This window comes from Anopheles maculipalpis, chromosome 3RL, assembly GCF_943734695.1.
Source record: "Anopheles maculipalpis chromosome 3RL, idAnoMacuDA_375_x, whole genome shotgun sequence".
Lineage (NCBI taxonomy): Eukaryota > Metazoa > Arthropoda > Insecta > Diptera > Culicidae > Anopheles > Anopheles maculipalpis.
In genome coordinates, this window is record NC_064872.1 from 90,273,016 (window position 1) to 90,408,005 (window position 134,990).

Here is a 134,990-nt window from a genome sequence, read left to right on the forward strand (position 1 = left end):
AGTTACGGAATGTGCTTTTCTTTTTATGCCCAAGTTTATACCTTTTTTGACGAGCTCTGGGAGTTGCAAAGAGGGTAGTGACGACCAACAGAAACGAACCAATCAATCTAGCTCACATCAACTGCATCAGCAATGGATGTCGGTTACTTGGATGTATTTTGATCGTTTTTCTTTTCTCTATTTGAAATTACAGTGAGATCCTTGTGTGTGTGGCGAAGGGAAAATATAAGCAAATTTTAATCATAAAAAAGAGCTGAAAGCAGCAACGCCGTCAGTTCAACGCACGTGTGTGTATGTGTTAATTTGTGAAAAAAGCAGTATGCAATTTTGTGAATGAGTGAGTTGTGAAAACGTAACCTAAAAAGTAAAATCAATAACCGCTGCTTCCATCGAGAAAGGATCGTGTAATTGATAAAACCTCCATTGAAGAAAAAAACCTCATAATCATAGCATAAACCAACAACTTACACCTCCAACGTGCGCGCGATAGTGTGTGTGTGTATAGCGTGTGTGTGTGTTTCTGTGCAACAGTGAAAACAGTGCAAGCCCATAAATCCCCTATCCTTTGGTCGGACGAAAAGGATCAAGTGAAACAACAACAACAACAACGATGGCGGAAGATCTGCGAGACCGCAACGATCCGGAGCTGAAATATCTGTCCGTCGAGCGGAATTCGTTCAACGATCCCGCTACGCAAGCGGAGTGGACACAAAAGCGGTTAGTTTGGGTACCGCATGAATCACAGGTAAGTTCCCAGTGCAACCCAAAATGGGGGATGTATATGTGTAGATCTTTCGAGAAAGATTGTCCCTTGGCGACAATGTCTTGAAATGACTAGTTCCAGTCAGAGGATCATCTGGTTGGGTATGAATATGTCTATGTCTTGGGAAGTAGGTCTTCTAATTCTTCTTGATGTAACGACTCATTAGGTTACGCAGGCGCAGGGTCATCTAATGCCTTACTAGAATTGTTGATAACGAGTAGTTGGATAGTCAGTCTTAACTAGGTTGGGATTCATAAAATACGATCTATAATTGTTTAGAGTTTCCGATGGAACACGAAATATTGCTTCGTACAAGCGAGACAAATTAGTCACTCCAACTGTGTCTTACTTAACTTCAATCGTCCACCATACCGAACCGGATCGGGCGTCAGTGTTGTGTCCAAACAAAAATCAGGAGAAGTGCTTGAGAAAGCGATCGATACATCACACACAGACACACACACTTCGAGATCTCCGGCAAACGAACGGGTCAAGTATTTTACGTTACGGCGTGACTCATAACCACACACCAGGCAGCCAACTTTTGAGACGAGCCCGTGCTGTGCTTTTGTTGGCTTGTTGGCAGTCCGCAACTCTCAGACAATGTTTGTTAAAATTGATATCATTTCCTGTGCTCTGTCCCCTTTTTCGGATAGGGAAGCATTTAATGCTCTCGTAATTCCAATCGCGCGATCGCGTTAAAAAAATGTGCGCGACTTGTAACTGTAACTTATCACAACCAAACCTCCGCACACAATTTTGTATTTTTGTGTTTACTTTTAGCATTTTTTTGTTGTTATCTTTTCCGATTTGCTAGGTCGGTCGGTCGGTGAACACAATATTGCCGCGTTGCCCGCGTTGCTGCCATATAAAGATAAGATAAGAATGATAAAACCTCTACTCAGGCGTGTCCCGTGTGTCCGGTGTTTGTTAGTTATTTGTGCAACAACGGCAAAAAAAATAAACAAAACATAACGCACCGGAAGGGTGCTCAGGTCTTTTTGATTGATTTTTGATCGACAAATATGGCTAAAGTCCGTTCTGGAAGAGGTAGTGCAGTACGATACGAGGAGCAAATTATCGTTCAAATGATGAGCACGACGGTGCACACACCTCTTTAGTTTAGTAAGGGGTTTGGTTTGGTGTGTATCTTGAAAAGCGGTAAATTAGATATAAATGTTTGATGGATTTACGCTCCTCTTTCTCCTACATTGCAGCGAAGCCTCTCCCTTAAGCCTTCGTGAGCACGTCGTGAGGGTGGTTTTCGAAGGTAACATCGCGCATTTGCTCACGCGACGGCCGGTAGACGACCGTATCCGTAACGAGACGACCGTACGTTTTGCCGGCTGGCAGCCGGCATTTTATTATACTCACCCACCCTCCCCCTCCCCCTCCCCACGGTTTGTTGGCGCGTTCGTATGGGTGGGTGAATATTTTATAACATTTTTTGTTGCTGCTGCTGCTGCTTGCTCCGACCACAGTTTGTCTGGCATGCAGTTTTTATGCTGTCTCACAGTGTATTTGTGTGTGTGGTCGAAGAGCAATTTTGCAAACTTCACTGCAATCTTACCTTTTGGATGGTCGTGGAGGAGCAGTCCATGGCTTCATTCATCGTGCTCTCTTTCTCTGGCCGTATCTCACTATCGAACTTCACTGAATGCAATCTCACGTCATTGCATGCTGCGATATTTCATCCGCGTGAGACGGTGGTGTCGTTCACTCGCACTCGGCATTATTGGGTGGTCGTCGTTGGTTGCGCACATGTGCAGACTCGAATTTTGGTTTTGCACAACACTATTCCGGTCGTAAAATAGGGGGAGGAGGGGGGGGGGAACACGACCGAAGAGAGCTCCGAGAAAATACGTCCAACAAACCAAGCGCCCGGTTCAATGCCGCAAACGAAAACATACACACCATGCTCCATGCTGCACTCCTAATGCATCGCGGAGTCACCGGGAGAAGAGCGTCAAAGACATTGACCTCCACGGTTCGGAGACGCGACGAGAACACTGCTGCTGCTCTCGAATGTTTGCGTTTGGATGTGCCGGCGTTTTGCAATTCGATTCCTTCCGCTCGGGAGGATCCCAACCGAGAACGCGAGACTACGAGACTTTTCTAAGGAAAATGCTTACCACAGCTCCCACAGACACACATCTTGTGTTTATCATTTCAATACTTGGATCCACTTGTTTAAATTACTATTTGTGGATTTATTTTTTCCCCCTTTTGCTTGGCCAATCTCAACCAGAACGGGGTTTTCCTTTCGACGGCTCGGAAAATTCGAATCAAGTACTAAAAGAATAGCGGACGATGACGTCATCGGTTGTTGTATTGGTCATACTTTTTCCCCCTCGGCGGTTAATCGTGGGCGGGTAGGTGTGCGTGTATCTCAGTAGTAACCCACCTCCCCCGAAGAAAGTGATGAAGCATTAATTCCATGCTTGATCATCTAAGCTTGATCTAAGCAACAGGCATTCAAGGGAACGATCCGTTTTTTTCTTTCTTTGGAGCCGTGGAGATATTCGCCCCCCGCGCTTTATACACGACAAGAACCAGAATTCAACAACGCTCTGGATGGTGCTACTCCGGACACTTTACAGTGGGAAGGGTATAGCCTGTCCTATTTTCGCTACAGAACGCTTTATGCGTGTGTGCCTTTTTCGGGATGATCGCTCTGAGTCTTGCTCTGTTTCAATTCGAAGTATATTGGCTTTGCACGAGAGAAACCGGCACCGGCGGTGGAAGGAAATCTGTAAATGTAAATAGCCAAAGTAAAGTAAACATATGGCAAAAAAAAGTACACAACGATGAGTAAAGATAACGCCCTCGTACGCACGCACAGCCCATTTGTACATTTGAACGCCGCTTGGAGTGGTTCTACTTGTGCGCTTGTCCGCGGAGGCCAGATTTTGGCCCAGGGATCTGACAAGATTTGGCGGGAAGAGTACATGGTGACTAAATCAGCATCTTCATCATCCGCCATCGAAAGTTGAGGTTAGCTCGTTTAGATGATCCTGCCTTAACCTTTCCCTTTCTTGAGTAGCTCGGTTCCACCATTCGCTGTGGATGTTTGATTTTCGATGAGCATAGAGCACAGAGAAGCAGGGCGTGTTTGCCAAGAGGGTTTGTACACGTACACGAGCTAATGAGATGATGATCCACGGCGTATGAGTCATGGAGGGCAGAAATAGCTTGCCTGAAGATCATCACCGCAGAGGATGTTTGCAATGTACACCATGAAAACGGTGCGATGAATGTTTCGCTTTATTCCGGAGCGCACACTATATGATTAGCAGCGATTTGGTAGGTTCAATAGTTGGGTAGCGTCTACACAGCTTCTCAACATAACAGATAACACCCGTAAAATACCGTTTTGGAGAAAGGAATTTATTACGCAAGAGGAATTTTTTTTGGCTTTTACGCATTCAAAACAGTACTCTTTTCATATAATGGTTGACTCCGCCTGAAGGTCGTTACCTACTACGGGCCTATACACGTCCTTGCCAATCATGGACGCTATCTGGCGTAAGCTCTCCGCGGGAGAAGCTCAAGCGGCGCCAATAAACTCGATAATGTTACGCAGCTGTAAAATGTGGAGAAAAAACAACTCAGAAAACGTCAGCAAGGCAGCGTAAAATTACAGCGCGCACAGCTCAAGCGGTCGTCACAGGGCACCAAGTTGCCGCGCACCAATGATGGCATATCTCCTTGCCATAAGAATCGTCGCGGATGCTGTGAGATGAAACAAAGATGTGGAGGAAGGAAGGGACAGAGGAAGGGGGCAAGGTCCGTGTGCGGTGAACAGCAAGCCGTCGACTAAACACTACCATATACGGTCAACTCCAGTGGTCACCCCCCAGAAAAGACCTTGTCCCATACACGCTGTGACGGCTGTGAAGGTGTTTCGCATCGGGGAAGGTTCTTGGAGGGCGTCTGTACACAGAACGGGGGAATGCTGGAACCTGTTACAAATGATCGGTGGCAAAGGACATATATTAACGATCCTTTTTGCTCCTTCGCTTCGCCTTGCCTGTAGTGCGTTAATATACTTATGTGTTGTCCTTTCGCTCTCTGATGGCGGTGTCCCGTTCGTTGGGGATGGAATATTGAAGATGTAGGTCAGTAGTTCGTTGTAACCTGTTTCCCTGACTCGACGAGTTCTTCTCCCCAGTGTTCCTGACAAACTTCTTACGTTTCTTTTCTTTTTTTTTTGTTATTGCTTCCATTCCAGGGCTTCGTCGCTGCCAGCATCAAAGGCGAGCGGGGCGATGAGGTGGAGGTCGAGCTGGCCGAAACCGGCAAGCGCGTGCTGGTACTTAAGGATGACATCCAGAAAATGAACCCGCCCAAATTCGACAAAGTCGAAGATATGGCCGAGCTGACGTGTCTCAACGAAGCCTCGGTGCTGCATAACATCAAGGACCGATACTACTCTGGTTTGATATATGTAAGTAGACATCCCCCCTACCCCACGGGGTAGTCAATCCAAAGAATGATGGCAGCGGCGCAGACCACTGTTATGTATGAATGTTCCTTATTTGGTGCGTGCTGCTCACCAACTTGCCTTTTTCGTCACTGAATCGGTTGGGTGATCGGTTTGCTGTTGTAGCCTTTCATAATGTGGTATAACCTTTAAGGGGGAGGTTTTTTCCTCAAAGGTGTACAATGATCATTGGGCCGAGTGGTGTGTGATTGCAGGGGGAAAAGGTCACGAACACGAACTGGCGATTGAGGTTGAGCTTTTTGAGCTTAAATTTCTCACAAATTGCCCAAATTCCGGCGATCCTGCTGAAACTCTTTATCAGTTTACCAAACAAACCTATCTGGAAGGTAAAAAAAAAAACGTCAAGAAAATGATAACTGTGATTGAGGTGAGTTTTCTCTTTTAAATCCTCTTCCACTTGTGGCAAGGACTCGACCTAGTAAGAAAAGAAAATTACAGACACACGCTACTTCAGCCCCGGTGGGGCAATGGAGAGAGATTGTTGGGTTGATTTTATGTAATCAAGAGACGGTAACGGCAATCGACGAACAATTGTGTTGTACGGTGGCAATGTGTATCAATCAATTAAGACGCGTGTCGTATAAATCAGAAAGACCCCCGAAGACCCGAAGGAATAACGATCGCAAACCGATACTCTTACACTGTAGGGTGTTGCGAGTAGCCGGTGGGACGTTTATACGCTTTGGTTCAGGAGTTTCACGGCGTACACAACACGCAATGCTAATTGCAACTGCGAGGACTCTCTTCGATGAAACGATCGATCGAGTTGGTGAAGGTTGACTGCCTTTCGAACCGATCAACCCTTCTGGGCTGTGGGTTACGGATGCATATTATTACAGCATAGTAAAAAAAAGGACGTAATGCCTTACGTTTAAGGCACCTTTGGAGGACCATTTGTTGTGTGGGGGGAGCAGAAGAGGATTAGGGATAGGTCACTTATTGTGTTGCATGGAAGTATTAGCGAAGAAGTCCCATCTGAGAAGAGGTCGTGCGTAATTCACAAATACGAGAAAATACACTAACGGGCAAGTGGATTGATGGTAGTACACCAGCAAGGAAAGGCGATCGTTTACAGCGAGAATGGGATGGAAGATCGTTAAAAAGGCGACGTTTCGTAACGCACGGACGAGATATGCGCGTACTGAGATTTATGAATTTATGGGAATCGGAAAACAAGCGAAGAAGAAATACACTGTCAGCCCCCGTGACTGTGGACCGCGAACCACAAGCTGCCGTTGTCCGCTCATCCCTTCGCCGCTCGCCTTGCCGCATGTGCCGAGAAACCGGTCTTCCTCCATCCGAGGGTTTGCACTGAAGTTATTGTTACACACAGCCGCACCATATGCCGCGCGCCGCCATCATAGATCGTTTGATGATACGGTTTGCCGCGAGCGCTGGCAGGGCTGGGGGAAGGTGGTGGTTGTGGATCAATTTCCTTCTTCTCTCGTGCTCTCGTGTGTTGTGTGTTGCTTGAATCTGATGGCAGTGCGGAGGCGGCACAACAGGAAGCTGGTGAGCCAACGTTTAGACGCACGCCCAACGGAGGGATTCAAGAGCATTATTGGTGGACCACAGAAGGCAGATGGGGTCGAGGTTTTCAACTGCAACACACATAAACAGTTTAATCTAAAACCCATTTTTCCGTTTCGGTTCAATGGCGGTTTGTCAATGCAGCTGAGCGATGACGACCGTGTTGGTGCGCCCCCGAGAGAGGAGGCGTTGGTAGTAGGGGCCCCACATCATCATCATCATCATCATCGGCATCATGATCAGTTTTCTAGTTCGTGAAGATGTGCGTGTATGTTTTTGGCCCCGATCGAGCCACGATCAGTGGATCCTCGTAAGCCCCCTTCGCATTTAGTCGTTTAACTCCTCACTTAAGGTGAAATGCGGAATGGCGAACGGGTCGGATGTTCAAAGACTCCGATCCACGCGTGTGTATTATCTGCCACTGCTGATCTACCAAGCGACGCAACAACAATGTCTTTTCCTGTGCAGTACAACGCACACACTTCCCCCACGCTTGTTAAAGGAAAGTAAATCAATTTGCGCGCGATGCAATTCAATGTGGATCCAACCGGCGCAATGTGGGAGATCTACATCTTCCCCAAAGCTCCTACACCGTTTTGTCTTACCTTACCTTCTCGAGAAAACTCGGGCAACTCGGGCGGCAATTTCCGCATTCACCACCTTTGTTATTCCACAATTTGACAAGAAAGGAACCGCCACAGTCTGTCCTACGCGCGGGCGCTCGCGCGTTCCCTCCAACGCAACCGTGAGTTTGTGTGAGATTTTGCATAGAAGAAACCGACTTGTGGCGTTCGAAAGCAACACCCTGGCACCTTCTGCTTTGCTTGTGTCTCCAGTGTCTCGATCTCGATGTCGATCCCTAGAAAAACGCCAGCACAGTAGTCACAGTCGGTGAAAAGTGGTGCTGCACTGTCTCCTTACCAACCGCGCGACTCGTCAACCTGTCGTGACAAACCGTCGAGGGCAATTTGAATAATGGTTCCGTAATTTATTCGCTTGTTGTCACATTAATTATTTAATCGCTGGGTTCTTCGTTTGTGCGTGCACACCTCCAGCAGATAAAGGCGTAGTGTCTTGAAGGAAAGAATTTCCCCTTAAGATCTCGCTGGCAACCCCCGGTTGGGCTAGAAGCGGCCAGTGACGCCGTTGGTAGCTACTGTATTTTGAATACTTTGGTCCGTTCGAATGGGCCATTTGATCGGCTTCTCCATTCCCCCAAAAGGCCGGCCGCACACGCTGTCAAGATGATGCTCGACATTAAATATGATTGGCTCTTGACAGAGCAAAAGCGTGAGCCACTCCCTAGAATCGTGTAGCCTTCCACGGTGGGGCACGGTGGCAGTTCCGTTTCGGTTGCAGTAAGTTGCAGGCAACAAAGAGAACGTGAGGTCATAAACGATTGGCAACAGCGAGTAGCTCGGCGACTAACCAGAGCGATAAGTCCGCTTCACTGCACACCCCCCATGCTCTCCAGTTGGGTCTCTCCAATATGGCCCCCCCTGAGTAGTCTACTGATTGCACCTATTCGTCGTTTTCCCTTTATGTTTTGTGCATTTAAGAACGCTGCCACACATTCCAAGGGTCTCTCTCATGCCGACGTCGTTACTCATATCGCCTTTCGTCGGAGTGAATGACATTGCCAGAAGCGTCACGGGCGGACAGAAAGCGATTAAAGTCCCAATGTAAAGCGGTTCAGTTTCAGTTCGTTTTTTTGTTGTTGTTGTTGTCTGTATAGTTCAAACATCCAGCACGCCCAAGACTCCCGGTCTGTGCTTGCCTGTGTTATCTACAGCAGCAAATTGAAAAAGAGGGTCAGCATGCTTCGTTATGCACAATCAGTCTGGGTGGTGCTGCACGTTATGTTTCTGAGTTGACAAACGGTAGTCATTTGGTTCCTGCTTGGTGCTTGGGTATGTCATCAACTACCAGGAGCGAATGCGTGGATGAAGTACTGAAAAGTGCGGGTACCACGAGAATTGCTAGAACTTTGATGCTTGGTGCTCTATGTTTGGATGAGTTTAAGTATCTCATATCATAGAGCCAAGTGAGACACTTCATACACACATCATAATGTCACACGATCACGCTTTTAATTACTTACAAAGTTGCAGAGGTGATATTATGTATACAAAACTGTATGTTCTTGCTCTAATGCTAAGACAAAGTTCGTGATTTGAAGGGGTTCGCATTATCCGTCATCCGTCATTCGTAACGTCAACTTAAAATAAAAACACACGAAACAAAGCAGTCAACTTCCCCGTTGATCAGTATTCTGGTCTCTAAGCTTTACGATCGTTACGGTGCCGCCGCCTCCTATCATCGTCCATTAGCGTCCAACTCTTCAACTATTGTCCAATTCCGTCCGAAATTCCTCGACGTGTCCGTGTGATCGTACCCCGAGATACAGATCATACCGTTTTTGATGTGTTCTTCTCCGTGGCTGTTGGCTGTCGTGGAGCTTTCCTCCGCATTGCGATCGAGTTTTTACCCACATTTTCGCATCGTTTGCCCACGACGGTTGGTGTACGTGTGCAGAAAGCTTAAACGATGTTTCGGTTTGCTGTTGTGTCCTCTCTTTTAACGCAAACCTTCCCGGCTATTGCTGCTTGCCGTTGGTACACATGCCGATGTTTTTATTTATTTATTTTTTTGAACCTGCAAGGGCTACAAATCAACGTCAGCAGAAACAAGAGGGACAAGCTTTTCAAGGCTTCAGTGCGGGACGGAAATGTGATATATATACACACACACATACACAGAAACTGCGGTGACTAGTTTGTTGACAAACTTTGAGCCTCATTCTTGGCGAGGTTCGAAACAATAACGCCGCCAGCGGTTCCATCGTTTTGGGACGGTGCCATTCTCAGCACATTTCCAGCCAAACAGCGCTAAGTAGTGAAAGTTTTTTTGTTGTAGGAAACACACACTAGGTGTATGTAAATTGCCCTGGTTGAAGAAGTTGCATTTCACTGGGGAACCCTTTTTTGCTGCTCCGAGTGATAAGGTTTTGGGTGAGGAGCTTTTTTTTTAGCTGAGGACACAAACTGGAGTTAAATAAGTTCTGGAATGATAATAGTGCCCATTAGCGTACGCTTTATGCTGTTTCTTGTGTTGGCTTTTCTATTTTTGCACCGAAGGTGGAAGTAGTCATTTGCGGCATTTACATATCACACACAACACTAAAGTCAATGGAAAGCGGCTGTGTGCCTTCAATGGTGCGTGTGTAGGTCGAGGTAAAATGTTGTCGACCGTAATAATTAACCAAATGAGCGACGTGTGTTTTTGATGGAATGGTGTAGTACACGCCAACAACGTCAAAATTCCTTAGGACAACAAGCTGCAAAAGGGTAGTCGGTCCTAATCCGTTACAGATGTTGCGCTTTTATTCACACGATTAGCCACTACTTCTGCAGTTAGTGCTGACGTTGGTGACGTCTTTTTGGATAGCAAAAAAGACAGCAATTGAGAAGAAATGCAAGTTGAACGAAGGTAGCTACTAGAATTGAGGCCTGTTTGCTTCGTGCAGTCGATAGAGGGAGAAATTCCTTGTGTGCAGCGCAAAATGCCACCGCAATGGCACAGTGCGATGCATGATGAAGCCTTTCCTACGATGCCTCGAATCTTCATGCCTCCGAGGTCGAAACGGATAAGGAGTGGCTCGTTGCAACAGGTTAATTACATGCTTACCGAGTGTGACCTGTGTGTTGGGTGCGTGCGTGCCGGTGCGCTCATCTGTCTCGATTGATTAGGTTTCTTTCCACGCTTGACTCTGCCAACTATCTGGCCACTCTATTGTAACGGTCGACAAGCGTTGAAAAGTGGTGTATAACGAGGTTCGCATTCGTACTGCTGCTGCTCCCCCTTTATGGAGCTTCGCAATCGATCATCTGGTGCGAGATGTGTGGAGTAAAACATGCTCACCTTAAGCTTTAACCTGAAACTCAATCTTTGCGGTAGGGCCAGTGGATAGTGATCGGTGCGAAATGCCGAACGTTTGTGGGGATCGCCTGTTACTCTTAGAAAAAAGAAGAAGAAAAGAAGAAAAAAGACACACACAAAAACAATACCAGGGGGTTGGGGGTGGGGGGAGGGGTAGGAGAGTCCTGGGGTGAGTAGGAGAGTCCCGGGGTGGAAAAGCGTAACAAAAACATTTGCATGCTATGTTTGGAGCTGCGGCAAAGCTGATTCGTTTGCCAAATTCGGAACCCGTTCACCGATGGACATTCTATAATCGGCGGTGCTCTGAATTAAACCATCGTAAATGACTCATCCAAAAAGCCCAACATTCGCTCACAGCGGTGCGGTGCGATACTAAAAAAGGGAGGACCTTCGTGTCCCGTGTAAGCCGCTTTTGCAAGCGAAACGGTACGACATTTTATGCTTTTATCTCACGACCGGGCTACTTGATGCTTCTGTTCTGTGCAAACCTTTGCTTATCGCTCCGTCCGTGATTGAATGAATGTGAGTGGTTCGGTTTTGGTTACAGGTTGAAGTATTAACGTATGAAATATGAGAATCAAAACCTGTGAAGGACACGCGGGTCGATTCGTAGTGGCGAACTCCTCCCATATCCCTTCATTTCACTCGGTTAATGTATGCATGACGAGCGAACGTATGAAACGTGATCACTCCTTCCGTAGTCAGTGAGCTGGAATGCAGACGTCGATGCGCTTTTCTATGAACTTCAGAAGTTCTGTTACAGTTTCTAGGACTTTGGGATGACAGCGCTTAGCGTTTTTGTAATGGTGCGCGATATTTCCCTCTTAATTAGAGACCTAGAATTTCAAAACGAAAGAAGGTCGAATTCTTCAAGTCTGCGAGACACCTCATTAAACAGAGTCCTTCAAAGGTGCCTCCAGAAGCGTATCGTTAGCCTGCAACTATGTGCCAACTATTCTCTTATTGCGCGCCACCACTTGACAGCTATATCGCAGGGGCCGTTCGGTATCGCCTTATGAGGCATCGGTTGCAATAATGATGTACCTACTGCAAGAAACCCGCGTTGATCGCGTTGCGCCCAACCAACAGAGTCTGCCAACCAACGTCAACTGCCCGTTTTCGTTTTAAACCATAATTTGCCTTTGTCCAAACATGGTAATAATATTTCGTCGAGACGTTCAAACCCCCTCAAAGAGAGAGAGAGAGAGAGAGAGAGAGAGAGAGAGCCCGTGTTGCCATCATCATCTGTACGGTTACGCTTTGTGTGACAGTTGGCAAAAAGCGTCTCGCTTTTTGTATTCGCATCAGAGAGCGATGATCCGATTTGCTTGTTTGTTGTGGATGCTTGGCGTTATGGCTGAATGTCCAATTATCACCTTGTGCATCGTTCTGGCGCCCCGGGCATCATTTAACCGCCATCGATAGCTTCTCCCTTGCCGCGCTTGAACCATCTGGCTGGTTGGCTGCTGGCGCCTTGTCCGTCCGTATCGTTTTGCTCATGGAGAAGTGTGCGCCATTCAATCTATGCGAGGGATTGCTGCATTGAGCAGAAGAGGGTGCGCGCGATCGAGAAGGTCAGGCACACAGTAGTAACGCATTGGGACACCTCGATGCCTTCCCCTCGAGTGACATCGTCAGTAGGTCAGGCCGGCGAGAGATCCAGTCGAGACGTCAAGTTTATCAATATCTGGTACGGTGCACCGCGGTTTGCGTCGTGTTACTTCCAAAAATGGCAAGTCCTCACCACAAGGTCGGCTCGCTTCAAATGGACTTTATTCGAGTGGATAACCGATTGCCATCGTTTCTCCCTGTCTCGGTGGAAAGAGAGCGGATCATTCGGCGAATTATGAGTTTGTATGGCTGTAAAACTCGGCGCCAGTAACGTTTGTGGAACGCTGTGTTACCAACAAGGTTGAAATGTGTTTTACCTTTAAACGCACCAAAGGATTGTTTTTTTTACGGGGCTGTGTTTGGAAAGTCGATCGGACAAACAAACACAGTTTCGGTATTTAATGATAAAGCGTAACATCTGTTTCAGCTAGATTGCTTCTTTAGCGCTTAGGTTGCGCACACCTTTCGAGACAACTTGGCGAGTGATTTTTCCCTCATCGTCAAAGGTATTTCCTTATCTGTTTTGCTGTGTCCAAATTCTGCGAATGATGGTGTTGCAGAGTCATGATTCATTAACCCACTTCCGACGCAAACGCGTTGTGAAAGCATTCCCCACACAAAGGAAACTTTGTGGTTTCTCGCATACTGCCGGGGTCCATTCAGCTACCGATAACGGGCGACGTCATACTTCGGTTAGTCATCTTCTCGGCTTTAAATGCTGCTATCTGCCTCTGACACACCTGTATTACTGTTTCGCGCTTTGCTCGAGCTTTGGGCCTCGATTGCCTTCGACTGTTGGGACTTGGCAATTCGAATAAAAAATAAACTGCTTGTAGCTTTAAGTCCCTTAAGAGACTTGAAGCGATTAAAGACTAAGGATTTGAATGTGAATGAGAATGAAGCAGGATCTCCCTCGAATGTCATAAGCCGATCATTGTAAACTGCAATTGAGAGAAGCTAGTCAAAACTGCATAGTGTAATAGCGTAAGCGGATTTGCAAGCAACCATCACAACCATCGTCTCCTGATGAAGCCCATGCAAAGAATGTATAAATGGCGAATTGTTTGCAAACGCCCGGTGCTAACCACCAATTGTCATGACTTGCGTTAGAGAAAGAGCATGAGTGTTTTTTTTAGAGGAGGTTGCGAGTTGACCTTAGCTGTGTCGAACATATCACCCTAAGTGCAGCGTAAAAGGACTATGGCGGGAACCTCTTCGCCAAGGAAGGAAGCGAGGCAGGACTGCTGCAACACAACAGTGCAAAAGGGAGAGAAACCATTAAGTTCGCTTGCGTCATTCTGTTTGGCGCCGTATGCTTGATTTCACGCGCGTGGAACTAATGGACGGAGGTCCGTCTCCTTCGTACGTCCAGTCCTGGGCGAAGCGTTGCACCTTGTCGCCTTCGGCGGAGAAAAAGGAGGTCAAATGCATATGTTTCTTTAGTTCCGTTCGGCAAATTGCACTCTGTAGGGGAGGAGGGTTTATATGTATTGCGTTTTTGTCTGTTTGTTCAAGAGACGGATCGACGCATAAAAGGAGTGAAGTACTGTGCGAAATCGTGATCGATGTAGATTGATAAGATCAAACACTAAGGTGAGATCGAGACATCGCGATATGTTGTCCTCTATGGCGTTACTTCACTCTTGCGTGCTTCTTCATGTGCGTACAGTGACGCATGACGTGGTTGTCGAGGTGTAATATCTTTATTTGTAACACTGTCGCTCCACGTTGTTAGCAGCGGTTGTCTAATTTGATGCGTGGAATTGTGTGTCTATGATTCATTGAATTTCAATCACCCATTTCCGATGGGGGAGAGCGTACACAAGTCGATGACCTGTTCCAGTAGGATCACAGTATTGAGTGCTAGGTAATAGTCGGATATTCATTTCACTATTATGGTGGACGTTCGTCCCAGATTGGATCTGATCCCACGATATTTGGTGCCCAACGCTTTGTGTATCCTCATCATTAACTTCTGTCGCGATCATGGTGGAACAAACAAAGCTCAACTCAAGCGCCTCTCACTGGCAAATGAAGCAATATCTTCAAGAGGTTAAACATTTCGTTCGCTGTTTTGGTGACAAACGCGCGTCACCACCGAGTAGTAATACGATTGTTAAAACAATATCTACTGCAATGGTCCGCTTGTCTGCCGCTTGCCTTCGGCCATGACGTCGGATTACATCAGGCCCATCCGGTTTGCTCGGGAGGAGTCCATCACGGCGACGGCGTACAAAAACACCGATCGGGCACGATACACCATACCATTCCACCCATCTTGGAAAAAAGAGTCTCTGTGTTGCGTTGTTCCTTTGTTTGAGGCACCGACATCCCGTTTGACCGGGACTGGTTCTCGCGGCGGGTACAGAGGGCACAAATGATGTACTGCGTGTTGTGTGTGCGCGGTTTGCAATTGACCATGACGTGGATGGGGCGCGAGTTTTATAATTATTCGCATTGTGCACATTACCACACGTGCCACGCACACAGACCGATGCTCCGATCTGTCTCCGACAGTTTTGCAGCACTTTGTTTTTAATCGGATTCATTTGTGGCGAAGATGAAACTGTGTTAAAATCAGGCGCGATGATACACTGTGGTTCGTTGGTAAGCGTTTGTCCACCCATGTTCTTCTCCCTCTCTCTCTCTCTCCCTCAGTCGGATCTTTTTTACCGGAGTGATGACATGTGCTCGTGACTGCCACGCTACGGATGAATCATCCACGCTTTCGAATGTTTCGTTGCGATGCCCTCCTATTCCACGGTATTCTGAATTCTGACTTTTTCCAATGTAGTAATGTGTCCATATTCCTGCCACTTTGGCGTCTCATTCCTATCGTTCTCCTTCCCGAGTTAGTTAGCGCCCGTGATGATGAGTAGTTACGATCAACAATTAGCATTCCATGCAAGGAAAGCAACATTCCTTGAGGGCCATATTTGCAAACTCGATCATCAATCAAGCTCAGAGTTTTCTCTCTCTCTCTCTCTCTCTCTCTCTCTCTCTCTCTCTCTTCCTCTATCATTTAACTTTATTACTGTAGTATATGACACTTTGGTGGATGTTTATCACGAACTTGAACTTACATCCTGTTCGTCTTCAACCGATCCGACTATTAAGGCATAGGAAACCATATTGGGTCTCTCTGCACAGCGCACTCCCAACCCCCCATATCAGACTTGCTATTGCCTAGACAGGAACTGCCATGACGTATCGTCTAACGATCGAGGGAATCATCACTCACTAACGGGGCCCATATTCCAAGCGATCGTCAAACGCAACGCTTCGCTCCCGTAGTTGCGGACCGGACAAACAGTGACCTTGAATACGTGCCTTGTACCCTTGGCAGTGGGGCAGTAACGAATTCCAGTGCCAAGACGGAACTCCCGAACCCCGCGAATGAAAGAGAATCCAAGGCCCGTGTTTTTGAAGCCACACTCTTCTAATATATGCTGCGTAATAATTTCCCATCGACGAGGCACAGTGGCTCTCTCATTGGCGATCTCTCAGTTTCGGCGTGTTTTTATGTTTTTCTTTTTTGGGGGGATATAATGGCGGTTTGTCTTGGGACTCACACGCACATTATCTTGAAACTAGCGAGAGAAAAAAACCATGAAATGGTGTTTGTGTGAGAGAGAGAGAGAGCAGAAGTTTAAGAAGTTTTTCTTGAGTGAGGTTCCAGCCCCACACCATCCAAAGCAGAGGCAAAACGGTGGTCATGGTCCGATCTTCATCAATGGTGTCAACTTGCTTGGCCGGTTTATTTCTTCCCTGAAGTGCCCTGAAGTCTCTCGCTCTCTAGGGTTTATGTGTGTGGTGGTGGTGGCTCCACGCTTGGCAAGAAAGTTGAACAACCGACACCCACACACCGGCAGGCGGAAGCTTTGCTGGTCGCGGCGCCGCTGTGTTTGCGGAAGCCTTCTTGAGTTGGGGTCTGCCAATAAGAGATGCGAAAACTTCGCTTTGCCCGTGGGCTTCATATTTTTGGAATCGTGCTTATAATTCAGGTCCGTCCGTAGTTGGAAGACTGGCCGAATCCCCATGCCCAGGAAGGCGATCGTTAGGAATGCGTTGAACTTTTTCGGCTGTGTGAAACAGGTTCGAACTCTACTTTCGAGGAGCTGTCAATTGAGGTTGCGTTGGGGTGTGGAGCGTTGAAAAATATCCAACAAATACAGTAACGGGAGGGCCACAGATTCAATGTGGACATTACACATTTCTATCCAAGGTCATAAATACAGAAGAAGTCCAGAGAGAGAGAGAGAGAGGGAAAGAGATAATATTTTTATGTTTTATGCTGGATTTATAGGTGGACTTTTGGCCATCTTTCAATTGAGGTAAGGAAAGACTATCATCCAAAGCAAACATTCAAGATTTGGATGTGTGTGTTTTGGGAGTGCTTTCTTAAAGTAGATCCCTAAGAAAGTATGGACCAGTATCAAGGGAGAGGCATACTAGCAAGCGCTCACTGTCTTCTGGATCGCGCGTGGTACGACGACTTTCTTCTGTTTTATGACTCTCACGCATTGAGACCACACCGCGACGCTAACTAGAATGCGACCACGCGATTGATACCTTCCTAGCTAGGGGTAGGGGTAGCTTTTTATTGATCAATTCAACTGCACTAATAAGACGTAATGGGTGAACCGAGAGATCTCGAGACACCCGTTGCTGTGCTGCAAACGGAAGCGAAATGAACCCAGCATTGGGACCGTTCTCGATTCTCGTTGGGGTGAAGATGTCTTCCGTACAATGTGATTGTGTATCATTAAAATATTTTGTAGACTCTTTTCTCTATTTGTTAAGGCTACACGGGGTTTCGCACGCAATACTAACATGCTTTAAATGGAGCGTACTATTCAGCGACATCCAACACCTGCATCGCACGTGTGATGCTCTCCAACGTTTCTTCGCGTTCGGAGGGTTAAACAGCACCCAACATCATCTGTACTGTATCAACATCGAGCAAACACTGAGTAGGCTGCAAATGGGCGGTAGCAATCGCTTTTTGATGATGATGATGCTGGTAGTGGTGTTTATATACTGACTTTGTTTGCAAAACAAACCCGCCCGCCAAAGGGACAGGCACACTGAACAGCGAGCCCCGGGTCATGTTGTACCTTTTGTACCGAGTTTTCACTTATGAGCTGGTTGAATTTGCATAATTGTAAACCCAACGCCGTTAGGTTGGTGTGTTGTTTTATTTTGGCTTTTATTTGTCGAAACCTTCGTGTCTCTCGTTGGTGTTTTGTGTGTGAGTGCACGCGCTAGAAAGCTAGATTGACGTGAAGTTGACGAGAAGAGCGTCAAATATGGCTTTGATCAAGTGCGCGACCCAACTCTTCACCGATGGCAAATATGGAGCCAATCATTCGGTCGACTGTTTCCAATCAACGAATAATCGGTTAGCTATTGCCACTAATTAGACAAACAGGCGCTGATAAGATTGGCCGTGACGATAAGAAACAGTTCCTTAAGGGCGGGATGGCTTTTCGTGTGTAGTGTGATGAAGGCAATGGGAATGGAGCAATCAATCGATCGAGTTTATGATTCACTGAAAGATTTATAGCCGAATACGGATGTGCCAATGTGATTCTTATTTTGTTACAGTTCAAAAATAAACCTGACGTATATCCAACTTAATGGTTAAATTACTCAAATTCGATGGTGTTAGGTAGTTGGGGGAATCTCTCGGCCTTTGAACGGGATGCACCAATGGGGGAAGGTTAATTAAAGTTATTTGCACACTTCGCCTATTTGTTGTTTCCCATTACTCCTAGCTAAGTTTTGCGTCGCTTCGTGTCTGTGGTATTCGCATAGAGCATCACACCACGCTGTGTTAAATTGGAACTGCATGAAGTGCATGGCGTCGGCGCTATAATTATCCATCATAAACAAAACCAACCTAATGATGGTGGTGGGTATGGCACACCGTAGTGGCAAGATGAACGGCAAGACACCACTTCCAGTGGTGTTCGAAGTATATTAATATTTAAGTGTAGATTTGCTAAATTTGGAACAAGTGCGATCCTGGCGGCCGGTGTGCTGTAACCACCGATCTCTATATTTCCTGTCCAAGGTGAATCTTTCGACCTGGTAGAAGAGATACTCGAAACATATCTCTGAATAATGTCCTCAATTAATGATGGTTTCTTGGGCGATAAATCTAAAGACACTTTGTGGCTGCTAGGGTGGGTGGTACGAGTAGATCACCCGCGAAAAGAATCTCACAACACATTGTTTTGGCATGTGGAATGTTCACACTGCTGAATGGCGTTAATTCATGGGCGACGAAAAATGATGTTGGACTTTATGGATGTATGGAATGTTTTACGACAATCTGTGGCTAATGTTTGTGTTTTTTAAATCTATTTGTTTTGGTAAGGAAAAACTATTAAGAAAGCTTAGATATTTATAGCAACAAAGGTAACATTTCGATAAATGAATGGGAAAGGGACACCTTCTTGTAGCAGTGGCGCCATCGTTTTCTTTTCCATCATCATTCTGAATGTATATTAATAAATTCCTATTTTCTTTCTCGTTTGTTTCCCCCTAGACCTACTCGGGCCTGTTCTGCGTAGTGGTGAACCCGTACAAGAAGCTGCCTATCTACACCGAGAAGATCATGGAGAAATACAAAGGCATCAAACGGCACGAAGTGCCACCACACGTATTTGCGATCACAGACACCGCCTATAGATCGATGTTACAAGGTACGTGGCCTTATGATGTGTATGACGAATTGGTGGGGAAGTTGTGAAGCATGATCGTGGCACCGATTAGCGGTAATTGTTGATCACTAGGGTCAGGATATTGTTAGCATAGGGGCTGTACGAAGTAATTATCGCGCTCATTAACTCGTGTTAGTTGTGAGGACTAATTGGAATAGGAGAAAATATTGTGTGATTATCGAAATAGGAGAAATTTCTGTTACTAGGGCATATGGAAACTAGTACCTAGTCCCCGGCTAGTCCTTATCTTATCTGGCATTGAATATCAGTTTTCTAAAGCCAGTGAGTAGTTGGAGAATGTTGAGCAAATTAATTGCCTAAAGCTTGTAAGACCATCCCACACAGGCGTAGTGATTGGTGTTGCCTCATCATGGATTATCGTCCATCACACGGTTCAGCGACGGACGGGGAGCTGTCGGTTATTAAAAGAGGACACTGTAATTAAATTGTGTCCATTCGCGCATCGTTCACCATCAGTGCGCACATCGAAGAAGACCGTACGATCGTGTTGATACCACATTGCACCCAAGCATTCGACGGATAATTGCAATCGCCGCGACAGTAGTAGTATGTAGCTGTACGAATCTCATTTTTGGCGGAATGTATGTGCCTAAATGAGAAGACGGGCCGAATTCCAAGGGAAAGCTTTGAGCTGAGACAGGTTTTTTGTTGTATTTGGTTGGCTAATTTTATCTCCGTCCGTTATCCTTGACATGGAGGAACCCATCGAATGTGTGTCATGGTGCTAATTTTGTGAAGTTTGATGTTAAAATTTTACTATCTTCCCTTATGGATATTGCAAAGGGATTTTTTAAACATCCGGCAGTTTTGCGAAACTTTTACCGCCGAAAAATGGTCGCCGATGCTGTTGCCATATTGAGTAAAAAGTGAGTTGATTTTTCGGACACGGTCTGTCCAACACGGACGGTTAATAAAAATTCGTCTTTTGTCGCATTACCATATAAAGATCGCACGCAAGAAGCAGGGTCGGAAGTTAGTGGCCTTTCGCTCGATTCGTGTGCATTAATGGTAAGATGCGGAGAGTTATTTACGAGACAAACGACTTGTTTTTTTTTCGGTACATTATACATGTGATTATTTTTACTATTGATAGTCGGATGTGTGGTTATTCCAAATGGCTTGTTAATTGCTTGCATCAGATAATAAGACATAGAGACAAAAGACGTCTGACAAGCATGTATTAAGTGCATGAAAGGCTACACATGGTGCACCCGTACGTTCAACAGTCTGTGTGATTCATCATAGAACTATTTTCCATCCCAAACGTCTAACAAACGGGTGACTGTATCGCGGCAGATTCACTTCGTCTGTGCATCGAACGTTTTTTCCCGCCATGTTGCGTGTGCTTCCGCTACATCTTTAATACTTTATACTGCTACAATCATTCGATGTAACAGTTATTGACGTGTTGGATTCGTGTGAGTATGTACTTACACTTCCATTAATACGCTCTTCATGTACTTGAAGGTCCACGAAGTTGCAAGGTGATCATTGCTATCGATGGGAAATATTAAGCGTGCTATAATACTGTATACATTCGCTTGCTAACTTGTGAAAAGGGAGCTCTTACTTCCTTGATTGTTACTGGAATAGAACTAAAACAAACGATAGAAATTTTTAGCATATATTCAGGGGACAGTAAGACGTCTTCGTATCGTGAAAAGTTAATTAACAACAAAGTGTTATTTTATTCAGATCAACATTAGCATTAGCAGAACAGCCACAGACCAGTTGATTGGATGGATATGAAAATCCCCAAGTTCCCCATGAAAATGAATGTGGTTGCAATTGCACCGTGCAGCTTTAAATGACCAATCACGATCAGCTTGTGTGCTTCGATACAGTTGACCGAAAATTACCAAATAAGTCACAGATTTTAGCCTGCTCCGACATTCATTCGCAAACATTCTTATAGAATGATAGCTTACGATCGATCGTGTAGTGAACTGTTGAAACATTTAAATTAACTTCAAGTCAATCGCAAGAGATCGGAGATAAACCCCAACCGTAAATTGACACAGGACACCGAATTAGGCGGGACTGTTCACACAGTGCGCTTTGATCGCGGTGCCCTGCTTGGTTTGTGACCTTTTTGTCGTGCAATTAATCAATCTTCAGCACACATAGCAATTAGTAGACATATGATGACGAAGGGCAACACCAACGGTAATCGGGTGGAAGCAGTAGTGGCGAGTGTGTGGACGTACCATTTTAGGAAGCTGTCGATTTACATAGCTATATTGGCGAGGTGTAGTCCGGTAAAGCTCTTTCAGAAAATCGTTTTTTTCCCCCTAATAAATGTGGCGAATGTGAGTTCTGCACGAGGTTAGGAGGAGCAGGTAATAGGCAAGGCAATGGTTCGATGACAGTATTTTTTTTTGTGATCTACTAACCAAATGACTTAATGAGGTCGCGTGAAGTTGTAACAAAAAAAAAAGAGCGAACCACAGATGACCATTTATGGTAGCGTCAAACATCGGTGAGAAATCCTGCCAACGACGAGCCACACGCGGATCTATCGTGTGCCTCAATCGAGCATTGAGATGTCGTTTTACGAAACATATGTTTCGTTGTGGACATTTGCGTTTGTTTTTTGCTCTTGTAGCCGTAATAGACTCGAATGGCAACGTCAACAAGTCTATTAGATGCTGTTTGAAATTGAAAAGTGGTCGTCGCGCGGGAAATTCTAAGGAGTTGAACTGTTGGATCCGAATATGGCACTCATTACCACAAGAAGCGAGATGGTTTGCGATCCAACATTTGCACCGTACCGGTCGGCAATGAAGAGCACGGGCCGTAAGCGCTTGAAAAGGGTTTGCATAATCTAGCAAAGAAAAACACAAACGGTGCTCTGCGATCGTTCCTGCTCGGATGGAGAATAAATATAAAGCGCATCAAGTGGCCTTGCGCGCATCATCAACTAACACCAGACGATAAGCCGATCGCGCTCCAGTAAGGAATGTCATTTACAAACATGTCAAGCTGATAAACGACGTGCAAGTCTAGCGAACACTGCACTGCGAAACTCAAACACTGAACTACGTTTCTCGGCGTACGTTGCGTTTGTGGCAGTTGCGAGCAACTTCTCCCGAGATCATCGTCATTTCATCGGCGCAGCGAGACAAGCAGTGCTTTCCAACATCGGCGAAACAAAATGCACCATTTTCCTTCCATTTATTCTGTCTCTTTCTTCTTCTTTTTCCTTGCAGATCGAGAAGATCAGTCGATTCTTTGCACTGGCGAGTCGGGCGCGGGTAAAACCGAAAACACAAAGAAAGTTATCCAGTATTTAGCGTACGTCGCCGCATCGAAACCGAAGGGATCTGTCGCGGTAGGTATCATCCCCTCCCGTCCATGAGAAATTGCGACGTTAACCCTCCGAGAGGAAACGCTTCCAATAATTGACCATATGGTGGTTCGGTTGTTGCTGTGTGTGTGCTATTTGGTGGCAGAACGTTGAAAATATGTAGGTCAAAGCGTGCACTCCGAAGTCTGGCTGCGGTCTGCTGCTGATTGGGATGCATAAAATGGAATGCCCATAAACCACCGGAGTACAGCGAGGGTGGGAAAGATCGTTGAAGGCATCGTCACTCATTAGTGCACCATTTTGGCTGACTGCACCTTCCCAAACTCTGTCGCGGTGCTGCAATGCCATCAAATCGATGCCCATTTAGGGGAAACAAACTTCATACAGGTCACACATGGTGCTTGTGACGTCCGGTTGTTGGTGGACATAAAGTACGCTCTTGGCAGAAAACTTTTACGGCCCAAAAAAGGGTCGCAACTCTTCTTGGTTACATCGTCGAAGTAGAGAAATTAACCAAACTTGTAGCGAAAGTTTTGTGTGCAATGACAAGCTCTAGTACCGATAGTCTTATCGCATCACGGGAAAGAGGATTATACACCTTCATTTGTCAGATTCCACATGTTTTGTACATGCAAATGCATAAATCATCGTCAAGTGGCGCAAAAACTGTGGAGGAAGAAATTAATTAATTACTAATTATCACATTCTAATGGAAATGAACGAGCTCGGTCGACTCGCATGTGCGTGTGTAACGTTGCGATTAGTGGAAAAATTAGCATTAAACACTCCAGAAGTCGCGCGCATTCCCGATACCCGGCAAATAAACACAAGAACCGAGAACACAGATCCATCACGCGATACCGCGATTCTACCTTTTGCATGCACACCCTGCAAGAGCGAGAGACCGTTGACACACGGGTGGCAAACGATCGATCAATTTCATGGGCTCGTTTTTATTTGCTTCGCCGTTTCGCGTCGCGGAGGACACCCGACTTGAAGCGCTGTTCCCCCCTACAAGATCTACCGCAACGATATGTGGTTAAGATCGCAGACTAAGGCGCCTTGCGTTCAGCCTAACGCTGCAAGGAATGCAACTGCACGAAGGGAACGGGACTCACCACCGTGTAACTCCGGTGGTCTCTAGTGTTAATTGAGCGCAAATGATCGTCGCCGAGCTTTTTGAATGTGGTGTGGCGTTGGTACTATCGAATTTGCACAGCTGGCAGATGCAGTTGGTTAGTGGCCCAGTTTTCGCAAATGGAAATAAGATGTAGGAATATTCATGAAACTGCACTCACATCATTCTCCCTCTTCTTCTGTGCACCTCTTAACCTGCCCGCCGCAAATCGTCTTTCGTCGCACACTCTTGGAGGTTAATAAAATGTTCAATCTCTTAACCATACCAACCAGCACCAAAAAAGGGATAGCCAATGTACGAGTGTGTATTGGGCTTTTATTTGCCATTTTCGGTAACCCATCAGCGGTGTGTGCCCCTAAGAAATCGAACCACAAACTCTCTAGAGCCTTACAATGAGCAATTTACTTTAGGACGCATATATGTAGAAAGGGGAGATTGAGCGTAAACAAAAAAAAAGGAAAATAACCTTGTTTGGACGAAATACACAGATTGAAACATAAATTTTGCCCTGTCGCAAACTCGAGTAGAAGAAGGAAGGAGGTCCACTTTTTGATGGTGGATCCTTGTTTTTTCCTTCTTCGGTACCTACGCTTATCGTTCGGATCTTTCATATGAATTCGTAAGTGAAAAAGTAAACTGTGTGCCCTGCTGCGCGGCGCTTGAGTGCTGCTGGGAGTGTGTGTATGTGTTGACTGCGGGCTCAAAAAGCCCATATTTGGAGCCCAAATAGCAGCACAACACTAAGTCAGCGGACGCGTCGATTCCATAAGGCTCCGACCGGACCGAGATTGAGGACACGCGGCCGCAATATGAAAATATAATTGACCGTCGTCAGCGAATGTGCGACAGATTGGGAAATTGCGAAATAAACGTGTTCATTGTAGCGGCCGGAGCAGCGTTGTTGCAAGCAATTCATTAATGGGGAGGGCTTTTTCTGTCTTTTGAGAGTGGTGAAGGCTCAAGCCTTAAACAGAAACGCAGTATAATGAAGAAGTTTGGGTATTGATGTTTTGTTTTATGATTTAATCCATTACTATTGGAGCTCCGCGAGTTTTCTTGATGTTACAAGATCGCGAAATCCTCTGTTATCTTAAAGCTTGATGAGGCCAAGGTTCCGCTACTACGAAAGAATTTGTCGCTCTTTCTGGCAACGTGATACAATCTAACGGTTGGCTAGTGAACCACAGAAGGATTTGTTTATTGAATGAATGCTCAAAATCCGCTATCAAACAGCCCGAGAACAGGTCCCTATTGGTCTTTCGCTGATTGACACTGTTCATAGATGTTGTCAGCGGCAGCGATCGCTAATCGCTAATCGAATGTGATGAATGACGACAGCAACAGCAATAAAATGGCAAATGCACAAAAAACCAAGCTTCCCCCCAGAGAAACTATGTTAAACTTGTGTAGTATTGCAAGGAAGAAAAAGCGAAACACATTGCTTATTATCGTAAGAAGAAAAAAAGCCAACTCCAAACCCCCCCCCCCCCAACCCCTCGGACAAACCTCAATGCTCAGCACGAGGAGCAGACGGAAAAGCTGTAATGGGCGGAGATAAAAACCGCAAAAAAGTCTCTCTCCTCCATGCCTGGACAGGATTCTATAAAAGGCGTGTGCTCTCCGCTCCATGCCCTTTGGTGTGTCGTAAAAGCAGCAAGAAATCGGACGTGGAGGAGGAGAACACAGGGCTCTCTTCAAATCGGGTGTGCGGGTGCTGTTGTAATCCATTCTATCACGCCCAATATGGTGCGAATTATATAAACAAAAACCGGTCACACGAACCACCCTACCCTATGCTTCATTGCCGCAAGGGTCAGCGACGAAAGGAGGCGAGCCGGGTAAGAAAAGGAGTCCCTGATATACGGTAGGTGATAAAATATCGAAAGTCGCAATCCGTGCGGTCGATTTTCGGTGCACATGTCTTCCCCAACCCACCGACCGTACATGACCGATCCGCGAACATCAGCTCCGAGTTCCTCCGAGCGAGCGAGCCAAACACCTCCCTTGACCGATGGTGATATGTTGCCGTTGTGCATTGCATCGATGGACGATCGGTTGGTTATGCCAAAAATGGGTAGCTGTTGAATTTTATTAAATATTATTAATTACACTGACAAGAGTGAACCACCTTTTTGCGGTTTTGGCACACTGTGTTGTTTGTTGCTGAGGAGGGTTAAGAAATGGCGAACTCTTGGCTACTACTACTCCGCGGTTGTGGTCTGTGAGTTGGTGTGTTGGTGACCCCCGTTCCTTTGGAAACCTAGTGATTATTGTTTTTTCTCGTTCGCTGAGTAGTTCCCCTATTTGGTCTGTTGGAGGAAAACCAGAGACAGACCTACACCTCTTGTCAGTGAAATTCGGGTCATGTGTGTTGTACGTATTGTGCAAAAGTAAGAGTATCCTCGAGATAGAGTTCCCGCCGAGAGGTCACATATTCCTGTGTAGTGTACCCGTAAACCTAGCGGTATGCTAAACTCTTTGCAGAGACTTGGGGCGGCAGCTCGTTCTGGCATAGTAGATCGTCCGACCAGCTGTTACAGCACCGTCATTGTAGTGGATTCTCCACTGTCCTTCCATATATATGGGTTCTATACAGCATCAGTATTGAGTCTTCTGTCTCTATAGATGACTTGCTTGGTTGGTGATTTAATTGAGATTAATTTCCAATTCCATTTTTTCAGTTTTTTCCATCTATCTCATACCTCATTATGTTCTTTTCATATTTTTATCTAATTTTTGTCTCTTTTTTGATTCATATTTTTCTCATTCCATGTAACTGAAACGAACCTGCAAACCTAAACATTTCACCCTCGTTTATCGCACATTCCGACTCCGATGTCCTGCTCTCTTTTTTTGCCAACGAATATTGCATCAATATGCATCAATGTTTATGCGTGCTGCCAACCATGCAAATGCGCTTGGTATACATATACTATGCTCGATTACGGCATAACTCATCGCTGCCGCAAAAATCGTCTTCTTGTGCACTTGTTTGTGGATTTAAAACAGACACCAACGCCAGCACTTATCATCGTAAGTATTTATGTTTTGATTAAAGATTGTTTATTTTATTATTCATATTTTTTTCTTATTTATGATTTTTATTGTTGTTTTTTTTTTGTTCGTTTGTTTTCCTTCTTCACTTCCCCTCACTCACTCACTTTTATCCACAATATTGGTTACTTTATTTTTTGTTTCCGTTTTGTTTTACATTTACTATCTGCCTCTTTTTTTATTCAAAATTTCTCCAAAATACATTGTGATCGTTTTTCTCTTCTTTCTCTTTTTCAAACAAAATGCACACGCCCACATCTATTTGAATATCAACGTCCAACTAAATTTGTGCAAACTGCTTTTTTGCTAAACTGTTTCGATCCTCAATAATGCATTAATGATAATGAATCAATATATTGATGGCTTTTGTCACCTTCGTCACATTGCGACTACAATTCATCACACACGTGTTCGTCCGTCCGTCATGCCAATCATCATGCAAAATGCTTACCTTGTTTCGCCGTTAATGTTGAAAAACGCGCTTATGCATTAACCCCCAATGTCGCTAATCGGTGCGCGTTTGTTTTGCGCTTTGTTTGTTTTGTTTGCTGGCGTACACCTTTACCAATTAATCACGCGATGTGCTCTAATATGTGGTGCTTTAAAAAAATATAAATCGTCCCCAAAAATCGACACCAAATATCGCAACCATCATCTGCTTCATTCGCGTGTGTTTGTGGTTACACATCGGTGGGCTAAAATCAAAACACACTACTAAACACAGGGTGGCCACCATACGAGTTTATCGGTAAAGTATACATATATATAGTAAATGTTTCCGTTGCGCACCATTTGCACCAAACAACTGTGTTTGCACTGTGTTACGGCACCGGTTTCACCTGTGTACTGTTTCTAGTTTTCGTTTGTTAGTTAGCTTTAGTGGTTGTGTTTTCGATACTTCCTTTTTTACTGTACACATTTACTCATTTTGATTTTATTAATTCATTGCAAATATCATCTTCTTTTCTTTATCTCTTTTCCAATTAGTATTCGAATGCATCGATTTTTAGTTTCGTTGTTATCATTTGTAACGTTTTCTTTTGATTCCGCCCTGTTGACACTTTACGTTTGCTCAGCAGTACAACTCTCTTACGTGCCCCTAGCTTTTAGCCAATTTTGTCGCCCTCAACTAATAACTCCACTTACGTTTCGAACGATTCATAAAGCCATCTTTCTTGTCTCTTCCTTTCTCGATGCATTTCATTTGCAATTTATTTTCCACCCTAAGTGATTTGTCGCCTACTGCTGCCCTACTGCTTATCCGCCCTTATCGGTGTTGGAATGTCGCAATTATCTCATTAGGTGGTGCCACTTGTCGTACCACCGATCTGATCGTGCCTATAATGGTTGAGGGTGGCGATTGACAATCATTATTAAAGTATCTAGTTTTACTGTAGCAGGAATGCGTTATTAAATGATGAAAAGATAACAGAGATCGAACGAAATGGTTTGGTTTCATTAGCAAATAAACGACGCATGGTTGTGGTGTGCCTGTAGGTTAAGATCGTACGAATGCAAGTAGTTTTGTCATGGATTAAGTGTATTGCACAGTGATTTTGAACGATCGTTTTGCGGTGTACGAAATGTAAAGTCGTCATTGATGGTGTATTGAGGAACAGTCCTTTATCTTTATCTTTTTCAATCAGTCTTATAAGGTTTGAATTGTTGGTAGGATTATTCTATCCATTACGTGATTACGATGATTACGGTGATTACGATCGTAATACACCTCCTGTAACTATCCATAAAATATCTTACATCTATCTTAATCTTTCAATGGGAATTAAATGCATTTACATGTATACACACATTCGTTTTTAAAATTCGATTCACAAACAGAGAAAAAAAACTGGAAGTTTAATTATTCGCTAATATTGATATTTGTTTGTTTTCCCTTTTCCGCCATTGCATTTGAATTATTAGGGTGAATTGGAGCAGCAATTGCTTCAGGCAAATCCCATTCTGGAAGCGTTTGGTAATGCCAAGACGGTGAAAAACGACAATTCGTCTCGTTTCGTAAGTATTGCTTTTCGGGTGACGCTTCTTTAACAGTGTTTAATGACCGCATTATTCCTCTTCCAACTGTAGGGCAAATTCATTCGAATAAACTTTGACGCTTCGGGCTACATTTCCGGTGCGAACATCGAAACGTATCTGCTGGAGAAGTCACGTGCCATTCGCCAAGCGAAGGATGAACGTACATTCCACATCTTCTACCAGCTGCTGGCCGGTGCATCGCCCGAACAGCGCGAACGCTTTATCCTCGACGACGTCAAAACGTATCCGTTCCTGTCGAACGGCGGGCTGCCGGTACCGGGCGTGGACGATTACGCCGAGTTCCAGGCTACCGTTAAAAGCATGAACATTATGGGCATGACGGCCGAGGACTTTAACTCGATCTTCCGCATCGTAAGTGCAGTTTTGCTGTTTGGTTCGATGACGTTCAAGCAGGAGCGTAACTCGGATCAGGCAACACTGCCCGACAATACGGTTGCGCAGAAAATTGCTCACCTGCTCGGGCTGAGCGTGACGGACATGACGAAAGCATTCCTGACGCCCCGTATCAAGGTGGGGCGCGATTTTGTGACCAAGGCGCAAACGCGGGAACAGGTGGAGTTTGCGGTGGAAGCAATCGCGAAGGCGTGCTACGAGAAGATGTTCAAGTGGCTGGTGAACAGGATAAATCGATCGCTCGATCGTACCAAGCGCCAGGGTGCATCCTTCATCGGCATTCTCGATATGGCCGGATTTGAAATATTCGAGCTTAACTCGTTCGAACAGCTGTGCATCAACTATACGAACGAGAAGTTGCAACAGCTGTTCAACCATACCATGTTCATCCTCGAGCAGGAGGAATACCAGCGTGAAGGGATCGAGTGGAAGTTTATCGATTTCGGGCTGGATCTGCAACCGACGATTGATCTGATCGACAAGCCAGGTGGTATTATGGCGCTGCTGGACGAGGAATGCTGGTTCCCGAAAGCGACCGACAAATCGTTTGTGGAGAAGCTGGCTGCCGCCCATTCCATGCATCCGAAGTTCATGAAGACGGACTTCCGAGGTGTGGCGGACTTTGCGGTGGTTCATTACGCCGGCAAGGTGGATTACTCAGCGACGAAATGGTTGATGAAGAACATGGATCCACTGAACGAGAACGTCGTTTCATTGCTGCAAGCATCGCAGGATCCTTTCGTGGTGCAGATCTGGAAGGACGCTGAGATTGTCGGTATGGCACAGCAGGCGCTCACCGACACGCAGTTCGGGGCCCGTACGCGCAAGGGTATGTTCCGTACTGTGTCGCATCTATACAAGGAGCAGTTGGCGAAACTGATGGACACGCTGCGCAACACGAACCCGAACTTTGTGCGCTGTATCATTCCGAACCACGAGAAACGGGCGGGCAAGATCGATGCACCGCTTGTGTTGGACCAGCTGCGCTGTAACGGTGTGCTCGAGGGTATCCGTATCTGTCGCCAGGGCTTCCCCAATCGCATTCCGTTCCAAGAGTTCCGTCAGCGGTACGAGCTGCTTACGCCGAACGTTATTCCGAAGGGTTTCATGGATGGCAAGCGTGCCTGCGAGCAGATGATCAAATCGCTCGAGCTCGACAGCAATCTGTACCGTATCGGGCAGTCGAAGATCTTCTTCCGTGCGGGCGTGTTGGCTCATCTGGAAGAGGAGCGTGACTACAAGATTACGGATTTGATCGTCAACTTCCAGGCGTTCTGCCGTGGTTTCCTGGCCCGTCGCAACTATCAGAAGCGACTGCAGCAGCTGAACGCGATTCGCATTATTCAGCGCAACTGTGCCGCTTATCTGAAGCTACGCAACTGGCAGTGGTGGCGTCTGTACACGAAGGTGAAACCGCTGCTGGAGGTGACCAAGCAGGAAGAGAAGCTTGTGCAGAAGGAGGATGAGCTGCGCCAGATCCGTGACAAACTGGAGAATTTGTCCAAGAACTCGCAGGAGTACGAGAAGAAGTATCAACAGGCAATGGAAGAAAAGACACATCTGGCCGAACAGCTGCAGGCGGAGATTGAGCTTTGTGCCGAAGCGGAAGAAGGACGCGCTCGTCTAGTCGCTCGCAAACAAGAACTTGAGGAGCTTATGCAGGATCTTGAGTCACGCATCGAAGAAGAGGAGGAACGCGTTAACGCACTGACGAGCGAGAAAAAGAAGCTGCAAATCAATATCCAGGATTTGGAGGAGCAGCTAGAAGAGGAAGAAGCTGCCCGCCAGAAGCTCCAGCTTGAAAAGGTCCAACTCGATGCAAAGCTGAAGAAAATGGAGGAAGACGTAGCGCTGATTGAAGACCAGAACCACAAGCTGGTGAAGGAAAAGAAGCTGCTCGAGGAGCGTGCTAATGACCTTTCTCAAACGCTCGCCGAAGAAGAGGAAAAAGCGAAACATCTTGCCAAGCTGAAGGTGAAACACGAATCAACGATCGCAGAGCTGGAAGAGCGCTTGCTGAAAGATCACCAGCAGCGCCAGGAAGCGGATCGTTCAAAGCGAAAGATTGAAACGGAAGTAGCGGACCTTAAAGAGCAGATCAACGAGCGGCGCATGCAGATTGAGGAAATGCAGCAGCAGCTGGTAAAACGTGAAGAAGAATTAGCCCAAACGCTTGTGCGCATCGACGAAGAGTCGGCCGCAAAGGCTGCGGCTCAGAAAACTCAGCGCGAACTCGAATCACAGCTGGCCGAGATTCAGGAGGATCTGGAAGCGGAAAAGCTGGCCCGTTCCAAGGCGGAGAAGCAAAAGCGCGATTTGAACGAGGAGCTCGAGGCGCTCAAGAACGAACTGTTGGATTCTCTGGATACTACAGCCGGTAAGATATCGTGTGCAGCTAATCGCAACGGCTCACCGAAAGCGTTTGAATATTCATCAGAAGCATTACTTTCTTCCCCACAGCACAACAAGAACTGCGTTCGAAACGGGAACAGGAGGTCGCCACACTGAAAAAGACGCTTGAGGATGAGTCTGCCAACCACGAATCGACACTGATGGACATGCGTCACAAACACGCGCAGGAAATTTCCTCCATCAACGAGCAGCTGGAAAATCTGAAGAAGTTGAAGGGTGGACTGGAAAAGAGCAAGCAACAGCTTGAGGCAGAAAATGCGGATCTTGCCACCGAGCTGCGCAACGTAAATCAATCGCGTCAGGAGAACGATCGTCGGCGTAAACAGGCGGAAACACAGATCGCTGAGCTTCAGGTAAGGGAAATGGAAAACAAATGATCCAATTATTTGATTATGGATTAGTTTGGCACGATTTGAAGCTTTCGATTATATTCTTTTTTTTTTCTTTCGTGCATGCATGCTCTTGCGTTCACTTTTTAATTGTGCGAAACTCTTACTAGGATTACGTTGAGTATTTCGAAGTACGAACCTGTGTAGTCTTGTGAAATGAAATCTCAACATCATTTGAGCATGAATTGAAAAAGTCGCAAATCCGCTAAATTTCACTTCATGTGCTCAAGAAAATTCTTCCGTTAAACAAAATACTAATGTTTTCTTTGAACATATCCTCCATTCAATCAGGTTAAATTGACCGAAGTCGACCGTGTTCGCGTTGAGCTGCAGGATAAGGTGACAAAGCTTCAGCAAGAAACGGAAAACATCACGCAACAGCTGGACGAAGCAGAACTGAAGGCATCGGCCGCGATAAAGAGTGCCGGCAATCTTGAAAGTCAGCTTACCGAAGCCCAGCAGCTGCTCGAGGAGGAAACGCGTCAGAAGCTTGCCCTGAGCTCTAAACTGCGTCAAATCGAGTCGGAGAAGGAAGCGCTCCAAGAGCAGCTTGAAGAGGACGAGGAAGCAAAGACCAATTACGAGAAGAAGCTGGCCGAACTGAACTTTACCATTCAGGATCTGAAGAAACGCTCCGAGGAAGATTCGGACATTGCCAAGGAGCTGGAAGAGTCGAAGAAAAAGATGAACAAAGACATCGAAACGCTTCAACGCCAGATCCAGGAACTGCAGGCGGCTAACGATCGTTTGGACAAGAGCAAGAAAAAGATCCAGTCCGAGCTGGAAGATGCTACCATCGAGCTGGAAACGCAGCGCACCAAGGTGCTGGAGTTGGAAAAGAAGCAGAAGAACTTCGACAAAGTGTTGGCCGAGGAGAAGGCAATCGGTGAGCAGGTGGCCCAGGAGCGTGATGCTGCCGAGCGTGAGGCGCGCGAGAAGGAAACGAAGGTTCTTTCGCTGTCCCGCGAGTTGGATGAAGCGTTTGAGAAGATTGACGAGCTGGAAACGAAGCGAAAGGGTCTGCAGAATGAGCTGGACGAGCTGGCAAATACACAGGTAAGATAGTGTGTATTGCGCTTTGATTGTATTACTTCTTAAACTTTTCCTTTTATTTTTTACAATTTCTTAGGGGACAGCCGACAAAAATGTGCACGAGCTTGAAAAGGCAAAGCGGGCCCTAGAAAGCCAGCTGGCAGAACTAAAAGCACAAAACGAGGAGCTCGAGGACGATCTGCAGCTGACCGAGGATGCCAAGCTGCGGTTGGAGGTGAACATGCAGGCACTGCGCGCACAATTCGAACGTGACATTCAGGCAAAGGAGGAACAGTCGGAAGAGAAGCGTCGCGGGCTGGTCAAAGCGTTGCGCGATCTCGAGGCCGAGTTGGATGAGGAGCGTAAGCAGCGTGCGGCAGCGGTAGCCGCGAAGAAAAAGCTCGAGGGCGACATCAAGGACATGGAGGCCACGCTCGAGATGAACAACAAGGTAAAGGAGGACGCACTGAAGCAGGCAAAGAAGCTGCAGGCACAAATCAAAGATGCGATCCGTGACGCCGAGGAAGCTAAGGCGGCTAAGGAGGAGTTAGCCGCCATTAGTAAGGAGTCCGAGCGCAAGGTGAAAACGCTCGAAGCGGACGTAATGCAGCTGTCCGAGGATCTTTCCAGTTCGGAGCGGGCGCGCCGTGCCGCCGAAGGCGAACGGGACGAGCTGCTCGAGGAAATCAACTCCAACTCCAACAAGGGTTCGCTCATGATCGATGAAAAGCGACGCCTCGAGGCACGCATTGCCACACTCGAAGAAGAGCTGGAGGAAGAACAATCTAACCTTGAACTGATGGTGGACCGAAACCGTAAGGCGCAGCTAACGATCGAGCAGCTGACGACCGAGCTGGCGACGGAGAAATCCAACGCCCAGAACAACGAAGCGCTCAAGTGTGGCCTCGAGCGGTTGAACAAGGAACTGAAGGCGAAACTGTCTGAACAGGAGACGGCACTGCGCACGAAGCTGAAGGCGGCTACGGCCGCATCTGAGGCGAAGAACATGAACCTGGAGAAGCAGCTCGAAAACGAAACGAAGGAACGGTTGGCGGTGCAGAAGGCAAACCGCAAGCTGGAAAAACGCATCAAGGAGCTGACGATGAACATCGAAGACGAGCGACGACATGCCGATCAATTTAAGGAGCAGATCGAAAAGGTAAAATGCTGCTGTTGTAGAAGGGGTGTCAAATAGAACTTTTTTTTTTTTATGATCCGCTATGCTTTCTTCTAGGCCAACAATCGCATGAAGACGCTGAAACGCAACTTGGACGAGGCGGAAGAAGAGATCCAGAAGGAGAAAACACTGAAACGGAAGGCCCAGCGAGAGTGCGAGGATATGCTCGAAAGTCACGAAGCACTATCACGGGAGGTGAACGCACTGAAGTCAAAGCTGAGGTAAGTTGCACACATGCATGCTCCACGTGAAATCGCCACCCTATTTCCTGTTCAAAGAAAACAAAAAAGTTGATACATATCTCTTTTCGTAACTCGTTATCCGTTTCCGATAGCATACACAAAGACTCTAAAAAGTAAACACACAATCCACAATCAAGCCCGGGAGTTGGATTTGACTCCGAAAAGCCTTTAGCGCTGTTGATATTAATATATCTGTGCACAGTGTAGTAAAAAGAGAGGACCGTAACCGTGTAGGCTTCAAAATAGGATGATAGTTGAATTTTTGTTCCATGTTACGCGTATTCTAACGTCGTGTTATTTGAAGAAGAAGGCTGATTTAGATGGAAAAGATGTACGGGGGGCGCAAGGGCGCGATTCACGCGATTAATGGATGTGATAAGAGTAAACCTCAACTATATCTCTAAAGTAAATGTGTGCGTTCAAGGTAATGTTGAATGGGGGGAGACGAGAAATCCTTCTTTGTTCTGCGTTCTGTTTTTTTTTTTGTTGTGCGTGGCCATGTGTTTTGGTGTGTTTTTGTTTTGTTTTTTCATTTATTGTCCAGGCGTCTTCTACAGGATACCTGATTTACATCCTCAAGATTCTCTTTGCGCCCTGAGAGAGTTCTTACCTCAGTGTATTTATACTTTAGCACACTGTAAAAGCCTCTCTCTCTCTCTCTCGTTGGAAGGAAGATTGAATCTTGAGTGTGTAAAAGCCTCAACATTTCACTGTTAAAATTAGATTAAGTACTAAAATCTCCCTAATCGAAACTCCTTATCTTTTTGTGTCCTTAAGTGGCACCGGCAGCATGCAATATTATACAGTATGTTCCACTCACACCTTGCTCACCGATGGAATTATATTTGATAGTGTTTTCCGTTATGCATTTATACTAGAGAACCCGTCTTGTTCATCCTTGATCTTCAACCCTCGATCGAATAGTGCAAATTAAAATTGTTGCATGTTTTCTGCTCCCCTGCCAATGTTGCCGAGCCTTCCCTTGGGCGTCTTGAACATCCCAGAAATGCTTTGTTTTCTCTTTCTCCGTGTTGTTACTGTTTGTTTGCACTAATCCGACTACTCGACTACAATAACCTTTAAAGAGAGAAAGTTAGAGTGTGCTTATTAGTGACACTATAAAATGTAGTGTGATATGTGTGTGTGTGTGTATTAACGAATCTTTTTCTCTCCCTCTTCAGACGGGGTGGCGCAATGGGCAGTCTCAGCTCGTCCCGATTGACACCGAAACGCGAGAACGACTCGATCTCGGTGCAGGATGAATCGCTCGATGGCGAAGATAACAGCAACTGACGAAAGACGTCTTCCAATGGCAAACAGTAGCAGCAGCAACAGTATCAATCGCAACACCAACAACTCTACCACCATTCCGGCGGCAACCTTTACTGAGAAAAAGGGAGTGGAACACGAATCTAGGTGGCAATAATGCATACATTAAATGGTGTTGTTTACCAGCAATAAAGCGACGACATGATAAAGGGACAGGATGGGACATACAAACACACACACACATACACAAAACACGTAAGTACGGAACGATGCATTTACCTGGCTCGAAGGGCCCCAACGGCACCACCCGACACACAGTAAGGATTAACTTAGTTGAAAGAGGGCATAAAATGGTTTCGGACTTGGTGCAGTTCGATGCAGAGACAGGATTAAGAATGTGTTTCTTGTTCGTTGAATCGTTTCGTTTATTCTCCGTATCCTGCTTTAAATGATTTTTGCGCAAGAAAGTTGATTTTTTTTATATATATAAAAGTAAGATGGATTTTTTTCGGTCCCATTGCGCGTTTTGTTTACATTCCTGTTAATTTATAAGAAACGTAGAGATGGATGAGGACACCTTGGAAAGACACAACGGAATTTATTCTGTACACACACACTCTCTCTATCTTTCTCTATTTGCCTCTCTTTCTCTCTGTCTCTCTCTTTCTCTTTGTTCTTAGATGGTTAATGAAAATTTTTAACGAACCAGCAGTAGTAGTTGTAGTAATGTAGCAGCCTGATTAGAGAATGATCACGCAAAGAAGAATGGTTTTTATGACCGGATGATAAATGAGACAAGAAAGAGAAGTGTGAGTGTGTGACTACCCTTAGCAAAGTGCCATGTTTAAAAACAATCAAATCTAGCTAGATCGATCGAACAAGAGAGAAAAAGAGCGAGGGGGAGAGTTGGAACTGAAAATGTGTGGAAAAGGGTGTTCTTTTTTGTTGTATTTGTATCGCCAAATGGCACATGCAAAGGCCCCCAACTATGCGCCTAGTAGGGGTGGTTTCATCTTCCAGTAACCCTCCTTCCAACCCAAGAAAATCCGTAACCCTCGTGATCTTATGATCATCATACGTTCTCCGTTTGTTCTTTTTTGTGTGATTTTTTAAAATTCTATCTTTTGATTCATGTTTTCTGTTTCTCGTTCCGTCCTTACTTGTGTGTGGTGTTAAGTATGTGTATTTTTTGCTTGTGTACACACCTCTGAAAAGATATCTCAGAAAGAGGTGAGTTTTGTCTCCTATCTGATTATCTGTTTTAATAGCCGCTTCGTACGTAGCATCGGGATCATTTAAGTCGTTCGTCGTACTGTTTTACTTGTAAAGAAAAGCGTTAAAAATGGGTCAAAAAACGAAGGGACAGCAAAAATAAGAAATGAAAAAGAGAGACAGAGCAGAAGCATTTTCGTGGATTTTTTTTTCTGTTTTGTTTTATTTCCGTATCTTCTCTTAAATTTGATTATTATTTAATGATTTTTAATTCTTTCTACTTTTTTTCGTCCTTTATTTAACTGTGTATTATTACTTTTACTATTATGATTATTATTATGATTACTATTATACTTTAAAATCGAATCGCACAGCAGTCGCCGCTGTCGAAGCATGCCTTGAAAACGAATCCGAGAGATAAGAGAGTGGTAGAAAGTGAGAGACAGCCAGAGAGAAATGGAAGGGTAAATAGCCTAGTAGAGTGGGTGGTGATCAATAAACGTTCCCCTCCTCCGTACCTAGAACACACACACATACACTCAAACACTTTTTTGCTATTTCTCGTCGAATTTGGGAGAAGAAAAGGATACAATTTTGGAAGCAATTCAATGAAAATGATAAAAAAAGAAACTCAAAACACAGTCTGGACCTCCTCACGCTCGCCTTCACGTTCCCTGCCCCTCTTCTCATCCTCCTTTCCAATCCCCTGTTACATACATTTAATAAGCCCTATGTACTTTTTTATAGAAGATGATGATAAATCGGAAACCAGCTGCGTGTGCGTGCACTTACACACATTGCAGCAAATGATTAAAATTGATAATAAAATATCGTTTAAATATTGAAAAAAAGGGTACGCTTTTAATGGTGTTTTAAACTAGTCAAGGCCCGGTAGAACTTACCTTTGCACCCGCAAACTCCGGGATGCATGCACACTATAGGATGCTTGTAAACTCCGAAATCTGTAAACCTTCAACCTTTTTTTCCATTGACAGCCTAATTGTATTGCGAATAACTTAAGATAGCAATGTTCTACATTCTCCTTGATTACAATACATTTTTCTCTGTTTGTTTCCCTAGTCGAAATTAAATGAAGGACAAAGAGATGCATGGCTCCACGACGCATCCAACGGTATGCCGGACTTCAGGATCGGACCAAAATCGAGGGAGTTTTCTCCGATTTTCTGCTCCAAATTTCGATACCAGGTAACAGGAGAGCATACCAGTCGGGAGGTAGCACGGCCCAAATTTTTTAGGGCCGAAATAATTTTCTTTCCGTGGGGAAAAATATTTTTGCTTGACAAAATAAATTTCTTTCCGTCCGAAAAAAATATTGTTTCGCCGAACTTTTCCTGGTCCGATCCTGGCGTCCAGCATACCGTTAGATGCGTCTTGAGGCCGCACATCTTTTTGTTGAACACCTTAACCCGATCCCTCCACTCTCTGCCGAGTTATTGCGGAGAACAACAGCATTCTCTTCGAAAATTGACGAACATTCTGTCATTCCTGGTCCGATCCTGGCGTCCGGCATACCGTTGGATTCGTCTTGGGGCCGCGCATCTTTTTGCCGAACACTCCAACCGGACTCCTCCACCATCCGCCCAGTTATTGCGGAAAACAACAGCATTCCCGTGGAAAATCGGTGGTAACTCCGTCATTCCTGGTCCGATCCTGGCGTCCGGCATATCGTTGGATGACGGAACACCCCAACCGGACTCATCCACCCTACGTCCAGTTATTGTGGAAAACAAGAGCATTCCCGTAGAAACCGACGATAACTCGCTCAGTTAAGGTTCGATCGAAATGATAAGCACACTGCTGAATGCGTCTTAGGGCCGTCCATATTTCTGGAGAATACGCCAACCCAATCCCTTTACCCACCAACCAGTTATTTTCAGAAAAACCAAAGCATTCCCGTGGAAAATCAATCTTTCTTACGTTCTGGTTTATGTAGAGAAAATGGGTAAGGATTGTTTACAGACGTAATTAAAAATATGGTTTGGAATGTGTCGTCGAAAATGTACCGGGAGAAATCGGTTCTACCAGCTGAAGTACCAGGAGAGCATGTTTTTAGGAGGTATCAGTATCATATTCATTAGTGGGCGTGGCTACGAACGGAGACCAATCCTACCCAATGAGCTAGCCACTATGGAACAGTCGGAATCGTATTAAGTAGTCAAAATTACTAAAATTATTATTATTCATAGTGTAGATATTCTTTATCCTGATAGCATGTTTAAATGTTTGTTAACTTAATTTACTATGTTTTGTTTTTAGAATAATTTCATAGTTACTTATAAGTTACTATTTACATAGTTACTTATTCATAGTTGGCGTCCGTGTAGTACAAGGGTTCAGTTTCTTACGAAAAGCGGTTGACAAATATTATGTTCTTTGCCTAGTAACCCTAGCAGGAGCACAGATACATTTTCAACGAAAACCCTAACCTGTTTTTATATAATGCAAAAATTTCATTATGAATTTCATTACCTCATGCAAAAAGCAAAAATAAATATTTAATGTTGTAATAAAATTCTCAAATAATTAATTTTGACCATTCGTCGAGTGTTCACTGTGTTTTTCTAGTGATACTGTAATGTACTATAGTACCGGATTAATCAGTGGGCGTGACTACGAGTGGAGATCAAATTTTGGAAAAATATTACGTGCCGAAAATGTACCTCAGAAAACCGGTCCAACCAGCTGGTGTAACAGGAGAACATGTTTTTCAAGAGGTAGCATTACCAAATGAATTAATGGGCGTGGCTACGGGCCGAGATCAAATTTTGGTAAAAATTTTCGGACCTAAAATGTACTGAGAGAAACCGATTCTACAAGCTGAAGTAACAGGAGAGCATGATTTTTAGGAGGTAGCAGTTTCAAATTATTTCGTAGGCGTGGCTTTGGGTGGAGACCAATCCTACCCAATGAGCTAGCCACTATGGAACAGTCGGAATCGTACTAAGTAGTCAAAATTACTAAATTAATTATTATTTATAGTAGATAGTAGATATTCTTTATCCTGGTAGCATGTTTATATGTTTGTTAACTTAATTTACTATGTTTTGTTCTTCGAATAAATTCATAGTTACCTACATAAAATTCCGTTTTCGTCCAGTTAAAGCTTTCTCAATCATATTCCATCATAACCTTTAATTTCTTTTTGTTTTTTTGTAAATAATAATTCACAATGCTCGTGATCGACTCTATGTTGTGATACTTGAAATGAGATGACCGTTTGGCGTCCATATAGTACAAGGGTTCAGTTTCTTATGAAAATCGGTTGACAAATATTATGTTCTTTGCCTAGCAATCCTAGCAGGAACACAGAGACATTTTCAACGAAAACCCTAACGTGTTTTTATATATTGCAAAATTATCATAATGAATTTCTTTACCTCATGCAAAAAATAAGAAAAAAAATCTTTAAATAAAATTCTCAAATAATTAATTTTGACCATTCGTCGAGTGTTCACTATGCCTTTCTACTAAACTGTAATATACTAGTACCGGATCGATCAGTGGGCGTGGCTAAGGTCGGACATAAAATTTACTAGCCTGAAATCAAACCTAGCCGCAGGGAACCGGGTTTACAAGCTGGAGTACCAGGAGTGCCTGATTCTGGAGATCGAATTTTGATAATTCCTAAGTTCTTTTCCATTTACATCTTACATCTTCCTCTACTCGTAATCCTGCATAGTGCGTAATTATGCGTAGACGTTTTTTATGACTTGTCACAAATAAGATGGCTTTAATGTGATCTATATGATATTTCCGTAAAAATCCCATTCCAACCGAATCCTAGACTACTAAAGAAAGATTATGGAGAGGAATTTGATGCAGTGAATCTGAGCTGGGAGATCTGTTTTTCGCTTCGTTACCACGGAGATATGATCGAAGTTGCCTGGTATCCGCAGTTTCTCATCATAGGAGTACTTATTGTACCAGTAGGGCACATATTGCGAGCTTGATGCTCTTCTGCAAGTGGATTAGACGTCGTGTGTTTATTTTTCAATCTGATTCAATAATTTATAATTTTATCTTTATTCTGTGTTTACCTTCATACACGTTTCGATCACACACATAGAGACAGGAAAAGAAACTAACGACATAAAAGTGGAGTCCAAAGCGGGTCCAAGCAGACTGGCTTACGTTTACATACACACACACACACACTCATTCACATAAATCTATTACAGTAAACCATACCGGGCTGAATGCAGCAGTGTGGCGCCTACTTTGTGCTTTCAGACAATGCTCAGGCTTAACTTACCCTTTCTGCTCGTTCTTTCCTTTACCTCTCCCCACTCTCATCCGATGCTTTATCCCTCTCCATTGGGCTGCAGTAGGTCAAACTTAAATAATGGTTTTTTTACGGCGGAGAGAGAGAGAGGAGGTAGAGAAAGCATTAAGAGCGAAAATTCCAATGGGCCCGCCGCTTACATATCTTGAATTCTTGTATGGAATTCGGAAGCCAAGTCAGAGCGACCTTAAATGCGCGAAAGCTGTTGCAGCAGATTGCACGGCCAGATCGCCTCGATACGTTCCTTCACGAAATGAAACGGCAGCGAGAACCAGCTGAGCGTCGTACTGGCAAAGATACCCATCGACTCCGGGTACTGGTGGGTAAGCAGCGCCAGTAGGGCGGTAATCGAGCACAGGCCGGCCGTAAAGAGTATAAAAAACGGAAGCTCCTTCTTCGGGTAGACGGACACCTCGTGGAAGGCTGGCAGCAGCTCACGGTCGGCACACTCGGTGCAGGTCGGATACGGGTAGAACAGATGGCCACGTTCGAGCGGGTATGGCAGCATCCGGAATGTGCCTTCCCAGGTGCAGTGCAGCAGATTGAGTGCGCCCTCCACGTTTTTCCAATGGCTCAGATGGAAGAACGCGTAGGCGAGCGCTTCCGAATCGCCCCGCTTTAGGATATGCTCAGGCGGCAATATGAGTTGCTTCATCTCGAGCAAATACTTCGGCACGTGCGGATTAAACTCGACTGCTCGGTGAATCGCCTCGACCGCACTCATCTCCGCCGGACTGAGGCCCCGCTTGGACGCAACATCGGGCGAGAACTTTTCGGCCACTACGCGCGCCTTCAGTAGGGCCGCCGTGTAGCAGATGGTGGCCGACTTTGGTAGCGAGATGTCGTCGTACTTGGCCAGCACTGCCTGGCAGTCGGCGTACGCCTGCATCTCCAGCAGCGCTTCGAGCAGATTTTCGTGTATGTTCAGCACATTCATGATGGGCGAGATCTCCTTCGTGAGGTCACGGAACATCTTGACCGCTTCCTTCAGCTTGCCCAGCTTGCGGGCACACATGGCCAGCCGTCGCTTGATGTAGATCAGTACGTTCGTGTCCCGCCGATGGATACCCTCCGCAATCGTACCCTGATGCTGGAAGGTTTGCGACCGTTTGTAGTTCCCCTCAGCCACCTTCAGTGCAGTCCGGAGGATCTTTTCGGCCTCCACGATCGTGGTCGCTTCTTCCTCCGCGAGCAGAATATAAGCCGGCGCACAGTCCGGGTTAAGTTCGAGCGCACTTTTGGCCGCCTTAATCCGTACGACCGGGTTCCGTTCTCGCCACGCCGTTTGCATGATTTCGTACTCTGCCTTGCCGGCGTCACCCTCGCAGGTAAAGAACGTTTGATGGTCCTGGGCGGACAGATTCATGTCGTAAAAGGTGAGCGGTTCCTTCTGAGTGGCCCAATAGAACCGCTGATACTCGGCACCACGAAACAGGTTGAGCGGATTGCGCCACACCTTACATTCGGGCATGCTTTGTGTAGTTCCGCTGTTGCCACTGCTTCCCCCACTGCTGCCGCTCGTACTGGTCGGGGCCGGCGTGTCAGTACCATTATCGTTACCACTGATCCACGGACTGATGTGATTGATAGAGACTTGTTCTGCAAAAGAAAACCGCACCACAAAACAAAGCAAACCATGAAAAATAGATTCGCCGGAGCGCCCACACTACCCAATCATCTCACCAATGAAAGACGTTCCGTACTTGCGGAAGTACCACCATTCGAATATGAGTATCAGGCCGGAAATGAGACTAGATGTGCCGGTAAGGGCAACGTAGAATTTGGGAGTCACTGTGGAAAACAATAGTAAAATTGAGAACTTTTCGAACGCGTTCGGTGGCTACACGCGACGCCGCGAGACGCAACACCAGCTTACGTGTGCTGAGAAACACCGAAGAATCCCACATCCTTCCTCCACGTCGGAAGACACAAACTTCCGGGACAGCACACACGAACGGTAAAATTGATGCAGAAGGCAAATGGAAACCAAATTGTACGGCGGGTTATCTTTCGGAAATAGCACGGGAAAACACGGCACAACACGATAGACAAGAGAGCAATCCTTTTCTACGTTAGTTTTTTTTTTCGTCTTTTCGGACTTGTCAACCGCTTTGTTTACGTTTCGGCTGTAAGCTTTGTTTATCATTTGCTCCGTTGCAGGTTTGAGCTGATTGGCATTTTGAACCGATACCAAACATCGGCTATTGTTTTTCTTTGATTTTGTTGTATTGTTATTGATTTTTTAATTAATTCTGGTGTAAATTAAGCCGGTTAACCTATTCCAGTTCAAAACATTATTTGCTGTGAACCGTTCTCTGCTGGAATCACAATAACATGAACAAGCTCGAGCGGACTTGGAGAACTGAATCCATTATAGTAGCTGACGAAGCTTTCGCACGGCGTCAATGTGCATAGGAGGTGGTCCAAGCGCGCAGAAACAAGATAAATACGTAAACCATTTGCTCTTTGCTATACTCTTTATAGGTTATGTTTGCTTTCTGTATGATAAATTAACTTTATATTTCACCACCAGCAAATGGAATTGTTTCAGCTTCGATTAAAAATTCAAAAATTCACTCAAGATAAACGAAACATAAGTTTCTTTATGTTGCAGCACCGTGTACACGCGGCTTAACATGCGGGAGACGTTTGACATAATGTTGGGCCGATCTCGGTGGGCTGGTGGTAGGCTGTACGCGGTGGTTCTTGCAGAGGCATGAATGCCACAAGTTTTTTTCATTCAAAATTTGAACTTGCTAGCGTACGGACTGTGCATGTCGCTACTCTCGGTACGCCATCGCCATCGCCAACTTGATCAAGAGATCGAAGTCGCACATTTTTCGCTCGCAATTAAACCATCCGTGAACGAATGTGAGCAAAATTTTGTACAATCAATTTGAAGGTAATTTGTTTTTCGAACAAATACGACGCAAAACGTGTTAGTTTCGGTGTGTTTCGTGACAAATCGTGTGAAACAAGTTCGATTGACCCTGCTGCAAAAACGGATTGTGGCCTGTGTGCAAACAAAAAAAAAAAAACCCGTCGTTCTCAGTAGTCCGTCAAAAATTGCATTTGGTTCTGTGCATTCTAATTTTTCCGCTTTTTTCATCGTGTACGCATCAGTGTAAACACGGAACCGGAACGAAACCGGCCGACACACAACATCTCAAGTCCCACCGTGGCGCGGTATTTCGGCAAGAGAGAAGGCACTCTCCGGGTGCATCGCGCTGCACTTCTTCTTTGTGGAAAATTGTGTAGTGCAATTTCCTCCTAAAAGGTACACCAAATTTACGTCCCTCCGCCGCGAATCGCTACTCACCCCCCCCCCCCCCTCCCCTCACCCCTTTGTGGGTGTGTGTGTGGTTGTGTGCGTTTTTTCGTTCCCTTCTACCTGCACCACACGGTTCACGGTTCCTTCCTTATGTTGTGCTCTTGCGATCTGGTTACGGTAATCTGGCGCGCTGTTGTGTGTGTGCGTTGGTGTGAGTGAGAAAACATCTAAGCAAAACATATTCCTCCCTCGAAATACATAAACACAGAGCCCCTAGAGCAACACAAGGGCACAAGCCGTTCGTGCACACGAATCCACAGCAAACCTTGACCTTTGGTGTGTCATAAAAAGCGCTCTGGTGCATTTCTGTCGAAGCTTTTCTCCTCCAACTTCGGTGAGCTTTTGCTGGGTGTTTTGTTTTTTGTTTGATTGCTGGAGAACATCATGCTGGAGCTACTAGATCCCGACATTGGCGGGGAGATGCAGCTCGCCCGGCCGGCCACGGCTGCCACTACCCGGTCCGCGCTGGAAGCGATCAAGAAAAAGTTTGAACTTGCAGCTGCCGCCGCCAGTGCTGACATGAGCGAGAAGCATCTGTTGGAGAAGGGAAAGGAAGTGAAGCCGAAGGTGGTTGGGTCGGCGGGAGTTCCATCGACCCCGGACGGAATCGAACCGTCACCGGCTAAACCACCCTCGGCCACTGGATTGATTGATTCCCGTGGGTGCGCCAAACCAGCAAAAAAGGTAAGTTCCGATTTTCTTCTTTCCTGTTCTTAAACGCCTCAATTTTATCGCACGGTCTACGTGTGACATACGGCTTATCACATCTTATCGTTGGTTGACGATTCGAATGGAAAGGAAGGAAGCACAATACGGCTTCCAACGAAGCTATTCTGATGGCGGGAAACATAAGCCGAACGTTTCCTCACTTTTTTGAGGGCTTCAATGTCCCTTTCAGCTGCACAGGAAGTCTCCTGCCACAAGAAGGGTAGAAAGGGTTAGGATTTGTGAGAATTTTCGCATCACAGTAATATATGTTGAGTTCGTCGTCAAGAACCGGTTTTGGAAAGTCTGCAAAAATTGGCAAACAGCAAAAGAGTTGGACGAATTTTCCATAAAAGGAAAGATGATATTCGTTTTTGCACGGCTCGTCGCGGAAGGAGACAACTAAAAAGGAAGTACATGTGTTTTTTTTTTATGTTGTTGATGGTTGCATTCTGCAGAAAGGGGATTTATCGGGATGCATCTGTAAAGTTAGTTGGTGATGCCCTTGTGATGGGAAAGAGACCAATTAAGTACAGAGTTTCGGGAGGTTGAGAGACGTGGAAATCGGCTGTAAAAATGTCAGCTTTTGAAACATGTTAACATCACCCTTTTTAGACTTGAATCCAGTCCTCTGATCGCAACACCTCACGAGGTTTTGTGTATAGGCATTTGTCCGAAGAATAATAATTTCTTCAACCCCAAAAATAAAATCCTTCTCGCCTCAATCCAACTCACCTAGACGAGTGGTAAATTTGACGTTTAACCCTCTCATCGCTACGCCGTTAGCTTCCGCTGAATTTCGCCAATTTTGATCGAAGCATCCAATGATCGACGGCAATGGTGATGTGATGGTGTGCCAGAAGAAGCATTGCTACACATTTCGGAAAGCGAAACGTAGACTTTTCCAGTTTGCATCGCTCACGAACGGATGCGTTACCTTTCCCCGGTAGATTGCAATTACCACCAACCACCCCAGTCCTCCAGGCCCTTTAGGTCTCCCATTTTGGTTCCATCTCCGCTCGCAGCTGAAGATGGTTGGGCCGCAATTCATGCTGCCGTGAAAGTGCGTTGGAGTAGCGCGGTAGCAAACTTCCGCGACGTCAATTCGGAAAAATGAAAACGAATCGGAATGGATGGATATACAGCAACTGGCTCGCCATTTCCATTTCGAACCACACACATGCATGCGTGAGTGAGGAAAATCAGTGTTTCCCACCGTGCCGTTACCGAACGCGCTGGCTGGAAGAAACTTCTGGTATGCCGCGTGGTCGAAAGAATCTCGTGTATCTCGTCGGAATGGTGAGGGTGCATCGTAAGCCCAGCTGTGCAAGCGCGAATATCCACTCGATCGGAAAGCCGTTAATGGATATGGGAAAATGGCGTGCCGAGAAGGTGAGAAAAATGCCCTCCCTCACTCTCGCTGACACAAAATGTGGGTGAAATTGGTGTTGACGGGCGCGCGAAGAAAGTAAATCCGAGAAAAGCATGCATGCATATTCTCATTATTTAATCAAAGCACAGGGGTGGCGCTTGGTGTGGTGCTCTATTCATATTGCTTTGACGCATGAATGTGATAAGCAGCAGCCGGAGCGCCACATTTCAATTATCTGCATATTTTAAGATCAATTTCACAAATTTCCACCTCGCCTTGGAAGTAATCTCGTGCAGTGGCGCCATCGCTGCAATCAAGCTCCTCCGGATCCACGAGCAGCATGGACATGATCGAAAATGGCGGATAGCGTTTAACCGATGATAACAGTGCCGCTGACCCGTGCAGAATGCAGAATCCGGTAGCGCCCTCTTATCCAATGCCAATGTGAAGGACTGAAGGAACGATCATCTCGAAGTAAGAGCATCGTCAAGGGAATCGGGCAGTAGGCGCATCCAACTTGTACCAATAGAAGCTATCTTTCTATCTCTCTTACTCTGATCGGCCAAGTCTCTGGATGCAGTGAGTTGTTAGTTTCAACCGACTGACCACGGCGGAGTAGTACAGCGGGAAAGTTAAGGGTGTGTGTGTGTGTGTGTGTGAAGTACTCTCGACAGTTCAAGTAGAGCTTACCCGTGGATCCGCGGGAAGTGGGTCGGTTTATTATAATCATTTTCAAGCAAGCACGATTCCCTCTCGAGTACCACCACGATTATTATTGCGCATTGGGGATGGATGGGTTGTCTATAGGAGTGACTTGCTTCCGCCCTGCGGGAATCTTCCCACTAGCGGAGAGCACTGTCTCGACGTGGCGCATATCTGACGAATCACATCATCAAACCAGGAACGTGCCCGGACGTGATCTGCCCTGAAAGCAGGGAGGATTTTTCTACGGTACGTGTAATACTTTGCTGACCGTGCCCCGATGGGTAATGATTTAGAATTTCAATCTCCCATACCCCCGGCGTTTTACTTCCTGCCGTGTAAAGAGTCTGGAGCGTGTCTTTCGACCACTTCCAGCATTCGCTTTGGCCAATTTTAAATGACATGTATTTGGGTGGGCGTCAGCGTGTGGTGTCCGATGATTTTTAGATCTCTCCTACGCCGAATCGGTCGGTTGTTGGTGACGGCACTTGACACCTTCGCCGCCATCGATCATATTGAACCTGTCAAATGGATTCTGCAAGTCTTCCAACCCTTGTGTTGGACCACTACTACGAATAGGAAGAATGCTACATTTCTACCACTCCGGAATGGGATGGGATTTCTTTGCGGATCCGGTTTCATGCAGAGAGTAGCTAGGGTTTTAGGTGACGTGATCAGGTAAACTGGGCATTGGGATCTAAGTGAAGGGTGGTGAAGATAAGGGGTGTCTACTTTAATTGCTATGGCCGCGCGGTATTGGGATGAGGGGGCACAGTAACGTGTGTAAGTGTCATAAAATGGACACGTCACAGATACAGCGTGGTACACAGCTGTATGCTGTTGTTGCACAGTGAAAGGGATTTATTAGAGGCTTTTTTTCAGTTCATAACCTCAATGTGCATGTTCCGTATGTTTTTTCTTCTTGTATAGCCTTAAGTACTATGACGTCATTTGTGTTGTTTGCTTCGGAAACGCCGAGAACGCCTCGTAGAAGCATCTTGAAGCAGTAAAGTTAACAAAACACACACCCTTTTGATGTACAAGTCGATACCGGATCGTACTCGTACATTCAACTATTTGCGGTGCGATTAGATGCTGGCTCCCTCCTCATGGTTCTAAGGGTTCGGTCAACAGCTGCAGCCTTTGTTGGAGGGGAATTAGTCGCGAGCATGACGAACCAGAGTTCATTCCCATTTTCTTCCTGGTACTAACCCGTCCATTCAACACCCGTTAGTACTTTGCCTATGAAGTGCCTATATGCAACAGTGCGTGATACAAGTGCATCCGAGCTTGTATCGGCAGCACCAGCAGCATCATCATCATATGGCGCCAGCCGTCAATTTCCCCGCGTCCATTCCTGCACTTACAGCGGAACAAACATGTGACACACTGTGGACGAGGGTTACGACCGTGCAATTGCTAGTTCCACATGAACCACACGTCCACCCGAAGGAACACACACACACACACACACACAGGTTCGTTGCATGCCAGCACGAAGGCAAAGGATGAGTGCCACCACCAGCATTACTTCATCGCGGGCGACACACGGTCTACCCCTTAGTTTGTGTGTCTGTGTGTATGGGTGAATGTAAGTGTGCGGTATGAATTAGAGATAGGCCCTTTTGCCTGCTCGATTGTAGGAACTCTAGAGAATGAGGGGACGACTGTTTAGAATGAAAAGAACACTACCGTCGACGACGGACTAGCTACCACCTTAATGATGTACCTTGGAGGTCTGGCCCACGAGGTTGAAATAACATAGAGCTCTATACTGCAATTAGTCTGAAAGGCCGGGAGAGTATGAGATTAAAGTTTGTTTTTCAATTTTCCAGATATAAATCTTGTATACAGTATACATCGGTTCGAACCGTGAATGGCCTGGCTTGTAGCTATAAAGCCACAACATAATGGAAACATGTATGCTGTTCTAGAAGTCGTACCCAATCTCTCAAAGAATTGATGTGTTTTATTAATATGTGGAGACTGTTTCAAACATCGGACGAATAAAAATTAGTATTCATTCCCCAAAAATTAGGCATTCCAAAGCATTGCGCCATCAAGTACATGATGTAATGTCCTCTTTTGGTCCCCATGTTTGGGTACTAATTTTTGAAGGTGAATTATGCAAATGACACATATCGCGGGTTACACCAGCCGAGTTCTGTTGGGTTAATTAGTAAGGCACTATCGTTGCATCAACATAAGTCAACTGGCAATGCGTCTATTAATGTAAATGAATTAATGTTCCAACAGTGACCCAAATAAATGGACAGTTCTGGACCTGACTCTCGACGGCAGGATCCAGAAGCCTTCTCCCATTGTGGTGGTACAGGGTAAAAATTAGAAACGTCTATTAAGTGTGTCTATTATTGGCGTATTGCTATTTGCATTGTTCATACGCTCTGGTGCCCAATCCCTTGCGAGAGGGGGTGTTCCTATCTTATCTTCAGCAAATACATTCACAAACACACATACACGGAGACTCGACCCACCGCCATTAGGGAAGAATCGATACTTTATCGTACGGCGGCAAAACCCTCCACGTTCTTCAATATTTTTGAAGTGACATACGACCATGTAAGCGTGGCAATCAATTTCTAAGTAGTTGTTTTGAAGTATCTCAACTTCACCTGTCCTCCCGTTGTTTGTGGTATGTTTGATGTCCGTCTTGTTCCCTTCATTGAGCTGGCTGGCGTAACTGCGTTTGTAATGGCGTGACAGCACCCTGGACAATGTTCTCTGTCCTTGTAAAACGTACATTTATTGCCGTGCTGCGCAGAGCAATTGTTTCCCCGGTACGGTCTTGTTCTGCCTGGTCCTTCAGGCTTTCTATCACACGCGTTCGTGCTTTAAACGCTGTACCATCGTGTAGCACAAACACCTGAGTTGTCTTTTTTGTGTTTCTTTGCTCATTAATTTGCCGTCTCGCTAAAGGAAATGGCAGCGAGCGTCGACGTGGTGTGTCGGTTTGATTGTCCTGACACGTTTTAATATTTTATTTCGAGAATGCTTTAAATGGATATCAATTAATCTTTTTGCATTGAGGGAGTTTCGAAGAGTAATTTAAAAATTAAACTATGCTTGTTCGACGTTTCCAGTTTATGGATGTTGGAAAATAAGGATTAAAAATTGAGGTATTCTGGATAACCTGGCCGAAAAGCTCATAAATTGATAGTTGACTACTTTAAAGTTTTCTACAATAATTTCTGAATCTCATCGCTTTTATTGTTTAGTTTTTGTGTTGGTGTCCATAGCCTCTAAAGTCAGAATCATTGCTTGCAACAAAGCATCATTTATTTGCTTCTTGTGCCATTTTTAGACTGTTTCCGCTTCAAACCAAAATGTCAAACCGATTTTCGTACGGTTTTTAAACTTTCCCGCGTTCGGGTTTTTTTCGCGTCTGAACTTGACCGAAACATTCTTGTGGTTATCATCATTTTCCGAGTGTCTAGTTGCGAAATGCTATGCGAACCGGAATTGTAGACATACGATAGGAGAAGTATACCCGCAAAATAAAATTGAAATACATCCTACCGAAACGATCCTTTTGGAGGATACTTCTGTGTACATGTTTCGCTCCATTCTACGCTTCGCTACACCAGCAACCTCATTATTGTTGTTTAATGGTTTGTGGAGTGTTCTGCTGTTGGATTTGGGCAACTTTAAGAAGCAAAACACGCTGCAAAACTCTCCAAATTCGATTCGTGTTTCTTTAAGTAACCCGTTTGCTTCCGGACAGACACAGGCCTATTTTGCGTATCGATTCAACATCGAACGGCAACACTTTTATGGCACACAGAGCCACACATTGTAGCAAGTTTGTCCGTCACTGGGATTGGTTCGTTTTGGGGCAAAAGTTTCAAGTTACCATGCTGCGGCCGTACCCGTGGCTCGCTCGGCAAGCAGTTGTGAGATTACTTTATTAAATAAATAATCGAACCTATTACGGTAAACGGCAAAGCAGAGTGTCGGCACCATCCAGCAGATTCAATCATACTTGAAACGCTGGGGAAAAAGCGATACAGAAGTCTTCCTGTGAAAGATATACTGATGTCATTCGCGCTCGCTACTACGTTCTTCCGTGTCAATCGGTTACGGAACTGGCAGCCCTCCGTTTGTGGGGTAACTGTGTCAAGGAGTCCCTATTCTGTTTCTGCCTACACCGCCACCACCGAACACCCCGTCCTTTAAAATAGCAGACAAAACTGACAGACGGAAACGTCAATGAGCGATCGCCAAGAAGGTCCGGGGGGGATCCCGGTCGCAGTGTCGGGCAGTGGTGTGGCCAGGTTTTTGGAAGGTCTCTCTTGGCAAAGTTGCAAGATTGATGGCGGAGATAATGATGATCTCGTCGGGTTGCGGCCGAGCTTTCGACGGCCGCACCAGTGTCTGATGAGCCGCGATTATAACGGGGCGTTGGGTGAAACCGCGGGGATAGATAGGTATTACCTTCCCGTGTTGCTGGACGCCGTGAGAAGGTGTGGTGTGGTGTGTCCCTTTTTGCGTGGTAGAAAAGAGGTGAACCATGACTTTGAAAGTTCGACGAACTTGTCTTCCGCGGGACTCTTCTCATCAATCAGGGTTCGCGCGGTGGCACGGGTGGGGGTAACCTTTCGGGGCCGTCGGTCCACCTCGGTTTTGCCTCGACACGGGTAAAGTGAATGGTCACGAACATTGCGCAGAATGGGTCAGACGGCAGACGGCAGAGAATGTTTCGATATAATAAAAAATAATAACACCACCGAACAATTACACTCTCCGCTCGCTCGGTGGATGAGAAGAATATACCTCTCGGGGGTGGCTGTAGCGACACACACACACGGCTGCTCAACCTCTCTTGGGTTCTTGCGCTGCAAGCGATCTTATAGCGAGAGAAAGGATCCGCCCAAAGGTACCCTATCTTCAGGTAGTTTTGGCAAGTCTCTTTTAGGTAGAGAAACATAAGTAGGTCGAGAAAGCCACACTGGGACCTCCACTCATCCTCGGGGGCTCATCTCGTGGTTCTAAAGATTTGTCGTAAGATTAGGACATCATTGCTATCGGGTGGGATCGCTCTGCAGGTAAGGGTAATTTGAAAGCTTACCCCCGCCCGATGTTGACCCTGTAAAATTGGAAGACCATAATTTCTGGAAACGATCTTCCGACGAAAGATGGTGTGTGATACTGGTACCCATCAGCAAACCTTGGTCTTTTACTGCCGGCTACCCTCCAAATAAGGCTACAACAATACTTTGAGCCGACCGGGATGGATGGATAATAAGCGACGAATTATGGCCATTGTCATGCAGGCCGGATTGTATATTCATCTTGTCTGCCAGATCCTTGAGCTGCTTGCAACGCTCTGGGTACAGGCTACAGTTATCGCCCAAGCAGAGAGAAACCAATGCTTTGTTTTACGTCTCATCAGTTGCTCGAAAATATGGGGGAGATGTGTCTGCGGGTCCAGCTGATGACTGCGCCCTGACAAGGCCACCCGAAGTTATCACCTTTCCCGATTACATTCACAATGAACGCACAATGAAGACGCTTCTTTTGCTTTGGCTAATCAAACTTTTCCTTCAACTGAGTGGCCTCAATCGACTTTTCTTTTCGTGGCAGCTCCTCTCCCCCCAAAACCTGCGAAAGTTTGTAGTGCTTCAAATGATCCAAAGCCGAGCCCCGAAAAATAAGTAAAGGACGTAAACACAATGTGTACCGGCGATGGCGGCCTGAACGAGGGTTAGTTAACGGTGCGCAAACCACGAGCAACGGAGCTTTGTTTATCGCCGTAACAACATAAACAACAGTACCAGGTTTTTCTTTGCCACCGAGTTGAAACAATACGGTTCGACGAGATGCGTGTGTTACTGAATGTGGTTAAACACACACACACACACACACAGACAGTAATGGGCGAATGCACCCCAAAATTCCCTTTCCCACCGATTCTTCGCTCATTTACATCTGGACCACCGGTGGCAGAGTTCTTGTTGGTAGATTGATAACGGAAAATCGGAGGGCTTTGGTGTGATTTGGAATGTTCACATAACTGGATACTGGATCGGGCATCGGAAAGAAGGCATCCGATATGGCCTAGTAGGACTGATGTTTTGTATCATTAGAATACTACACAATATGTGTACATTTGCATATCCATTCACACTGTAAACAAGATGGCGATACATTTAAATGATAAATGGCGTTCCAAGGGTGGTCAAGCCAACGACATGCAAAATAAAAAAAAGACCAGCGTATGATGGCCCTTTTGGATGTCACGCCAAGTGCCGTGGTGCTGCTGGTGATTCTCATTTATATTTAAATTTGGTTTGTTTAAACACGTGTCACTCCCATAACCCACGAACCCACCCCACCCAACTAGGCAGAGTTTGTATTAATTTTGGTTTGTGCGCTTCTTTTTTGTTGTTGCTGTTGTTTATTTGACTCTGCCTCCTCACCCTTCCTTAGGTGGTAATGGCCGGCTCACCTTTATTGTGATGTCAAATGCACTTTTTTTGTGGTTGTCGGTGAGGGAGGGTGAAGGGGGGGTTGTTATCGCCTTTCAGTGAATGGAGTGTGACTTAAAAATCAAAATCCGTTTGCAATTATTGGTAGCGTTTTTTTGTTTGTTCTGTTTTTCTGCAACTGTGGCCTCGCAAAAGCAACGAGTCAGTCATTTTGGTGCGGCAAAGAGAGCTTACTGGACTGGTGGTAAACATTCGTGAGTACTTCAATTTTTTTTTTATTCATAAAGGACGGCCAGGCCGTATTGCTGAATACTTCATTCAAATGTTGCATAATTTTTTGATGGTTTTCGAGTTGCAGGGCTGGCTGGATGGCTTCAACAAGACAATGCTTCTGACCTTAGACTGGTGTGTGCGATGCTTTTCATGGGGTTGAGTTGAACACGGGTATGCATTGGTATACTGCCCGACAATACTCACATACACATCAAGAGTAGTCCCGATGGTGGTAATCCGTAGGGCAATGGCTTTTGCTTAATTAGACGTAATTAAATCCACTTTTCGTTATCGTTGTGTCTCATTCCTTTTGCTCGTAGTTATGCTGTGAGTCCTCAGCTCTTCCTGGCTCCTCGCTCACAGCATATTGGCAAGCGGTTGAAGAATTCCACCCAGCTGCCCGGAGGCGGTTTAACAGCAGCAGCACAACTCCCGCTTTGTTTCGGTCATCGCGAACGCGAAGAAGCGTGGACCAAAGCAAAGCGAGAATGCTGAACCACATCATCATCATCATTTTCATCTGTTATGCTCTGCAACTGCTCTTCGATCGTCATTCGCGCTGTTCCGCCAAGAACGTACGTTTCGAAAATGTACGATCCGCGACGGATTGCTAAAGACATTCAAGAGAGGCACACATGATAATACTGCCACTTGCCAATGGATGGATCTTGCAGCTTGAACACTGCAAAACATAAATCCTCTCCAACTGTGGAGCTGGTTGGTGTGCTGTTTGCTAAATGAATGTTGGTGTTTTGCTTCGAAATACTACCCCTCCCCCCCCCCCTCCCCCTCCCAAGTCGCCCAGTTCGGGTCTGGGTGTCATTATTCTAGGGCCGTTTACTTGCTTGTGTCAAACGAACGAACGGTATTCGTCCACACGTGTTTGTTTCAGCTGTTCGTTAAGGTTTCACCAAACCTTTATAACGATCAAGAAAAGTGGAAACATTTGCGCCTAGAACATAATATGTGTGGCTGTAAGTAAAACACTAGATTGGTCAATTGTAGGCAAAGGTTTGCGTCAGCTAGTGTAGATATATCGCGCAGCAACGCAGTTTTGGGTCGTTTGAATATACAGTAAAAAAGATGTTAAAAGTACAAAAAACTGAACAACGCGGCGATGGAATTTAGGGAAGAAAAAAAGTATGTTCCCATACCGGGAATCGAACCCGGGCCTTCTGGGTGAAAGCCAGATATCCTAGCCACTAGACCATATGGGAGATGAGAAGAGAGCAATTTAATACCGTATTTCTACGCAGCAACGCATGCTCACGCTCCCTGTTTATCGGGTGAGTTCTTCGAATCATTGAGCGCACCTGCATTGTGAGTCTGATGAGTGCTGGTGAACTTGAGTGATTGATTTAGCTGCGAATGATGGGGATTTCAATAGGCGAATGCGAAGGACTGTTCTGTACAATACTGTGTGGTAAAAGTTTGACTGCGTTTGAAGCTGAGCAGGTATCAGTCCCATATTGTCTAGTGGTTAGGATATCCGGCTCTCACCCGGAAGGCCCGGGTTCGATTCCCGGTATGGGAAACTTTCTTTTTTGTTTTTGATCTTTGATGTCTGCTCCAAATTTTGGTCATATTAGCATTAATGTTTTCTGTCTATAAAAGAAAACATTTTATTGTTATTCTTTTCTGACTAATGGTTATCTATCATTGTTAAAGGTTTTTATTTTTTTTTGTTCTTGCTTACTTATGCGGAGCCACTCTCTTCCTTTGAGGGAACTTTATAAACTCACATTGTGTGAAATGTGAGAACAAAAAAGGAAGGATTTTCCCATACCGGGAATCGAACCCGGGCCTTCCGGGTGAGAGCCGGATATCCTAACCACTAGACAATATGGGATTGTCGAGGTTGGTGGCTTTGTAAACAACCCGGGTGCACTGATTTTGCGCTACTGCATACTGCAAATACTCCGCGCTGCAGGCAGCATACGGTCGTATGTTGCCCCGCCCCGTACAACTGATAGACTACATCAACTACCCAACCTACCATGTACCAGAAGTTGACTAACCAAATCCTACATTTTTATGAGTCTCGTTCTCCAAAAGTTTCGATTTTCGTGTCGGTTGGAGCAACAAGCGCGCCTGGTACGACTATGGAATCATATTTTCAAAGCAATAAATAATAGCAGAGCCACTGTTTATTGCGGACTGTCGCACCGCCAGACCGTTATTGATTGTCAAATCCATTTTTAATTCCCTTTTCGGCAGACTTCAAATCATGCATTGTCCATGCGATACACGTCCAGTGAAGGGAAAGGATTACGCTAGCGATCGTTATTAAATATTTAATTGCACCCGGCCTCATCAGCCGCTTCGTTTTGATGCGTTTCTCAGTTTTTGGACGATATTTTGACAGCACAGCTTGGGAAAATGTGCAACAAATTGTTATTGTTATGTCTTCACGCGAAGGAAAACGATCTCCGTCCGTCTATGAGAGAGGCAATCTTTCCGGGTGCAATCGAATGCATTTTTGTGCATTTTGTAAGTTGAAAAGAGTCGTCAGATTTTTATACCTTCTCATGGTCGGGATTAGAAGGAATTATTTAACTTATTCCACGTTTACCAGTCTGACTCACGTTTCCATTCACTCGTAAGGCTTGGAATGGTGCAATTTTTGTATGTGTCCTTCTGCTTTTCCAACTCTCCTGTCGCATCCAACTGCTGTGTCAACAAGCGTATCATGCGCATCATTACAAGCGGCCAGGGGGAACCATTAAGCGAATAGGGTGACAACAGAGGGGCGGTAGTGAAGGAAGGCCATCAGTGTGACAACCGAGCCGGACTATCTCCACCCTCCGAAAGACCGGGACGTTAGGTCGGGGGTTTTACATATATGTACATGTTGCATCGATCGATCAGACATGGATGCTGACAAGGCCAACGAGGAAACGCCACTCAGCGGAAGCGAAAGCGTATCAAATGCTGCCTTTGTCGTTGGATAAAAAAGGATCAGGAAAAGTAAGAAGGAAATCCTCACCGGTGGGAGAAAGAGGTTGGAGGTTGGTGGAAAACAACCCCCAAAGGGAAACTCCTTTCCCGGCCTTTTCGTATGGGGCCTTTCTTCTATTACATCAGTCGATGCAAGAGCCGACTCTGTTGAAAGACAGAGAGGATGGCTCGGGCCTTCCTTTCCACAGTTCACTTATTCCATTTGTTATTATTTGTTTTGGTTGCTTCCACCCACCCAGAACGCTTCTCCATTCAATTCTGCGTACGAGTCGAGGTACCCCGCCACAGGGACGGCCTCCACATCCGCCAAAGCAGCGTGGATTGTCTGGTGAATTTGGAGTCTGCGCAGTGATCCTTCCAGTGATGATGACTCATCGCCGGTCCCATCCCCCAACGACGATAGGGCACATGTACATTATTTACTTCCAAAGTTCCTGAGACACCGCGAGGGAGCAAAGAGAGGAAGTTCTTAGACGGTACTGATGGGGTTCTTCTACCCCTACCGGTCCCGTCTCTTAAAATCCTTGGCTTACCGGGCTGACGGTCGTGTCTGGAATTGATTAATCGTTGTTAAAGATGAATCTGTCGCAGGGTGGCAACGGTTAGGTAGAAGCACAATTCTTATGCAACGGCATGAGCCTACCTTTTCCGAACCTCGAGGTTTTGCAGTGAGATGTCGATGGGACATGATAGTCAAAAATGCTGACATGGTATTGATCCGTTGCTAATTTCATTGTAATGTCGTACTTGTTTTTTTTTTTCTTCCACAATTAATAATCGCAAAATAATAGATAATTAATTACGTGTTCTTCTCCTCTTTTCATTTTAGGTAAATATGACTGAAGATGAAGTAAACAAAAAAAAACATGCCAGCTGATTGGTTTTGACGTCTCCTCGTAAGTAGCCATCGATAATATTGAGTGAATCGAGCTGTTACCTGATGACCTTAGTGCTAGTCCTCCTACATGCATGTGTTCCTCCGGTTGCATTTCCCTATCGGGGACGTCTGACGGTGTGACATTGAGCGATTGCAGTTATTGCAGTCCGCTAACCTATTCCGCGGGCCTTACTATCCTCATATCGCCATCGAAAGCGAAACAAATCAACTCAACAATAACCTTCCTCCAAAGACACAGCCCCAGCGTTGGCGTACTACACGTTTTGCAAGTCTTTCAAAAAGAAAGAATGGTACTGGAAGCGTGCGAGACACTGCCGGGCTGTGTCAAGGTGTAAAAAGAATGGCAAGAAATGGGTTAACGGGTCAAAAAGTAGCAAATGGATGATAGTGTGGGGGGAGGGACATGCAGACACCTAAGTCCACGGAACGGACCACCACCAATGTGGACCTATGTGCTAATGACATAATTGAGGCGTGAAACGTCGCCAATCGGTGGACGGTTTCTTGTTAGCATGCTCGGTAACGTTGTATGCGCACTAAGTGATGGCATTAGTCATGGACCACAAGAGGAGGCACTTCCGCGTGTTAGGTCGAGAGAGTGTGGGCATGATTGGTCATGATTTTCCACGGCGCCATAAAGCGGAAGAAAAACAAACTTCACACGACGCCCTATTATCTCTTGGAATCTAGTGGATCGATCAATTTGACACACTTGTTCCCGGGACGGGCAGCAACACCCATCAACACCCAGTCGGTTTGCTAAAGTTTCCGCTTTCGAGCTGTATGCGAGGAGGGGTGTGGAAGATTTCGTTCCAGGTCAGGGTTGCGCAAACATTCACTTGGAACCCGCCGTAAACGGTATCAGCGCTGGGTTGTATGACAAATATTAAACTCATTAGGGTTTTGGGGGTAAATAGGCGCCGCTGTGTGTTTTTTGGGACTGTTGGAACAAGTAGAATATCGAATAGTGTCGTTAAACCATTCTTGTACTATACTCGTACAAGATTGGTACAACTATGCTCGAAATGGCTAAAGGGGAGGTCGAGAATGGGCTCGATTAGTTGGAGTTGGGTTGGAGGAGGATATATCCTGTCGCAGCGGTCAGGGATAGGAGTGCCGATGTTGGTGGCGGTCTATCAGATCAATCACAACACAAGAGAGGAGTGATGATTGTAGGAAAATTGACAAACTTTACCAATAAAATACCAGGCAAATGACAGGCGACACGGAAATAGTAAACAAACGTTAGTGAAATGTAACGCTCAGGAGCGCTACACTAGTGGGGATAATGTTGTAAGCAGCCCACAAATTGTACGTTAATGTAGGACTGTGGAGTGGAGCCTTACCACTATTTTTTGAAGTCGACAGGAAAGACGGGAAAAATAGGGCAGAAGGACGCTCAAATAAAGGACTAAAATTGTGATTGTTTTTTTTTCCAATTGACAATTCATTTCACTAACTCTCTTTTCGCAACAGGGGGTGGTTTTAACTAGGTGGGTCAAATCGGGTGGAACTCAAGCTATGATACAGAACCACAACCACCCAACCCTTAGACGTTTACAAGCTGGCGGAACCTTGCATGTTGGACTTCAAAACGTTTGTCACCTGTCGTGTTCCGCTGTAGAGTGTTTGCTTTTTTTGTTGTTTCCCCACAGCGGTTACCTTATCAAGGCCAATGATCAGACGATAGAACGAGATTGTCAAATCAAGCTTAACATCATAACCATTTGAAAAGCATGTCCGCGTAGCGCCTCAAAATGTCCAAAATGTTCTACTTTGGGGACTGTTCCACTCGAGGGAACCTTTGCCAAATCCGCTGAAAGCGTTTTTCCTTTGATATCAACACGATATTTAGTTAATTTGTAGGGGTTTCTCGGTTGAAAATTGACTCTCTACAGCAGCGCAGAGGAACATTCGTTCTAGTTCCGACTATCATCACACCCAAGGGGAAGGAATGGAATTTTGCTGCCGTAGCAAAGCAATAAAGCAGCAAAGTGAACGATACCCACAACGATCAGCTGCATCTCGCGGTCAGTGCTCTTGCCTGTTGCTGGTTTTGCCATGGAGCGAGTTGTGTTTGGAATCGGAATCACTTATCATTGGTATTTCCTTTTTTTGCCTTTTTTCCAATTTCTGCTTTGTTCCTCCCTCGAGATTTCCGCTTATGTTTGGCATCTTAGCCCAACAAACAACGCTCTACTTGCTGTGGATGTGGAGTGTTTCTGTGTATGCTTTTCTATTGTGATCTTTTGCTAGCTGGTTGTTCATCATCATTGCTTGCTTATTTGATTTCGATCCGCGCGTACATCTACCACCCGATTCGGTTTTTTGGAGTGTCGGAACTTTACGTTTGATTATTTGTTTCTCGTTTTCCGTTGCGAGTAGAGCAAATCGAATCGCCCGGAGGAAAACAGCTGTGTTGCCTTGGTGTGCCTTTGCTCTGCGGCGCGTTACCTTAGTCCGTCGATCGTCCAGAGTCTCGCAGGGCTTCGCGCCAGCGATAGACTGATCCGTATATAATTTGCATCATTATCTGTTGCAGGTAGGAAGGTATCGACGCTGAAGAAAAGCCATATCGGTAGAGAAATTTGGAATCTTCAGTTCGTCAGTCTTAATGGTATAATTAATTGGAGGCTCATTGATTGATTCGCATCAATCGTCAGCCCTCGGTCGCTCAGCACATTAGTAGCTCAAAATAAAGCGCCAGAAAATGGGCCCAGAAACGAAGACCAGAAACGAAGTGCTGAAGCAAGCTTGAATCTGTCGTTATCAACAGAGAATAGGTTTCGCCGTTGCTTATCACACACCCTCAGAGAAGAAAGTACAAGCTTCACAGACCTGTTTGTGTGCGTGCGTGCGTTTTTAAGGGAGGGGAGAGTGAATTGTTATCACTTTATTGCGTGCGCGAGAAAAGAAAAGTACGCGGAGATAAATCATTTCACTCTCGTTGGCCTGTTGTGCGTGCGCTGTTGTTGTGAGTGAGAGCATTTTTCACGACTCGCGGACTCACTGTGTTCGACGAGAGTGTTGCGAGAAATTTTAGCAAAACGCGAAAGAGCGCGAGATGGTATGGAAGCAGGGCCCAGGGCTCATCAAACCTTGGTTGATATTAATCTTCATTGTGAGAAGTGTGCATTCCAGAAGATGGAGAAATATCCTCGAACTGGAATTTTATTTGACATTACAATCTCGAGAAGTTTTGGGCCAACCATTTCTTTATTGCTTATCTTGATTGTACCCTTACCTAGATAATCAGTTCAGTGTACGAGGCAACAGTGCCAACGGGATATTCGATTTAGACCGTCCCAAATATGTAACTTTTTATAGATAGTTTCATTTTTTTTAAATCCTCTCTGTTGTTGACAGTAAGGTTTTTGTGATACATTCACCGTGTGTTACTCTACGAATACTTTTTCGGGACACTAGAACCATAGCAAAATTGACCAAAACCCGTACGGCCTATGACCGTTTTTGGATTAAATATTAATTTTTAATAGTTACTTCAAACAGATTTGGTTTATTCACACATTTTGTTCAATTGACTGACCAACAAAAAAAACCTTGTATTGGTGCCAGTCTAACAATCGATCATAAATCATAAATCAAGTCTGATAACTGTCTTGTGAGGGGAAATTGATTGACAAAGGAACGCTTTACTCTCCCATGAGCCAGATATTTCCACACTGCCTTCTAGAGCCGAAGTTTGCCGACCCCTGAACACAGCAGCGCTAGAAGCGAATGCGTTCGTTCGCAACACTCTCCACCATTTACTTGCTGTGCGGCGTTAGACGCGTTCGGACCGTTTGTTTTAGTAGCGTGCCCCCGGTTGGACCAGGTCCTCACGCAGGAGGAGAGCTGTGTAGTTCTAGTGTGTGTGTATGTGTGAGTTTTCACACAATTCAGTGTTGTGCAAAGATTTTTCACCACAAAGTTCTTAAACAATATTTAGAAAATCAGCTTACGAAGAGTGAAAGTGAAAACCACCTGCCATGTGATTTTTTTTGTCTATCCTCCAAATGGATTGTGATGTGTCCTATATCTGGGCTTTTTTTTTCCTTGATATAAAACAGAATACAAAATACGGAGTATAACTTAAATGTATTGCAACAGAGCCGTGCTGGCCCTGATAACACGTCTGAAGTGAATTATCTTCATTCAGTGTCGTCCTTTTTGCGTGTACCACACGCCTCTTTCTTTCCTGGTGTGCGTGTGTGTGTTTCGGTTGTGTGTGCGCATCAATACACACCCACCATAAAACTCCCCCGTTCATAGAGAAGGATTCGTACGTTGTAGCGTTGAAAAAAAGGATACGCTAGCAAATACTCGTTTCGGGCAGATATTAGTAAGCACCAGTAGTAGTAGTGGTGGTGTGTGGTGATGCATCGGAATTTACACGACCAATGTCCTTGTACAGTAGTGACTCATCCTTTCGTGGACCAACAATTGAACCGGCGTTCGGTGGCTCGTAAGGATAGGTCGTAGCAGTAGAAGCGAGCAAATTGCGTGCAGAAAAATCGACCCAACTTGACAAATAAGTGCAATCGGTCGCCTGTTTTTACGACTGCAGTAGTTCTATGAGACCCTTGTTGTGTGAATATTTGATCAATCTCGACACAAACTTCAATGCTTTTGAAGCACATTATTTGAATTTGTTTCCAATATTCATAATCCACTCATTCAATGCGTGTGTGTGTGTCCTTTTTTCTACCATTCTAGACGAGCGCGCGTTTGTGTTTTTCAGTGTTTGTGTACAGTTTTTACTACAACGCAGTAGTGTGAAATAAAAATTTAGAAAAGCCGTTATTAGTGCTAAAGCTTTAACACACCAAAAAAATAAAAAAAAAAACCGTAAAGTGCCGCAATCCGCATACAATTCACATCCATCCTTTCACACCTGTGTCTTCCGTCAGCACGTGCGCACGTGCCAACGCAAAGTGCCAACGCGTTTAAGCGAGTGGAGAAAAGGAAGAGAATTAGCTCGCATTAGTGTGTGTCCTCTTGTTGGAGTTTCGTAATTTACTTTCCGAGGATACAGCCAAACTAAAAACGCACGATGAGTAGTGTTTGTACGCGTTCGTCAACGTTCAATGTAAATTTCAACTGTATTTTTGAATTACATTTTTGTTCCCCCAAAGGCTTTCCATTTTCCCATTTTCCATCCCTGCCATACATGTATCTGTATTCGGAAATTGCAACGTGCTTTACAAAGTAGGGAGTTATTTTCACACCAACTGTGACCGCTGACGGCTCATTGCTATCGAAAACATCCACTAAACGCACTATACAGCTTGCTAAACGATGCGCTTTGAACATAGTTAGGAAACAGCATAAAAATCGAGCATAAAATCGAGTCTGATTCGGTACGATTTATTGAATTTATTTTTGTACCCCCCTTCTGTCCGCGTCTGTTGTTTGTGATAAATCATTCGCAATTTGTTGGGTCCTCTTTTTCTTTTAATTTTCCCTTTTCCCCGTGCATGCTTGCTTGTTGCCTAACACAGGCGGATGTGTGTTTGCGGGTTTGTTTTTCCCTCGCGGAACTCTCAGCCCGTTATAAAAGTTAGCTCGTTATACAACACAGTAAAGCACCCAAAACAAAGATGAATCCCACCCCCATTTCGAATCGTTGTAGTTATGTCAATTTATCTTTTATTTCCCAAAACTGTACGTATTGCGAATTGATTTTTTTGCGCAACGATTGAGCTTCTGTGATTTCTATCATCGAACCACACTCTGGCCCAATATGTGTCATTACTTGTTCAAGCTTTCCTTTTTAAAGCGCTGAGCATTTTTTTAAAGAGAGTTGCTCCCCCATTTTAACACTCCATTAGACAGCCAAATGTGCGCATCTCTTTGAAGTGTACAATTTTGATCTAATAATCAAGCAAAAACGACCGAACAGCAGCCCAAGTATGCCCGAAAAGCAGACGGTGTGTGTGTGTGTGAAAATACTACCTTTTATTTTTGTAATCGTGCGTTGCGTGCCAAAACCTTTTAGCCCACGAAAGGCACCAACCATCCCTCACAATTTTCCGTTTTTTTTTCGTTTGTTCATAATAGCATTACACTGTCCTCTTCCATATTGTCCCCAAATTTTTGCTTCATTCGCCCCTTTCAACAACCCCCCCTTTCCAAAAACAGCATCCCCCATCATCCTTTCCACGTTTTCCGTTTGACGTCAGCATAACTTCAAGGCCATCCAGCCACAAATGGGAGTCTCCCTTCCGGGAAGGAAGGGTAGCATAACAAAGTCAAAGTGTGCGGACGTGGATGTCCTAGTTGGAACGTTTGCCAAGAAAAATGGAACCGTGTCGAACGAGCCCGAGGACTCCTGCAAACCGGACCCGGAAGGAGACAAAGGTACCACCAGCAGTTCACTAGGAGTAGCGCCACTCTTCGTAAGTGTTGTCGGGTGTTTAGGGTGTAAGGCACCTGGCAAATCTGCATGCAAAGTGTGAGCGAATGTATCATGTCAAGGACGTTATGTTTGGGGTTTTCGTTCGTGGAAAACCGCTTTCCCACACGCTGCATGGTCCCGATTTATCGCACATTATTGTGTTCAATGCGGATGTTGCGGGTGCGCAGTGACGTAGACGAGAACCTCTTACAGGTTTGGCAAGATTAAATCGTTGTACTGGTAATAACTAAACCACGGGGGGGGGGGGGTATGTCACGGATGTTGTGCATATTGCAGTGATTCTGCAAAGCACGCCATTAAATCGATAATCGATCGAGTTCGTTGCGGTCATCGAGACTAAACAACCTAACATTTCTCCTTCTTTTTTTTCGGACCTAAAACTTGTCCGCCAACATTTACACACTCCGAGCGAGCTTAACAAACATACAAAGTAAAAAAAAGGCAAGAAAACACCTTCACCTGCCCTATTGCCTTTTCCGGTGGTACGGTGTCGTGTACGATAAGGCGTCTCCGCTATCGATTTTCGACCTGAAACCGGGTCCGGACTCGACAGGTCTCTGTCTCACTCTCCGTCTGTTTTCTGGAAGTCTGCAAGTCTGGAAGTGATTTTCCCTCTGACGCGGTGGACGACTTTCACCCTAATCGCTGTTGCTGGGAGTTGCGCGTTTGGAACGACTTGTCATACCCCACCACCACCACTAGCTCGGGGTTGAGAGATAAGTAAACGAGAGTTCCCTCCGTTCCCGCGGTGTCAACCTCACGGGGGAGAACCGGCTGCCTTTGGGTTCGCTTCCGCCGGAACTAATCATTTCCGAGGCGACGATTCGAGGCGTGGAGCGTTGATCGGCCAGACGAAATTGAGATACCTCTCTACCTATGTGTCTGCTAAAGGGGCGAAGTTTCCCAATTTCGGAGGAGATCGGGAAAACGGAGGATGGAGGTGCTTCCTTTTCGGTTTCGATTAACCCTCTCCTTGCGTCATTAGTGTGCGAATCGAGCCGTAAAATTTCACATTTTCCATGATCTGCACGCGCGCGCTCGCGCCACCATCAGCAGCGGCGGAGTCCCTCTCTGGTCGGCTATGTTTTGCTGCTGTCAAACGGTGTGTCGTCAATGTGCCATTTAACCGGGGGCCTTGCCATAGCTCTAGCCGCCCTCTTAACTAACGGTACGATATTGTCTGCATTAAAACTAGTTCCACCTTGCGAACGCAACTCTCTAGAGCCGGTGGGACACCTGTTTTGTTTTTTTGGTAAAGCTTGTTTTGCTCGCCGTTGTGATTGGCATTTTCATATCCGAGAGTTTTGAGGGTTAGTACAGCATTTTCGGTGTTATTAGGAGATTATAATATATTGATTACACGTGTAAGCATCGAACATTACTATTAATCGTTGTCTAGGGGCTTGTCTTGCTTTGATAGCTTGATTATCTGTGATTTGGGATTACTCATCTGTATTGACAGTTATAAGCATGGGAATTAGATGAGGAACTCACAGATAGTTAATGCTCGAACAGAACTTATTGTAGAACTGTGCTATACCGGCTAAACTGTCCGATCAGCAATATAGAATATAAAATATCTTCAAAATAAGAATCATAATAAGAAAAAAACAACCCAATTACTAAACTAAGCAAAATTCTTTGTTAGTATAACATCCCAGAAGTAAAACACTCTCTCGAAACAACCAAAAGTTCCTTAAAAGTGTTAAATCGTGTGCTGTTTCATGACAAGTCGAGTAATACAGATTTAAGAGACAGAAAATATCTCCCATTCAGTTCAATTCAATTCGGCTTATCGGAAAATCGACATCATTGCGCTCGTTTTTTTTTTTTTGGTAGCTTTTCCTATGCATTTTTCATACACTATCGATTCAGTAATGGTGTCCAAAGCGCATCTCTTACATCAGCCTCGTCAGCCTGCTCAACAACGATGCAGCTGACGTAATTGATAATTCCTACCTTGTTTGTTTGGGCCCTCGTCCCCCCTCGTCAACCACTCTGGCTATCTCTGGTTAGAGTCCGTTTTTCTTCATCCATTGCTTATCCATCCTTCCTGCTACGCTGCAAAAATAAATAAAAAAACAAGCATTTTTTATTATTAATTGATTAATGTTTCCTTGTTTGTTGGCGTAAGGCATCTGATCTGCTTTTTTGTGTGCTTTTGCTCCTTTTCTGCGCCGTGATCTCTTCACTTATCGCAAGCGAGTTATCATAGCACGGTCCAGTGCTTAAAAAGCATCATCCGGCCCAGGGCCTTCATCTTGATCGGGCAAACGATCGCATCGATAAAGAAAGCCAGCCCAGCGGACAATCCTTTGGAAGTTACATAAAGCAAACCACGAATGGCAATCGCCGTGATAAAATCCACCGGGTTGTGTAAATAATCCTTCCATCGGCGATCTTGTTTTGCGCACATTATCGATCGCGCGCGTTTTGCCGAAGTGCTATCCGATCCGGACCTGCCCAGTGAGAGAGGGAAGATATCTCTCTCTCTGGGAACAAAAAGTATTTAAAGTTAAAAGATTAACCAAGTTCAAGCTCTCAAACGCGTGGAAAGTTCGATTAGCAAATGCTATGAAAGAGCTCATATTTAATCAAACCAAAGCCTTTCAAAAACGCCGCTGCATATCCGCGTATTTGTTCACTCAACTTTTTGGAGCATGTTCCGCCGTATGTTGTTGTTTTTCTAATTTCCCCAGCAAACAAACAAAAAAAAAAAACAGTGGAAACCAAATAAACCAGTTGATAGGCCGGTCGATTTTAACGTGCCGCGCTTGTCGAAACATTTGGCGCACCCCCGGCCTGCTACTTTCCATGATTCGCCCTGGACATTCATATGGTTATTTGGTGAACTGTGAGCTGCTGCTGCGCCGGTGTGCTTCCGATCATAATGATGGTAGTGCTTTCTAAACCCACCACCTGATCAACATAGATCCCTCCTTCCCGTTGGTCTTTTGTATGTTGCGGACCAACATACTACAACAAAAAACCAACGAGAGGCCACTACAGTTTAAAGTAGACTACATTGCAACTTCTCCCATGAGAATCCGGTAGGGTAGGGTGGCCGCAAGTGGGCAGATGGAGAGGGATGCATATATGTTGCCAGCTTTATTTGGGGTTAGTATGATGTCGCTCAACACCACCACCCCGTGCGGAAGAAAAGAGGGTTGTGGAGGTGGCAACCCTTGGCCGAGGAGATTAACATCGCGAGCAGCAGCGATCGGTCGGGGGGCATTAGCCATAGATGAACCTACTTTTAATCATGAAGCTTTTTTTTGCTGTTTTTGTTCGAAGGGAAAGAGGCTGTTTTTTGCACACACAAAACACGTGATTGATCATCCTTTTACACATTTTACCTGCGGTTACTTTCATCCCGTTTTGGTGGGTCTTGGTGGGACTAAACTGTTAAAGACCCCACGCCAACGAGGTTATGTGTATAAGCACGTGGAGCAGCTTTCTTTCTCTTTTTCTCTCACTTCGACCGGGCGGATCGTGCACAATTTTCGATTTGATTATTTGATTTTTACTCGTCTGTTAGTTCATCTTCTTTCATACCAATTCATACCATACATGTATTTTATGTTTTTTTTTTATTATTATTTATCTTGTTTTTGTTTTGTTTCTTTTTCTCTCTTTTTCTTTTGCAGATTGGATTAATTTCTCCGCGCTTCCCATCGTTGTGTTTCGAACTTTGGAGATCGTTTTGTTGTTACTGTAAACTTTGTTTCCTTTCCCTTCTTTCGTTTTCTATTTCCTTGTTGGTTGTCTGTTTTTGGCAATAGTTTTCGGTGCTTTCGGAAGGCCGACACACACACACGCACACGCACCGCATATGTGCTTGTGGGTCTTATGCTATACCGGGCACCACCCTTAATCACCTCTCCTTATGTGCACGCTATGTATGTTATGTGTGTGTATGTGTGGCCATGTGAAGGTACGAGAAGGTGAAGGGGTAAAGCAAGACAAGTGGCAAAAAAACAAAACGCCAAATGACTGGGAAACGGCAAACCTCGTTCCTCGTTTCATTCCCGTTCATCTCGGCAAGAAAAACTACTCTCTATAACCTCTATCCCCTTCCCTGGAGCAGTCTTTTCTTTGCCCGAAGCAAGACCTCGGGAGTGAAGAGTTGCTTCATTTCCTCCTCCCGCAGGTGTCTTCCCACCTTTGATGGTCTGGAAGATCATTTGACTAGTTTGGTCGTTAATCAGTAGCGCACGTAGTTTCTCATCATCACGCGGAAACCGACGTGTCGAATTAGACGAACGAGAACTGCCCAAAAAAACAGCGTAAAACTCCCCGCTATAACCTTATGAAGGCGAAAGGCAGAAGGAAGGGACGGGACGGGACGGAAGATTAACGGGAAAGTCTCACGGGGGCACGCCCGATGGTTGTTACTCCTCGTCGCTACTAAACATCCCTTCATCATCATCATCATCATCAGCAGCAGCAGCAGCATCATCTTCATCAAAGTCATCAGTCGGTATTAGTTGGTATGTCCGGATACCGGAAAGTAAAACACCATCGAGCTTTGATGCCGCGATTAAGGGAATCCCTAAGAGAGGGGGAACCAGACGCTTCGTTTGGTCAATCAAAGTCTCGGGCATGGCGGATTGTTATTAATAGCTTGAATGTGTTTAATCGGAAGCTCCGAGCGTCACTAATCGTCTAATGGCCGTTTGGAGGTCTTGATTCTTGATTGTCGGTTGGCTGTTAGCTTGTTTCAATCTCGGGTGCTGGTTGCTTTCGTCGAACGTATATCCTTTCTTCCCATTAATATCCTTTCGAACGTCCTGAGTCCTGTTCCTCAGACATCCAATATCATCCATACTCTTAAACTTCTATTATTTTTTCTCTTCCACGTTTGGCTCAATGCTTCGATCTAATTGATCTTGACTGAATGTAAATCGTTTACTTCCATAAATAATGTCCCACCAGTTCGGCGGAACTCGCAGCGAGTTCGTCGGTAAACTGCGTGCCCTCTGTGAAGCGGGCGGTGTAACGGGCCTCGCCGGTAACGGAGGCACAGGAGGAGGAGGTGGCTGCGGAGGTTGTGGGGTAGGTGGTGGTGGAGGAGGCGTTGAAGAAAAGCGTATCAGCAAAAGCACCGACGACATTGCAGATAGTGACGAGCGCGACATGACCAACACACAGGTAATCCCAACCATCTCCGTCCAACGGTTTATAATCCAGCATCTCTACTAACATGACGCCCCCCATAAGGGTCCATCCACTTCGCTGGCTAAACTATTAACCCTACAGTACAAGTCAACTTAATTGACCTACGAGTGCAACTTAGTGGAAATCAAACACGAACAACTTCATTGATCGATCGAAATAACCCTAATCTCGTCGCTTCGTTTTGCGGTTGTTCTTCCTCCATTCCAGCTCTGGTTCCGTGGCGTGCGGCCATCAAAGTTCCGGCACGTGTACGGCCTGCCAACGCGAAAGGAATGTTGCTACACCGACATCAGTGTCGTGCGCAGCGGCAACGATGGGAACTTCTGTGCCGTCAACCCAACATTCCTGGCAATAGTGGCCGACACGACGTTCGTTGTCATCCCGATCGCCACAACCGGCCGAATCGATTTCCAGTGCTGCAAGGTGATTGGGCATGCGGGTCAGATTCTCGATCTGAAGTGGAACCCTTTCGACGATCACACGATTGCGTCTGCATCCGATGATTGTACGGTAAGTTGGCAAAGGGTTGCATACCAGCGAACCTCAGAAGACTAATATTTGGAATTGTATTTTAGATTAAAATCTGGAACATTCCGGAAGGAGGTTTAGCCAACAACCTGACTACCTACGTGACGGAGCTGGTTGGCCACAAGCGCAAGGTGCTGCACATCGAATGGCATCCAACGGCCGCGAATGTGTTGCTGAGTGCCGGTTTCGATCATACCGTGTGCGTGTGGGACATTGGAAATTCCGATCGTCCGCTGCTCAACGTCATCGACTGTCACGTCGACATGATCTACAGTCTCGCTATCAACCGGGATGGGTCGATGATTGCTACCACGTCGAAGGATAAGAAGCTGCGCGTGATCGAACCACGGAGTGGAATTGTCGTCTCGGTAAGTCGATTTGGTAGAGCGTTCTCATTCAAGCAAAACTCTAACTTCGGTTCCATTTTTTCTTCAGGAGGGCATCTGTCATATGGGTACCAAATGTTCGAAGGCAGTATTTCTGGACAATGGACGCATCCTGACGACGGGCTTCTCGCGTCATTCGGACCGTCAGTACGCCGTCTGGGATCAGCACGACCTAAGGAAACCGCTCACGCAGGAGGTGATTGATAGTTCGAGCGGTATCGTCACGCCGTACTACGACTACGACACACGCATGGTGTACCTAGCGGGCAAGGGTGATGGTAACATCCGGTACTACGAGGTGGTAGACGAGCCACCGTACGTGCACTATCTGAACCAATTTCTGTCCGGCCAGCCACAGAAAGCTCTCGGCTTTATGCCGAAACGTGGCCTGAACGTACACCAGTGTGAGGTGTTCCGCTTCTACAAGCTACATGCGGCCGGTAACATCTGCGAACCCATCTCGATGATCGTACCACGCAAGTCCACATTGTTCCAGAGCGATCTCTACCCAGACACACTAGCAAACGTGCCAGCGATCGGCGCGAAGGAGTGGTTCCAGGGTCGCAATGTTTCGCCGATCCTAATGTCGATGAAGACGGGTAAGACAAAACTGGTTGGGGGGAGATATATTTCGCCCAGCAGAATATTAATCGTTTTCCGTTTTGTTGGTAGGTGAATCGATCATGATGGAGGTGTCGAATGGCAAATCGAACCGTAACAGTACAGAGTCAAAGATTCAACGAACACATTCCATCCATCTTGCGAACGGAAACCAACCGAACGGTGGTACTAACACGAACGGCCACACTGGATTACTGATGTCGAACGGAATCGATCGAAGCCACCTGCAGCAACAGCAGCACCTGCAGCAGCAGAATGGTACTTACGGATCGAACCTAACCAATGGCAACAACAATCATCCTTTGAGCGTCAAACAACAGCAGCAACATTCGACCAACAAAGAAAACGAACTACTGGACAACCGCAAGATGGATAACAATACGAAGAAGTTTGCCTTCCTCTCGCAACCGACCATTCCTGACTATCGACCACAAACGGTACACGCCACATACATATATTGTTGATGGTTGATTTCCCCCGGTGATCTGACGATGTTCTTTCCTTTTTCCTGTCAGATTATCGAGAAAAGCCAGAAAACGTCCACCAACCAGAGTACAAAGTTTCACCAACTGCAGGCAATCTTTGGGCAGCAAACCACAAACCACAAGGACATTGCTAACCTGCAAAACAATCTGCTCAGTAACTCGCGCAACAGCTCCCGTAATAGTTCACTCGAAAACATCAATCTGCTTAACTCGGAAAATGAGGTACACACATCTGCTCATGCAATGTAGTGCCTTTTGCTGTTTGCTAACACAAATGTATGCATTGCTTGTTTGTTTCAGCTCCGGAAGGCGTTTAACAAGCAGGCGGACGAAATCAAGAGCCTGCGCAAAACGCTCAATCTGTCCGAGAAGCGTGTGCGCGAGCTAGAAACGGAAGTGAAGCGGCTACAGCAGCAACTAAAGCAACACCAATAATTCACCGTCGCAAAACAAAAGAACGCCAGAAAAAGAGTTTTGGAAGGGAGATTATACACATTGTGATTGGGAATTTGTGATCATTTCGAAAAAGGGGCAGTTTTTGAGGTAATATTTTTTCTTGTGTTTTATCTCTCACTCTCTTTCTCTATTTCGCGCGCCTTTGTGTAGGAAGCATTAAATATGAATATGTGGGTGCGTTTTGTGTGTCTTGTCAAAACATTTAGAGGCGTTCTCCTCCTTTACGATTGGTTGTCGTATGATTTTGTTGGGACATTTAGTGCCCGTGATATCGAGTAGCGGGTAAGGATAAGCAGAGTAAGAATGTGAGAAGTAAGGTACACAGGAAAGCAGTTACCAATACCACCCACAGCATCGTCATTTAAGCTGGAAATGTACAGCAAAATAAAGAGAAACAGGGCATTTTGTCTCGCATACGCAGCTGCCAAACGCTTCCTACTACACCCAGACAAAACGCTGCGCTGCCACACTGATATACTTACAACTGTATGTGCGTAACACAATAATTGCTTTTAACGATCAACACTTACGAAACAAAACGATTTGCTCTCGAGAGGGAAGCAATATACAATTAAATGCTTGCACAATTAAGAGAATAATAGCTTTGAATGCTTTATACAGCCGTACACAATCGTTTTGTGTACTATAAGTTTGTGTGTAATTTAAATTCCCAGCTGTCCTTTTTCTTATCCATTTCGTTCGCTATCTTCATCTCTGATAATGCGAAAAAGGAGCTTTTTAGCTTGACTTAGTGCAACAGTAAAGCCTGCACTAAAATACATTGCTAATCTAGTATTTCCGCCACACGCTTACACACACCCACTGAACTGACCCGAGAGATCCTCTGCCAAAAAGTGGATATCTTTCTATTATCTCTTTTTTGGAGAAGCATTTATCTCTCCTTCGCTGGCTGGCGGGGGTAGTAGAAGAAGAATCGGAAGAACCGATCATGAAAGACGCGCATAAATAGGGATAATTCCCGTTCAGTGTAATCGCCACTAGCGAAAAGCAAAAGACAAACATTTTGTTGTTCGATCTTCAAACAAAGCAAAAACACGATTATACATTTTTAAACTTATTCATTAGTGTATCGCGAAAAAAGGAAAACAAAAAGAAGTATATTTTTTGTTTGCAACGGTATGTGTGAGAACGATAGTGTGCGTGAATGTGCATTTTTTGTGTAAGAAGATATGTGTGATCGATGAAGCCAGATTGAGAGTGCGTAATTTAATGAAATCTAAAATTGAGGAGCCGAAATCCCCGCTAAAACAGAATGTGAATGTGAAACGCTACAACCAACCAATTTTAGACCGCCTGCATTAGCTGGAAACATTATATGGAGCAAAAAATAATACGGAAACAAACAAAAACCGAAACAACACTTTGAAAAACTAAAGTGTGGACTTTAGTTTTTGTTGTCTTTTTTTCTATGAAAGAATCTTCGGTACTGCACTCCATGATTAAAGAATTTTATTCTGTGTAGAGCATTCTTTTATTTTATTTTTAAAAAAATCGTCTCACCTACATCTAACATTATTACTAGATCTATTACTTGAACATATTGTGGTGTGCCAGTGAACCGTACCGCATGGATAACATGCCGTTCCTCTTGCGGTGATGGAATGCGCGGGATAAACAAATGGACGGAATGGAACATGGAATGGAAAGTTGAACTTTTCTATCTTGGACGGAAGAATGTAACGCATAGTAAAAATTCTACAATTCTCTAGAACAACGGGAAATGCATCTACTGCCTGACAAGTATTGAGACCATCACCGCCAGCGTCGTGACGATGGTTAGCAGCGATCCTGAAACGAACTGCGAACGAGGAGCAGCATTACATCCGTCCGTGTCGCAGGTGAAGATACACGATCGGTACTCGATCTGATCGCCCGGATTCCGCACGTAATTACAGTAGTTACCTAAATCGCGCGACGAACAGTAACGCTTGGCACCAATACCATCTGGGTGATATGCGTGCGGATAAAGAAAAGAAAAAAATATTTTATTCGTCAATACTTAATTAATCGAATGTGCACGGTAAAACATGCTTTCCAAATTGCAGGTGAAGTGAATAGAAATGTGTTACACACGGAAAGAATTGTAAAAAAAGGATCAAAGCATGCGGTGTTAATGTGAGTTAGCAACGAAAATCGTGACACATACAAACGAATAAACAAATAAACACACACACACACACACGAAAGCGAATATCGAAACCGAACCATGCATTGCCGTTGATTTGATGCAGTACTCTGCCTCGAACACGTGGTCGCACGGTTCCGGTTTGAAGGGTGACGCTTCGTCCGCGACCAGCATGTCCGAACAGTACATGGAATGGGCGGACGAGCACTGGTAGCAGAGGATACCGTACGCTGAAAGGCAAGAGATCAACAAATAGATGTTTGTGTATGTGTGTTAGAGTTTTAAAAAAGCCGTTTATTACATGCAACCCGACACCTGTCTAGGGGATAGAACGAAACGATGCTCACCACCAGCATTGAGAGAATAAAAGAAAAGCCCCCTAATATATGCAATCCTATCAACCGGTGGTTCGCTTGTCCTTCCGCGTTACTATCCCACATTATTAGCGTGAAATTAGTATGAGTATTAGATTTTTTGTCGGCAATCGGCAGCGGATTATTAGATTAGTAAGTTTAGAGATTCATTTTCTACCAGCAACAGCAGCAGCAGCATCATCGCACCCTGAGCATAGATTAGCAGTTTTTTTTACATGCAGCCGTGTGTTATTGTGCTGTTCTAACAGACGATATACCTTCGAAGCGGCCAATATGTTTGATGCAGTACTTCGCCCCATACACGTTAGAGCAATCGACCGGCTTGAGGTCGGGACGATCGAACCGTTCGAACCATTCACTGCACTGGAACGGTGTCGTCGAGTCGGTCGTATTACACACGTAGCAGCTGATGGCCGTTGCTAAGAGATTATTCGTTTTGATTTACATTCCCAAGAAGAAAGAAAAATGAAATTAGCTAAATATCATCATTCGCTTCTTTTTTCGCCAGCTGGCACTATATCATCCTTTTCACACGCTACATTGCCATTTCGTGTTTCAAAATGCATTTCCATTGCCATCAACCGGTTGCTGGATCCACAAATAAGACATAATTATTTTAATGGGCTCAATCTCGTACCCATTCCACACGATTACACGCTCTCACACACGGGATAAAACGCCACCAATTTTTTGCGTCCCCAACATAAAAATGGGAATAAAGTTTTCCCCCAATTTAAGGAAGCAAAATGCAGATTTAATCAGCTTAATGCATTCGCTCGGCGGAACCTGCGTACATGTTCTCTTAATGTGGCGAGAGTTTCATTTCAGAATTCATTTTCCTCTTCAAAACATGCTTTTGGGCACCACACACTTAAAAAAAAAGCCATGTCCACAATAATATCAAGGGAAGCCGTTGTTGGCCTCTTGAAGTGCTTTTTCTCCCTCCATTCCCTGTTCTTACTTCCTTTCAAGACCACACAAACCCGCATTTGTGTGTTTGGTGGTTTCCAGCGAAATGTTTTCCGCTGACGGTGCGCGCTGCTTTCTGTTGGCTTCTCCTAGCCGTTTGATTTTGTTCGGTTGATGAAATGAGAGCAAACAAGAGCAAACGGCTCCAAAAACTTGGCTCACAAAGTAACAAAGTCAAATAGAGCAAGGCTGCAGCTGATGCTGCTTCTCGGTTGCCTTTTGTAGTACTTCTGAGTACCGCCTCAGGAAAAGGTCCTGAGGCGGTGGCGATGGCTTTACAGTACGTATTTGCATTCCAACTTTTGTCCGTGTTGTCGATCAATATTTGGGCCAAGTTTCGATTGTCCATTGAGGTGGAAGACCGACGATAAGCACTCTCCGTGCGGGTAGTTGAACCAGAATGGATGTAAAAAAAAGGCACACAGGACACCAAATCTCGGGAAGCGGATATTGTTGCTAAACGAATCAGAACACCATACTACGATGGATCTTTGAGTATGCTGGTGCTTTCCAATCGAAATCATTTCCAGTACCGAGGAAGGAATCCCATCTTTGAACCGGGGAACAGACGTCATGCAACAGTTTAATTGCATTTTTTTTTTCTTTAAACTCTTTCAACGGAATAGTAAATAGCAGCAACTATGGTAGTGAGAAAATGTTGCCTCAACTGACAGCATGCACGATGATCCTCATCTCACCGATCTCACTCACTCCTTTTTCTCACTGGGCGAGTCTCACGTTCGGCTCACCCTAAACAATAACAAATCTTACAGCCCAAATGATTCATTTCCATGTCCATTTTTCCACACAACCTACCAGTTTTGGCGGCGGCCAGCAGGAAAACCACTCCCAACACAAATTGTTTCATGACGTGCTTTTTGTTTCACGACTAATTGACGAATGCGACAAGACACAACACTACTGACGCGACTGCAGACGATGGGTGTGTTTGGTTCAATCCAGTTGCTTGCTGGTTCGTTTCACCTAGCAACCGTTGTCAAGGGCTCAAAACACCTAAAATCGAAGAAAGGACGATAATGAAGTATTTGTTCTTGACCGCACACACAACACAAAGACTCACATACGGTAATTACGATTATAATTAACGTTTTTCACTCGCTGTTAGCTACCGTCTGCTGCTGCTGCTGCTGCTGCTGCTGTCTAAACACAACACGCATACGATCACGATCTCCGATCACAATCTGTCATACGTGTTTTGACAGATGAACTCTCGAACGACGTTCGTGAATTCACTTTGTGGCGGGCAATTTTTCCAGCCGATAGAGTGATTTTAAACCTCTTTCAAAATCAAAGTAACACGTGCGATCGACGTGTTGGCTGTTCCGCACTGGGAAACAGAGGAAGCAATAACGAACTGTTCGCCACGAATGGAATAAAGTGACTGAATTTCCATCCAGTAAAGCGTGGCGTCTGTGGGCTGGAAGTGACAATGTTACTTTCCAAAGCGCATGTGCATTTCAAAGTAGGGGAAGCACTAGTTTGGCGTTAGGGGTTTCAACAAAAAAACGAACACTCCTCTGCTGTGAACGCATTAATTTCACCCTATAATTACGAATTTGAATCATCTTTGCTGTACTCATCGCCACACCTTCCCTTGTGAAGTTTGTGTGTGGATCAATTTTCCCGGGATAATGTATGGCTAAGAAGAGGATATTTAACGCACACGTTAGGACAGGCAGAAGAAGAAATGGTTCCATATGGGGTGCTTGTCGTGATTTCTACACAACATTTTCAACTTTTTAAAGATTTTTTTTCATTCATTCAATATTGTTAGTCCAAATTCCTTCAACAAGTTCGATTACTTTCTTTATCATTGCGTGACCAAACTGAAAGCAATGAGAAAGAGAAAATGTATTATAAACTGGCCGATTTTGTGTTTTTTTTTATTGTACTGATGGTACAAAGTACACAATCCGTGGAACAAATTGAAATGAAAATTGGGATAAAGTTTCGATCACCCATTAATCGTGATATATCAGATGTACGCGTATTGGACAAAAAGGAGTCCTTTAGTATTTCAGGAGTAATATTTCAGTAATGTGAAGACTTTTCATCTTGCATGCGCGCCGGTCTTCGCACGGCAGAATAGGATTTCTAATCCCACCAAACCAATGTAACACATGATCCATAAGGGATCGCGGATCACCGTGTATTGCTTATGAAAATCTTTAATTATACACCAAATGCCAAAAAAAAATACGATAACACCGACCTCACCCATCACTACAAAGCACTTGCACACGATAATGCACATCACTATCACTTTCAAAACAGGAGCGGTCACTATACTTTCAAAAGCACGTCTTTTTGCTTCATTCGTAGTGTATGTTTACGCGATCTTTGTTCTTTTGCATGTTCCCTCTCATGCCGTATATAAATCACGCGGTATAAAAAAAAACATCCACAATTATTCAAATGTTTAATGTTTTCCCAAACAATTAGTTGAACTCACTCGATCACACACTATAACAAAATGGCTACTAAGAGCTGACGCGTTGATGTCTTTCATCAGGTCACACAACAGATGCATGAATGTTTTTCAATCGGCGTTTTTATAATTCCCCACGTTATAGGTAACAAATTGATGGATCTTACCTTTTTGGTGCCATTGTCGTGATTTTTGTCAAACATTTTCCACCCTTTTCAAACAATTTTGTACACTTGCGTCTGTTTCCCGCACGATCAACCACAAGACTGCGATGGCGTCTAACGAACGTTATCTTTTCTCCGTTTAGCTTCTTCATTCTCGCTCTTTCTAGCCCTCTCGCTCTTTTTTCGAATTCGCCTTTATCTCGTGTTTGATCGCTACAGTTGCTACTAGACCATTCTATTAACGTATATTGAAGTACAATAGTAATCATACATTATTTTATATTATCTCCTCTGAATTCCTACAGTGACGACTAATTTTGTTTGAAAACAAGGCCTCTTTTTGTTTATATATTTCCCTCAGTTCTTCATCGATTGGAATTACTTTTTTTCCACTTGCATCATACCTCTCTATGTTGCGTACAATAAACACGTTCTTCTGTGCAGGTTTTTCACCAAGGAAAATTCTTTCGTTAGCAATCGTCAGCAATTAGCAAAGTACTGTAAAAGGATTTAAGCATTTGTATTACTTACTCTAATTGTTCCCTTTGCAATTACAGGCTGAAATGTCTGTCGCCGGTTACTTAAGGATGCCAATTGAGTAGTTTTTTTGGTGCAACTAAATTAATTAGAAAACAATAGTCGGCGGAGAGTCGTCAAACCTAAGCGTAAATAAAAATAAACTAGTTAGAATCATCTCCACCACTATTAACGATAACAACAATGCCAACAAACTCGAACTACGCAAGACGCCATTTATTCCAGTATTATGTTCTTTATTTTAACCTTCTTATACACTCCCTAGTAAATGTCCCATCATCAATTCTCTTTTATCACGGTGTTGCCATACATAAGTCTTGCTCTGCGCACACTACACTTTCCCCCCGCTGTATAATCTGTCCTCTTATGGTGTACGCACATTACGTTCGCCAAGCAAAATGGTAACGCAGGTTCAAAATACTACCGATTAATAAAACAAACAGAAATGCTTCGTGACTGTTGCTGGGCGAGGCGCGGCTACCTATATCTGTCTGTCGACTGCATTCATTCGAATGCAGTGTGTGAGACGTGAGAGGACTAACAACACACAAGCAGGAAATGATCGCGAATATAGCGTCTTTCCTTTCACCCTGACTCTTCTTCTCTACTCAGGCACGTTCACGTCATCGTCATCTTCCTTTTTTGCTTTCCGGTTCAGCTCGTTTTTTTTTCAATAATACAACAGGTATAATATATAGTCTTGAGAGCTAGCGGCGATGCACATAAATGAATATTAAATGATGATATAAACGCACCGAAATCTTACAAAGCAAATGTCATATAACTACCGAGCGAGCCTGCGTGAACACGTGACAAGTTCGTGTCAAGTTCTTGTTTGGAGAGAATCATTTTAGTAGGTCGTAGTAGCAGCACTTGCACACTCTCGCTTTAACTGATGTAACAAAAAAAACAAAAATATAAAAGTTAAGCAACAAAAAGATTACAGTAAAATAGTTATAAAAAAAATCTCTCTCGCTCTTTCGCACTCTCTTTTGATTAATATAAACGTATAATACAGACACAGAAATATCACACTTGCGCCACAGAAAATTTTAATGTTGGGATATAATAACACAAATAAAAAATAAAAACAAAAGCACGTAATAATAAAGTCTCCACTTTCAGTGGCAAGTCAATCGAGTCAATTGAACGATCGCCTGGATCCAGTCCGGCACAAGTTCCTATGAAGCGGGTAAATATACTGATTCGTCCGTTTCTCTTCCTGACAATAAATATGCTTAAAAAGCACCCGGCATCCGATTACACTACCACGTCTGTCTAGGTCAGTGCCGGCTTAACGCGTGTCTTCTTCCGCTTCAAGCTCGTCGAGTCGGTTTTGAGGGAACGCTTCTTCTTAAGCAGCTTTTTTCCGGTGGTATCGGTGCCCGATTTTGTCGATTTGGCCAGCTTCGTCTGCTTCGACGGTTTGAGCGTACTCTTGCCAAACTTGCCACTCTTTCCTTCTCCGCTGCTACTACCGCCACTACCACTTGCGATACTACCACTGCCGCCACCACCACCACCACCACTACTCTCCAGTGACGCTACGGGTCCGACGGGGGACGTAACAACGTCACTGCATCCGAGACTGAGCAGTTCATCCGCCGTAGCACTTAACACCGTCCCCGTGTGTAGATCGGTAGTACCGGCCTGTGTGTACGTTGAGATCAACTTCGAAATTCCACCAGCTGTGGTAACGATCGTGCCCGACGCAAGCGGAACAGCAGTGTACGAACAGCATGGTGCTGCATCGAAACTATCGTCACACTGCATAATATCGTTCATGTCCAGCAGTTTGCTTTCCGATTTGACCTTCTTCCCGGGGACCAGCGTACCGGGCAGATCGGTCAATGTCCCCGGCACAACGGTGAGAAAGTTGGGCAACGAACCCGATCCCAGACTGCCTTTGAAGCAAAGCTCCTGCATTGTGTTGCATTGTTGTTGGGGGGACACTTTGATCTTTTTGCGAGGCACTTGTTCCTTTGTGCTGCGAAGCATTAGCTCCTGCAATTTCTTGCCACTTCCGGCTCCACCGACTCCCGCAGCACCACCAACACCTCCGCCTCCAACGTCGCACAGTACCTTCGATTTCTTGGGCTTACCAAAGGCACCAACTTTACGAGAGATCTTACCGGCACTACCGGCACTACCGGCACCGTGAGCTGACGTTTTCAGTGTGACAACGGACGAGCCTGTCGTTTTCAATACCTGACGACCGCTGGATCCGGCACCAGACACCAGCGTGAGACCACCACCGGTGGCACCATTTCCATTCCCATTGCCACCGCCAGTGCCGAGGGTCGTCGAAATTTCAGTGTCGCCAACAATTTTACAAACATTTGCACCACTCTGTACCACCGACGTTGGGACGACAACGGTGGGGACGGACTGACCACCGGCACCGAGTCCAACCGGTGAGATGAGTGAGTGCTGGTGGTGTGGATCCCACTGGATAGCGTTTTCCTTCGCAACGTCTATCGAACAGGACAACTGATTGGCGAGCCGCTTCGTGTGGGTCTTCTGGGTCTGCCAGACGCATATTTGTCGATGGATGTGGAGGGATCATCCCCGATCGCAAAAAAGAGAAACAGAAAATGAATGTGTAAATGAAAGGTGTGCATCTAGTAGGTATTTTTGGGTATGCATGTGAGGATGAATATGAATGAAATATCCGCAGCCTACTACATTCGCTCTCGAAATCGCTACCGGTTAGACAGTTAAAAAAAAAACGCTGCTTGTGTTTATAAAAAAGTGCGAAAGACTAATTAACTATATTTACAATAAAGCTTAAAATAGTACATAACCCCATTTTGCCACCATTAACTCGTAGAGAGTTAGTTTAACCGCCAAATCCTTAAATAAAACAGTAGAAGGAATGAAAGAATTTCAGATTCCTTCTGATACCAGATCAGATTATCACCGAAGGATATGAAAAACACAACACAAATTACCTATAACTTAGTTAGTGAGAGGAAAAGAAATGTTAATTCAAAACCAACCAACCGAAGCCGAAAAGAAAGCAGAACAGAAAACACAATCGAACAATATAACTTTATTATTCCGCTATATGAATATAATATAAATATTAACACATGTTTGTTCGTTAACCGCGGGAAAAGAAGAGAAAACTTTAACAAGATATAAATCAATTTAAGGGACAGTAAAAAGGGCAAGAACACAGTACAACGTGGCAGCATTTAATCGTTCACAGCCGCTCCTTGCAGTGACTGTTGCGTAGCGCTTTCTTCACCCACCACCATCACCATTACTGCATTGTGACCACATTGAGATCATATGTATTGCATTGCATTGCACGACTGTTATTTGTAGTTGCTGTAGTAGTGCGCTATTAGAAGCAGTTGCAAGATATGTATATGATTATAACACCAGATCTTTCGTTTTCGGTTAAGAGGACAATCTTTAAAAGAATCTTGGAGTTTCTGTCTGTTGCTCCTGACCGGTAGGAAGAGGGACATGGCTTATCAAAGCCAATCGTAACCTACAATATCACCATACTAAAGGAAGGGAAACAAAAACAGCAATAAAAGGAAGAAAAAATATAAACGACCGATAGGACAGAAAGAGGATGCCAAAAATAAAACACGTAATGAATGTTATTAAGTACTCTCAGCATGATTCACGACGTTTTACAGTACCTCTCGGACACAAAAACGCCATGAATTAAATTAAATTAAAGTCTAACTTAATTCAAGGCATTCGAATGTGCCTCTCCCACACAAAGAACGTCAGGAATTAATTTTAAGTCTACCGCAATGACAACCTCCAAAAGAAACATAAAAAATCATGATAAGATGACAACAACAAAAATCCTAAATGCCCAATGTAACGAGAAATGTACATAATGAATGGAGAGAAAACTATCACGAAAAGATCCACACACACGCGCACACACCCAATCACAATCTAGGCAACCTGATGCTGTGGCTGCGGCTGATGATGTTGTTGGAATGCGTCGGCAAAGAGAAGCGCTGCCCGCGGACAACATATTACCTTATTTGTGACGCGTGCCTTCGACGAGCCGCGTTCGATCTCGATCCGTAGCGCATTCCTTAGCCCTTGCAGTGTCCGGAACTCGCAGTTCGGTAACCGAGACAGTGGGTTCGAGTTGGTTAGATCCAATATCGAGGGTCCAAGTGCTTTGCCAACCTAAAAGTGTGCAATATAATGTTAGTGCGTATAGAAAAGGAGTTTTTGGACGTGTGTCCTTGCAAAAAAAATTACCTCCTCGAATACGGCCGGTGTGTACTTGGGCGGTACGAGCGTGTGTGTCGTTTTAGCAACAATTTCCTTGCCACGGGGAGGCAATATGTTGACACATTTGCCCGTATTATAGTTGCATTCCAGTGTGTAACTCTTGATCAGTCCCGTCGTTTTGTAGACTGCTACACGGCCCGATCCTTCCTTGGACAGCCCATCCCGTTTCCCTCTAGAGAAAAGAGAACAGAACACGCATTAATGGAAAACTCCATGCTACGGGTAATTCTGGACTCACTTGTAGTACATGTTACGTTCGCTAAAATTGCACGCATCGAAATGAAAGTGTTGCGAGTTGAGACTCATCAAACGTGGCAAGAGCATACACTCCACCGCTTCCACCGTGTTGGGCAGATGGTTGCCGTACATGAAAACGCCCTTCTTCGACGCATGTCCGTGCAGATCTATATACATGAACAGATTGCTGCGATCTTCGTACAAGACCCGATCGTGCCGTTCGTCCAGTTGGGCCAAAAAGTCCATGCTAATGTTCAAACTGCGTGGCCCGCCACCAACACCACCTCCTAGCACTCCTCCAGCCCCTGGGCCACCTGGTCCAATCATCGGATTCAGATACTCGTTGCGGTGCGATCGATAATGGCTGTTTGTTTGAGGCGTTTGGGGACGATTTTTGCCACCCGATGCCGTAGTTCCAGTCTCGCCAAGGACACTTCCTCCAACAGCAACAGCTCGACCTCCGGTTCCACTCACACCAATCAAGGAAGATGTCGAGGAAGACGTTGTTTGTTGTTTGCCACTACCAGTCGCCTTCTTAAACGGCCCAAGCGCCATCTTGCCACCGTGCAGTGTAGCGACGACTTGTCCTTGCACGACACCTCCTCCACTACCCGGTGCAGTCGAAGCTACTACTCCACCACCACCCAAATGATGATGATGGTGATGGTGATGATGATGATGGTGATGATGGTGGTGTGGATGAACCAAAAACTCCTTGAACTTGAGCGTCCCCGATGGAGCGCCAAGAAATTGATGAGATTTGTTTAGCACGTGGCCACCCTTATGATGTGATCCACCCTTACTTCCACCACTCGATCCCTTCCCCGTATCGACCCTAGCTGCGACCGTATGCAATGATTTCTTCAAGCTTAAACTCGAGCCACTGCGGCTACTTGAACGGACCGAGGCAGGTTGGCCAAGGTTGGCGGCAGCACTGATGGCACTACCTTCGCTAACGATCGGATTCAGCTCCGGAATGAGTTTTTCGGTAAAGACTTGTGCTGCGGCTGTCGTAGCGGCCGCAACGAGTGAAGGTGGTTGCACTACGACGGCGGGAGTTGATGGTTCCGGGACAATTTCCTCGGCCGGAGGACAACCGCCAGATGAGTCGGCAGACGATTGGGTGGGCAACGAGGACGAAACAACCTTCGAAGTGAGCGAAGAGGACGTGGAGCTTGCCTCACTGAATCCGGAATCAGACGCTGCCGGTGTATCTTGCTCGACTGAATCCGATTCTGTCAGGAAAGGGAGAGAGGGAGAGAGAGAGAGAGAGAGAGAGAGAGAGAGAGAAAAAAAAAAGAAACGGTGTCCGTATTAAAAAAGGCGTCCGTATGAAGCGTCCTTACAGCTCGTTATGTGTCATGCAGATTAGTCATTCGTTTAGTGGAACCAAAAAATTACAAACAAAAAAAGCAAGCGAACATGCTAAATGACGGTGATCGATTTTAGAATGCGTCGTAGCTAGCAAATTACGCGGTGTGAAAGTGTTACGAAGAAAAAACTTCATTTGGAATATCTCATCCATTGAATAATGTCTTGCTCTGCCAATTCTGTGGATGTGTGTTGAATGAAAATTCCAAAGTTTTATTCTGAACATCTGGACGAAACATGCGTGAAACATGCGTGACGCAAATTTGATGAGCGAGCTCTTCTTCCATGGAAAGGCCCCACATACCATCGGTGATTGGTGACGATGCATTAGAAGCGGTTGTCGTGCGATTATTAGCGACGGAAGTTGACAAATTGGCCGTGACTACTACTGCAGTCGCTTCTTCCTCAACTGCTGGCAACGGTAACGTAGGCTTTGGAAGGGTCTGCGCTATTGGGGACAATTTTCCACCGACAGCAGATACACCATCGGATGATGCAGTTGCAGCAGCCTTTGCCCGTCGACGGCGTAGAATTTTACCGAATATTTTATCGGACCACGATGCGCCGCTTGGGCCAGTTGGTTTCGTACGATTCGACAAGCTGGCAGTGGGTTCGACTGAAGGTGTTACGAATGCGATTACCGATCTTCGCTCACTCGGAATGGTCGGAACGGATGGTGTGCTGGATAAAGGCGGTGGTGTGCGTCGTTTGCGGGTCGATCCTTCCAGCGATATGGTGGAGGACAAACGCTTCACTGGATGAGTCGTGGCAGAGAGAGCAAGCACGGAACTTGAGTTGGAAACTATGGCCGAATCGACCGACGAGGCTGTTAGTTTGGGTAGTTTCATTTTCTGAGTGTGTGTTGTGTTAGTAGTAGTAGTTGTTGTGGTAGTTGTGATAGCTGTTGTTGTAGTTGAAGTACAGGAAGCATTAACCTGCGAGACCTGTGCGTTGTGGGGGCTGTTTCGTCTCGTTACCGTTAGGGAGTTAGTCGATGGTGTACCTTTTTTCAGTGGCAAATTTTCACGGCCACCCGTTGCATCCGTTGATGGTGCGGAATGTCCTTCCACCGTTACTAATGCGCCTGCAAGACCAGCAACAGGTACATCAGACGATAGTGGTACTGCTGGTGTTTCCTTTTCCATCTCATAAGGTTCCACTTCATCTACACCGAGATGGTAGTATCTAGGAAAAATTAAATTAAAAAAAAAGAAGTTTTTTAGTCTTCGCGCTAATTCTTCACGCAAATCTACTTCTAAAACTAACCGAATCAATTTTCTGGCCGCGTAGATCGCTGGTTGCGTCTCGTGACATGGACTTATGTACACCCGGTTCAGATTGTGGCCACGCGTATCCGACCGATACAACCCATTGTACACACCGTCCGGGTTTAGGAAGGGAATAATTTTAAACACGTACATCCGCCGCAGCGTCTGCGCCACTACACTCTTCCGATCGAGCAGCATGCTGAGAAATCCGTTCAGCACAAAGCTGGCCGGCGTTTCGCCCGGGTGCACGCGGGACGAGATGAAAACGATTTTCTTATCCTTAAACGTATGGCAGCGTTGAGCGTCCTCGTCCGGAAACAGATTACGCAGGCGTACCTCTCGTGCCGTTTGTATCTTGTGAAACGAGCTGATCGTGAGTAGCTCGATCCGGCGCCGTTCAATCGAGTGCGTAAGTAGCTCGCGGCAGTAATAAATTTCATCGCGTAGATCCGTCTTTGAATCGTCCTCGGGCTGTGGAGGATTCGCTGTGGACGTCGTCGTCGAAGAAGATGATGCCACGTTGAGCTGATGATGAAACGAGGGTAACTTCAGTTTCGTTGAGCACGCCAATGTGGACGTTTGTGCGATTGCTGGTTTCGGTTCTGCGCCGGGAATACCACCGCCGGTAGCAGCCGGTAACTCGATTTTCACCTTATTTACAAGATTCGTTATTTGCTGCATCGATTCGGAGGTATTTTCGTCATAAACCATTCCACCGGATCTAACCAAAGAAGTTCCTAATAGTACAGTTTGCAGTTTGTTGGCTTCGGACACAGTTTCCTTAACCGGCACGCTGCTGCTGACTACCTGTTGACCAACACCATCGCGTGCCGTCTCGTCGAACGATTCGGGGCTGGTACGATCGACACGCTCCATCTTCGAAAGCTTCCCTTTCCGACGATGTGGCGCCAGGTTGGATATGTTTTTCGACTCTTCCGCGCCGGCCGCCGGGAGTGCGTCGTACTTTTGCGATATGTCATACGCCATCTTGTTCAGCTCGAACGGATGCCGGCCAAACTTTCGGTCGAATGTGGCCAGCTGTTCCAGCAGCTCGGTGTACGTGAATGGAAAGGTGAATGCGTAATAGATGCGGGTCTGATCGCCACCCACCTCTGGCACTTTGTGCAAGAAGGAGATGAAAAACACATCGTTCGTAATCTGAAAAGGTGTGACAAATAACACGAAATTAGTAGACGAATACGAAAACGATTTTCCTGTCCCAAACGATGGCTTACCGAGTAGGATGGTTTGTCTTTGATTCGCTCCCACCGCCCATTGGGGCCAACTTTCGTGACCGGGTGCATGCCCTGGCTGAACAGTTTCGCTTGCTTGTTCAGATTCATCACATTGAACTTTACGATCTGATTCGGACGGCCACCCGTCACCGCGAAATGGAACCAGGTGCGATTCTGATTCTCGTACGGTGTGCCAGCACAGTCAGGTCGTGTCCACAGATTGAATTCAACCTCCACCAGCGGGTTTTCTGTTGCATGCGGTGTGGGCGAAGGGATCGGCATGCCAAGGGAGCACGTCCCAGCGGCGCTTGCGGTTGTACCACTTCCGGTAGCCGACGAAAGCAGTCCATGATGTTGCTGTTGCAAACCAATACCGAGTGTTGCAGCTACTATTGCGGAAGCACTGGTAATGCCCGTGCCCGGCACGGTTTGATTGCTTCCTGAACCGATAACGGGAACACCGCCCGATACATTCGACACCGTGTTGCCAACGATGCCAAGCCCTAGAAATCAAACGGGGGAAAAGCAAAAGGATTAAAATCGTAGCCCAAAACAGATAGCGAAGAATTAGGTTATTTATTTGAAACATTGTCCGCACCGCACCACGTCAGCCCCTCCTCGACGCACCTCACAGGAGGCTTTGTTGATTTTTGGGCTACTTTGATTTGATCGATTTAACTGTCACGCAGCGGAGCTTTTCCTTTCGTGTTGTGACTTGATTGGTGATTTTTTTGTTTTGTTTTCTTTTTCAACACATCCAAACGTGAAGAAGCGTTATCTTTGGGGTAATATTAACAACGATTTATTGATGTCATGCTATAATAATCAAAAGATTTAGAGCGTTCCGGTTGGTTTCGTATCGATCCGTTCCATGTACACACGCCAACCGTACCGTAAAATCCTTTTTGCTCAACTTACTAAATGTTAAGAGGCAAATAGGGGACACCGAAGCAGTACTACAAACACTCGAACACATGGCGTCTATATCGCGTCCTGTTGCGAGACAATTTATCCGTGTATCCTAAAATAAAGATTACATCCACATCCCGCACGCTTATGGCTGTCCGGCTGCACCACACGCGAATCAATGTATGTGTGTGTGTATGTGTGGTGCGGTTGTTTATGTAACGAGCGCCAACCAGGCCAACAGTCGGCCACCCAGGAAAAAATACCAAACGGGGGGCGACCTCGACCGCTACTGTTTTGCTTTCGACGGGGTCAACCAGTCCGATTCTTAATTCTAATTGCATACCGTGGTGATTGCAAAGTGAAAACGAAGTTGGCGACACCGAAAACACTTGTAGAAAGCTGTTTCTTTCTAGCGGTGATGTGATCGATTTTGCACTTGCGGTGACCCGTCGGTGATGGAAATTTTCCCGTCGGTGATGCAAATTTTCCCGTGCAGTATAGCATGATATCTATGAAAATATGATCGTGAACGTTGATAATTACCTTCACAGCATCGTACCAGCTCAACCTTTCCCAGGTTACCGGAATCGAACTTTGAGTAGAACGTGTATCCAGCACACTCAAAGTTATCCACCACCATCGTCGTCGTCATCGCTTTTGCTTTGCTGCTGCTGCTGCCGCTGCTGTTTTTGCTGCTGTTGCTGCGTTTGCCAACACAACACACAAGAAATTTCACTCACTGCACATCCTTCACCTCCTGGCAACTACTGTGTGTGGTGGATGCACTCTCGTACGAAATTTTATGCAATTGAAAAGCGCCGGGCTGCTCCTTTTTAAAGGTGGACAACAACCGTCGATATGCTGCCGAAAACAATCCACTGCATCGGGAACACGACACACGACCTGCTGCTGCTGGCTGCCCGTGCTACTGCGCTCGGGATATTTTTCTATTTTTTCTCACTGTTGTGGCTCGTTGCTCACAGCTGAGACTGCCTCATGAAAACTGCCAATGTGTGTGTAAAAATGGGAATGTGGGAGGTAAGAAAAACACGTTCAGCAAAGAAACTGAAAGCAAATTATGCACGCGAAGAACAACAGAATAGAAGAGACAGACACTTTTCGTCGTGGTGGCTAAGAACAGAACGATCTCTCTTTCTTCTCTCACTAATAATACCGCTGCAATTCGGCCCGAGCATTGGAAATAGGATGAAGACAGTGGGAGGGTGACGTGATTTGCCAATGTGCTTCGCGTTAATCATACGGGAGACGAAACGTAAACAAAACATTGCCCACAATCACACCCCATCATCTGTGTGCTTCACACTTCACCGAGGCTCAGCCACCTCATTAACACATTCACAAGACACTATGCTGCTCTCTTCTCTCGGTGTAGCTCGAGAAGCTTTGTGCTTTGTGTGTATGGGTGAGCGTGAGTGTGTTTTTCGTAGCCACCGCGCTCCAAAAGAATGAGGAAAAGAACAATTTGCCTGCTTTTCGTAAGAACAACGCACACGCCTCAACCATGAAATCGCTAGAAACTGCGCCGTCGTTTGTCACAAATGTCTCGAACCTTCACGGCAAGACTTTCCGCAAACACCCAAAAACGGGACACCCTTTCTCGTACACGCAATGAAGGAAAGGCACGATATATTTACGTGTAGCAAGCACAACACCCAAAACGAACTGAAGACTTTGAAACGGTTTCACTCCCACACTGTCTTATCACACGCACGCACTACGATGGAAAAGGAGCCGATTTTCCGTGCTTTCCAAAGAAAATTCAATTGCGAAAGAACGGACTGCAGCCTTTGTTTCCGTAGTCGCCTGCTCCGTTCACTTCATTTTCGTCATTCTTTTCACTGACATTTTCCAGCGAAAAATTACCCTTGCTGTCAAAATAGCTGTCAATAAAAATATCCCTCTTTTGCGAAGGACAGAATATCCCAATAATTTTCAAAAATACAGAAATTATTGATTTGAAAAATAAATAACTATAATAATAATAATAATATAAATATAATAATAATTGGTGGGCATTTTCTCTTACTCCACTAAAATGCATGTAAAGAAAACTGACCAGCCTGGCGTGTTCCGCTTGTGCCACAGTTTGACGTACCAATCACATACAAGTGTTCTGCGTGATAAGAATTCGTCAACAAGTTGTTTACTACACTGCTTCATTCGCTCACGCATGTTTTCACTTGTTGGCAATTAATCCCTTTCTTTTCATCATTTCACAATAAATCTCTTCCCTGCATCGAATATAAATCGTAAGTAATACAACACTTTCGCTATGGAAGTTCAACGTGCAATAGTTGCTTCGCGTAACAACAATCGTGGCGCGATCGTGCAGTTCTTAGCAACAGGCCCAGTAATGGGGTCTATCAATTACATAATTTCACACCGTTTCCAATCGATTGCCGTAGATGAATGTGCTCCAGAAAGCGTTCGCGGCCAGTGTAAAAACCATCCCACGCAATGGATTGCTGCGCCATTCGTCCCACTTTGTGTACCAACCCGATGCTAAGCCACCGGTCGAAGGGCCCACACAGAAGATGAACATGTTCCAGGCCATCAACCAAGCGATGGATATAGCGCTGGAGCAGAACGAATCGGCCCTGGTGTTTGGTGAGGACGTGGCGTTCGGTGGCGTGTTTCGTTGCTCGATGGGACTGCAGAAAAAGTATGGCAAGCAGCGGGTCTTTAATACGCCACTCTGCGAACAAGGTATTGCAGGGTTTGCGATCGGTGTGGCCAATACGGGTGCGAAAGCGATCGCTGAGATGCAGTTTGCCGATTACATCTTTCCGGCGTTTGATCAGATTGTGAATGAGGCAGCTAAATATCGGTACCGTAGCGGAAATCTGTACGATTGCGGTTCGCTCACCTTCCGTGCACCGTGCGGTGCGGTAGGGCATGGTGCCTGCTATCATTCCCAAAGCCCTGAAGCTTACTTTGCTCACACGCCTGGACTGAAGGTGGTAGTGCCGAGAGGGCCGAACAAGGCGAAGGGATTGCTGTTGGCCTGCGTGAAGGAAAATGATCCGTGCATTGTGTTCGAACCGAAAACACTGTACCGTGCTGCGGTGGAAGAGGTCCCGGTCGCTGCTTTTGAATCGCCGATCGGTAAAGCGGACGTGCTGCGAGCTGGAACCGACATCACACTGATCGGTTGGGGTACACAGATTCACGTGCTGCAGGAAGTGGCCAACATGGCAAAGAAGGAGCTCGATGTTAGCTGTGAGGTGATCGATCTCGTTTCGATCCTCCCGTGGGACAAGGAAACGATTTGTAACGTAAGTGAAACGAGGCGTCTTACTGTCTAGTAGTGATGGGTAAATTCATCACTAATGCACTGCTTTACTGTGTTTTTCAGTCGGTGAAGAAAACTGGACGCGTACTGATCGCACACGAAGCACCGCTGACGAACGGATTCGGTGCCGAGTTGGCCGCTACCATCCAGGAAGAATGTTTTCTGCATCTGGAATCGCCGGTGCTGAGGGTGACCGGTTGGGACACACCGTTCCCGCACGTATTCGAACCATTCTACATTCCCGACAAGCACCGCTGTCTGGCGGGTATACGAAAGCTGATCGATTACTAAAGAGGCCTTTGCCAGTGAAGGGAGCTATTCGATTATTTCTTCACTTTAAAAAAAAGTTCCACAACTCCATTCGTGATCGTCGTCATCGTTGGTTGAACCAACGCAATGGGATGCATTTATGTTTGACGAATCCCCCGATGGGCCGTGCTGGCGTTCTTAGCGGGCTCGATTAATGTGTTTATCCAGCTCTGTTACATCGTTAAAAACTACTTCAATGTGCCTTATAAAAGCCTTTTCCTAACTGCAACGTTTTCTAATTATCTGATATTTCTTTGGAGAGCCATCCGATCATATGAACCCGCAATCATTTCTTTCCCACTAATGGAAGCTACACCAAGGGCTAGTATGTTTTGTTTTTAAATATATTTTCTCACTATAAATCGAAGAGAAAACAACAAAAAATTGGTAGAAAAAGATAAACATAGAATGCAAGTGAGTGAGTGTGTGTTGCGTCAGTAGTAGTAGTACAACGATAAATAGGCACTTGTTAATAGTTACAACAATTCTATTCACTTTCGTGTGCTGGTTTAAGTTAGGAAATTACATTTTCTTGCATTTTTGTATTTGCATTGCTGTTGCAACGGTTGTGCAAACAAACATCCCGCGATTCTGCTGCCTGCCATTGCCGAGAGGAACCATCATATGTTGCTTAGATTGCTTTGTGTTTTGTCTGTTGCATCTTGGTTGCACTTTCTATCACGGATGTCCACTAATAGCTAGACAATTCCCACTATTACTTCGGTTGAGTTCATCTACAAAAATAGGTGATTTGATTGTTATAGGGAGCGTTCGCGTTTTCCACACACAAAAACACGCACGCACTGTGTTCGACGTATTCTATCATTGTCGTGTTACCTTTTGGGGGTCGTCTCTGTCGACGAAAAATGTAACGTTAGTGGTTTATACAGGGAGAGGAGTGGGTAAAACCGAACAAATCAAAACGCACTTAGAACGGTATTAGAAAAGTCACTCGCTTGGTTTAAAAATCGATCTAGCGATTAATCACTACCACAAGATGTCTTATATACTAATTAAAAAAAACTAAACAAATCGAACCTACGATCGCACTTGTGTGAGTGTTTGTCGAGAGAGTGGCTAGTGATTAATTTTCTGTTTCCATTTTCATATCTGCATTAGTTAACTTACATTAAATTATTGCACTACTTTACACAGATCGAGCGAATCTAATCGAAAACAATTACAAGAACAATTCAAACTGCTTTCTCACCCATTCGATTGGGTTAACATATTATAACAAACTCACCTCTCGATCTCCCCCTTTTTGCTTCAACCTATGCTGGATTAACACACACACATTTTTCCTACTACTTGGTAAAAATCATTAGTTCAATTTAGCACAACATTTAGTAAACGATTTTTGCTGCGCTGCCACAGAAAAAGTATAACAAACATTAAGTAATCAAAAGTAGTAACAGCGGGTAGTGGAAGTAATTCTGTTATAAAATTCATTCACTTTTCATATTACCTTTTCACAATTGCTCTCCCTTCTCAAGGGCGATCTTCAACTGTGGTGTGTGCGTGTGTTTTCTTCTTTACTTCTCTTGTTTGTCCATTTTTGTGTATAAATATCTTGGCCGTTATTTTGTTTCGTTGTTCTGTAGGTTTTTGTTAACTTCTACTCAAAACAAACCACCATTAACAAACATATTTCAATGCGTGTGTGTGTGAGTTCTTTGTTGTTGTTCTTCTATTAAAGCTTGTTAAGGTAATTGCTTTTTCCATCTGTTCTAACTACTATAAAACTTTATGTCGATAACGCGTTTATAAAACCTCCCAACGTGTAGTTGCGGGGGCGATAATTTTTTTTTCCTCTGCGTTCTTTTGTTTTCTTAACATATTTGGCAACAATTTATCTCTTTTTAAACCTTTTCACCCACGTTCTCTCGTATATTGCATATATATCTTCCTGATTCGTCTGTTTCATACTTATTCGCTTAATTGTTGTGCGGTTTATAGACTTTTCATGGTCTTACCTTGTACGGTTTCCTTTCCTGTTATTATTTGTTTTAGCACGCTGGAGCATAAAGAGACCGCCAAAGAAATAAAACCACCTGCTATTGCACTTCTGCACACTTTTTAACTCTACGATTGATTAAGTGTGCTAGTAAAAAGATAGATTATTTTGGATAGAAAAATTTTTAAACTTAATTCAGGTTTTTTTCTATCATTACACAATCATTGATGAACTTTCGGACAAAAACAATGATGCTATAGATTGCTCTGTTGCTAATGATCATTCTACCAAAATTTGGTAAGGTTATACCTAGTAGAAGTATCGTTATCAGCTTTTTCAAAATAGGACATAAAAGTGGTTGTTATATTATTGGCGGTCTCAGTTATTTGCTATATGCTTTATAGAAAACGAAATATGGAGTTTGTTTGCGATTGGTTACGGACGACAGAAACACAGCAAACAACAAAACACGGAAGACTGGTGGTGGATATGGACGGTCGAACAGTTAAGTAAGGGGCAACGATGAACAAATAGGGTGACACGAAGATGGAGGACTAGAGCTAGGCGGACAATACAATATGGGAAAGCAGCCCTCATTAGTACTGATACCAGGGCTGTCGACGTACCCAGCGTAGCCGTTGGTTGGTTTGATCCGAACGGATCTTGATGCTGGCACCTTCCGCCGCTCGCACCGTTTCTTTCACCTGTAAATAAAAGGATGAATCAGGAAACCACCATCACACACACACACTTGCACCTTTCATCAACTTACGCTCTGCATGAGATTTTGCGCATTTCCAACAAGCATTTCCGTCGCTTCGCGATCCTCTTCCGAGCCTTGCGCACCCAGCATGGTAGCCTTCACGGTGGACAGAATCTTTAGCTGTGTGCCGATCGTCGGGATACGTTCGCACACCTGCAGCAGGTTCGTACGGATGCGCTTGTCCGTGCACTGGCGGGCCAACTGTTTCGCTAGGCGCGTCACATCTTCGGACGCTTCGGCGATCTGTTTAGCGGTCGCAATCAGTTCTCGCTTGCTGCCCTTCGAATCTGCTCGCACCAGCTCGGAAAGTCGGGCCATCAGTACGGCCATACGCTTGGCAGCAGCAATGATTTCGTTGTCCTTCGACGACCATTGGCGCACCTCCTGGTGAAGTCCGTGGGCAGCCATCAGGATCGGTTGGTTGGCGTGTGGCATGCTGCCTGCCTGGAACACATCGTCTTCGTCGTCCGTTTCGGCAACTGGCGGCGGTGGACGCATCGGTGGCATATTCTCGCGTGGTAGCGGTGGCCTTGGTGGCGGGACAGCTTCGTTCAAGTGTAGCTGCGAAAGATCCGGCATCTCGGGTACGGTTGGTGCATGTGTAACAGCACCTCGCACGTTCCGTACGCTTTGCAGCAACGCCCGATTAGCTTCACGCCAGTTTGAAGCGGCCACCGGATCATTTATGTTGGACGAAACATTTTTCGCCTCCTGTACCATCGGCGAGATGGAAGCCTGCAGCTGATCCGATGCCCCGTTCAACCGGCCGATATACTCTGGATCTTCCGAATTGTCCGCTTCCTGTTTCGCGACAAGCAGCACACGGTTAGCGAGCCGTGCCACGCTTGACGTGTTGTCCACCATTTTCTGTGGCTGCCGGGTACGGATCGCATCGTCGCACAGGAACGAATGTTTCTGCATCTGCTTCTCGGACGCTTCGATAAAGTCGGCCGGATCCGTTGCCTGGTCGCACAGTGTGCGCATGCGCAGGATCGTATCGGCGTACTGTTGCTTCAGATTGTTCAGATGCTCCTCAGCCGCTTTGCTCGTCGGATAGTTCATCCGGATACGGCCGGCCGACACGAGTTGGGGCGTTAGGCTGTCGATCTGGTTCGCTGAGGCAAGCAGCCCTTCCGCCAGCTTTTTGTTGCCACCTGATCCACCCGCCGCCACCATACGGCTCGTCTTCGAGGCCCGGTTGCTGAACGCCTGCAGCCGGTTTGATTTCTGGTTGAAGTTTTGCTCACGTCCCGGCGTTCCGTCCGGCTGAGCAACCGCTTCCATGAACTGTTTCAGCGGAGTCGAGATGTCAATAAAATCTTCCACCACACGGTTCACTACAGCGTCCTGTATCTGTTTCTTCAGCCCGTGCAACTTTTCGTTAAGCCGGCGAGCCAATTCCTGTGCCTGGGGCGTGTGTCCCAAGCCGTTGGCGCACATTTGCGAAAAGTCGTGCGCCAGCTGTTCGACCTCGTCGCACAGCTGTGCCATCTCCGCCTTCTGGTGTCCGCCCAGTCCGTCCGCCACACGTCGACCCTCGTCCACGATCAGTGCGATCGCTCGCACACCCAAACCTCGATCATCGCGGGCCGGGTTTTGCAACCACCGGCAAGCCTGCTCCAGCCGACCTTGCACCGTGTGGGCCGTCTGCTGCAATCCTGCCTTGTCTACACCCATGATCGCGTTCAGCACGGACTGCTCCAAGCTGCCCAGCTTGTCACGAATGTCCCGTGCAATGTTGTCTGCATGTGGCGTAGTGCCCTTACCGTCCTGACGCAAATCGCACAGCGTGTTTGTCATCGCCGTTATATCGCCGGCCAACTTGCGCAGGATGTGTGAATCCTGCGGCAAACAGCGATCGGCCACCTTCATCCCATTCTCCACAATCTGGCGCAACGCTTTCTCGCCGACACCGCCCCGCAGTGCGTACGGATTGCGCAACCACTCGTTGGCCGCTTCGAGCTTGTTGTTGATCGCATTGTGAATCTTCTTCAGTACGGTCAGATTGTCCAGCTCGCTCTGATCCTCGTCGTACGTGGTAAGCTGCAGCACGCGAATAATTTCCTGCAACTCTTCGCTCATTCGAGACGCAAGATAGTTCCTATTCTCGGCCGCCTCTTCCGAACCCTTGCCGCTCTGTTCCGCGATCAGTATGTACACCTTCATGCTGCAGATCAGTATGGGTGCAAGGATCTTCAACTGCTCCAGGCAACGCACCAATATCTCGCTATGCACCTGATGCGTGAGTTCCTTCTCGCGTGCACCGACCTGATGCGTTACCTTGCTCAGACACGGGGACAGATCTTTCAGGAATTGCACCAAATCTTCCATCGAATCAATCACCTCCGAGACGGCCAGATAGTCGAGCACTCGCTTACATTCACGCACGATCTTGCGCACCTCGGACTCGTCGAAGCAAAGTAGCAGCGACGACGTGCCCTGCAGGATACCGCGCGAACCCTCAATCAGCTTCTTGCGAGCCGGTCCGGAGAATGGATCGGATCGTAGCATGAGCGATGCTTCCTCCAATAGCTGGGCGGCCGTTTCTACGCGCGTCAGGGATGCAGGCATATCCTGCTTCAGTATGTCGTCGTCCGAGTTCTGTATGGTTTCACGGCCGACGCGCACCAGGTTCGTCACCGCCAGCGATACGGCCTGCACTGGTTTGCCGAGATCGGGCATTGCGTTGCCATCTTCGGCTTCTTCATGAAGTATGACCAAACGGGAGACCTAAGGGTTGACGGAAGGGGGGTAATCGAAAGACACGTGTTATTTTGCATCAGTTATCAGTAAACCATGCTACGTTTGAGTAATCGCGCCCTGTGATGTTTTGCTTTCGAAGTGTAACGTCTTGTTTTGGTGATATGCAACTAAATGTTTTATTTTCCCACGGTACGATCTTGATTGTAGTGTAATTTGGCATATCACTATGAATTGTCATTTCTTGGGACACGTTTCGTACTTTACCGTTCATGCTCACACACCTAGGAGGTTGCAGCGCACAACACTCGTTTGGTGATTCGTTTGGTTCGTCTGTTCACTATTATCCTAATATCCTAGTGATTCGACAGCGGCGCCAGTATTCACACGGCATCTGTCCTGCCGAACTGATGCCCATCCGAACGATCAGCTATAGTGAGAACCTGATTATCCAACTGCGTGACATCAACAAGTCTAGTTAATAAGCCATAAGCCCTAGTAGGACGTAGGAATCTTCCTTCCGAAGACACCGAAGTGGATTTAACAAGGACCTCTCGCAAACTCCTGCTTGCGGCCCGCGGCCCGCGAGTCAAAAGGTGTTTGACATCACTGTTTTAATATCACGTGGAATACACACGCTTGAAAAATTGCCCGAAACATCTACCTATGGCACTTTGCTTTATTAAATGCGACGGACCTACGGAAACGGGCAGTAGCTTAGACAGCTGGACAACAGCCAATCGCGCCAGGCGACGATTAGTCGCCGTCTTTCGACAACGGTGCAAAAGAACCACAAAAAAGACGAAGCAGAATAACCCATAAAAACCTTCCACGCCTCCGCATCATCACCGTACACTGGGGCCAAGGATTTTTGGGGTTCTTGCTTCACTCTCTACCGCCATTGACAGGATGCCAAATTATCCTTCGCTACACGCGCGCCGCCCCAAAGATCCGATCAATATTCGCCCTCGTTCTGATTAAATTTTTCATGTGCTTTTTTCCGTCAGTTCAGTGGCACCCAGGCACACACATTTCGTTTAATTTCTACTGTTCTGGGGTTAAGAGAATTGTGACGGCACTCTTAGGCAAGAAAACAATCAACCCAGTAGTTGTAGGTTGACTGTGTCGATTCAATTTAATTTCTATTAATCAAAAGTCGAACGCCTGAAGCGTTGAGAACGCCTCGTCAATTGAAGTCAGTTTAATTTTCCCAACGTTGCATTTCAAGGAACGTATGCAATTGTAAAGACATTTTATTACTTTACGAAATGAAAAATAGATAACTTGTTTACTTCGGGAAAGATTTTTTCTCTAAAACACAAGCCAAAATAATGGAAATGTCGCCCAGGTTGTTCGAGCACTTCGAACGGAAGGAAAAGATTACACTGACATGCAAGACTGACTTTGTCTCGTTTTAATGGGCAATAAAAAAGAAAAAAAACACCGTAATGTAGGAAAACCGCATCCAATGAGCTGACACACACGCATAATGGCAATCCGTCGCCCGTCTTCTCGTGGTGTTTTGCGGTGTTTCGCTTCGAATTTCTCCCCAACAAACGGGCTTGGTGTTTTTGCTTTTCTCGACCCAACAGCGTAGCGGATTCCCGAGTGGTCGCTTCAGTTTTCAAGTGATTCATAGTTTATTTTTGGCAACCAGAAGAAGGAGGGCCAACAACCACAAACCGTTGGTACCTTGGTTTTAGGGTTATGAGTTCGTTTGACGCTGAGAGCAATTGGACACGGGCGTCTTGGTGAAAAACAACCCATGCAGGGTCTCCCCCACAACAACATATGGTAGTAACGGAAGCTCGCAACCCGCATTCATCCTCCGATGAGCTGATTCACGCGTGCTGTGTGTTTGGCGTCGAACGAAACAATATCAGCACATACTCACAACTGCAATTTCTTCAACGGACACATTCAAAATTTCCGAGTCTGTGCTAAAATTAAATTCCTTCCATAAACACGCAGCATAATGCCGCTCTTGGTGTGTCTGTGCGTCTGGCGTCACTTGAAAACTCCCCCGAACTCCGTTGCCCCGCCATGATGAATGTGTCGGATCATCCATCGACGGATGATCAGAGACTTAATGACAACGGCTTCCGGTTCGCGTTGCACGGGGTGTGGAAAAGTTTGTTGGTAAATAAAAATAAAATCCTAAAGCGCAGCCCTGCAAACGTTCGTTCTTCGTTCTATTGCTACGTACCTGTTGGGCCACTGGTTCCAAGATGCTCTCGATGGTTTTGGTATGAAAGACAGGCATTTTGATGCTGCTGCTGCTGCTGCGCTCTGCGGTTTGGTTGAATAGAAATGATGCAATTGCAGATTACTCTGCCTGTGCTTGTCTGTGCCTCTTGAAGTCTCGTCTAACGATCACTCGATCTCCGCACGTCGCTCGTAGCTGTGTATGTGTCCGTGTGTGTGTTTATGTATTTTTGCTTCCTGCCCCGGGAATCATTCAACCGGAAGAATCACAAGGAGGTATAAATCTGAAAATATGGGAAAGAAAGAATATTGAGTTAGCCCGATAATCGAATAGAAGACACGGACGGCACCATTCGCTTCACCAAGCCAACAACTGGGACCGTCATTTGCAAGCGAAAAGATTCCTCCGTAGGCCACACACAACGCCCTCTAGACGATCGCTGCTCTGCACCATCGCGCGACAAAAGCACACATTGGGGTGATATACTTTTGATTGATCTTTACGCGATACGCTCTGATTCGCTTTTCGCGCCCCCTCTCATTTGGAACGTGTGGCGTCTTCCCACACACGCACACGCATATACATGGCAAGCAGGAAAGCGTTCCGACAGGTCCGAAAATGGACAGACACGCGTCGGACACTAGAGCTAGAAGGCGGCCCCAACCCGCCCACTCCCGCAAACGCGAACGGAAAACGAGCCAGCATATGGTCGCTCGAAGATAGACGATGACGAAACGATTTCTGTGACTGGGATCTATGGTTTTTAAATGGACCAGCATCGATATAAAACGTAGCCTTCGGCAGATCGAACGGGCGACACAGATGGTTTCCTGATGCTGTGATTGGTAGCGGTAAAGTAGCGGACGAAAGTTTTCGAATTATTTCTTGATGTCAACTACTACGGATCGCTTTCGTTCCATCACGAACAACCCACACTTCTGGTGAACTTCTTAAGGGATTACCTTCGATTAACTTTGTTCGGGAATAAATTAACGCCCCTTTCTTTCATGTCGCTCAGACAACATGGGCCATGGAACGTCGGTGTGTCGCAACCCTTGAGACGACCATCCTTCCTGCCCCATTTCCACCCATTTCTCCCAAGAAAGTCTCCAAACACACAACCTCGGGTACTCGGGCGAGAAAATAAGAACCCTCAAAGCATCGAAGGTGAAGGTGTCACCGGACGTGATGGAGACCGCACTTCATCAGAAAAAAAAACATACGACTCAAGCTATTCCGCATCAAGCGTCCCCCAACACAATAGCATAAAATAAAAAACGGCACTCGGCAAGGGCATGCACTTGACATTGAAGAGATAGGCCGGTGTAGTCGACGTCAGCAATTCCTTTTGTGGTTCCACCACACTGTTCGTCGTCGACGTTCCGTTTGTGGAACGCTGTGCTAAACCAGTCCATGCTTAATCTATGCGTCACCTTCCTCCACATCCAAGAGTGACGACAGTGTTTATCCAGCCCAAAGCGGGCGACAATTAAACGGGGTCAGGCCAATACGTCACCAAAAGGTAATGCAAAATTAGTCGCTAGTTGAAGGAACCCGTCGCATGAGGGGTAGACTTGCCTGATGATAGTGCGCCAACAAATATCTGACGTAATTCGATACTAAACCACATGGTGTCTCCCGATGAAGATCGCGTACATGGCACAAGGGAAACTGAGATATCGCGCACCATTTATGGACGAACAAAAAAAAGGCAAACCTGCTGCTGCTTCTACTACTGTCCTGCTAAATTATCCTACTTCATTTATTATTATTTTGCTGTCCACTTTGGACAATTTTCTGCCCACGCAAACGCACAAAAAAACGCTGCAATCTTCTCGCATTCGGAACGAGTCAAGTTTGTATTGCTGCTGCTGTGATAAACTTCTCGCGTCTCGTAACCAGCCATCCTGCTAAGAAACACTTGGTCACTCTTTGTCCTCGCTTCCACGTGCGATTGGAAAATGTGGGCGCAACCATCGTTTCAACCTTCAGCAGAAGTAAATTCATTGTCAAACGGTACACAGTTGAAGTTATCGGTGCCCGGGTGTTAGGTCCGGTGCGGATTTTGTTGGAGGTCGACACAGGTGACAGGGACCACCCTCTTCCCGCCCTTGAGGGACATGAGGGTCTCGGAGGAAAGCCAGCCATCGTTGGTGTTTATTAATAGAGAAAGAAGTAGAAGTAAACCTCTCACACACAAACACACCGAAGCCTAAGTGTATGATCGCGATCGCGCAGACCAGTCAAGGAAAACGGTTTGGCTGAACACAACCCTCACGCAGGTAGGCGTGATCTACTGGAGGTGAATACTTTTCAGCTCTAGCAGTACCACACATAGGGTGATCCAAGTAGGTTGGTGATCATCAAGCATAAATACAGCAACAATATTGTTTATGTGCCGCGTACCGTGTGCCGAGAGGAGAGGTCTATTTATTCCCCGGTTTTTGTTTCGGTTACAGCGTTTGAAGGTTGCTTATTTTTGAAACTGGCCCCTTTTTTTCATTCTCCCACACAAGGAGCGTAAAGATCGCGCGAATCGATTGTGATTTAAAAAAAAAGAAGAAGCACCAAACAATTTTTCTTTCCAAATCGCGAAAGGAAAAGTGGATCTAATGTGGCTTCCTTGCTTCCTGCCGATGTTTGCTACGTTTGTTGAAGTTGGACAGCAAACCAGTGGCATTGGCTTTGGGATATGGTTGCAGGGTTATGTTACGGAAATGCGTGTTTGTGTGAAGAAAAATCAATACATATAGTAGCTCCCGATTGGCTGCCTTTGAAAACAAGCAATATGCGAAATACGCTCGCAAAATAGGACACTCGCTCTTTCTAATTAGGATCCAGATGTGCTTGGATGGCTAAAGAACGCGTCGACTATTATTATTGGAAAATGCCAATCCGCCCTCTACCCATTTACCCTCTAATTATGTCAGCCAATAGGTTCAAAGCTTCTATAAAATGAATCAAAAATCGTGTTGTGTTTGTCCATTTTCCGATCCGATATCCAGATGACCCGTTTCACAGAAAAGCCACACCAAAAGAGTTCCTTGCAGCGGTCCCTAACACGAATATCATGGGCTCCAAATGTGATTCCCTGCTACGCTTAAAGCTACTTTACCCACTGGTTAGATCTTCGCTACTGGACCTCTTTTTTGTGTCTTTTTGCCACGGTACACAGCGAGAAACGATTTTCCCAAAAACAAATATTTTCCATGACATTTTTGTAACAATTACAACACGTTTGTGTGGTATAAAAAAAGCGGTGCTCTGTCCACATTTTCTCCTTTTTCTTCTTTACTCAACGACCTTCTAGGTTATGCCGGCCATCGGGAATGACTTACTAGATTTACCGATACCCGAGTAAATTGGATAGTCAAGTCCTCACTATGGGGGGAAGGTTCGGAATGGATTTGAACCCGGGTCTCACGTGTAAAGCCGGAGCCACATATTATTCATTATAGATTTAAATGCTCTTCGGTCAAAAAATCTTTTTTTTTACTTGATACAGTTGCATATTGCGACTAAAATTTATTTTGAGAAATAACTGCAATACATAGGTAGGTGATAAGTAAACACTATCCCACAAACACCAAGGAAACTGCTGATAACGATACCTTGGCAAGCAAGTTGGATGAGATTTCTCATATTTATCAACTTTCAAAAAATATTCTCATTCCTTGCTTATAGACGTCCCCTGTGGCTCTTTTTATCAGCCTTTCTCGTAACCAAATCAACAAACATGCCAAAGGTGCGTTGTTACGCCTTATCAGTGAAACTTCCAATAACTTCAGCTCGGGGCACACAGTTGGCACAAGAGTTGGTTCTGGTTCGGCTCAGAGACAATCCATTGTAGCACAACCATTTCCGGTACGTTTCACCACTGAGATCATGTCCTTTTTTTACCCGAACACGTTATTACTGGCACACGGTGCGGAAAAAATTCCACCGGGATAAACAATTGTGTGCCACTGTTACCACATTCGCCACTGCATTCGGTCATCGATAATTATACACTCATTTCATTACACGCTGGGAATGCACTAAATCCGGTCACACTTTTTTTCTTTCTGACCCCACAACTGGCACACACACACACATGCATGCGGTACACAAATACACACGCGCTTTTTTGTGTGTGTTTTTTTTTATCTGACCACGCGATCAACAAGGCGGTGCGCAGTCATTGCACTTTTCGAAGATCACCACAATGCGGTCACGTTGACTCACAGTGAGAAGATTCATCCATTCCTTGCTGGTTTAATATTTTCTAGAGCACACAAAACCTTCGAATGCACACACGAACAGCGCTCTTTAATAAACGCTTCGTACGGTTGGAAATGCTTACAACGGGGGTTAAAGCAAATGTTATCACGATCTAAATTATCACCACCCTGAACCAAGAACGCGCACCGAGAGTTACCGCTCAAGTCACCTCTCACCTGCACGGTGGAATCTATCGAAGTGAGACTAACGCGCGAAGGTTTGCTTTTGCTCGACTCGCGCGATTGGCATGAGATGAGATCATTCGTTTTCGCGAGAGAATACCGCGGGTGTCGACGTGTGCGTGTGAAGTAATTTGTTTCTTTGTTAGTATAAAATTCTCTTTTTCTTGCTCACTACAAAACGGCGCGATCAGCGTACATTCCAAGATTTTACATCTTCTTACGGAGAAGGCACGTTCTCACTCTTTCTTACAATTGCTTTCTCGCTTTCACGTTACCGTTTCGTGGAATCTGTTGCGGATAGGCTGATATAACTTTTATGCTATTTTAATAAATATAAATTACACACTTTCTTGTACCACAATCTAAGCTGCGAATGAGGTTTGTTAACGTATTTTGGATCTAAAAAATCCCTTGAACAACAAGTTTCCCGTAGGAAGCAATAACTATTTTTTGCTCACGCCACTACGATGAATCTGTTAGGATGGAAACCGCAAATTTCCTCTAAAACACATCCATCCTCCTTCGTCAGCGAATCTTCCCGCAAAAACTTCTATTTTCTATATACCACACACACACACAAAATGGGCATACAAAAAACTGAACGCAAATACCAGCACAGTGTGAGACGGCGAACGAACGAACCTGAGCGAGGAATAATTTCCTTTTAAGGACGAGCAGCTTGCCGAGAACGATTTTCTTCGGCGTAATAACGAGGAACGAGGAAAGGTAATATTAGTAGCTTCGATGAGTTATGAAACTACCTGTGTGTGTGGGAGGCACTTGGTACACTTTCTTGTAGGGTTTACGCGAGATGTTTACTCGGAGCCCTTTCAGCAACAGCCACCACACCACCGCACGCAAATACGTTCTGTAGCTGACAATGTTTTTTGTTCTGTTGTTTAGCTCTGTCCAATACTAGCCCGTAGGAGGCTGTGGTCTCGCACAGGCCGTTTGACATTTCGATGTTAGAAAAACAAATTTGAAAAACAACTTTGAGTTGATTCCCATGAGTGTGATTGTTTTATCCGTTGTGTAACGAAAAATAAAGGAAGTAAGTTAAGTAAATTTCCACAATTTTGATCGAGCCAAATGAACGAAAACTGCATTGAGAGCAACACCAAAAGAAGCTACAGCCGCCGAAATGTCACGTACGCATAAGCTTGAATCGTACTTTGCCGCCAAGTGCAAAGGAAAATGTAAACAAACACTCGAAATGCCAAACGTTTGTTTTCAAACAGCAAACTGTTGCACTTTCGCTAGGGTGCATTTTTAATTGTTATATTTTGTGCTAAAAAGTGTAAATTATGTTTTCTCAATCGTTGCAGTTGGGTGATAATACTTTTGATGCATTGGAAAGACAACATACGAAAGCACACACAACTCCAACCACCCAGCGAACAATAACAAGATCCCAGCGTGCTATAACGATCAAGCAACAGCAGCAGCAAAGTAGCACCGAACCGGAAGTAATCGAAAAATCGCCGACCAACGCAAAATGTCCAGCAGAAATGTCCCGCCAGCGGAGCGTACGGGAACGGTTGCAAATTATATCGACCCAGGCCAGAGGACGGAAAACGAAAAATCGTACCGTGCGAAGTACCACCAGTAATGCTGGACAACGATCGCACGCTAGCGAACACCCGTCCAATTCTAAAAAGGAAAATTTATCCGAACTGTTCAGCAGTGATATACAGTTCGATGTCGGAGGTCAATCTTCGCAGAAAAATGCTTTGAAACGAACACGAGGTTCACAGGAGATCGGTCTAAACGATGATGGGCGGCCGTCGCCGGAAAAGCAACCGTCGCAATATGATGATCTTTTCCAAAATAGTGCCTTTTCGATGAACACCGTACGTAGTCAATCGATCGCGATGCTAGCCACGGCTGCCAATCAGAGCGTACCGAAAGATGGCAGCTTCTATACGCTTTTCGATCAGAGCGATTTTACCCTTGATAAAGTAGACGGAAGGCCAGAACTAGTCGACGATCAACCACCTATACCGGCAATCATGACCGAAAGTGAGCTGGAGATCTTTAGCGAAACACTATTCGATCGTGCGATTTCGAGCGAACCTGCCATGAACGATCTGTTCGATGATAGTGATCTGATCGAGTCGCTGCGTGTTGATTCGGCGGACGACACGGTCGAGGATGCGGCAATTGACATCGAAAATGTTACCTTTTCTCAACCTCTCGTACTGGCAAGCATTGCACTCGGACAGCAGCAAACATCCGAACGGAGCTTTCGACAAGAACCGGACGATCGAAACACGGAGATGTACGCTTTTATAGAATCAGAAATGGAACATTCGCTTCGCTTTTCTAGAGAAGCATCAGAAGGAATGTTATACAACGTTCCGAACAGACATGACGAGAGTGGTTCATTTTCCGTCAGAAGTGGTGGTCTGAAGAATGTTACAAAAGAGAGTACCACAGTTGTTCCGTTAAAGCAAACACTTGCCAATAGTATGAGCCTGGATGCGACGAAAGATTTACGTTTGATCGACAGCTGGGGTCTGCCAAATTCCGTTACGCGTGAGTACGCAAAGAAAGGGATCGTCCAGTTGTTCCCCTGGCAGGTGGAATGTTTATCACGCAAGGAGGTAATCGCGCTTTATTCCGTTCTCTAGACTAGTTTTTTTAGTTCTTAGTAACCAGTCCCCCTTTTCTTCCGTAGGTAATGCTAGAAGGTAAAAATCTAATTTACACTGCACCGACATCCGCCGGCAAAACGCTTGTAAGTGAGTTTCTGCTTATCAAAACGATCGCCGAACGGAAGCTGAAAGCGTTGCTAATACTGCCATTCGTTGCCGTTGCCCGGGAGAAGATGCTTTATCTGAAGGACCTCCTGGAACCGGGCGGTATGCGCGTGGAAGGCTTTTACGGTGGATATAATCCACCGGGTGGGTTCGAATCGGTTGATGTTGCAGTTTGCACGATCGAGAAAGCAAACTCGATTGTGAACCGTCTGCTGGAGCAACGTGCCCTCACCACGTTGGGTATTGTTGTAGTTGATGAAGCGCATCTGATATCCGATCCGTCGCGTGGCTACATTTTGGAGCTGCTGCTTACCAAGATTCGTTTCGTAGCCGATCGCACTAACCATTTGCTACAGATCGTTTGCATGTCGGCCACATTGCCCAACATGCATCTTCTAGCCCAGTGGCTAGAGGCGGACCTGTACCGCACCGACTTTCGGCCCATTGCACTGTTCGAGATGATAAAAATCGGCAGCACGATTTACGACGCGACGGGTGAGCAGGTTCGATCGCTCGACGGCATCACGCTGCTCGGTTACAGCATACCGAAAGATGCGGACCACGTGGCATTGCTTTGTCTCGAAACCATCCTCGAGGGTTGTGCGGTGATCGTGTTCTGCCCGTCGAAAGATTGGTGTGAACAGTTAGCAATCTCGCTTGCCAGTACGGTACACACGGTACGCAAGCGGGACGTTCGATTAAGTGCCCAGGTAGATGGTGTACGGCAGGAGGAAGTGTTGCTACAGCTTCGCAGTTGCCCAGCCGGGTTGGACAGTGTGCTGGAGAAAATTGTACCGTACGGTATCGCTTTCCATCATGCTGGGCTGACGACCGACGAACGGGACATCGTGGAAAGTGCGTTTCGCGACGGTGCAATCCGTATCATTGTGGCCACGAGCACGCTTAGCAGTGGCGTGAATCTTCCCGCCCGACGCGTAATTATTCGTACACCCAAGTTCGGTGGACGACCGATGAGCGCGCTGACCTACAAACAGATGATAGGCCGTGCGGGTCGTCAAGGGCACGATACGGTCGGCGAATCAATTCTGGTATGCGGTGCGGCCGAGGAAAAGATCGGTCGGGAATTGATTGGCATCGAGTTGCCGCCGGTTCGATCGTGCCTCGACAGTGACAATTATGTTAGTAAGAATTTTATGGGGCCACCGTTAGGTTTAAATTTTTCGTGGGATTCCCTTTTTTTCTTAACCCTCTCTTCTCTCTCTCTCTCTCTCTCTCTCCCTTGCAGGCATACTTGAAGCGAGCAGTGCTAGAAATTATTGCATCCGGGAGTGCCACTACCTCGCAGGATTTGGAATCATTCGTCAACGCAACACTGCACAGCTGTGAGCGGGGCGATCGGTTCATCGTCCACGATGACCACTTACGGAAGAAATCGAACAAAGCACCAAAACCGGATGACGATGATGGCAAAGCAAGCGAAGACATAGATCCTATCGCTGCCTGCATATCGTTTTTGGTCGAGTATGAATTTATACGTCTTTCGGAACAGGAAAATCCGGACGGGCCCGGATTGCGTACCGTCCTGACCGCGACCCGACTCGGACACGCATGTTTAGCCGCATCGCTCCCGCCCAAGGATGGGTTGCTGTTGTTCAGCGAGCTGCAACGTGCGCGCCAGTGTTTCGTGCTCGAGTCGGAACTGCACGCCATCTATCTCGTGACGCCATATTCCGTCGCCTACCAATGGCAGCAGATCGATTGGATGGATTTTCTCGATCTGTGGGAAAAATTGCCCGCCGCATCGAAGCGCGTCGGCGAACTGGTCGGTGTGAAGGAATCGTTCATGGTACGTGCGATGCGCGGTGGTTCCGCCCATCTCGACTATCGCAGCCTGCAGATACACAAACGCTTTTACACCGCACTGGCACTGCTCGAGCTGGTGCGTGAAGTGCCGCTCGGTACGGTCGCCCGTCAGTTCAAATGTTGCCGCGGGTTACTCCAAAGTCTGCAGCAAGTGTCGGCCACATTCGCTGGGATTGTGGCATCGTTTTGTGCATCACTTAACTGGACACTGTTGCAGCTTCTGGTGGCACAGTTTCGGGAACGTTTGTTCTTTGGCGTCGCACACGAACTGCTCGATCTGATGCGCATTCCGTCATTGAATGGGCAGCGTGCCCGGTTGCTGTACGATGGTGGGATTGTTGGCCTGGTACAGCTAGCCAATGCCGATCGGTTTACGGTCGAAACTATCCTACACAATCGTACCAGCTTCGAGATGGAGCGGGTGCGCGATGATGAGGACAAGTATGAGGCGGAACGCCGGAAACGTCTGCGAAATCTACACCTCACCGGACGATCGGGCGTAACGGTGGAGGAAGCAGCCCGATTACTCATACAGGAAGCACGTACGTATGTGCAGCTAGAGCACGGTCTTGCGAACCCAAGCTGGTCACAGGATGCGGTGGGACACGCGGAAGAAGCAGATAGAACGCCAGAAATGGAGAAACAATCGCCATCAACAGGTGCTACGGTGGTTCTGCAATCGGAAGAACAAACATCCAGTCTGCTGCTCCTGTCGGATGGGGGCGAATCATCCAGCACGACTGGGAGGCAATTTCACAACTCGCTATTGATGAGGAACGATGGTGCGACCACCACCGATGATGACGACCCCATAACCCATCTAAAAATCATCGATGTCTGCAAAGAACGTACCGTGTATGATCAATTTTGTAAGACTGTTGCCGAGCAAGGCTCTATAACGATCGCGTTCGGAGTGGAGCAGGAAGACATCCACTGTCACGGTGGAAGAGGACCACCCTCCATAGGTGCACATCTTCGAAAGCTCGAACGAATGCCAAAAACATGCGAACGATCGTATACGTTCGATGACAACCTTTATCTCGCCGGATTGGGTGTGACTATGAAGGACACCTCGTCCACCGTGTACTACATCGATTTGCAACACGATACGGTCGTGGATAGTGCTGAGAAGGTTCGTTTTGTTCGGACTCTGTTCAGTCGGGAGCAGCTAACAATTGCGCTACTTGATACGAAGGATCAGCTGAAGATCGTTTATCGATCGGGAATACTGCCCGTCGCCGAAGGTGATCAGATGATGGTGGCTACGATGCAGGATCCTAGGGTGGCCTGCTGGTTACTCCAAACGGACGCCGAAACTCTCACACTGGACGCAATGATCGAACGACACTGTCCTACACTGAAGAAGCGGACCGAACTAATGAAGATCGGACAGCAGCGTTGGATTACGCCCAAATGGACCGGACATGCGCTGAACTATCATAGCCCAATCGATGCCAGGCAGCGGTAAGTAATAATTCCTTCGTGATCCTATTTTTATTGCTGTTTTTATTTGGAACGACCCTGTCCTATTGGAATGCCCGTGCCGCTTATCCTTTAAAAATTGTCAGAAAAGATGGAAGAATGTTAGAAGGGACTTCAACTTTCGTTCATTCAATCTTTACTTCCATTTCGCTCCAGCTGTGCCGTTGAGTGTTTGATCGTACGTGAATTGATGGCTGCCGTAAGCGAACGACTTGCCGCAAGTGGAGGAAACTCGCTTCCCATCTGCTTTACGACACGCGAGATGCCCGTCCAGGTGGCGTTAGCGCGTGCCGAAGTGATCGGGTTTCCGGTGGATCGTGAGCGTTTGGGAGCACTGATCGCACGTCTCAAGGCATGTCGCGATCGAATTGCGGACGAAGCCCGCAAGCTCAATGGTAATCGGCGGCTTGACTTCGGTTCGTCGCGTGCCGTTGCCAAAGCACTTCAGCTAGCCAGTGGTACCGGTCAGAAGAAGTGTCGCACGGTTCGCCAGGTACTGGAGCGTCTGGACAGTCCACTCGCCGCACTCGTGATCGCTCATCGCAAAATCGAAAGCAACCTGTCTCGCACTATCGAACCCTTGCACCGGGTCATTCGGCCGGGTTTTGATCGTGTGCATGGGCGAAGCTTTTGTTTCACTTCGACCGGCCGTATCACGATGCACGAACCTAACCTGCAGACGGTGGTGAAGGATTTTACCGTACCATCCGGACTTGGGCCTGAGTTTGACGGTGAATGCCGACTGTTCAGCTGTCGCGGCACGTTCGTCTGTGCCGATCCCGATCGCACTGTGCTCCTGTCGGCCGACTTTTGCCAGCTGGAGCTTTGCATCCTGACGCACCTATCGCAGGACCGACAACTGATGGCAGCACTGGGTAGCACTGACGGTGAAGCGGGCGGACAAACCGCACGTAAGGATGTGTTCCGTGCGTTGGCCGCCCGCTGGAACCAACTCGAACGCGAATCGGACGTGAGTGAAGAGTTGCGCAATCGCACCAAAGCAATCGTTTACGGTGTAATCTATGGTATGGGCGTACGTGCGATGGCGGCCGAACTGCAGCTCGACGAGGATGCGGCCCGAACGCTGATGGAGCAATTTCATGCCACCTATCCCGAGATACGGCGCTACATTGAGCGGGTTGTGCGGTTAACGCGCCAGCTTGGATACATTGAAACGCTCACCGGACGACGGCGCCATTTGCCGGCCATTTCCAGTGCGAACGCTCGCGAACGGGCCGAAGCAGAACGGCAGGCCGTGTGCACCACGATCCAGGGTTCGGCGGCCGACATCCTGAAGAATGCGATCGTGCGCATGGGGCGCAATTTGGGCAAATATCGCAATGTGCTGGAGCTGAGCGAGATCCGGCTGGTGCTGCACATGCACGACGAGCTCATCTACGAGGTGCCACGAAACCAACTGGCAAAGGTAGCTAAACTACTGAAATCAAGCATGGAAAACTGTGCCAAACTGAGCGTGCCGTTACGCGTAAAGTTGAAAGCCGGCCCAAGCTGGGGCACATTGCAGGAACTAACGACGTTCGGAAGGAAGGCATAGCAAGGTGCCGGTTCAACAAAGTACAGTCAAACATGAGTCAACGCGATAAGGCACTCGCAATGGAGGATCATAGCAACAGTTCGCCCCTGGACCAGAAGCGATTCAGTAATTGACGCTGTGCACTTACCCTGTTAGTTACATAATAATCTATCGTTAAGGGCAACACACAGCTTCAGCTCCTCCTACTACCTCGCGTAGGAAAGCATTATCGGCAATACAGAGATTTCATATGCTTGGGCCCATCGTTTGCATTTGTTTTTAAACACTCATGTTTAAATGCGAGGATTGTCGGGTTCGTTTTCTATAAAAACTCAAGCCACGTTTTCCAACCACATTACAAACCATCCAGAAAGCGAACAGAACACTTGTTGTGTACAATTACTCTGAAGTGTATCGCAAAAAGGTCGAAAGCGTATCAACCTAACAACGAGAAAATGGACAAACAGCAACAGAAGGCTGAAGCGATCCGGCACAACATTCAAACCCTTCCGAAGAACGCCACACCAGAGCAGCGGGCCACAGCGGTAAAACAAGGGGTGGACAGCGTCAAGAAGTGATATGGCTTCGAGAGATCAATAAAACCAATTCCCGACGAGGAATGTTCCGCTAAACAGAATCCCGGTCCCAAGTTGGAAGGATTTTTTTCCGATTTGCCACGCGGTCGTGAAAGAAATGTGTGTAATTGGTCTTTAGTGACGATTGCGATAGTGGAATTATTTGGTTTAGCTAAATCGGAAAGAAAGGCGGGTGTCCTTTCATCGTGGCAAATGGCCAATATTTGTTACAACTGAACTCGAGAAAAGTCCGTCCTCCCTGTGAACGATTGCGATTTTTGCATCGCGCTTCAGGCATTGGTTCTTTTATGCGTTTTTCAGCATACTCCGAACTCTAGTATGGTTCCAAATGTTCGCATTGATTTGGCCAGTAAAGTATCAGAAGTAAAATTGCGTTTTAGAAGAAATTAAAATAAGAAAATTTTCTCAAAATGTTGGTAATGCACATGGGAATTATTTTTGCTCGCCAATTGTTGTTGCTTGTTTCGGTCACATAACATTCCCTGGCCAATTCACCACTTTTGAAGGTGATCACGAAATCATCAGCAAAATAATGTTATGATTCTTATTGTACACAGATCTGAAACAATGTATATTGCATGAGTCACATCGAAACCGTTCACCCTTGGATGTGCACTTTTTTCATCGTTACAATCAAAATCTCACTATAAACATTGCCCGATTGCCTATTGCCATTGGCTTGCATCTACCAGAACAGTCACATCAGTTTATTAATAACTTCCGATACGAACTTTTCGATAGCTACACATTTATTTTTCCGAAGTAAGTACTTTGTTACATTAAGTAACGAAAGCCCGACGGCTCATTATGATAAACATGAAAGAGTTTAGCTATACAAATCGTCTAACTTTTATCTTCTTCGCATGTGCTTCTAAAAATGAATCGCGCAATTAGAGTTGCTACAGGAAGTTTCTTTCCGGGCGACAAATAAAGCATAAGCAGAAGTGCTCGATCGGTGAAATAATTGTTTTCTTTTTTTGCCGGTACAATGTTTATCGTTGGAACGTAATCAGTTTGCAGCAAGCAAGACCCAAAGAACAAAGAGCATGATCCAATGGAGGGAAATGCCGAGTGGACAAATTCGAGGCTCGCTACAAAGTACGCTTGGTACGGCACAGTGTGAATTGAATCAAACTAGTAAGATACACTGTATATAGCAATAGATTTAGCTTAGGTTTTGTTTTATGAATACTTCCAATTGTTTGTAAACTATAGGTTACTTGTAGAACGCAGTTAAATTTCTTGCGAGATGCACATTGCTGCGTTCGTTTACTATAAAAACCAAATGCGCGGTTTACCGACGATATTACAAACCATCCAGAACGCGAACGGAGCACTTGGTGTGTACAACTACTCTGAAGCGTATTGGAATAACGATCGAAAGCGTATCAACCTCACCACGAGAAAATGGACAAACAGCAACAGAAGGCTAACGCGATCCGGCACAATATCCAAGCTCTTCCGAAGAACGCCACACCAGAGCAGCGGGCCACAGCGGTAAAACAAGGGGTGGACAGCGTCAAGAAGTGATATGGCTTCGAGAGATCAATAAAACCAATTCCCGACGTGGAATGATTTAGAAAACGAGAATCACATTGTTCATATTAGGTAATTGGTAAAGAAGGTAATCGTAAAAGAAATGCAATGTTACCCTAATGTCAAGTAAGGTTTTAGCATTTGTGTCCGCCAATCAGCAAAGCAAAGTAGCAAAAATATCACTAAAACAAGATCACATGAAACGATTGATCATTTAGAAAGAAAAAAAGGGCCGCAGATGGAAATGCTAAATTACTAACGTGTGTACTTTTTGAGACTAAAAGAACTGAACGTTGTTTATGCATCCGACTTCCCGTAGCGTGCCGTTTAGTTTGTAGAGGAAATTCCATATTTTCGGCTTTTTAATGCAAATCATCAAATAGTTTAATTTTGGCGAGTCCTACTGGTTTAACAGAACGTTTCTCGAAAACGAAACGTAAAATGAAATACAGGAATGTCAGTAATGGCAGTAATGGCATTGTAAGCGGTTTTCAATGCGGTAAGGGAGAGGGATAAAAAATGAAACCACTCGAAAAAATAATGCTATTATTCTTTAGGACATTTAAGAATGAAAGTGCAAAACTTACCCGTGTAGGCGGCGATCATAAACACAACTAGCCGTTAAAAGCAAAATCTTTGGATCACTGTCATCGTTCAAACATTGTTCCCAGCGGTAGCGCTTCTTGCTATTTTTTCTATTAACAAAATGTGAGGCATTTATTACAAAAAAAAACAATCAGCCAGCTAACGTCCCGGGAATGTTTTGTCCATCACCTCTGCCTTACAATGGCAAGTTTTGGGAAAGCTACGCTAACTGTCTTTACTTTCCCTGCTTGGCGGCCCATTCCGTCCAGGATCCCTTGTAGTTGCGAGCACTGAAATAAAAGAAAAGCCAAAGATATGTTAGTTCACATGGCACAATGTTACTAACATTCGTACGGAGTTTAAAGCGATTCCGGTTAAACCAAAGCGCACTTATGAACGAGAAGGATTTTTTTCTACAAGCATTAAGGATGCGATCTCGCGTGATCTTACGGAACAGGTGAAATACATACTTGGTGAATCCGAGACTAGTCGCTAAATCCGTCGCTTTCTGTGCCCGGCCGCCCATCTTGCAATGGAAAATTACTTCCGTACCGGTGCTGGGTTTGTCGCGTCCATACTTTGCCTTAAACACCTCATCCGTCAGCTTTAATCCTTCCTCCAGCTGAGGCACTGGAAGCAAAACGTATGGAAACAAGCAACGTGAGGGGCATGATGATGGATAGACAAAAATTTGTAAGTGTAAAAAAAATTGCCCGTACAGTGTAGGCCAATGAAATGAATTCTTTGTAAAAAGCTTAAAACTTAATGATCATTGATCACAGAAATGGTGGCAAAATGTTGCACAACATTGCAGGGGCAGTCAAATCACTCGCGTTCTTCTGCACAACATTAAAACAATGCATACGCATTCCCCGAGTCTCCAGACCTCAATCCTATTGAGAACTTGTAGGATCATTTTTCAAAATCAATGGTGGTTGATGATAAGAATACCTTGTACAAATTTGTGAAAAAATAATATAATATTTCTTTTTATCGATTTACATATTTATTTTTTACTTATAATTATTACGGTCCAGTGCCGTATTGTCATACCGATTTATATATGTTCTATTAATTATTTTGTATCCCTCGCTGTACGAACAATTTTTTTTAACACAGTGTAGGGGTTAGAGTTGGTGGATTGAGCATGGAGGAGAAAAAACGGGGCCTTTAAGCACATCTTCAAATTCACTTTCGATCGCATCGTTTACTGTAGTTCCCAAAGCAAGGTTTTAAATGGTACCCTTTATGGTTAAAGTATGATCAACAACCGAACGTTTGATAGCTACTTGTGTATTAGTTGCCTTCGAGCTAATGTTAGTAAATGTGCCCTATGCAGATCCTAAAGTATAGTATAAAGAATAAAAGCCCCGGGCTTACTTTCGATAACCGAGCTCCGCAATCGCTTCCAGTGCCATCTGGCTACGACGACCCGTGCGACATGATAGGATAAGATAGTGATCGAAACCCGGCTTGGCCACACCGTACTGTTGCGCAAACGCTTCCCCACTAGTTTCGGGACCGAATGCCTGCTTTACATTATCCACTTGGCATTGGTGAAACGTTCTCATTAGTTCTGGTTATTTTGTGCACACCACAGAGCAGCTTGTCTTTTTTGTACTTACAGGGAATATTGATGCTGGTAGGAATTTGGCCCGTCTCGGCCAGCTCATCCGGATTGCGCACATCGACCAGCAGCTTCTCCGGATGGTTGGGCAAATCAAGCACCTCTTCGTATGTAGCGATCGACATCGTGTTCTGTTCGTTACTGAAACCTGAAAGCATACACGAATAAACGGCGACCCAAATCTGGTTAGAGTTAAGTGTTTTCGGGTTAGGTTGTAGCGAGAAGTATTATCAGTACTGCAAGATAAGAGTTCATTTCAATTTGTCTCTCCCCGATATGAGCCACTTGATATGATATTTTGGACAACTGAAACGAAGGTCCGACAACTTGAGCTTATCTTATGCAAAGAACAGTAATAAAAAAAACTTTATTACATGAGAAAAAAGGTTTTTCGACATTTTGTTTGTTCTCTTAATTAACTACGCTACCCGCACAGTTGTGCAAATGCTACGACGGCACACTCCGGTTCCGTTCCGTATTCAGCTGAGCGTGCTAGAGAGATGAGACTCGTTACACCGGCAACTCATGCTTTGCTGCGTATTCCAACCATGATCCGACATAATTCTTCACGCTGAAGGGGGAAAAATGAAACAAAATCGCAATGTTTTATTGCGCAAAAACGTGTTTTGCCGTGCCGTCATATCTTACTTTTTGTAGCCTAATTGATCTGCTTCCAGTGCCGCTTGTCCTGCTCGTACCCCTGAGCGGCAGCTGAAGATGATCGGATCGCTTGCGGCCGGCTTTTTACGTCCATACTTCTTCTCAAACGCTTCCGGGGTTAGGCTGAGTTCCGTGCGGATTGTTTTTACTGCGAAACACCAGCAAAACAGTTTGAATTTTGCATAACGATACATTATTGTTTTTTGCTTAAATCTCTTACAGGGAATGTTGATGCTCGTTGGTATTTGACCGGTTGCGTTCAATTCAGACGGTTCGCGCACATCGATCAAAAGCTTTTCGGGATGGTTCGGCAAATCGTCGATGTCGGCAGTGGTGGCTACAAGCTGTGGTTCGATGCATGCCGGAGCAAACCGATTCCCTCCACAATCGTTCGGGCTGGCTGCTACCGCCACAGCGGCACAACACAATGAAAACAACCAAACAATATTGTTACCCATCATCAGCATGCTGTCATGCGCAAGTTTGCAATCGAAATGAAGCGGCGGTACGGTTTGCTGGCAACAGTCGCACAATTTCCCAAATTGCGTTCTAGCAACAAAAGCACAGAAGACAGGAATGTGACGCAAAGCAAATCAAAACCGGTTTCACCGGTCGTAAAACGCGATGGTATGGGATTGTGCACAGCAAAGCAACCACATCATCATGTCTGTCATTCGTACCAAAATGGTGATCTCATGAAGACAATGTATCATCAACGGCTCATTTTAATATGATTGACACACAGGACAGGACTAATAATGCACTTTTCATCACGTCCGTTTGTCTATCTCCCGCCCAACAACCCCCGGAATAACCACACTCCTTACCGGTAGTAGCGAACGTTCGAACGATACCATTAATCGAACGGATACACATCTCTCCCTGTACCGAGTTCTGGCCTCCTGCCGGTATATCGATTTTGTGACCATTGCGTGCCACAGAAATCCAGGAGCAATAACCTCTGGTTGAATGGCGTCGGATTTGGAAACTGACGCACCGTACCGTAGCAGCTATTCCGTATAACATGATCGTACTTTTCTTTAGAAAATATTATCCACACGTTGACTTATTATTTGACCAATATAAACATGTAGAGATGCAATATGTGTTGGTGGGTACACTCGAAAAACCACGATACTTACGTAATTTAGCCGCTTATCAATTGAAAGCAATTAGTACAATGTTCGCTACACTTGTTACTAGTTGTTTCGTTTGTTTTGCTTGTTTGTTCCTCCGGCACACACTGTTCAACACATGTCAAACGTCACAAAGCTGTCCACTGGCATTCAAGCTCCCGGTGAAAATACTCACCCAATAAGTGATGCACAGTCGTTGTTTTGCTTTATCGATTCTTCTTTGTTTCCTTTCACGGAACACCGCGAACAGTGGGAGAAAATTTGCACAATACACAAATATCGGCCATGTTTCCAGCATTTATTTCCATTCTAGTCGACGTACTGCTTCGCAAAAATTGAGTTTTGTTTTTTAATAGCATCGCAGCTAACGGTAGACCTTGCCTTTGAACACCCTATAGCTCAATCATTTATTATAAAACAAACAAAAAATATTTCCAACAAAATATGTCTCTCTCTCGCGCTCTCAGCATGCACGATCGCAGCGGCACGGGTGGAGAATGTGCGAACCATCCATTCTTTTTAGATCGGCGGCGCAAAGCTTGTCGTTTGTCGATGCCCGCAGAGTGAAAATCGTATCCCTTTTTAATGTTCTACGCAACGCAAACGTAAGTGTACGGAATTGGGTGCAAACAAGGACGGAGCGTATGTGCGATTGGGTTTCAAGGGTGTCGGGTTGCGAACCTGCCTGCCAGCCAGCAAAGTGACCGCAGTTTTCCAGCCTGCTTGCGCGTGAAAGATGAAGGGTGCTTTCTAGTGCGCGTGCGATCATTTTTGTGATTGTGCGTAATAATACGCCAGAAGCCTGTGCGCAGCATCGTTCGAAGAAATAGTTGTGAAAAGAGGGTTGCCAGAAGAGATATCGAACGATCGTTTTTTGTGCAAATGTGCAAATTTGAGTCGTACGTACAGCGGAAAAAGTGTCATTAAGAAAACAGCAGTGTGTTGTGCCAAACCAGTGCAAAATCGTCCCTCCGCACCGTACGAGGTTTACCTACATCGGTAGAAGAGGTTTTGGAGCAGACGGGCAGCAGCAGTGGAAGTGGTGGCTGTGAAGAGCGAGAGCGAGGTTGTAAATGTGTGGAAGAAGGAAGATGTGAAACGTAGTGTGCGACGAGAGGGAGGCACATTCCATTCATAGCAGCTCCTCTGCTTGCTCGCTGTGTGCATCGTTCCGTCTCGTTCTGGCACACTGCGTCTACTATTTAAAGTTCATTCCAACACGCATACACGCGGACGAGCGCTGACGGGCAGCAATAGCTCCCGTAAGTTTGCCGTAAGAAGAGGCTGTTGAAGTTGAGGTTGTGAGAAACCCTCCGCCGCGGATAATCTAATCACCTGCGCAAAACATGTAAACATCAAATTGAATTAGTCTGAACCAAAGAAGAGCCGATGACGCGAATATCATCTAAATCGCGACGATCTGCGGTAGCTTCTCGTGTTGCAATTTCGTGTGCAGCGGACGATTCCTATGTGTGTGTGTGTGTGTGAGTTGTGCACGCGTATGTACCACTTGGTGAGGAATAAAATTCCTTCACCCCACATTCCATCAATGTAATTCACCTCGTGCCTGTGGAATACTTGCGACACCACCAGGACCACACCAATACGTCACTTGCAAACGAGCATATTTGCACACGATTTTGCAAGGAATCTCTCGTGACCAACTGCGATGATATTGTACTGTGCACCGCCACTTGTGACGAGATATCGATGTGTGTTGTTCAAGACAAACGGCGCGCGCGGTCTTCACACGGCATAAGATGATGGCTGCATTCCATTCTGTATGTGTCATTATTATTACCTTTCGCTTGGCTTCCTCTTGCTGTTCTACGCTTAAGTGGCCGAGGCAAAAGCCACATGCGACATTCTTTCCCGTGGTCGAATGATTTGGACTCTTTCGTCATTCCAAAGTACTCTGCGTCTCTATTAACGACTCTGCTCTTAATCGGGATGGGCATGTGCTTCGTGCTTTTGTTTTGGAGCTGCATTATAAGGTGCAGATTTTGTACCGATATTACTGACACGGCGGTACCCTTTAGCAAGGAAACCCTTTCCGAACATTCCCCTCCAACCGCAAACATTGTGTAATAGTGCGCTCGGATGCCAAAGGAATTTTCACGGACGATTGATCCTTGTGTTTATCGTGATCGTCAACAAATATGCGAATTATTGAATGATCTTTAGAACGTGCAATAAATAATTGGAAAAAGTGATCATTCTTCCACAAACTGTTGCACTTATTCGCTGAAGAACTAACTTAGTTCCAATGAAAACCATTGGGCATAATCTTCTTCTTGGCTTAACGACCACTTTCTGGTCGCGCCGGCCATAAAATGGCCTACTGGATTTGGTGATAATATACTATGTAGTTGGATAATATACCTTACTACGATGAGAATGGTCCTGGTGGAATTTGAACCCCTGTTCTGCCTTCACTAGGCATCCCTAGGCAGACAAATAAATGATCTTTAAAAACACATTAGACGTATAAATGATCTTTAAACATAGACATAAAACTAAGACTTTTCCAACAAGTCTGCGTTGCTTTTTCTCACACATTTCCTTTCCTATTTTTCTTCCTCCCCAGGATGGAAAAACTTTTATAATGCGTGTAACGCCTTAAAAAGATACCTTTAAAACAGTTGAAGCATCAGCCTGTACCCCAACGAGACCGTGCAAGTGTGTGTGTGTGTGCGTGTACTGAATGTGACCCAGTGTGGTGAAATATTTTGTTAAACGAAAAACAACACGAAAGAATAAACCAAAAACCCTACCGAATGTGAACTGACCGTGGAGAAAATAAAATAAAAACGAAACCCCCATAATTTCTGAACAAAGTGTGGTCCAATATATAAATCCGTGTGTTCGGTGAAAAAATGTCTCATGGAGGAGCAACACGGTACTCACAGTACGTTACCGGTCCGGCAGGTCCACAGGTTCAACCACAATCGGCCGGTAGTGGGAAATCTGCCAACCAAACCTCATCATCCTCACTGACGACGCAACAGCAGCCACCGGTACCATCACTTCCCTTCATGCGGCCACCAATGTTGGTCACGTCATCGGGTGCCTCAATGCTACCACCACCACCGTGCCCCCAAACACCACCCACCACGACGGGTGGTGGGCTTCCGAAATATCCCGGCTCACCTATCGGCAGTTTGTCCGGTTCCGATACGGACGTTTCGACCTCGAACGAAAACCTATCGCGTGAGGAACGGTATGTGCTGAGCCATGCACGGGTAGAGCCGCAGGGAGAGGAAAATTTGCAGGGAAATGTCACACCGGTGAATGAGATCCAAGGTAAGGTAGTTTGGTGGTAGTATAGAGAGTGATACTCATGATCTTCCCTCTTTTTGCAGGACGATTCATTGGAGATAAGTTTTCCTCAAACACATCGTCGGATTCGACGCGTTATGCCACACCGACCGGAGGCAGCAGCAGTCGGAGTATGTCGGAAACGCGCGGTGGCGGTAGCGTGTACGCCAACATCGGGAACGGCCCTGATGCCACTTCGAACCGTAGTTCGATGGCAGGATCGAACCGGAACTCGCTGAAAGAACCGAACTCGAACCGTTCGTCGATGGATGTGTCCCAATCGTCGTACAATACGCTCATCATCCATGACGACATCTATAGCTCGGTTACCTCGTCTGGGCGCGAATATGCGGGCAGTCCGCCACCCTACATGAAGAAGGAGCGACCCCGATCGTACGGTGAAGCGGCACCGGTTGCCCCCATGCAGGACATATCGGAAATCAACGAAGAGTACATTAACCAAAGCCACGTGCTAAAGCATCTGGCCAAGGAGGTGAAACTGTCGCGCGTCAACGCACGCAACAGCCGCCAGCAATCGAGCGGTGGGTCATCGAACGCATCCGCTGTGGATGGTGAGAAGAAAATCGCAACCGGTAATAAGGGTGATAGCAGCAGCAGCAGCAGCAGCAGACAGGGTCGGCGTGGCAGTGAAACTGCGGCGGGCGGTGGCAAAAACAGTGCAAAACTGAAAAGCAAAAGCCAACCCGATCTGACCCGCCTGTACGACATCGATCCGGAGGAGGTGGAAGCGTTGGTAAAGGAGAATCAATTGCTCAAGCAGCAGTTGAACAATTGCTATCTGAAGGTTGCCAAAAGTCAAAAGGTATAGCGGGAGAGCGTTTATGTGTGTGTGTGTAAAGCAATTGGCTAATATTCGATGTTTGTGTATTTGTTTTCATCGTACGCTAGTTGGAACAGGAAATAGCAAACATTTATCGAGTGCACGAAGAGTTGGTGCAGTCCTGCGATCGACGGGAGCGTTTGGAGCGTGCGGCACGTACTCGACTGCAGCAAGATTGCCGAAGGCTGCAGGAATTGAACCGAGCGTTCCGTGACCAGGTCGAGGTATACCAGAGCCAGCTGCATGCGTCATCCGATCATCAGCTCGGTCGAACACAGCAGGACGTACTCATCTCACAGCTAGTGAATCAAAGTATGCGACGGTTATTGGAACGGTCATGAGTCGTGTAGCTTACCAATTAATTATATGTTTTTATTCTACCAGATAAATCGCTTATCGACGCAAATCGACGACAGTGTATCGAACTGCAGGCACAGAATGCGACGTTGGAAGAGCAGCGCATCCACATCAATGTGCTCGATACCGCACTGAAGCGTCTCGAGGAAGAGGTTAGTAGAACCAGCAACGCATTCCGGAGATTTCCGGATTACTCCAGCGTAATTACTGTCCGGAGTTTACTTCGGACTAACGCAGATGGACCGTGTGGTCCACAAGGCTTCACTCACTGTTACTGATCGAGCTTTTCATTTCCAGTGCCGACAGAAGCAGGTGTACGTGGAGCGTTGCGCACAGCTGCAACATGCACTACAATCACTGCAGAACGCAAGCGAACGGCGCGAACAGGCCGAGCGCAAGTTGCGCATCGACTACGATAACGATCTGCCGAACCGAAGTGGTAGCAGTACCAACAGCGAAACGGATAACCTTAAATGGCAGTTGCGGGAGAAGGACGCGCAAATATTACGGTAAGTACCGGTGCCGGATATTATTAGACTATTATTTATCTACATCAGTTCAAATTGGACAAAAACGTCTCATTGAACTTTCACATACATTTAGATACATGCTTATGTTGAAGTTGATGTTGGTCGTTAAATTTAATGAGTTGAATGCACATCGCTGCCAGTGAGGCATTACTGGAATAGACTCTACTCATATGAGCTTTTCGCAACGACTCTCGTATTCTAAACGTTCGTTCTGGTGCACACAGCGATATTTTCTCTAATAAATACGGTGCGTCAATGATGGACAGGTTGTACTGCCTAAGAGAGAGAGAGCAACGGTCGAAATAACTTTCACATGTCTAGTAGGACGATACCACGGTACATTAGTAAGTAATAGTCTAGTAAACCTACGTTGAATCGACTCCAATATATTAGTCCAATCTGGCGTTATATTCTGAAGTTGAGTGAACATGCGAGGCATATATATTGCTTTGAGGATCTTAAGATCATTGATTTCTTTGGGATTTTTTTGTTATAAATCCTAAAATTCGATTAGCTTTGTCTATCACAGCTTTATAGTGCTTGGTAAGTGTTATTTTACAGTCGACAATGGTTCCAAGATCACGAATTTCAGTTTTAAGTGTCAGAGGGTAGTTGTCAGGCGTGTAGTTATTAAGTTCTTCTTCTTATTGGCTTTACGACCTATAAGGTCATGTCGGCCATCGAAATGACTTTCTAGACTGCCGATACCTCGTACTTGGTTAGTCAGGCCTCACTAAGGGGGGACGGTCCGGATGGGATTTGAACTCCGGTCCTGCCGTTTGAAGACCGGCGCCGCTGTCGCCAACACCACCGGGCCGCCCTTAAGTAACTTAAGTTAAGTAGTAAGTTATAAAGTACCGAACTTATTACTGACACTGTTAGACTATCGGGGCCCATTGAGTAAGACCCAAAAGAACGCTTCGCGCGAGAGCTCGAAGGAGCAGTTTTAAGCAGCATTCGTTCAAGTGTTAACCTCCCTTTTGCAGATTGGAAGCCGAATGTGCACAGCTAGAGCAGCGCAATCTGGAAGAATCGAATGTGCGCAATGTAGCGAAATTGGCCATGGAGCGAAACTCACAAGAAACCGAGCGTATTCTTGCCGAAGCGAAGCAGGAAAAGATTCGTTACCTCGACGAAGCGCACGCTGCCAATCGGAAGGTGACCGAACTGCAAACACGGCTGAAGCTGGTAGAGAACCGGCTGGCCGAGAAGGATGCTATGATACGTGCCTACCAGGGGCAGAAAAGTAAGTACCAGTAGTAAAGCCGTGACGTACAGAAAAGATGTTTCAACAAACAATCCCCCCCCCCCCCAACTTCACGGGACAGTTTACGGCGGCTCTACAAACTCCTACGGATCGTACAACCTATCGTCGGATAGCTTCGCACTGAATCCACTGGGAGCGTACAACTCACAGGCGTCGTACGTGGACGTGTCGAGCGGCGCCTTTGACGTAACTACCGGTTCCGGTGGTTCGCTGCTCGACCCATCGTCCGTCGTCGTGGGTCCATATGGTCCTGCGGGGACGGCAGCGGTGGTGTCCAGTTACGCGTCCTCTTACGGCCCGTCCGCCACCAACCCTTCCTCCTTTGTCCAGAGCTCACTGAATCTACCGACCGGTGGCGCCGGTGGTAGTGGCGGCAGCAGCGGCAGCGGCGTTGGCGGCGGAAGCGGTGCCAACGGAGGATCCGGTGTCGTTGGTCCCTACTCGTCACCGGGTAGCAGCAGCACCACCTCGAACTACAGCAGCTCGGCCAACTTCGGTGCCGGCAGTGAGCACACGATCTACGATAGCAAGAGCTACGACGCGCAGCGCAAATCGATCGACGATCAACTCAAGCAGCTCGACGAGCAGTTGCTCAGCAAGGTGAGTGAACTGTCGCTGGTCGAGAAGCAACGGCAGCTGAACCAGCAGGCACGGGTACTAGCGGCCAAGCTGAAGGCGGTCTCAGCCAACGGTGGCGTTGGACGGGCCGGTTCGTCCGGTCTCGGGACGGCCAGCGAAACCTCGTCGGCGGGCTCGAGCACGGACGCGAACGGCAACGGTAATCTGCTGCATGTGGCCTCTACTAACCCATCCAAGCCTACCACCGGCACACGCAACGCTTCCTCCTCTACCTCTGTCTCGGGCGGTGGCAAAACGCAGCACCAACTACGCCAAATGGCCAAAATGGCTAAAGCGACCAGCATGGCCAAAACGACCTCCACACCTGCGATAGCAAGTAAGAAATCTCCCGTTGTTACTACCGCCACCGTCGGCACCAACACCAAGTCTGGTACAGGCAGTAGCAGTAGCAAGAAGCTGGCCGCATCCTGCAAGAACGTTTCCACGTCTGCAACAGATTCGTCGTCGTCGTCCGGATCCTGCTCGTCGGAACCGGAAACGTTCTACTAGAGAGCTTCCCGCCGTACGCCTTTTTGTGTATAGCTTTTTGGCCATTTTTTTTGCTCCTTCCTCCCTTCGCACACAGACTCGTGTCAATCATTCCGCATGCATGCCGCCCCAACACCAAAGATAAAAAGAAACAGCACGAAACAGAGAACAAGCTGATCCGTTTGCTGTCAGTTTGCACTTATTTTAAATTGGCGGAAGTTTCGCTTTTTTGTGCTCACGCCAGTTCCGGTAGTGGTGTAACTACCCACTACTATTACTACTACTAGTACTACTACTACTTCTACTACTACTACTGTAGCTACTTTAGTTTATATTTATTTTTGAGAAGCGTAGGCCTATCCCACCTGTGTTTTTCCCCCATCCGATTTCTCACAATCGTTTGGTGATCGCGAAATAGAAAGACGAGGAAAAACACCAATAGATCTTGAGCGCCGGGAGAGCTTAGTTTCCAGTTCATACATCATATTGATTGCTTGTTTGTTTTATACATATACATATAAATACAGATAAATATTTTGTCCATTCAAATAATAATACATTCGAGCTGCGAGCTTCTTGCTAAGGATGAGGATGAGGATTGGCGGGTTGTGGCACCACGTGCCTGCGTTTTTGTAATGTCCTTTTAGCATGTAACGGTGTAACTAATTTATTTGTTAAAGTGCGCTCTCCCTCCTCCCGGTCGCTTCAGCAGTAGCCGAAGAAGGATGTCGAAACGCACGAAACGCGGGTGTGTAAAAGGAAGATCGTCGTAAGTATCGCAGGTGTTTTTTTGGCGTTATTGGCCCGAGGATTTTAGTTTCTTTAGCCCGGAGAAACGCATGACTGCATGACAATAGCGTATAGTAAGCGGAACAAAAGTAGCGGCCCCAGCCAAAAAGGTTCAACCGCGCGTCTCATTGTAAGGATTTTTAGCTAGAAATCGCAACGGAGCTCGGTAGGGCTTTAGAAAAATTTAGCCAAAACGGGTCGCTCGCGGGTTTTCGCTTAATCGGCAGGATGTAGAAAAGCAATGTTTTATACATTTTTACTTCGCAATATAGTATCCTCTGTTCATCGTATTCGAAACTCGATCGTGAAATTTGCCATGAGACCAAGCTAGATCACCAGCATCCAGGCATACCAGGTTTAGTATTTGGAATGTAATAGCTAATAAATGTACATCGGTATCATTGATTCATGGCTCTTAGGTAGAACCTTCTTGTGCTTCCCATACCAAATGATCGCCGTACTGTTGCCACCGTGATCGAGCGAAAAAGCGAATGAAAATTTGGCTAGTTAGGAAAGAAAACATATAGCCCAAAAAACCTAAACACGAAATGAAACGACAACGGAACGATTAAACGGAGGAAATAAAGTCAAGAACAGAGATGCATTTAAAAAGAAACAAAAAGCCCTATTGGCGCCAATGGGCTGTGGTGGTTTGTGTTTGTTTTGCGTGTGTTTGTGGTGAATGCTGTTTCTGTGTGAATTTGTGTGCCGTTTTTCCCTTTTGTTTTGTTTTGCTTTGTTTTTGATTGCCATTTGCGTTTTATCACCGTTAAATTCAACAACATTTTTGACTTCTGATCCAACATTCGTCGTCAATCGTCTATTGCAAGTCTGTGCTATGCCGATCATTCGTTTTCCCTTTAACTGTTTTAACTGAACTTTAGATCATCGGAAAAGGCCTGGACATGTTACGATAGCACTTTTGATTTTCTTTTTAATTTTTCGAGTAACAATAAAGGATCTCGACTGTACCAATGAGTTAGCAGGCTGGAATGTCCGATGTCGGACATTCCGCCGATGTCTATGTGACTCATAGTATAGCCAGCACACTATAGGAGCCCGGTAAATTTAAGTTCAAGTCATAAAGGGGTTTGGGTGTGAGTATCGGGACTGTAAAATGTTAAACACAGTCCCATATTCTTCCACCGCCCTGTAGTTATTTTGAATGAAGATTTTTTCTCACGATGTCGTATCTGGCTGATTGGCAGACATCGCTCTAAGAGGTATTTAAACATGTAGGTGTTTATCGGTTCCGACTTTTAGCACAAGATGGGTAAGGAGGCTCTGCACTTTGCACCTTTTAATTAAATGATTTTGTGGAGGCTTAGTTGGAGAGTTTTGATCAAGCCAGCTCCGCTTCGAGTGTGTTTCGAGACAAGTTTTCGCCGACGGACGATGAAGGCCCTTTAACTATCAGGTCTTTTGTTTGACTAAGTTCCTTGGAGCATAAGGCTCTTTAGAGAACAAAGTTCCCTAAGACTAGGCAAGACTTTGGAGATTAAAGCTTCTTGGAAGATAAAATCCCTTAACGTTTAAACAGCTACACCTCCTGGATTTGGTTTTCTAGTCCACTTGATGTGTACTAGCCAGTCCTGCGTCCAACTGTGATATAAAAAGCATCTGTACAAAAATGCCACGAATGAAGTTAAACCTCTAACATCATGTCTTATCAAATTTGCACTTTTAATGCTCTAAAGCGTGTTGTTAGTAAACGTCTGGTTTGCTTTTTTCCACACTCTTCCATACACTGTCATTGGCAAGATCCGGTAAGTAGCCCTTTCAGAAAATGCAACCACAACAAAGACCCCCGGGTAAGCAGCCGTTTGCTCCTTTTTTCGGCAGTACGATTTAGAAGCACGAGTAACAAAACCTCCCGTGGTTCACTTTCACTCCTATCATTTTCAGCGGGGACTCTGCTGCTTCCCTAGCCTGACGACAAAAAAACCGATCCAATCGCTGCTGGCTGACGAAGTGTCTGTTCTTTCCACGAACAATAGCGAAACGTTTCTACAGGTATGGTTGTCAAGTTATACATTCTAGAATGTTTAGTGTAAAACTTAACGTGTTCTAACAGAACCTGGCACACATCGGATCGGACCGACGTTCGGAGCAACCACCGGATCAGCTCAGCAATGGGAACGGCCAGAAGGCAGACGATATGGTACTGCTGGAGAAACAGGGCCGATGCTCGCAAAAGCTTCGAGGCGGTAGCAGTTCGTCTAGCGGAACCTTAGGCAACCTGGCACACGTGTCACAAGCGGTGGGACAAAACATGACCGATATCAGCAACATTGGTGGATCTGGAGGGGCGGGCGATATTTCCAGCTCGGGTGGCTCGGGTGTGTCCAGCACTGGCAATAAGGTGATGTGGTGATTGTTTCCCTGTCATGTGCTAAAATAATCGAAAAATTTGGTCCATCCCGCGCCTAGGTTTCGAAGATGTTGTCTGGCGTTTCGCAACAGGTCACGCAACGTGGATCGTCTCTACCACCGAGCGCACTGCCAAGGCCGCCCCGGAACTTGAAACCACCGCGAAAGATCGAGTACGGCCGGCTAAGTGACGGAGGCAGCGACGGTGGGAAGAAAACGCGCGCCACAACACCTCCTTCGCCGGCGTCTTCCTCGGGTGCTAGCCAGAGTGGCGGCAGCCTAAAGCGAACCGGGCGAGAGTTTTCACCTGCCAAAGGCAGTTACGTGGAAATGAAGGACACGCTGCAGCTAACCAAAGACTACCAGGGTGGTGGCGCTACGTTAAAACACAAATCATACGGCTCAATGACGACCGTGGGTTCTGGTGGTGGTGTTGTCAGTGCGCAGCAGTCCGTGGCTAAGTTTGGCTTTGGATCTTCCAAATCCGGCACGGGAGTGTCCGGACCGTCCGGTGATTATCCTTCGAAGAAAAACTACCAACGGCTGGAGGACCAATCTCCGACAAGTTCCACAGCGGCAACGACAACGTCATTAGTGCATCGCCACAACAACAGCTCCTCACAGTCGTCTCAATCGCGCAAAAGCTCCGGAGACTCGGGCACCCTCAAACGATCGCTTCTGCCTAATACCGGACGCAAGCCGAACGTTTCCTCCGCTGGTATGCCCAAGGGTGGTGGATCTCGCGATTCACTAAATTCCGCCTCGTCCGGTTCGAACCACTCGAATGTTGGGCCAGCACGCTCCAGCCCACAGCCACATCCCGCCGGTTCGGGATATCTTCCGCAGCAGCTGGCTTCTCGCACGCCACCCCGCTTTCTGCAGCAGCAGCACCATCATCAACATCATCACCAACCGTCTACCTCGGTGGAATCGAACAAATCGCATTCAAACTACCACAGCATGCCGACAACGGCCCAAAGTGTGCAACAGTTCCACCATGGATTCTTTGCCAAGTTCCCCTCACCACACGCCGGTTCACCGGTAAGAGCCGTCCATCAGCCGATCCAACAGCATCACCCAAAAACGTCTTCCTCGCTACCGAGCTCCAGTATTCTGCATGCCGCCGCCAGCTCGTCGGCAACATCGGCGATCGGGCAAGCATCGACCGCCTCTCTTCCACCGAAACCGTCCATGCTGGACAAGATGGTTGGAGGGTCGTCCAGTTCGGGTGGCGCTAGTCAGCAGCACCAGCAGCAGCAACAACAGCGACGGGGCAACAGTTTGGCACGGGTAGAGAATAAATACCGCATTCAATTTTAGAGTCCATCGTGTACATCTCCCCTCCAACATCTTGTCATAGGGGGAAGGGAAGGTTTACTGGCTATAGCGGAAGGAAGTTGTAAACATGGATGAGAGATATACGAATATTCACACAAGATGAGACAGAAAGTAAAAGCAAAGATCTCCGTGTAGACACGTGTGTTGGGTGCTGTTAAAGGTTGCACATGGAATACTCAACATTTTCGCATTATTTTTCCTGTCGCACTCTGGACGTACATTTCGATCTATCGCATCATGATCGTACAAATATGACTTAGTATAAAACAAAGTATGAATTATGGTCAATTTTTTCCAAAACAAAAATGAAACTCTCCCCAGGCAGATAATCTTTATGTACATAACGTTTAAGATCTGCATGACCACCAGGAGCACAAAATTATGAAGTATATTGGGATATGGTTTCCATTAATCATAAAATTCGTATTTTTATAGTGCAAACAAACTAAAAAAGGAAGCAGAAAAATGGAGAGTGACTTACAAACTGAATAAAATTGGTTCAAAACGTGGTCTCAAAGATTGAGTTGTTCCTGAAGAAAACGAAAAATCAATTGTATATCATGATGGCAGGAGGTCCGGTGGTAAAGGCGATAATGGCGCAGGTTTTGGACTCAAAATCCCTTCCGGGTCGCTCCTCCGTAGTGTGAGGACTCATTTGACGCCATCATTAGATGGCGCAATGTGACATAGTAACAGGTTGGCTGATAAGTTCCCGGTCTGACACATAGAATGCGCCGCTAGTATTAAATGCATAATATTTTTATATAGCACCAACCTTGAAATGATTCGTGTCAAAATTTGACGTCTGTATGTCAATTAGTTTGTGAGACAGAGCGTCTTTTGTCAAGCAAATTTTGGTTGCTTGACGAACGAAAAAAGAACGAAGAAGACAAAAGTGTTGTTCCACCAAGACAACGCACCGTGCCACAAGTCATTGAGAACGATGGCAAAAATTCATGAATTGGGCTTCGAATTGCTTCCCCACCCACCGTATGCTCCAGATCTGGCCCCCAGCGACTTTTTCTTGTTCTCAGACCTCAAAAGGATGCTCGCAGGGAAAAAATTTGGCTGCAATGAAGAGGTGGTCGCCGAAGCTGAGGCCTATTTTGAGGCAAAACCGAAGGAGTACTACCAAAATGGTATCAAAAAATTGGAAGGTCGTTATAATCGTTGTATCGCTCTTGAAGGGAACTATGTTGAATAATAAAAACGAATTTTGACAAAAAAATGTGTTTTTCTTTGTTAGACCGGGGACTTATCAGCCAACCTGTTAGATAGTTAAGCCATGAAACAGAAAAAAATCGATTTAGTAGTTGTTGAGACGTATCATCTCAACGCGTGGGTAAAAAGCGTGAGATATTGAAGATTTTTTTCGTAAATAAATCGATACTAATTACTCTGTTCTTCACTTTCAGAAACAATCCTAATCGCACACAGAAAAAAAAAAACGCCTATTACCGAACTCTCGCATGTGACCTCTTAAAGCGTCTGAGAAGTAGTTCACGCTTCTCCGCTAACGGTAACTTTCGCGATCTTCATCCAGTGGCGAGCTTTTTTAGAGCACGTAGCGCGCAAAGACAATATGTATAGTGTGCTGGTGCTGCTGGTCCGGGCAAAGCGACGAACGTACTCTCCACCCAGATGTAATGCCAGAGGTCCGGGCGAGATGAGAAGTGGTTAAACAACTTTCCCGTTTCTTGTTCCGGTTTGCTAGGTATGCTTCTTTTTCGTTTCTTTGTTTGCTTTCCCGCGCGAGGCTCCGTTTTCTTTTCTTTTCTGTTTCTTCGCCGTTTTCGTTTAGTTTTTCTATTGCTCTCTCTCTCTCTCTCTCTCTCTCTCTCTCTCTCTCTCCTTCTCTCTCTTCATCACACACACACACACCTCATCCGCTTCCTTTTGGGGTGCTCCATCGTCGAAGATTTGTATCGTTAAAGTTACGAAACGTCGCGAAAGCTGCCAAGTAAAGGTGATGCAAAACTTTTCTTTTCTCGTACAATACCGTGGCATGGTAAATTGGACTGCTGGAACAAGGAAACAACGACGGGCGGAAACCTTCACACTTCTTCTTTTGCGTGTGCGATGAGACGCAGGAATTCAGGTCTAAATAGGGTTTGGGTTTAGATTGTCCAGCGTAGATTCCTCCCAAATGGGTGTAATGAACAGCGACCGGGACATGTTTCACGTTCCTTCTCTTCTTTTCTGCTACTCCGCCGTATGTTCCTTCACGACGGCTTTGTGATAGATCTTCCATCTTTATCCCTTTCAGTCGTTCGACTTTTTGGCCAGCATGATCCTTTGTTGAGCGTTTGCAACTGGTTCCCATTATGATCCCTTTATCTAGCTATTGGGAAAGCAAAATTATTACATCATCTTAGCCATCGTGTCCTGAAGCTCTCTAGTGGAAATCATCAACCGAGGGAGTGAAGATCATGTGATCTTCGAGAACTCTCAACACAAAACGATCGACGCTATAAATCTTCTCTTGCCATTTTTGCTGTTGAAGCACGATCGGCAGGGTTTTCTGTGCATAATTATGTGAGATCGCTTCCTTTAGGTTTTCTTCACACCAAAAACCATAAATAATACCAATTTCCAATAATACCAATTAAGTCATTTAACATACTATTTGTATAGTATTTGTATACTTGCGCTCTCATATCATCATTGGTGCTCGCTCTCACCTCCCACCGAGAGACCGTCTCTTCTCACAGAAAGAACGAAATGGACGACGGGCCCGGTTCCGAGATGAAAGGAGTTTTCGTTTGGCCTAAATTACTGCGTGGCCCAATTCCGGATGCCTGCCATCTCGCCCCCCCCCCCCCCCCTCTCTCTCTCTCTCTCTCTCTCTCTCTCTCTCTCTCTCGCTCTCCCACTCGACGGAAGGTCCGAATGTCCTCGATAGAAAGGCGCTTAAAAACAGTCCCCATTCCGGCTTGTGTATGTGTGGGTGTGTGAAAATAGAATAAATAAATATGTTGCACCCCCCACTTCTCTCTATTGTTAGAGGTTTGTTTGGACACACGCGTCTTTGTACCACATTGTGATCGAACCGTTGAAGCAAACATTCTAAAAATGTGACTAATGTACAGTCAACGATCGTTCCTGAATCGTTCCTGAATTCCAACGATCGTTGTAGGCTTTGGGTGATTTGCTCGGTATTTGGGAATATTCGCCAATATTACGTCAAAGAAAGACTCCATCGCGGACTCCGAAGCTGCGCTGCGCTGCAGGCAACAACCATCCATTGACATACCCGATGACGTTGATGACGGTGATGACGCTGTCTAACCTTCACGCGCGTTTCGCCGAATGTTTGGCTTCTCTCTCGCTTTTGCGCTCACGCGCTGGGATTACGATTTTCGTTTTCAAATCACGCCGATCCTTTCTTGGCTGTTGTACGTAATTGACCTAGAAATGAATTTCGATCCCTTCTCCGTTTGTGTTTTTTTTCTCATCCCACCACCACCCTCACCTCACCGGAGGCTTTCTCTTCTTCTGCCACACTGCCTCTTCCTCGCGTAGTCGTGCTGCTACGGCGTCGTCGTCAAGGTTTCACCTTGCACAACACATCCACATTGGAAGGAGCCGAACACAGCAGCTCACCCTAGCAACCGATAAGTATTCCCATTCCAGAACTCGTTTATTTTCCTTTGTCAAATCCTTTTAATACGAGCAGCGGGAGCACATCTTTAAATCGGACGAGAGGGCTTTTAATTTCTTCATCTGTGTCTTACCTCCCTTTCTGGCGCACCCATTTACAAGAGACCCAAAACTTGTTTTTGGTAGCTATCTTTCCGTGGATGATCCTTCATCATTCCGAAACCTGTCGGAAGAGAATTATAATATCTTCGAATAGAATTGGAAATTAAAGAAAGCATTTCATTTGGAATTCCGGACTCCAGCTGGCTCTCGGCTCGGTAAGTACAAAGAAACATGGGACGGAATGTAAATAGAGTGGTGTACAGTAACGTAGAATTTTTTTTTTTGTGGTCAGGTCGGAAGCGACAAGCTTTTCCAAGGTTCTAAAGACGACACGATGCGTCTGTCTCTATGTTCACTCCATCTTCCGCCTTGACCTTGGCGCCTTCCATCAATGAGTAAAACACGGGACGTGAAATAGTCAGTGTTGCAGTGTTGGCAGACACAATTTCTTGATGTGTCGGAAATTATTTATTGAACTTGTACCACCAGTATGGAGCAACCGGCATCCTGGAATATTGACTTCTCCCATCCGTTAGGCTGATTGATTAGAAGGAAGGAGATTTGCAGCGAATCGTAGTAGTGACCATCCGTCCGTCACCTGTAAATTGCTGCCTGGCTGCCTGCCTGGCGGTGTTCATCATTCTCATTATGGCTTTCCCCGACCCCAAAACCTCGGCCCGATTCTTTTGGCTCTTGGTGGGGTTGCGTCGCTATTACACCGGTTTGGCGATTCTGGTGACTCGCTCTCTCGCTCTCTGTTTGGATTTCTGTCACTATTTCTTCTTTCTGCCAAGGGAACGGAATTGAGGTCAGTTAAGAAACGGTTGAACGTGAACTACTACCAACGCCATAAATGTGATGCGGTGGGTGATGCGAGTGTGTACACAACATAACTAACATTGAGTGTGTGTGAGAACGTCCGAAACAATGCCGAACATAAGATGCAGGTTTGTTGATCGAACACATAAAAAACAACCACTCTCTCCCCCCCCCCCTCACACACACACACTAGTGCACGGCTCCATTAGCCCCATAAAAGCCGGTTCCGGCGTTTCGCGATCCATTGGCCACAGCTGTGTGTGTGTACGATTATTTTTTCTTTTACCAAACACTACGAGAGCGCGTCATGGCCTACTTCTCACCGGTTTTGTTTCACGCGCAGTGTCGCTCTCGCTCGCACCTTACCACGTACCTCTCACTCGCACGCCTTTGTTGGGCGGCGCAGTCTAGCGCTAGTCATAGTGTTGTCTACTTAGATTCTGAAGATGCCAAAACGCAAGAAGTAGCACAAGAAACGAAGCATTAAGAACACGCTGAGGACATACTGTTGAATACAGAAGTAGTTTAATTGCAAGCCAAGAGCTGGGATAACAACTACTTCGAATTGTACAAACGAAAACGAACAGAAATAGTCCAACTACGAACCCAGCAGTGCAAGACGAAGTAGCGACCTTTGTTGTGTATCTTTTTTGAGCTGAATCGATTTCCTTCCCGAGTCTCGAGATATCAACTTCACTGCTTTTGTTGCTTATCATTTTCTTCTCGGTGGCCCGTTTTTTCCCGTGTTTAGTATAGATGCGAAAAACTTTTCGGCCCCAGAGCTTTACCGACGCACTCGAATGGTTCGTACCGTACCGAGAAGTGAAAGTTGGCTGCAAAGTCGAATGAATCCGCTGGAAGGGGATTGGTCGTTGGTGTAAGGAGGCGTGGCGGTGGCTGAAGCTTATGACACATTATGGAAGGTTTTTCTTGGTAGCTTTGCTTAACTTGCAGCATTACATCTCAGCTAAACTCCACAAACTTATCATCAGCTACAACGGTAGAGCAATGCGACCGATTTACTTAGACGACGAAATAAAAAAACCAGGCGCCATTTGACATTCAACCAACAACCATCAGCTGTTAGGCGCGTGTTGATTTGATATCGATTTCACCGGTTCTACCCTTCCGTCATCCTTCTTTTCACTCGCTTTTCCATGCTCCACACCTCTCCGTTTTGCATTTCATGCGAATTGTGTGCGACTGTTCAAATGAGACGGGTTTGTTTTGGTGTTGCCGCCTTCATTCGTTCTTTGGGGGTGTACGGCGGTTTTCACTACGAATTCCTTCCTACTGGTGCGCACAGTGGAAATTGGGGAGAAGGCGTCAATGTATCTTTGGGTGATCTGA

General features: G+C 45.9%; 11 protein-coding genes and 3 non-coding genes across 16 annotated transcripts; 6 read left to right on the forward strand and 8 right to left on the reverse strand.

Annotated features, from left to right (window-relative positions):
• Positions 1-597: 597 nt before the first annotated feature.
• Positions 598-35,682, forward strand: LOC126561300 (myosin heavy chain, non-muscle). Of its 2 annotated transcripts, none has more exons than XM_050217347.1 (12): positions 598-745; positions 4,995-5,210; positions 18,901-19,057; positions 22,306-22,427; positions 26,551-26,574; positions 28,519-28,611; positions 28,684-31,423; positions 31,507-31,811; positions 32,139-32,903; positions 32,977-34,038; positions 34,114-34,277; positions 35,480-35,682. In XM_050217347.1, the coding sequence occupies exons 1-12, from the start codon at positions 611-613 to the stop codon at positions 35,589-35,591; spliced, it is 5,895 nt and encodes a 1,964-aa protein (XP_050073304.1). In that variant the 5' UTR covers positions 598-610; the 3' UTR covers positions 35,592-35,682. The 2 variants fall into 2 exon arrangements, with proteins under 2 accessions (XP_050073304.1, XP_050073305.1); XM_050217348.1 differs by lacking the exon at positions 35,480-35,682 and adding an exon at positions 34,391-34,436 and having other exon boundaries at positions 599-745.
• A 5,565-nt stretch (positions 35,683-41,247) lies between these two features.
• Positions 41,248-43,039, reverse strand: LOC126562066 (protein ST7 homolog). The gene is made up of 3 exons (XM_050218476.1): positions 42,959-43,039; positions 42,766-42,873; positions 41,248-42,681 (listed from the first exon to the last, which is right to left on the reverse strand). The coding sequence occupies exons 1-3, from the start codon at positions 42,987-42,989 to the stop codon at positions 41,270-41,272; spliced, it is 1,551 nt and encodes a 516-aa protein (XP_050074433.1). The 5' UTR covers positions 42,990-43,039; the 3' UTR covers positions 41,248-41,269.
• Positions 43,040-44,796: 1,757 nt separating this feature from the next.
• On the forward strand, positions 44,797-71,818 carry LOC126563567 (coronin-B-like). Its single transcript, XM_050220213.1, has 8 exons — positions 44,797-45,097; positions 69,121-69,336; positions 69,571-69,873; positions 69,939-70,259; positions 70,327-70,876; positions 70,950-71,335; positions 71,414-71,605; positions 71,684-71,818. The coding sequence occupies exons 1-8, from the start codon at positions 44,798-44,800 to the stop codon at positions 71,816-71,818; spliced, it is 2,403 nt and encodes an 800-aa protein (XP_050076170.1). The 5' UTR covers position 44,797.
• Trnae-uuc (transfer RNA glutamic acid (anticodon UUC)) lies at positions 55,057-55,128 on the reverse strand. The gene has a single exon. It is a non-coding gene; the product is annotated as a tRNA-Glu (tRNA).
• Trnae-cuc (transfer RNA glutamic acid (anticodon CUC)) lies at positions 55,374-55,445 on the forward strand. The gene has a single exon. It is a non-coding gene; the product is annotated as a tRNA-Glu (tRNA).
• Positions 55,689-55,760, reverse strand: Trnae-cuc (transfer RNA glutamic acid (anticodon CUC)). Its single transcript has one exon. It is a non-coding gene; the product is annotated as a tRNA-Glu (tRNA).
• A 1,768-nt stretch (positions 71,819-73,586) lies between the features above and the next one.
• Positions 73,587-76,196, reverse strand: LOC126561191 (U-scoloptoxin(05)-Sm1a). Its single transcript, XM_050217136.1, has 4 exons — positions 76,145-76,196; positions 74,617-74,778; positions 74,066-74,215; positions 73,587-73,804 (listed from the first exon to the last, which is right to left on the reverse strand). Exons 1-4 carry the CDS (start codon positions 76,194-76,196, stop codon positions 73,587-73,589), a joined length of 582 nt encoding a protein of 193 aa, XP_050073093.1.
• A 3,515-nt stretch (positions 76,197-79,711) lies between these two features.
• Positions 79,712-88,446, reverse strand: LOC126561317 (uncharacterized). The gene is made up of 8 exons (XM_050217391.1): positions 88,317-88,446; positions 86,865-87,367; positions 85,628-86,787; positions 84,666-85,546; positions 82,992-84,225; positions 82,721-82,925; positions 82,490-82,645; positions 79,712-81,004 (listed from the first exon to the last, which is right to left on the reverse strand). The coding sequence occupies exons 1-8, from the start codon at positions 88,423-88,425 to the stop codon at positions 79,757-79,759; spliced, it is 5,496 nt and encodes a 1,831-aa protein (XP_050073348.1). The 5' UTR covers positions 88,426-88,446; the 3' UTR covers positions 79,712-79,756.
• A 1,721-nt stretch (positions 88,447-90,167) lies between these two features.
• On the forward strand, positions 90,168-91,377 carry LOC126562492 (2-oxoisovalerate dehydrogenase subunit beta, mitochondrial). The gene is made up of 2 exons (XM_050219011.1): positions 90,168-91,069; positions 91,150-91,377. The coding sequence occupies exons 1-2, from the start codon at positions 90,200-90,202 to the stop codon at positions 91,375-91,377; spliced, it is 1,098 nt and encodes a 365-aa protein (XP_050074968.1). The 5' UTR covers positions 90,168-90,199.
• A 2,571-nt stretch (positions 91,378-93,948) lies between these two features.
• LOC126561548 (vinculin) lies at positions 93,949-99,098 on the reverse strand. The gene is made up of 3 exons (XM_050217761.1): positions 99,022-99,098; positions 94,125-96,845; positions 93,949-94,056 (listed from the first exon to the last, which is right to left on the reverse strand). Exons 1-3 carry the CDS (start codon positions 99,076-99,078, stop codon positions 93,949-93,951), a joined length of 2,886 nt encoding a protein of 961 aa, XP_050073718.1. The 5' UTR covers positions 99,079-99,098.
• Positions 99,099-104,767: 5,669 nt separating this feature from the next.
• On the forward strand, positions 104,768-111,083 carry LOC126561192 (DNA polymerase theta). Its single transcript, XM_050217139.1, has 4 exons — positions 104,768-106,066; positions 106,141-107,361; positions 107,469-109,510; positions 109,685-111,083. Exons 1-4 carry the CDS (start codon positions 104,768-104,770, stop codon positions 111,081-111,083), a joined length of 5,961 nt encoding a protein of 1,986 aa, XP_050073096.1.
• Positions 111,084-114,002: 2,919 nt separating this feature from the next.
• On the reverse strand, positions 114,003-115,538 carry LOC126563342 (rhodanese domain-containing protein CG4456-like). 2 transcript variants are annotated; one of them, XM_050219979.1, is made up of 3 exons: positions 115,405-115,538; positions 114,250-114,409; positions 114,003-114,069 (listed from the first exon to the last, which is right to left on the reverse strand). In XM_050219979.1, the coding sequence occupies exons 1-3, from the start codon at positions 115,529-115,531 to the stop codon at positions 114,015-114,017; spliced, it is 342 nt and encodes a 113-aa protein (XP_050075936.1). In that variant the 5' UTR covers positions 115,532-115,538; the 3' UTR covers positions 114,003-114,014. The 2 variants fall into 2 exon arrangements, with proteins under 2 accessions (XP_050075936.1, XP_050075935.1); XM_050219978.1 differs by lacking the exon at positions 114,250-114,409 and adding an exon at positions 115,160-115,325 and having other exon boundaries at positions 114,008-114,069.
• A 367-nt stretch (positions 115,539-115,905) lies between these two features.
• LOC126563067 (rhodanese domain-containing protein CG4456-like) lies at positions 115,906-117,092 on the reverse strand. The gene is made up of 4 exons (XM_050219676.1): positions 116,894-117,092; positions 116,287-116,466; positions 116,055-116,214; positions 115,906-115,977 (listed from the first exon to the last, which is right to left on the reverse strand). Exons 1-4 carry the CDS (start codon positions 117,090-117,092, stop codon positions 115,917-115,919), a joined length of 600 nt encoding a protein of 199 aa, XP_050075633.1. The 3' UTR covers positions 115,906-115,916.
• Positions 117,093-120,078: 2,986 nt separating this feature from the next.
• Positions 120,079-129,101, forward strand: LOC126563512 (uncharacterized). Its single transcript, XM_050220157.1, has 10 exons — positions 120,079-120,505; positions 120,565-121,343; positions 121,430-121,673; positions 121,746-121,870; positions 122,016-122,227; positions 123,235-123,494; positions 123,577-124,115; positions 127,317-127,424; positions 127,486-127,773; positions 127,842-129,101. The coding sequence occupies exons 1-10, from the start codon at positions 120,079-120,081 to the stop codon at positions 129,099-129,101; spliced, it is 4,242 nt and encodes a 1,413-aa protein (XP_050076114.1).
• Positions 129,102-134,990: the final 5,889 nt, after the last annotated feature.

Excerpts from the sequence above, each read along its gene's own strand:
- LOC126561300 (XM_050217347.1), top strand. The coding sequence starts at position 611 with ATGGCGGAAGATCTGCGAGACCGCAACGATCCGGAGCTGAAATATCTG. Across the intron at positions 5,211-18,900 it reads ACTACTCTGGTTTGATATAT|ACCTACTCGGGCCTGTTCTG; the intron begins GTAAGTAGACAT and ends GTTTCCCCCTAG. Across the intron at positions 19,058-22,305 it reads CTATAGATCGATGTTACAAG|ATCGAGAAGATCAGTCGATT; the intron begins GTACGTGGCCTT and ends TTTTCCTTGCAG.
- LOC126562066 (XM_050218476.1), bottom strand. The coding sequence starts at position 42,989 with ATGTGGGATTCTTCGGTGTTTCTCAGCACAC. Across the intron at positions 42,874-42,958 it reads TTCGGTGTTTCTCAGCACAC|TGACTCCCAAATTCTACGTT; the intron begins GTAAGCTGGTGT and ends TGTTTTCCACAG. Across the intron at positions 42,682-42,765 it reads GTACGGAACGTCTTTCATTG|AACAAGTCTCTATCAATCAC; the intron begins GTGAGATGATTG and ends TTTCTTTTGCAG.
- LOC126563567 (XM_050220213.1), top strand. The coding sequence starts at position 44,798 with ATGCTGGAGCTACTAGATCCCGACATTGGCGGGGAGATGCAGCTCGCC. Across the intron at positions 69,874-69,938 it reads CTGCATCCGATGATTGTACG|ATTAAAATCTGGAACATTCC; the intron begins GTAAGTTGGCAA and ends ATTGTATTTTAG. Across the intron at positions 71,606-71,683 it reads TGCTTAACTCGGAAAATGAG|CTCCGGAAGGCGTTTAACAA; the intron begins GTACACACATCT and ends TGTTTGTTTCAG.
- LOC126561191 (XM_050217136.1), bottom strand. The coding sequence starts at position 76,196 with ATGAAACAATTTGTGTTGGGAGTGGTTTTCCTGCTGGCCGCCGCCAAA. Across the intron at positions 74,216-74,616 it reads ACATATTGGCCGCTTCGAAG|CGTACGGTATCCTCTGCTAC; the intron begins GTATATCGTCTG and ends CTTGCCTTTCAG. Across the intron at positions 73,805-74,065 it reads CAAATCAACGGCAATGCATG|ATGGTATTGGTGCCAAGCGT; the intron begins GTTCGGTTTCGA and ends CATATCACCCAG.
- LOC126561317 (XM_050217391.1), bottom strand. The coding sequence starts at position 88,425 with ATGACGACGACGATGGTGGTGGATAACTTTGAGTGTGCTGGATACACG. Across the intron at positions 82,926-82,991 it reads GAACGTAACATGTACTACAA|AGGGAAACGGGATGGGCTGT; the intron begins GTGAGTCCAGAA and ends TCTTTTCTCTAG. Across the intron at positions 82,646-82,720 it reads CACCGGCCGTATTCGAGGAG|GTTGGCAAAGCACTTGGACC; the intron begins GTAATTTTTTTT and ends GCACACTTTTAG.
- LOC126562492 (XM_050219011.1), top strand. The coding sequence starts at position 90,200 with ATGAATGTGCTCCAGAAAGCGTTCGCGGCCAGTGTAAAAACCATCCCA. Across the intron at positions 91,070-91,149 it reads ACAAGGAAACGATTTGTAAC|TCGGTGAAGAAAACTGGACG; the intron begins GTAAGTGAAACG and ends TGTGTTTTTCAG.
- LOC126561548 (XM_050217761.1), bottom strand. The coding sequence starts at position 99,078 with ATGCCTGTCTTTCATACCAAAACCATCGAGAGCATCTTGGAACCAGTG. Across the intron at positions 96,846-99,021 it reads TGGAACCAGTGGCCCAACAG|GTCTCCCGTTTGGTCATACT; the intron begins GTACGTAGCAAT and ends GTCAACCCTTAG. Across the intron at positions 94,057-94,124 it reads CGCAAAATCTCATGCAGAGC|GTGAAAGAAACGGTGCGAGC; the intron begins GTAAGTTGATGA and ends TTTTATTTACAG.
- LOC126561192 (XM_050217139.1), top strand. The coding sequence starts at position 104,768 with ATGTTTTCTCAATCGTTGCAGTTGGGTGATAATACTTTTGATGCATTG. Across the intron at positions 106,067-106,140 it reads AATGTTTATCACGCAAGGAG|GTAATGCTAGAAGGTAAAAA; the intron begins GTAATCGCGCTT and ends TTTCTTCCGTAG. Across the intron at positions 107,362-107,468 it reads GCCTCGACAGTGACAATTAT|GCATACTTGAAGCGAGCAGT; the intron begins GTTAGTAAGAAT and ends TCTCCCTTGCAG.
- LOC126563342 (XM_050219978.1), bottom strand. The coding sequence starts at position 115,531 with ATGTCGATCGCTACATACGAAGAGGTGCTTGATTTGCCCAACCATCCG. Across the intron at positions 115,326-115,404 it reads TACCAGCATCAATATTCCCT|TGGATAATGTAAAGCAGGCA; the intron begins GTAAGTACAAAA and ends ACCAATGCCAAG. Across the intron at positions 114,070-115,159 it reads GCGGAGCTCGGTTATCGAAA|TGCTCGCAACTACAAGGGAT; the intron begins GTAAGCCCGGGG and ends CTTTTATTTCAG.
- LOC126563067 (XM_050219676.1), bottom strand. The coding sequence starts at position 117,092 with ATGTTATACGGAATAGCTGCTACGGTACGGTGCGTCAGTTTCCAAATC. Across the intron at positions 116,215-116,286 it reads AACGAGCATCAACATTCCCT|TAAAAACAATCCGCACGGAA; the intron begins GTAAGAGATTTA and ends GGTGTTTCGCAG. Across the intron at positions 115,978-116,054 it reads GATCAATTAGGCTACAAAAA|CGTGAAGAATTATGTCGGAT; the intron begins GTAAGATATGAC and ends TTCCCCCTTCAG.
- LOC126563512 (XM_050220157.1), top strand. The coding sequence starts at position 120,079 with ATGTCTCATGGAGGAGCAACACGGTACTCACAGTACGTTACCGGTCCG. Across the intron at positions 124,116-127,316 it reads ACGAGCAGTTGCTCAGCAAG|CGGGGACTCTGCTGCTTCCC; the intron begins GTGAGTGAACTG and ends TATCATTTTCAG. Across the intron at positions 127,774-127,841 it reads TGTCCAGCACTGGCAATAAG|GTTTCGAAGATGTTGTCTGG; the intron begins GTGATGTGGTGA and ends TCCCGCGCCTAG.